Source organism: Mesoplodon densirostris, chromosome 3 (assembly GCF_025265405.1).
Source record: "Mesoplodon densirostris isolate mMesDen1 chromosome 3, mMesDen1 primary haplotype, whole genome shotgun sequence".
Taxonomy (NCBI): Eukaryota; Metazoa; Chordata; class Mammalia; order Artiodactyla; family Ziphiidae; genus Mesoplodon; species Mesoplodon densirostris.
This window is the reverse complement of record NC_082663.1, coordinates 84256817-84400995: the sequence shown is the minus strand read 5'-3', so window position 1 is coordinate 84400995 and position 144179 is coordinate 84256817. Positions and strand designations below refer to the sequence as shown.

The window sequence follows — 144179 nt, the reverse complement described above, 5'->3', positions numbered from 1 at the left end:
ATTTTTAAGTCTGTTTTGTCTGATATGAGAATTGCTACTCCAGTTTTCTTTTGGTTTCCATTTGCATGGAATATCTTTTTCCATCCCCTCACTTTCAGTCTGTATGTGTCCCTAGGTCTGAAGTGGGTCTCTTGTAGACAGCAAATGGATGGGTCTTGTTTTTGTATCCATTCAGCCAGTCTGTATCTTTTGGTGGGAGCGTTTAATCTATTTACATTTAAGGTATTTATTGATATGTATGTTCCTATTCCCATTTTCTTAATTGTTTTGGGTTTGTTATTGTAGGTCTTTTCCTTCTGTTGTGTTTCTTGCCTAGAGAAGTTCCTTTAGCATTTGTTGTAAAGCTGGTTTGGTGGTGCTGAATTCTCTTAGCTTTTGCTTGTCTGTAAAGGTTTTAATTTCTCCATCAAATCTGAATGAGATCCTTGCTGGGTAGAGTAATCTTGATTGTAGGTTTTTCTCCTTCATCACTTTAAATATATCCTGCCAGTCCCTTCTGGCCTTGCAGAGTTTCTGCTGAAAGATCAGCTGTTAACCTTATGGGGATTCCCTTGTGTGTTATTTTTCCCTTGCTGCTTTTAATATGTTTTCTTTGTATTTAATTTTTGACAGTTTGATTAATATGTATCTTGGCATGTTTCTCCTTGGATTTATCCAAGGAGAAACACGGGACTGTATGGGACTCTCTGTGCTTCCTAGACTTGATTAACTATTTCCTTTACCATATTAGGGAAGTTTTCAACTATAATCTCTTCAAATATTTTCTCAGTCCCTTTCTTTTTCTCTTCTTCTTCTGGGATCCCTATAATTTGAATGTTGGTGTGTTTGTTTTTTGTTTTTTTGGGGTTTTTTTTGTGGTACACGGGCCTCTCACTGTTGTGGCCTCTCCCATTGCGGAGCACAGGCTCTGGACGCACAGGCTCAGTGGCCATGGCTCACGTGCCCAGCCACTCCACGGCATGTGGGATCTTCCCGGACCGGGGCACGAACCCGTGTCCCCTGCTTCGGCAGGTGGACTCTCAACCACTGCACCACCAGGGAAGCCCTGTTGGTGCATTTAATGTTGTCGCAGAGGTCTCTGAGACTGTCCTCAGTTCTTTTCATTATTTTTTCTGTATTCTGCTCTGCAGTAGCTATTTCCACTATTTTATCCTCCAGGTCACTTATCCGTTCTTCTGCCTCAGTTATTCTGCTATTGATCCCTTCTAGAGAATTTTTAATTTCATTTATTGTGTTGTTCATCGTTGCTTGTTTCCTCTTTAGTTCTTCTAGGTCCTTGTTAAATGTTTCTTGCATTTTCTCTATTCTTTTTCCAAGATTTTGGATCATCTTTACTATCATTATTCTGAATTCTTTTTCAGGTAGATTGCCTATTTCCTCTTCATTTGTTAGGTCTGGTGGGTTTTTATCTTGCTCCTTCATCTGCTGTGTGTTTTTCTGTCTTCTCATTTTGCTTATCTTACTGTGTTTGGGGTGTCCTTTTTGCAGGCTGCAGGTTCGTAGTTTCTGTTGATTTTAGTGTCTGTCCCCAATGGGTAAGGTTGGTTCAGTGGGTTGTGTAGGCTTCCTGGTGGAGGGGACTAGTGCCTGTGTTCTGGTGGATGAGGCTGGATCTTGTCTTTTTGGTGGGCAGGTCCACGTCTGGTGGTGAGTTTTGGGGTGTCTCTGGACTTATTATGATTTTAGGCAGCCTCTCTGCTAATGAGTGGGGTTGTGTTCCTGTCTTGCTAGTTGTTTGGCATAGGGTGTCCAGCACTGTAGCTTGCTGGTCGTTGAGTGAAGCTGGGTGTTGGTGTTGAGATGGAGATCTCTGAGAGATTTTCACCGTTTGATATTACGTGGAGCTGGGAGGTCTCTTGTGGACCAGTGTCCTGAAGTTAGCTCTCCCACCTCAGAGGCACAGCAGTGACTCAGCACTGACTCCTGGCTGTAGCACCAAGAGACTTTCATCCACACAGCTCAGAATAAAAGGGATAAAAAGTAGAAAGAAAGAAAGAGGATAAAATAAAATAAAGGTAAAGATATTAAAATAAAAAATAATTATTAAGAAAAAAATATTTTTAAGTAAAAAAAAAAAAAACAAAAAACGGACGGACAGAACCCTAGGACAAATGGTGAAAGCAAAGCTATACAGACAAAATCTCCCACAGAAGCATACATATACACACTCACAAAAAGAGGAAAGGGGAAAAAATAATAAATCTTGCTCTCAAAGTCCACCCTCTCAATTTGGGATAATTCATTGTTTATTTAGGTATTCGACAGATACAGGGTACATCAAGTTGATTGTGGAGATTTAATCTACTGCTCCTGAGGCTGCTGGGAGAAATTTCCCTTTCTCTTCTTTTTTCGCACAGCTCCCAGGGCTCAGCTTTGGATTTGGCCCAGCCTCTGTGTGTAGGTCGCCTGAGGGTGTCTGTTTTTCGCTCAGACAGAACGGGGTTAAAGGAGCAACTGATTCGGGGGCTCTGGCTCACTGAGGCTGGGGGGAAGGAGGGGCAAGGATGAGGGGCGAGCCTGCGGTGGCAGAAGCCGGCGTGACGTTGCACCAGCCTGAGGCCCGCCGTGTGTTCTCCCGGGGAAATTGTCCCTGGATCCCAGGACCCTGGCCGTGGCAGGTTGCACAGGCTCTCGGAAGGGAGGTATATGAGGTATGGAGAGTGATGTGCTCGCACACAGGCTTCTTGGTGGAAGCAGCAGCAGCCTTAGTGTCTCATGCCCGTCTCTGGGGTCCACGCTGATAGCCACGGTTTGCGCCCGTCTCTGGAGCTCCTTTAAGCGGCGCTCTTACTCCCCTCTCCTCGCGCACCAGGAAACAAAGAGGGAAGAAAATGTCTCTTGTCTCTTTGGCAGCTCCAGACTTTTCCCCGGACTCTCTCCGGGCTAGCCGTGGTGCACTAACCCCTTCAGGCTGTGTTTAAGCCGCCAACCCCAGTCCTCTCCCTGTGATCTGACCTCCCAAGCCCGAGCCTCATATCCCAGCCCTGCCCGCCCCAGCAGGTGAGCAGACAAGGCTCTCGGGCTGGTGAGTGCTGGTCGGCACCAATCCTCTGTGCGGGAATCTCCCTGCTTTGCCCTCCGCACCCCTGTTGCTGCGCTCTCCTCTGTGGCCCCGATGCTTCCCCCCTCCGCCACCCGCAGTCTCCGCCTGTGAAGGGGCTTCCTAGTGTGTGGAAACCTTTTCTCCTTCACAGCTCCCTCCCACTGGTGCAGGTCCCGTCCCTATTCTTTTGTCTCTGTTTATTCTTTTTTCTTTTGCCCTACCCAGGTACGTGGGGGAGTTTCTTGCCTTTTGGGAGGTCTGAGGTCTTCTGCCAGCGTTCAGTAGGTGTTCTGTAGGAGTTGTTCCACGTGTAGATGTATTTCTGATGTATCTGTGGGGAGGAAGGTGATATCCACGTCCTATTCTTCCTCCACCTTCCCCTAAGGCCCTATCTTATTTTTTATTTTGTGGTGTTCTCCACAATTTAGAAATCCTTTGCCCATATCAAGATAAGTTAAATATGTATGGGTAGGAAAGATAGGTGTAGATATAGAACAAATACCAAAGATTTTGGGGAAAAATGCTAAGTCAAAGAAACTTCTTCATTTTTATTCATTCATTCATCAAACCAGCTGATCTATTGAATACTGACTGTACACTAAGTGCTATGATGCATTAGCCATGTTTCAATTGTACAAAGTTCACAGTCTGATGGGGGATAAATATCTAAACAAGTATTTCCTACTAATATGTACAGAGTCATATACAAGAAATAATGAGAGTATCAAAGAGAGAGGACTTAGTATTTCTTGGAGGATGGATAAGGGAAGGCTTCAAAGAAAGTCTCTACCTGAACTCAATGACAATGATGATTAGAGGTGACTCAGGCAAGAAAGAAAGGAGGGGGATATCCCCCAAAGAGGAAAATGCATGGGCAAAAAGGTGGAAACATTTCAACTAGATTGTGCATTCAGTGATGATAGTGGTCATTTCTGGCTTGGTCATTTTTAAAGACCTGGTCTTTAGCCTCCTGCCTTATATGAGTGTTTTCTTAATATTTAAAAAATAAATCAGTAAGTGGATTCAGGCAAGCATGCAAGAAATAAATGAAAGATGATGAAGGAGAAGAAACAGGTTTGGTGTGGTTGGAGTGTGTGGTGGAATCGTGATGGTAGTGTTGCTGGAAACAGTGGAAGAGAGGAAGTTGAGCCCTTGCACCTGACATTCATTTCATCAAAGAATGGCATATCTGGCCACTTTATTGACACTGTAAAATTATTTAATAAGGCAGTAGGGCCATACGCCTGATAATGGCAAAGAAGTTAGAAATATTATTTTTTGTTCTTTAAAGATAATTCCATAATTTTTTCATCTGAAAATTACCTAAACATAAATCCAAGGTTAGTATAGTTTTAAAAAAGTATTGGTAATATTCTTGTATTATTTATGCTGAAAAAAGGAAAAAGATATTATTGCCATCAAAATACCACTTAAGTTATTAGCTGGATTCTGTTGTCTGTGAAGTAGATGATATATTCTTTCCAGGTCCTGTCTACCTCAGAGGTAGCCTGATCTGCTATCCTGACATTGTTGCTTTGCAAAGCATTGAGGATTTTTATGACTTCCACTACCTCAAAGTGTCAGTGTGATGTAACGTGTTTGGGAGTGCCATGTTGGTGTATTCCAAACGATAGTCACATAGTTTGGAGGCCAGTGTCTGAAGTTATCTGAAGTGTACCTTCTAATGTGATTTTTCAAATAAGACTACCATAATTTAACTTCCTCTTGGCTTCTGTAATCTGAAGTTGAGAAGTTTTATGCTGTATTCTACTTTTGCAGCTCTAAGAGTAAAGTTGTGAGAAATTTCCTATCTCTGCAAAATGCACTACTGATTAAAATTTGGGATGCTTCATGACAGGAAATGTTCATAATGAGAAAAAACTTCCTGTCTTAAATCCTAGTTAAAAAAAATTCACAGATATAAACCCTAATGCACACAACATACTATAAATATAGTAACTTTTGCTGAACTTATGTCATTAAAAGATCCCCAAAACGGTTTGTGAAGCCCCTCAGCTCCCCACAAAATATTTCTGGTTCTTCAGTAGCTGATGTTAATCAAAATCTCTTTGCATTTTCATGCTCATTATTGGAGGTGTTCCACACTTGGGCATGATTTAAAATTCCATAAAAATGTAATGAATCTGGAGCTGACATTAAAATGTTATTAAGATGACAAGTTATGATCAGTGCCTCCTTAGATGGGGTTGGTGAAAGGGGTTTCCCATTTATTAATCCTAGCAGAGGTCTTGCATGGCTGCTCATCAGTCATTTTCCTTTCATTAAGATGTCTTTTAAGATGTAACAGAGCCAAAAACAATTTTTTTTTGTTCTATAACTCCTTGCCTGAACGTCTCAGTCTTGGGTGGCTGAGAGTGACTCTGCATTTGGCATATGGGTTTGCTCTGCTTGTTTGTCTCCTTTGTGCTCTCCGATTATCCTCCAATGGCATTTCCCCTGATCTTAGTAATTACCAAATAGTTGAGAGTCATAATGATTCTCATTCTAAGTTCAGGGCTGGGAGGTACGCGCAGTTGTGGAGTTCTGGAAGTCAAGGAACTCTAGGTGACACCTGGGTTGATTCAAGTTTAGCATATACACATGAGATTAATTGGTTATTGGCAAATTGCTGTATATAAATCATAAACATAAACACTCAGCATACCATGCCAATAGAAATAAATACATAGAGAATAGAAATAGATCCTGTCTTTGGAGTTTTCTTCTTTTGTTATTCACTTGTTTGCCATTTGCTTACACTTACTAATAAGCAAGTAACAATAGCTTCCAACTATTTAAGAGCAATATAGAAAAATTAAAAGTTAATAAAATAATTAAAAACAGATTGACAACAAGTGTCTTCTTCCTTTAAGAAATGGTAGAATACTCCTATTATTTTAATCATGAGACACCTCAATTCATGTGCCATAATTTGAGTATCAGAACTTTCCTCTTTGAAGAGCTTATGTGACCAGATGCAACAGATTATAGGGGAAAAGATGCAGATTAGGTTCAGGAATGGATGGAGGTAGAGAAAAAAAGATATCTTAAGCACTCCAGCCAGTTTGGGAGATGGATGAAGATAGTCACATTAAGCAAAACATATAATTATGTATTCTCAACTGAATAATAAGATGCATAATAAATAATAGTAAGTAAAAACAAAACACAGCAGGAAACATCTATGGTAGAGTGTACGTGTATGGATGAAAAACACAAACAAAAATTTTAAATGACAAAATAAAATACATCAAACATATTTGAATGTATTTAAGTGGAAAGACTGTTAGATTCTAGTACCAACTGATGTACTTGATACAAAATAGGCAGTCTACCTCAAAAAATTAAACATAGAATTACCATATGACCCAGAAAATCTGCTCCTAGGTGTGTACCCAAAAGAATTGAAAAGAGGGACTCAAACAGTTACATGTACACCAATGTTTACTGCAGCAGTAGTCACAATAGCCAAAAGTTGTGGCTAAACAATGTAGAATATATATAATGAAATTTTATTCATACATAAAACAGAATTAAGTGCTGCTACATGCTACAACATAGATACACTTTGAAAATATTATGCTAAGAGAAATAAGTTAGACACAGAAGGACAAATATTGTATGATTCCACTTACATAAAATGTCTAGAATAGACAAATTCATAGAGAAAGTAGGTAGATTAGAGGTAACCAGGGGCATTTCTTTGTTGTTCTGCTTGTTCATGTAGGCTGGATCATAAGGATCCTGCAAAACTTAAAGTCAATAGCAGTTATTTTTACTTTACCATTTTTACCTCTGCTTATTTGCAAGGTTTCTAGGCTGAAAGCTTAGAACTTATCTACAACAAGCAGTAGATAACTAACCCAGGACCATGGGATGGGAGCTCTTTTCAGGGAACTTAATGAGCTATTTGGGCACAAACAATATTTCTCTTATGTTTAACTCTTTTTTTTTTTTTTTTTTGCGGTACGTGGGCCTCTCACTGTTGTGGCCTCTCTCGTTGTGGAGCACAGGCTCCGGACGCGCAGGCTCAGCGGCCATGGCTCACGGGCCCAACCGCTCCACGGCATGTGGGATCTTCCCGGACTGGGGCACGAACCCACGTCCCCTGCATCGGCAGGCAGACTCTCAACCACTGCGCCACCAGGGAAGCCCTATGTTTAACTCTTAATGTGCAGGACTAAAGTAATTGGATACATGGGCTAAGGAATGAAGGAGACAGTTTCAAAGTGGTGTTAGTTCTGTTCTTCCTCTGTTACAGTATGATGTAGTGATGATTATCATTAGGTGAATGCTGAATTTGAGTTTGTTCTGAGGTGTCTTACAAATCACTGATACTTTAAGTAGTGTTAGATTTATCCAATTGACCATAAATACCCTTTATCCACATAGAATCCAACAAAAGAGCCATTACCTAAGTGAGATGGGAAGAGGGTAAGCATTACCATTCAAAATAATCATAAACACTTCCAGACTATTTTACTTTTAAGATGATTTTTTTCTTCTTAAAATTTTAAAACCATTTTTAATTGAGGTATAGTTAATATACAATGTTGTGTTAGCTTCAGGTGTACAGCAAGGTGATTCAGTTATATATATATGTTATTTTTCAGATTCTTTTAAATTAAAAAGGATACAACCAATAAAAAACTTTCTAATTTGTTTAAGGTCTATAGTCCAAGCACATCATTTTAAACAAAGTATTTTGTCAGGAAGTTAGCAAAGATTGGATGAAGAAAGATAAGCATTTATGTTCAACAATAGTTTATCAAAAGATTTTTGTAATCTAAACCACATTTATTGTCAAAGATACAGAAATGAAATGATGTGATTAAGTTATTGAAAAATCGGTTGTAAAGGAGATAAAACATCACATAAGTGATGAGAGGATAGATCTGTTTTTTTCAAGGAGAAGTAGAAATTGAAGTTGATAATGATAGAATTCAGACATTTTTGCCAAGTTCCTGGTTTAAAGTACTTGAGGCAATGATAATTTTATGAAAGTAGTGTATATAGTTCAAATTATTTTCTAATTCGATGATTTTTTTCAGTACACTCTATATTGGGTTCTCTTCTGGATACCAGGGAGTTATAGGAGTAACAAAGACAAAGAGTACATGGTCTACCTATGTTTTGCAATTGTTGGTCTTTTATATATGACTGTTCTGTGTATTTGCATTTCATTTAAAATCTTGAAATTGATTATCAAAAGATTAAAATACACTATAACAAAACCTTCCTGTGTCATAATTTTTATTCACCACTTCAGTTTCCTCTTGTATCCAGGTAATTACTCTGACACATTCTGGTTTCCATCACTAGGCAGGAAAACTTACACTTTTATTTCTAAATATCTAAAAATACTACAGAACATCTTTCTTCAATATCTCTTCTTTCAGACCATTCCATACAGGAGAACATCATGTAAGAAAACACGTGTGTAGGATATACCAGATCTTATGCAGTAACTTCTGCTCTTCATGACGAATCAGAAGTTCCAGGAAATCTTTGACTGTTTTTTTTCCTTTGAAATGGATATGTCCATCAAGTATTATATAAGGAAAATTCTTCTGTTGGCCATACTTAATCATTTTTGGATGAGGAAATGTGAATCCCCTTCCTCTATTTCCTAAAGAAACAAAGCAACTATATCAAATAAAAACGAACTACCATATATCTTCAGTTTTTTACTTAGCCCCAGTTAACTTTCTTTTATAAATAATACATGGGTTAAAATGGAGAGTCCCTCACATATCTAGTTTTATTGATTTAACTACTATACTGCAGGAGCTCATATTTTTTCCCGAATTGTTGATGTCTTTACATCACTGGAAAATATTGTAAAACAAGGTTTACAACAAGAAGCTCTCTTTGTATGCGGCTCATCTATTTTTTTATGAAGAAAATAAAGACAGAATATTTTAAATTCTGAAGTGTTTTGGATGATTGACTCAGGGACATGGAGTTCTCTACATATAAGAAGAATTATATAAATGATGACCAACTTCTCATCAGAAATAATGGCAACCCAAAGACAAAAGAACCATTTTTTGGAGTGAAGAACTAAATGTGAGACTTGAAACCATAAAACTCTTAGAAGAAAACATAGGCAGTATGCTCCTTGACATTGGTCTTTGCAATTTTGGTGGAGGCTATGTCTCAGGCATTGGAAATAAGAAGGAAAAGTAAACAAATGGAACTACATCACACTAAAAGCTTCTGTGCAGTGAAGAAAACTATCAAAAAAACAAAAGTTGCCTGCTGAATGGGAGAAGAAATTTACAAATATATATCTGATAAGGGGTTAATGTACAAAATATATAAAGAACTCAACATCAAAAAACAAAAAACCCAAAGTGGGCAGAGAATCTGAATAGACATTTTCCCAAAGAAGACATACAGATGGCCAATAGGTACATGAAAGGATGCTCAGCATCACTAATCTTTAGGGAAAAGCAAATCAAAACCACAATGAGATATCACCTCACACCTGTCAGAATGGCTGTTACCAAAAAGAAAACAAATAACAAGTGTTGATGAGGATGTGGAGAAAAGTGAACCCTCTTGCACTATTGCTGGGAATGTAAATTGGTGCAGCCACTATGGAAAACTGTATGGAGATTCTTCAAAAAGTTAAAAATAGAACTACTATATATATGATCCAGAAATTCCATTTCTGGGCATTTTTCTGGAGAACACAGAAACACTAATTTGAAAAGATATATGCATCCTTATGTCTACTGAAGCATTATTTACAATAGTCAATATACAGAAGCAACCTAAGTGTCTATTGAAAGATGAAAGGATGAAGATGTGGTATACACACACACACACACACACACACACAGTGGAATATTACTCATCCATAAAAATGAAATTTAATCAGAAAAAAATGAGTGAAATTTTTGCCATTTGTGGTAATATGGATAGACCTAGAGGGTATTATATTATGTAAAATGAGTCAGATGGAGAAAGACAAATACTGTATGACTTATATGTGGAATCCAGAAAAGAAGACAAATGAACAAACCTAGCAAAATCAAAACAGACTCATAGATGCAGAGAAAAAATAGGTTGTTGCCAGAGGGGGGTTGGGGTGGAGGGATCGGTGAAATGGGTGAGGGAGATTTAGAGGTACAAACTTCCAGTCACAAAATAAATGAGTCACAGTGATGAAATGTACAGCATGGAGGATGTAGTCAATAATATTGTGATAACTTTGTATGGTGACAGATGGTAACTAGACTTATCATGGTGATCATTTTGTAATATTCAGAAATATCAAATCACTGCTGTACACCTGGAACTAACATGGTCTTGTATGTCAATTGTACTTCAATAAAAAAAGACAAAAATAGAATCATTTTTAAAATGCTGAAAGAAAAACAAGAAAGCAATGCTAGCTTTAAACCTTTATCCAGCAAAAAAATTTTTTTCAAAACAAAAAAGGTAGAATAAAGATATTTTCACATAAATGAAAACTCAGTTCAACATATGAAATGCTAATGAATGTTTTTCAGACTTATAGAAAACAATACTGTACAGGAAATCATATCTACAGGTAATAGTAAAGATCAGCCAATATGTAGGTAAATACAAAATATTCTGGTTTGTGCTTCTCATAATTTGTTTAAAAGTTAAGTGATTACTTAAACCCCAAACAATAACATTTTAAGTTAGGGGTTGTAATATATATAGATATGTAAGTAATGACAAAATAGTGTAAGGGAAAAGTGCAGATAATTGGAATTATACTATTTCAAGGTTATTACATTTGAAGTATGAAATACGTGAGAAGTATGAAGTATGAATTGATGAAATGGAGACTCTTTAAAAACCTTGGTAAGAAAATAAATGTAATACTAAAGAATATTTTATTATTCCCAAAAAAGGAAATGGAAGACACAGAGAAGAAATGAATGGAGAATATATAACAAGATGGTAGACATAAACCCAGTCACATCAGTGTGTTTATTAAAAGGCAGAGTTTGTCAGACTGGTTATAAAATAAGACCCAAATATATGTTGTCTACAAGAGATGCTCTTCAAATATAAAAACACAAATAGACTGAAATTAAGAGTAGGTAAAATGTATACCATGTAAACCTTACATCTGAGTAAGCTAGTGTAACTACATTACTACCAGACACAGTACATTTTAAGACAGAGGATGACATGCAAGTAAAGTGTGACATTTTGTAATGATAAAAGGGACAATTTTTTAGAACACATAACAATTCCAAATTCACTAATAATAGAGCTTCAAAATCTGTAAATCAAGAACGGACAGGGGGAACACAGAATAGAAAGTAACTTATACCTCAATAAAGTTTGTTTTTTAAGAGAGCCATATTAGAACCCTAACTGAAAATGCTAATAAAATTTTCCTATGTGGAAGAGTGAACCAAGGGTCTATATTTTTTCAAGTTATTTCTAAGAAGTGTGTAGAAATTATGCGCTGTCCATGACCTCAGACTTTGAGAAAACTCGAACACCATTGATGTGTGGTACTTTGACTTTTCTGTGCGGTCTGCTGTGAAGTTTTAAGGGTTAGCATTGAGGAGATTGTGATGCTGAGCACTTGCATGTGGAGGTAATAAATGAACTGGAATGAAGATTATCCTGAGTACTCCCCAGGCATGTTGTCTCATTTGGCAGATTTATTTATTTGTTTTATTACTAAACCCCATTTAGCTCTAACAAAAGTACTTTCAGATGTCTGTATTCTGATACCCATTTTTCATGAGAGATCATAGGGCAGTAAACATGCTGACAGTGGTTTCTGGGCTTGCTGTTAAGAGCTGTAATTCAGAGAAATGATCCACATTTAATTTCAGAGGAAATTAGAAAAGAGCTTGTTGCATGTAAAATATTTTTAGGATATACTATTGTAACTATGTTCTGCATGGACACATTCTCACTTAAATTTGGGTGACCTGAATATTGTTTATGGCTTGAAAGTATGCATTGTATTTGTTACTATAAAAATTTCTAAATACTTTTCAAATGTCCTATCAGTACTTCCTACAAAGCTTTTAGTAATCAAGCACTGATTTAAAGGTTAGAAGAGTGTCTATGAATCTGTTACTATGCTTCATTCTGAGCTTCTCTAAAACCATGGCCTCCAGGCACTTAATTTGTTAGTGCAAATCATGGTAATGATGAAAGGCTCTCTATCCCTCAGTCACCTTCTTGATTTGAAACAAGTCTATAATCCTGACACATGCTTTATGTTACTACTATTGAATGGAGCAATGGCTTGTAGCCTGTCGAAATTACATTTCTAGTTACTAATAGTTTTCCTTTTCATGGGATTCTCTGGCAGCTCCCTATATAATAGAATTTGTGACAATATCCAAGAAGTGGTGAATTCTAATTGTTATTTCAGAGGCATCATTACTTTTCTCTAGCTGTGCAACTACTGCATCAGTCATGTTATGATAAAGCTGACCCTGCTTTTGAAACCAAAGTGCAAGAGGAATTTAAGAATCTATAGGACTTCTAAATGTTGTGGAAAAGTAACTTCGTTGCCAAAAGAGTATGTATGTCCAATGTACAGTGTGTATATTTAAATTCACATTTGATTATTTATAGAATGTCTCTCCTTTAGGTTAGTATCGTGTAACAAGATGATGTAAGTCACTGGTGGAGAGCTTATCCATACACTCAAATTACCAAACACAGAAGTAGTACTGGGAAGTAAGACAGATCACTTTTATGGAGTATTCAGTTCAAGGAAATCAATACCCATCCTTTTCTCTTCCTTTTTGGGAAAAGGGAAAATGCACACTATTGATTCTCTTCTCCAAAGTTAAGGGAATGGGTGGGAAAAGAACTGTTCATGAAATCTGTGCATATATGCAAACCAGGGAGACTGGTCTCTTTCCTCTGCTGCTTCTCTGCTTGGTAATTGGATTCCTTAGGGTGATTCCTTGTGATTGTCACAGAGTCTAGCTCAATGATGAGACCAATGTAAAGAAGAAAGCAAATTTTCACAGGTATACTCACACAGATATTGTTTCTTCTTTTCCTCCTTCCCACCCTTATGCTAAGGTCTAAGGCCAGTTAAGATGGATGAGGAGATAAGACAGAGAGCACAATGTAACTTTATACCAAGCCAGTAGGGCAACACGTTTAGCTCATATGAGAGATGTAGAAATCTTTAATCAGGTATGTTGTAAGTTTTTTTTTTTTTTTTTTTTTTTTTTTCTGGTATGCGGGCCTCTCACTGTTGTGGCCTCTCCCATTGCGGAGCACAGGCTCTGGAAGTGCAGGCTCAGTGGCCATGGCTCACAGGCCCAGCTGCTCCGCGGCATGTGGGATCTTCCCGGACCGGGACACGAACCCGTGTCCCCTGCATCGGCAGGCGGACTCTCAACCACTGCGCCACCAGGGAAGCCCTGTTGTAAGTTTTAAAGATACTTAGAAATACATCTTAGTAACATATTCTTCTGTTTTCATAAGTACCTGAACCTTAGTAGAATTGGACCAAGATATCATAAAGGGAGCTGTCTATGTAGTGTCAAAGGAGGGTTTGCTAACCTAGTTGGCTATGTTATATAGGAAAGAAGGACAAATTCAAGTTTATGTACCAACAAATTGACCCTTGGATTTGATGACCCTTGTCATTCTGGCTTAGTTGGCCAATGTCTTTCCCGTTTATCAGTTCATTCTAGATGTACCATCAAAATGTGTGACTTAATGAGTGGAAGGAGTTCTCTACTCTAATGAGCTTGTTTGTTTCATAGTAATTTTAATTAGATTTTGTTGAGATGGATAAAACTTAGATTGGAGTAAAGGCTTTTACAGTGAAATAAAAAAGATACAGGAATTACAGTAAAGTTCTCCTTAACTAGGAAAGTAATTTTTAGAAACGTATCTTGGTGGTGCCCCTCTCCCTTTTGCAACGACAGGGAGACAATCAGCACACTCAATGCATAGCAAATGTAACTGAGACCATTTCATTTTTTCCAATTATATGAAAACACAGTTTTTAAAAATTAAAGTTCCTGCACAATATATACTGTCAAGAAGAGACCACTTGATAGTGATCATCTTTGTTTTGTTTTGTTTTTACCAACAGTTTTATTACAGAGATGGAAGGAAAGGTTATATTGCTACCCACTGAGAAGGCAGAGTCAGCATGTGTGGATGACGTTCAATATATTATCAGAGCATATACTGATCTTATTGATTTCCTGCAGTCAAATATTACAAACTGCCATTCATATAGGTCGTGATTGTCTTTACTGACCATTATGGAGGTCAAATATTTGAAAAGAAATATAAAATATCTCTTCTTGCTGAGAATTTATAAACTTGAGTTTTCAGGTGCTTTCCTTTCCCTTAGGTTTGATACCATATCTCTCATAATCAGACAGAAGAATGTGCCTTAGACTTTGTGATCTATTGCTGGCCATATTCAATCCATAGGGCCAGGGTTAGAGATGTAGGGGCCGGGAAAGTGGACAAATTTAGTAGAATTGTCAGTCAGTATCTCATGATCTGATCAAATTGTAGGGGAAGGGTATGGCATGTTATAAAGGGTTCTGTAGTAGATTCTATTATTGTGACCAATTAGCTGTTCCCTTCCATGTAAGAGTATTACTCATCTTTGCTCTTGCCATGCCTCCCTGTAAATAGAGTAGAGAATATTTCCCTGCCCTGTTGTCAGGTTAGGGGAGAAGGGACTGTGGGGGGGGGGGGTTAAGCAAAAACTTTGAATGTGACTTGCTATCCCTTTTTTTGTCCCTCATCAACAAGAGACCAGTATGTGCCTGAGAAGGGCTGCCCTCCTGCCTAATCCTGCAATTAGTAGAGAGATGGAGCAGATCTATTTCCTGTTCACTTCCGTCCTGTTGTCAATCTGCAGCTCTCATTTAATGTGATTAGAGGAATACATTTTGTGGTTGTGAGCCACTAAGACTGTGAGCTTTGTTACTGTAGCCAAAGCTAACAAATACAGATGATCAGACAATATAGAATCAGTTCTAGGGAATTAGTTAATCTGCTTGTTGGGAATTAGGTTTCAGGGAGAAATTATGGAGGATCGTGAATCAAGACTGAGAACAAGCCTAGGTATTCTGACTTTAGGGAAGAGTAAAATGGTAAAGGTATTTTGCTGGCACTAGAGTGCAAAGTAGGTGCTAATGCAGGGGCACTTGACTGAGGCATTTATAAACGATTTGTGGAGCACCTTTAATGAGTCAAGCATTGTATCAGGGACTGGAAAAGAAAGTTATAGTGCTCATTTTACAGAAACTCACAATCTAGAAAACACTATAATGTGGAGCTAAAAGTGCTGGATTACAAGTATGCAAAAGTATAAATGAAGTACAGATAAGAGAAAAAAATAAATTTTGCTGGGGGCTTGTGGAGGGTTTCCTAAACAAGGTAATACCTGAGCTGAGTTTTGAAAGATGAATAACATTCTGTAGGCAGAAAGGAAAGTGGGAAGTTATTACAGAAGAACATGTGTGGATAGTTGTTGTCTAGAACAAACTATAAGCTGTTCAGTTTGGCCGGAGCAGTAAATTTTAGCTTAGAATGGTTGGTGCAAAGAAATGAAAATGAACAGTTCATGGTCAAATTAAGGGGAGCCTTTTATGCCAAACCAAATAACTTTGGCATTTACTCTTAGTAATACAAATTCATTGGGAAAGGTTTTAAGCAGGGAAGACAGATGATCTGATTTTCATTTTAGAATGGTCACTTTCATAGCTGCTCTTAAAGGGTCAGTTGGAAAGGGTCAAGGTTAGAATCAGGGAAGATTAATTAGGAAGTCATTCCAATAGTTTTTAGAATTTTTTATTATAATAGAGTGGAATAAAAATTTACATATGATTTAAATTCTAAAATGGGGAAGGTGCAATTCAAATATAACTATTACTCTGGAATATTCTTCAGTTCCTTCACATATTCCAACAGAGTCCAACAGAAACTTTTTTTTTTTTTTTTTTTTTTGCGGTACGCGGGCCTCTCACTGTTGTGGTCTCTCCCGTTGCGGAGCACAGGCTCTGGACATGCATGCTCAGCGACCATGGCTCATGGGTCCAGCCACTCCGCGGCATGTGGGATCTTCCCGGACCGGGGCACGAACCCGTGTCCCCTGCATCGGCAGGCGGACTCTCAATGACTGCGCCACCAGGGAAGCCCCTGAAACAGTTTTTGACCCTAACTTTGAATAGACCACTGTTGTTTTGAGCATCAGTTAAGTAGCTGCCTTATGCGTCTTTAAATATTTGCTCATCCCCGGTGAGGTGCTTACACTCAGAGAAGTACACTGGAATTGAAAACAACTGAGCGAACAATTTGCATCTCTGCTCATGCTCACAGTGGAGTCTGTGTTCACTGGGAGGATTGAAGGTTCTCCTACAACTTTTAAATTCTTCTCTCTTCTCTTTGTTCTTTTTCTCAAGAGTTCATTAACCTCAATATATACATGATGAGACGCTGTAAGTGTAAGAAGGAAACAACAGTTTAATGTAGCCAGAATCTTTTCCCGTGTCAAATATTCTTTAAGACTGTTCATAAATCATCTGGTTTTGAATCTTTGAGGGGGATGTGTGGAGTTAAAAGCTTTACTTTGTTTTGCTCCAGCTTTTTGTCTTTTTATTGGGAAAAAAATCTTACTCTGTTGACTCATGAAGAACATCCAGGTAGTCTGTCTTTATTCTTCACAATTTACTTTTCCCTCTTCATCAATATATTAAAGTCATAGTACTTTACAGCTTATGATGTGACTATTTTATCTCATTTGAGGTGTACAGTCACGCTTTGTGGTAGGTATGTGGTCCATGAGAAGGCCTGAGGGTTAGAGTAGTTGTGATGATGGGGCAGGAGCCAGAATCCCAATCTAGTGACTAATTTCAGTGCTACAGAAGCAATTACACTTACTGTGCCCCTGCTAACCCTAGAATTTTGGCATCAGAGAGTACAGGGTCACCTAACTAGTTTTAAGGCCTCTAGTGGCCTCGATGAAGCTTTATGAAAATTATGAAATGGTTCTTCTTGGAGGACAGATGGATCCCCACACAAGTATGGCTTGCCTAGCAGAACTATGTGTGTGCATGTGTGTGTGTGTCAAAGACACAACTTCCACTTTCATCCCTAGAGATGTAAACTTACACCACAGTGGTTTGCCAGATGAGTGCAATACAGATGAAAATGCATTCCTCATCCCTAGCTGAGTGCCTTAGTGCAGTGCACAACCTGTATGATCTGGTGACCTTCTTGTCAGTGGCAGGAACAGCTGCAAGTAATTTGAGCCCAGCTTCCAGACCAGAAGTTTCCATTCATAGTATCCCTGCTTATCCCAAACATCTCTGGTAACCAGGACCACCCTGCCAACCCCCACCACGTTGCTTTTAAGTTGCTTTCTTTCTTTCTCAATATATCACCAAAATAAACATAATATCATTCTTAATTTTTATGTTATATCTCCTTCTTACTGTGTCTTGCAGGCTTTGTGTTTTCTCCCACATTAGCTTTTGCTTTTTAAGGGGGCAATAGCCAGTTTTGATAATAGAAATTAAAATATATTTAAATAGAATTTAACAGTTCCCAAACATGGGAAAATGTGATTTTTGTCATAATAAGATAAAACTGAGGACCTGACAACTAGGTGCAAAAATGTCTTGAACACTGTTTGTGGTTCAGTCATTGAACTCTTTTTCAGAAAATTATGTCCCTTTCATTTTCTATCAACACTTTTCTGTATGTATCTGTTTCCATGGGACAGATATCCCTGCTGTTTTCAAAAGTGGAGTATCATTCTGTGGGTTTAGAAAACAATATGCTCGAAGGGCATCTACATTAAAGCAGGGTTAGAAATATGTCACAGATGAGCTTGTTTCTCAAATTTGCTTTCTCATACAAGGCTGGTAATTGCTCCTAAGCAGTAAGTTTCTATTTTCCTTCTTAAGCATCTTAGGATCACCTGGGTAGCAGTCAGGAATCAATAGACCCTGGTATGGCAAACAATGTCACACACTCCCAACAGAAAATAATAACTACCTTTATGTTAAAAATCTGTAACAAAGCTTTTGAACACATCCTTCTCAACTCTGTTATGGTTCATGCTCAGATATAAATTCTATAAAGGCATCACAACTCAGTTTTGCTAAATTTAATTTTGACTGTATAATTTTAAATCAAAGCACCACTGCCTTGATTATAAAATCAATATAAAGCCAAAAGACAAATGTTCAAAACAAATGTAAAATATGCCTGTTTATCATACAGCAGCCATACCTCAACAAAGTAGGAGTGCAATTGAATTCCATCATTTTTTAAAAAATAATTTTTATTGAATCCCATCATGTTGGGAGACAAGTTAATATTCCATTTTCTTTTATTGTAATGAGAACTTTTAAGATCTATTCCCTTAGTAACGTTCAGATACATAATAGAGTATTATTAACTATAGTCACTGTGCTGTGCATTACATCCTCCACTTTGCCCACCTTCCGTCTCCCTGCCTCTGGCAACCACTAATCTGTTACTGTTTTTTTTGTTTTTTGTTTTTGTATCTTATGAGTATGTTTAGTTTTTTGGTTTTGTTCCCTCTTTTTTTTTTTAAACATCTTTATTGGAGTATAATTGCTTTACAATGGTGTGTTAGTTTCTGTCTAACAAAGTGAATCAGCTATACATATACATATATCCCCATATCTCCTCCCTCTTGCATCTCTCTTCCATCCCCCCATCCCACCCCTCTAGGTGGTCACAAAGCACTGAGCTGATGTCCCTGTGCCATGCGCCTGCTTCCCACTAGCTATCTGTTTTACATTTGGTAGTGTATATATGTCCATGCCACTCTCTCACTTCATCTCAGCTTACCCTTTCCCCTCCCTGTGTCCTCAAGTCCATTCTCAACGTCTGCATCTTTATTCCTGTCCTGCCCCTAGGTTCAACAGAACCATTTTTTTTTTTTAGAGTCCATATATATGTGTTAGCATACAGTATTTGTTTTTCTCTTTCTGACTTACTTCACTCTGTATGACAGACTTTAGGTCCATCCACCTCACTACAAATAACTCAATTTTGTTTCTTTTTATGGCTGAGTAATATTCCATTGTATATATGTGCCACATCTTCTTTATCCATTCATCTGTCGATGGACACTTAGGTTGCTTCCATGTCCTGGCTATTGTAAATAGAGCTGCAATGAACATTGTGGTACATGACTCTTTCTGAATTATGGTTTTCTCAGTGTATGCCCAGTAGTGAGATTGCTGGGTCGTATGGTAGTTCTATTTTTAGTTTTTTGAGGAACCTCAATACTGTTCTCCATAGTGGCTGTACCAATTTACATTCCCACCAACAGTGCAAGAGGGTTCTCTTTTCTCCACACCCTCTCCAGCATTTATTGTTTGTAGACTTTTTGATGGTGGCCATTCTGACCGGTGTGGGGTGATTGTAGTTTTAATTTGCATTTCTCTAGGATGTGTTTATTTTAAATACACGGTTGAGTCTTGAACAATGCTGGGGTTAGGGGAACCCCCCCTCCACACAGTCAAAAATCTATGCATAATTTAGAGGTGGCCTTCCATGTAAGTGGAAGAATCTCCTCATCCGCGGTTCTGTATCTAGGAATTCGACCAACTGGGGATGGTGTAGTGCTGTAGTACTTACTATTGAAATAATCTGTGTTGTAAGTTGATCCAGTTAGTTCAAACCCACGTTGTTCACGGGTCAATTTTATTTTGAAACATAATCTTAATTTGCCTCTTAATGCCGATAAGACTCAAATGTTTAATCATTGTTGATTGAATCTTTTATTTCCTATGTGCAATACCATAGGGCAATTACTCTTTCTTCAAGCTTCCTGTTTCTCCAACCCTTTCCTCCTGTGCCTTCTATTTCATAGAAGTAGTATGGTTTGGGGAAATGGAAACTGTATTAGTGTCCTTCTTCTGCTGGGTACCAACACCGTGACTTTAGAAATTGTTTTAACTCTCAAAACCTCACTTCCCTCATCTATAAAATAGTCACTGAATGAAAGAGGCCATCAAATACACACCTTAACCTCCTGTTAACCTTTTCTTACACATTTACCTATATCCTCTTTATTCAACTGCATCTCCTTCTATCTGATCTTTGAACAATATCTTTCTATATTTATTTCTGTCTACTCTTCTATTGTACTTTCGTTCCATCAATAATTGCATATTTCTACCTTACATTTTTAGTTACTTCAGGATCCAGTACTTACTCTTAGAATCAAGCATATATATAGTCATTTCAAAACAAAGTAAAACAGTACAAACAAAAATTACACAAAATTATGTTTCCTCTTTGGTTGAACTTTGACTTTTGTGAACTTTCTGTTTTCCTTATGAATGCAGCTTCTGTGTAAATCAAAATAATGGTCAGTGTAAGGGCTTGTTAAATAATTAGTAAAGTAGGTAGATCTTGAGCTGGAACATGAAAAAAGTGACACACATGGAATAATGTGATAGATAAATGAGAGAACTTCATGCAGAGAAAACTGGATAAACAAATAATAAGCCAAATGTTTATATGAAAAGAAAATGATGTGTAGCTGAGTCAACCTAGAAGGCTCATTAGAATTTAAAATAAAAATGCCAATCACAGTGTCACCTACTAGAAAAAAGAATACTAAGTTTTTTTGTGTGTGGTGTGCAGTTGACTTAAGGAGTGGTGAGGTTTCTGTATGGTAACTTACTGCAAGGTCAAGCTGTTAAAGAGCTACAAATAAAATCACTTTAAAATTAATAAATTTAAAATATGGAAATAACTTCAATTTTATCCTCAAAGCTTTGTTACAATCAGTGAGTGATGAACTAGTTCATAGTATCATTTCATTTTTGTGTGTCAAAAGACTAAGCAATGCGAGGTATAGAATTAATGGAATTAATTTATCCACGTTTTAAAGAATCAGTTGGGACTATTACAGTTAGAGATGATAAAACCTGAACTCAAATGACATAATTGAAGGAGAATATTTTGGTTCATGAAACTAGGATGTTCAAGGGAGTGAATCTCATTAATTTAAAGCATGACGGGATCTAAGATTTCAAATAAGAACATCGTTCAAAATCGTGCAACTCTTTCCATTGCTCTGCTCTGTCCTCCTTTGTTGTGCTTCATGGTCATGTAGGTTTTTACCATGAATGTATGTATGATAAAGTCACCTGGAGTCTCATTCATATATTCTACTAGCTAACTGTTTCAACATAAAGACAATGCTTCTTTTCAATAATTCCAGCAAAAGCTCCAAGTTTCACTCGTATCAGGCCAATTTGGCTCCATCCCTTCACTGACCTAATAGTTTTAGCCAAGAAATTAGAAGGTAGTGGTTGGTCAGGCCTGTGTTATGAACCCTGTACTTGATGAGAGTGGGAGAATTGAGGGATGGAGGGATGGTGTATGTCAGCTCTCACCTGTCCCTAACTATATGCAATGAGAATAAAGAGGAGTGATTACCCTTTCAAAGGAAAACAGAACAAAAGATGTGTTATCAGAACTAGGAATTAGTAAACCAAAGTAGAGTAAAACAGAAAAATTAATACAAAAAGCAAAACCAAACCCAAAACAAAACTAACAAAAGCCCAAAACAAAACACAAAAGCATTTCTGACTAACACAGAAATATCAGTTTATCCTTTTAACTCATTTTATAGATGACTAAGATTGAGGAAGTTAACCCAGATTTTTAGCTAGTGTATAGCCCTGTGGAATTATTGAAGTATTATATTTCATTTCTTCTTGAACCTGGAGTTCTGCAAATTTAAATGCACACACACACACAAAAGTGAGAAAATTCAGGTTTAAAAATGAGAATATGTGACCTTCCCATATGGGGAAACCTGTTATCATCTGGCTGCCAAGTTGCAGTAGATCTATGCAAGTGAAGAGAGTGTGTGCTGATTTCATCCCCAAGAGAATGGTCAGCTCACTATGGTGACCTCAGATTTGGGCATATAGCACATTCCAGACAGAGTTATTATCCCATCCTATTATTTTTGTTTTCAGTTTATATTTTCCATTGTCTTAAAACATGTTTAGTATTTACCTTAAATAGTATCCTACTTTTTCATTATTGGTGCCATTACAGGAAAAGATATTTTTGAGAATTGTTCATAAATATCATAAACCTATAGCAGAGTTTCCTGTTTATGTTCTATTTTATTAATAATTTTGGAAAACCGATGACATCATGGTATTCATTGGTCATTCCGAAAGTGATCATATTTCTTATTGCTTAATGGAAGATGAAATTATACCCTAGAAACAAAATTCTCAACTAGAATTTTAAATCACATTGCAGTTGGTTTAAAATATAATGATGTCTCATGGGTGCAGTGAAATGCAAGGTTATCAGTCTCTGGCTCCTTCTATCTGTAGCTCATACATTTTCTTATCAATAACACTGCTCCATTCTATTTAAAATACAAACTATCTTCTTCTAAAAAAGATTGTGATTGATGATACACTCACTGCCCTTCTTTTCCTGAAAACCCTGGCTGATTATATCGCTCTGGGTTTCAGAACAGTTGCAATTCTGATGTCTGCTTTCCCCACTCTTATATTTTTGTTTTTGTTTGTTTCATAAAACAAAATCTGGGGGAAACTCTCAATGTCTGTTTATTCTGCAAACTTCTAAGTACCTCCCTAGTATCATTGCTGTTTTTCACAACATCCAGGTCATAATTGGAAGCCCTTAATAGATATACCCTTGCAGTAAGCCCCTACTACTCTTGCTTTTAATATGTTGGTTCAGGACACCATCAGGAGGTAGTATGCATATTTTATGTGAGTTAACTTTATCTTTTTCATCAGAGTTCACTTCTTTGTACCCTTGAGTTGTGTTGTACAGACTCTATCAGGATGTTGAAAGGGAGAAATCAACCTTGTTATATAAAAGCATGTGTCCTAAATAGTAACAATCCTGTGCTTTAATTGAACTTATTTATTTCCCCTTTCTCTGAATTTTGCAGCCTGAGCTCACCAGGCCTTCCTGGTTGGGGTTTCTGAATGGTAGCCTAATACTTAAAGTTTCAACAACAAGCATGCTGAGCATTTAGTACAACACATACTGTGGAATTAGGGGAAGCAGGTGCAGTTCCCGTTGTCAAGACTGATGATCTAGAATGCTGCTCAAGACAGGAAGAGCCTAGCAATGTTTTCTCATGCCAGCATCTGCCAATATGAAATTAATTTTAGCCATTAGTTGCTGCCTATGGATAGATCTTCATGGGCAAGTGCCATAGATAATCCGAGGCTTCTGGTGACTCTAAAAACTAATGATAGTTAAGGACTTACCAAGTTTAAGGTAGAAAAATACAGATGAACAATATACAGTTAAGTTGTAACAATATTTTTCTTATGCTAATTCTTCATACATGGGAAAGAAGAATGAGTCTTCTTTCCATTACCATGTATCCTATAATTTATTTACTGCTGTACTTCCTATTACTACAAATAAACCTTTGCCAGCTCCAAAAGGAGGTGTTGAGTTGGAATAATTTTAAACTATTTTTCTTGAGTAATGGAGTAGCGATTATTTCCTCCAAAGAGGTGCTTTGAGGGACAGTACCAACAGTGACTATTAAATCATGGATCTCTACATTTAACAGATGGCTGTCTGAGGAATTAGAATTGAGAAATGAGCTTTCAGTCTAGAGTCCTTGCGGCTTTAATGCCCCCAAAGAAGGCATATCATTGGAGAGCATCTAGGGAGGGAAGCTATCTTCAGAGTGTGATGTAATCTCTACAGGAATAAAATTCCGAGTGTGATTCTGAAAGTAATACCTCTCCCTCTGAGTGGAAAGAGCTTTTCCAGGAGGAATAACCTGGTTTCAAACAAAACATGCAAAACATTTATGATTGAGATTTGCATAACTTGGTATTAAATAAGCCTGTGATTTTTTTTTTCAACATCTTTTTTGGAGTATAGTTGCTCTACAGTGGTGTGTTAGCTTATGCTGTATAACAAAGTGAATCAGCCATACGCATACACATATCCCCATATGCCCTCCCTCTTGCGTCTCCCTTCCACCCTCCCTATCTCACCCCTCTAGGTGGTCACAAAGCACTGAGTTGATCTCCCTGTGCTATGCTAGCTGCTAGTGTATATATGTCCATGCCACTCTCTCACTTTGTCCCAGCTTACTCTTCCCCCTCCCCGTGTCCTCAAGTCAGTCCATTCTCTACATCTGCATCTTTATTCCTGTTCTGCCCCTAGGTTCTTCAGTACCTTTGTTTTTTTCTTTTTTCTTTTTGGATTCCATATATATGTATTAGCATATGGTATTTGTTTTTCTCTTTCTGACTTACTTCACTCTATATGACAGACTCTCGGTTCATCTACCTCACTACAAATAACTCAACTTCATTTCTTTTTATGACTGAGTAACATTCCATTGTATATATGTGCCACATCTTTATCCATTCATCTGTCGATGGACACTTAGTTTGCTTCCATGTCTTGGCTATTGTAAATAGTGCTGCAATGAACATTGTGATGCATGTATCTTTTCTAATTATGGTTTTCTCTGGATATATGCACAGGAGTGGGATTGCTGGATCATATGGTAGCTCTATTTTTTGTTTTTTAAGGGACTTCCATACTGTTCTCCATAGTGGTTGTATCAATTTACATTCCCACCAACAGTGCAAGAGGGTTCCCCTTTCCCACACCCTCTCCAGCATTTATTGTTTGTAGACTTTATGATGATGGCCATTCTGACTAGTGTGATGGGATACCTCACTGTAGTTTTGATTTGCATTTCTCTAATGATTAGTGATGTTGAGCATCCTTTCATGTGTTCGTTGGCAATCTGTATATCTTGTTTGGAGAAATGTCTACTTAGGTCTTCTGCCCATTTTTGGATTGGGTTGTTTGATTTTTTCATACTGAGCTGCATAAGTTGCTTGTAAATTTTGGAGATTAATCCTTTGTCAGTTGCTTCATTTGAAAAATTTTCTCCCATTCTGAGGGTTGTCTTTTCATCTTGTTTATGGTTTCCTTTGCTGTGCAAAAGCTTTGAAGTTTCATTAGGTCACATTTGTTTAATTTTGTTTTTATTTTCATTTCTCTAGGAGGTCGGTCAAAAAGGATCTTGCTGTGATTTATGTCAAAGAGTGTTCTGCCTATGTTTTCCTCTAAGAGTTTGATAGTGTCTGGCCTTACATTTAGGTCTTTAATCCATTTGGAGTTTATTTTTGTGTATGGTGTTAGGGAGAGTTCTAATTTCGCTCTTTTACATGTCCCTGTCCAGTTTTCCCAGCACCACTTACTGAAGAGGCTGTCTTTTCTCCACTGTATATTCTTGCTTCCTTTATCAGAGATAAGGTGACCATCTGTGCGTGGGTTTATCTGTGGGCTTTCTATCCTGTCCCATTGATCTATATTTCTGTTTTTGTGCCAGTACCATACTGTCTTGATTACCATAGCTTTGTAGTATAGTCTGAAGTCCAGGAGTCTGATTCCTTCAGCTCCATTTTTCTTTCTCAAGATTACTTTTGTTATTCGGGGTCTTTTGTGTTTCCATACAAATTGTGAAATTTTTTGTTCTACTTCTGTGAAAAATGCCATTGGTAATTTGATAGGAATTGCATTGAATCTGTAGATTGCTTTGGGTAGTAGAGTCATTTTCACAATGTTGATTCTTCCAATCCAAGAACATGGTATATCTCTGCATCTGTTTGTATCATCTTTAATTTCTTTCATCAGTGTCTTATAGTTTTCTGCATACAGGTCTTTTGTCTCCTTAGGTAGGTTTATTCCTAGATATTTTACTCTTTTTGTTGCAATAGTAAATGGGAGTGTTTCCTTAATTTCTCTTTCGGATTTTTCATCATTATTTTATAGGAAGGCAAGAGATTTCTGTGCATTAATTTTGTATCTGGCTACTTTACCAAATTCATTGATGAGCTCTAGTAGTTTTCTGGTAGCATCTTTACGGTTCTCTATGCATAGTATCATGTCATCTGCAAACAGTGACAGTTTTACTTCTTTCTGATTTGGATTCCTTTTATTTCTTTTTCTTTTCTGACTGTTGTGGTAAAAACTTCCAAAATTATGTTGAATAATAGTAGTGAGAGTTGTCAAAAAAAAAGTTGTCTTATTCCTGATCTTAGGGGAAATGGTTTCAGTTTTTCACCATTGAGAATGATGTTGGCTGTGAGTTTGTCATATATGGCCTTTATTATGTTGAGGTAAGTTCACTCTATGCCTACGTTCTGGAGGGTTTTTATCATAAATGGGTGTTGAATTTTGTTGAAAGCTTTTTCTGTGTCTATTGAGATGATTTTATGGTTTTTCTCCTTCAGTTTGTTAATATGGTTTATCACATTGATTGATTTGTGTATATTGAAGAATCCTTGCATTCCTGGGATAAACCCAACTTTATCATGGTTTATGATCCTTTTAATGTGCTGTTGGATTCTGTTTGCTTGCATTTTGTTGAGGATTTTTGTATCTATGTTCATTAGTGATATTGGCCTGTAGTTTTCTTTTTTTGTGACATCTTTGTCTGGTTTTGGTATCAGGCTGATGGTGGACTCATAGAATGAGTTTGGGAGTGTTCCTCCCTCTGCTATATTTTGGAAGAGTTTGAGAAGGATAGGTGTTAGCTCTTCTCTAAATGTTTGATAGAATGTGCCAGTGAAGCCATCTGGTCCTGGCCTTTTGTTTATTGGAAGATTTTTGATCACAGTCTCAATTTCAGTGCTTGTGATTGGTCTGTTCATATTTTCTATTTCTTCCTGGTTTGGTCTTCGAAGGTTGTGCTTTTCTAAGAATTTGTCCATGTCTTCCAGGTTGTCCATTTTGTTGGCATATAGTTGCTTGTAGTAGTCTCTCATGATCCTTTGTATTTCTTCAATGTCAGTTGTTACTTCTCCTTTTTCATTTCTAATTCTGTTGATGTGAGTCTTCTCCCTTTTTCTCTTATGAATCTGGGTAATGGTTTATCAATTTCGTTTATCTTCTCAAAGAACCAGCTTTTAGTTTTATCGATCTTTGCTATTGTTTCCTTCTTTTCTTTTTAATTACTTCTGATCTGATCTTTATGATTTCTTTCCTTCTGCTAACTTTGAGGGTTTTTTTCTTCTTCTTTCTCTAATTGCTTTAGGTGCAAGGTTAGGTTGTTTATTTGAGATGGTTCTTGTTTCTTAAGGTAGGATTATATTGCTATAAACTTCCCGCTTAAAACTGCTTTTGCCGCATCCCATAGGTTTTGGGTTGTCATATTTTCATTGACATTTGTTTGTAGGTATATTTTGATTTCCTCTTTGATTTCTTCAGTGATCTCTTGGTTATTAAATAGTGTATTGTTTAGCCTCCATGTGTTTGTATTTTTTACAGATTTTTTCCTGTAATTGATATCTAGTCTCATAGCATTGTGGTCAGAAATGATACTTGATACGATTTCAGTTTTGTTAAATTTACCAAGGCTTGACTTGTGACCTAAGTTATGATCTATCCTGGAGAATGTTCCATGAGCACTTGAGAAGAATGTGTATTCTGTTGTTTTTGGATGGAATGTCCTATAAATATCAATTAAGTCCATTTTGTTTAATGTATCATTTAAAGCTTGTGTTTTCTTATTTATTTTCATTTTGGATGATCTGTCCGTTGGTGAAAGTGGGGTGTTAAAGTCCCCTACTATGATTGTATTACTGTCAATTTCCCCTTTTATGGCTGTTAGCATTTGCCTTATGTATTGAGGTGCTCCTATGTTGGGTGCATAAAGATTTAAAATTTTTATATCTTCTTGGATTGATCCCTTGATCACTATGTACTGTCCTTCTTCTTCTCTTGTAATGTCTTTATTTTAAAGTCTATTTTGTCTGATATAAGAATTGCTACTCCAGCTTTCTTTTGGTATCCATTTGCATAGAATATCTTTTTCCATCCCCTCACTTTCAGTCTGATGTGTCCCTAGGTCTGAAGTGGGTCTCTTGTAGACAACATATATACGGGTCTTATTTTTGTATCCATTCAGCCAGTCTGTGTTGTTTGGTTGGAGCATTTAATCCATTTACATTTAAGGCAGTTATTCATATGTATGTTCTTATTATCATTTTCTTAATTGTTTAGGGTTTGTTTTTGTAGGTCTTTTCTTTCTCTTGTCTTTCCTGCCTAGAGAAGTTCCTTTAGCATTTATTGTAAAGCTGTTTTGGTGGTGCTGAATTCTCTTAGCTTTTGCTTGTCTGTAAAGGTTTTAATTTCTCCGTTGAATCTGAATGAGATGCTCACTGGGTAGAGTAATGTTGTTTGTAGGTTTTTCCCTTTCATTACTTTAAATATGCCTTGCTACTCCATTCTGGCTTGCAGAGTTTCTGCTGAATGATTAGCTGTCAACCTTATGGGGAGTCCCTTGTATGTTATTTGTTGCTTTTCCGTTGTTGCTTTTAATATTTTTTCTTTGTTTTTAATTTTTGATAGTTTGATTAATATGTGTCTTGGCATGTTTCTCCTTGGATTTTTCCTGTATGGGACTCTTTGCACTTCCTGGACTTGGTTGGCTATTTCCTTTCCCATGTTAGGGAAGTTTTCAACTATAATCTCCTCAAGTATTTTCTCAGTCCCTTTTTCTCTTCTTCTTCTGTGGCCCCTATAATTTGAATGTTGGTGCATTTAATGTTGTCCCAGAGGTCCCTGAGACTGTCCTCAATTCTTTTCATTCTTTTTTCTTTATTCTGCTCTGTGGCAGTTATTTGCACCATTTTATCTTCTAGGTCACTTATCCATTCTTCTGCCTCAGTTATTCTGCTATTGATCCCTTCTAGAGAGTTTTTAATTTCATTTATTTTGTTCATCATTTTTTGTTTTGCTCTTTAGTTCTTCTAGTTCCTTGTTAAACGTTTCTTGTATTTTCTCCATTCTGTTTGCAAGATTTTGGATCATCTTTACCGTCATTACTCTGAATTCTTTTTCAGGTAGACTGCCTATTTCCTCTTCATTTGTTTGGTCTGGTGGGGTTTTCCCTTGCTCCTTCATCTGCTCTGTATTTCTCTGTCTTCTCATTTTGCTTACCTTACTGTGTTTGGGGGTCTCCTTTTCGCAAGCTGCAGGTTCTTAGTTCTTTTTGTTTTTGGTGTCTGCCCCCAGTGGGTTAGTTTGGTTCAGTGGGTTGTGTAGGCTTCCTAGTGGACAGGACTAGTGCCTGTGTTCTGGTGGATGAGGCTGGATCTTGTCTTTCTGGTGGGCATGACTGCATCTGGTGCAGTGCGTTGGGGTGTCTGTGAACTTAGTATGATTTTGGACAGCCTCTCTGCTAATGAGTAGGGTTGTGTTCTTGTCTTGCTAGTTGTGTGGCATGGGGTGTTCAGCACTGGAGCTTGCTTGACGTTGAGTGGAGCTGGGTGTTAGCATTGAGACGGAGATCTCTAAGAGAGCTCTCACCAATTATTACTAAGGGCCATGAGGTCTCTGGTGGACCAATGTCCTGAATTAGGCTCTCCCACCTCAGAGGCTCAGGTCTGACAGCCGGCTGGAGCACCAATACCCTGTTAGCCACAAGGCTGGAGAAGATGGGCTATGAGTTATGTGTCAGCTACTGCCCTGTTGTAGCTCTGTTTCAGCTGTCTCCAACGGTCACCCAGATACATTGGGTTATTCCACCACTCCTCAGAACTTGCATATGCCAGTCTGGGATTTTTAGATGTCCTCCTGATACTCTTCATTGAAATACCTTGCATACATGGTGGTGAGAGGTATGCTAATAGTGTTGGTTCTCTTCAGTTCAGAGACTGGGACAGTCTGAGCCTTCATGTGGCCAGGTCAGGAGCAGCTGGCCAGCGGTCCCAAAGTGATAATATGTCAGATTCCAAGAAGCTTTCTGCAGTGCCCAAGCAGTAGTCCCATCAGCCACTCCACTCAGCTGCAGCACTCTGACTGGGGAACTTGGTGGGACCCTCAAACGAGGATTTCTGCTGGCCCTAGAGCCTGACTTGCACACTCAGGCAAGGAGCTGAGGAGAGCGTCTCCTGGCCCCTCTTACCAGAGGAGCTGACACCTGGAAGCAGCAGTCTGTGATATTTGCCTTGGCCATTAGAAACAGTCATACTAGGTACAGCCTTGAGATAATCTTTACCAGGGAACTAGACTTATTTTCCTATTATAATTGTCTGAGAATTCAGTGATAAAGAAGAAAGCAAGTGTTGTTTTCTTCGAGGGTTAAGTCATCACCACACTAGGCTGATACAGATAGCTCTGTGGGATTTTCTTTAATTCATCCAAGGACTCTGTGTGTGTGTGTGTGTGTGTGTGTGTGTCTAATAATAATATCAATGGACAGACTCAATAAGGAATGTAAAATGGCTGAAAACAGATAAAAAGGGAAAGATTTATTTTTCATAAACTAAATTAAAAATGAAATGGAAATAATAAAATAAGAGAAGATTTAAGTTGGAGAGACCTACATTCTATTTTCATTTTAAATTCAAAACATACTGGGCAGTCAGTTATATAACTTTTCCCCAAAAGCTTTATGAAGACATAACTTGAAATGTTAAGACTTAAGTCTTAACTGAAAATAATCTTTCCTATATTGCAGAGTAAGATTACTATGCAAGTCGTCTTCTTACCCTCTTCTTACCATGTATTTCCCAGACAGCGGAGCTGGAAAGCAATCTTAAGGATCCTACATGTCATTTCCTAAGTATCCATTTAAAGATAATTAGATGCTTACATTCATAAAACTATGTTGTATACATGATGTCAGATGAGATTGTCATAATCCTGCCAGTTAATTTTTTAAAATGGGGTGGAGGGGAAGAACAAGCAAAGGGGACTGAGAAGGCTTTTTAGAACAACTTGCAAAGGTCAAGGTCTTAGATGTGATGCTGAGATTCCCTACAGCGAACAAAACAGAGAAGAATAACAAATCTAAAAAGAATAGGGCCAATTTAAAGACTGGTTTAAAATCGTTCTGTTTTTTTGTGAAGCTATAATTGAGCCTAATTCTTTTTTTAAAATAAATTTATTTATTTTACTTATTTATTTTTGGCTGTGTTGGGTCTTCGCTGCTGCACGCAGGCTTTCTCTAGTTGCAGCGAGCAGGGGCTACTCTTCCTTGCGGTGCGCGGGCTTTTCATTGTGGTGGCTTCTCTTGTTGCAGAGCACAGGCGCTAGGTGCGCGAGCTTCAGTAGTTGTGGCGCATGGGCTTAGCTGCTCTGTGGCATGTGGGATCTTCCCGGACCGGGGCATGAACCGGTGTCCCCTGCATCGGCAGGCAGACTCTCAACCACTCTGCCACCAGGGAAGCCCGAGCCTAATTCTTTTTTTTTTTTTTTTTTTTTTTTTGTGGTATACGGGCCTCTCACTGTTGTGGCCTCCCCCGTTGCGGAGCACAGGCTCCGGACGCGCAGGCTCAGCGGCCATGGCTCACGGGCCCAGCCGCTCCGCGGCATATGGGATCCTCCCAGACCGGGGCACGAACCCGTATCCCCTGCATCGGCAGGCGGACTCTCAACCACTTGTGCCACCAGGGAGGCCCCCGAGCCTAATTCTTGATATCAGTTGGAGAGCACCCCACTACATGACATCAGAATTCTTGTAGTTACATTTAAAAAGTATTTGGAGCATTTTTAAAGAAAAATAAGAACGTTTTTTGCAACCAGTAATAGAAAAGTCTTGGCTAGGAACTATTGCAATAAATAGAACACATTAACAGCAAGTCATAGTTGTTTGAAACATTATTTCGGGTCTGTTCTAGAATTGCCTTGAGACAAAAATCTCATTTAATGGAAAAAAATTTGGAAGCCCTACAACGTGGCAAACATATCTCTTTGAGCCAAAAAAAAGGCAGTCAAACCAAAAATGATGGCTTAGTGTACAAAAATTTCAAATAAGGCAGTTTTTTTTTTTTTTTTTTTTTTTTTTACTTAGGAGATAAACTTGAAAATTTAGTTGAATGTCCAAGGTTAATCCAGATATTTTTGTAAGAATTGGATGACAGTATAAATATTAAGAATACTACTGATTTATCTTTATGTAACCTTGTTAATTATGTCTATGAATACATGTTAATTTTCAAAGTATTTGATGATACAATAATTAATGTAGACATACCTGAAAAAATAAATTTGTGTGTGTATGAGTATTGATTGGGAAGAGAAATGCACACTGGCAGGTGGCTGGTTCATCTGAAGATCACTGTGCCCCTCAGTGCATCTGTTAGCACCAAATATTTACCAACACTTTCAAAGAGTTTCATCTTGACTTTTATTGAATTCTCATGAGTAGTAAAATTCTGAATTAAATTTAAAAAGTTTGTTTGAATACACAGTTTTTAAAAGTCTTTAATGAGATGTGCTTTTATAAGCTTGCTTTATTAAACAGATATGTTCTGACTTAGTTTGAGTAATTGCTGTTCAGACTTTTATGAACTGAATTAAAAATGGCTTGTTTAAAATTTTTTCACATAGGTAAAAATGATGCTATAACAAACTGTAAATCTTGATGTGGTGAATGAGGGCAGTCATCCTTTTAATGATAAAGAATGACCCAGGAAGTACTTCAATTATCATATGTATTTTCAAGGCTGGACACACTCAAGGGTCAACTACAATGCAAGACTGAATGTTTCAGTATCTCATGACAAGATTGCTTTAGAGAAAACAAAGTCTAAGGGTTATGTAAAAAGAGTGAGGATTTATGTATATATCCTTTGAGAAATTTAGGTCATTTTATTATGAAAATCACAGCATTCATGATTTAAAAAAATTAAAGATTTAATATCAGGCACCTATTTCATGAAAAATTCCTTGAAATATATACAAGACTGACAGGTGAATCTACGTTTCAGTCTTCTACAAAATACAAAACAACTTGATCTCTCCACACGAAGAAACACAATTCAAAATTTCCGCAAAAATAGCATTCTGCTCTGAAATAGTCCTTACATGCAGGTAAGTATTTAATGATTCACGTATGCAGATACATTTGCCCTTTATATGCATGCTATTTGTGAGCCTGTTTCTGGAAACACCACAACACCAAGGAAAGATACAATACTGGGCCAAGCTGGTATGTTTGTTGCTCTTTGATTTAGTACAGATTTTTGGAAATTGAGAGGCTAATCATTTTCTCAGAGAGAGAGTGATAATAAACATTATATTATCACAAATAGGGATGCATTTTGGAGTCTAATGCAAAATCCCTTTGAATTTTTAAAATGAACCTCTGGCTCTCAAAGAAACTTGAGGTTTCTCAAGCATCTCAAGATGCTTGGGGAGATGCATTCAGGCTCAGAAGGCCTGCTCATTCTGTGAAGAGTAATTTCCACAGAAAGTTAGAGAAAGATGTGTGGAGTCCAGACATCTTACAGTCTCTGTTGGCTTTTTTTTTTTTTCTTTTTTCTTTTTTGCGGTACGCAGGTCTCTCACTGTTGTGGCCTCTCCCATTGCGGAGCACAGGCTCCGGATGCGCAGGCTCAGCGGCCATGGCTTACGGGCTCAGCCGCTCCGTGGCATGTGGGATCCTCCCGGACCGGGGCACGAACCCGCGTCCCCTGCATCGGCAGGCGGACTCTCAACCACTGCGCCACAGGGAAGCCCTCTGTTGGCTTTTTTGATTGTGTATTTAGTAGTGAGATTTCTGTGATGAGTCTTACTTAAATAGTAGAAACTAGACCGCCATTTTGATAAGCTGTAATAGAAAGAAATCAAGTAGATTTTCAGTTGAATTCAGTAAGATTGAAGTTCTCTACAACTTCCAGATTTAATAAAACTAGGTAGTCTTTTTGTTACTCCTTTAAAGAAATGAAAATTTACATGCATGTTCAGTACTTTGATCCTGATTTTCATTTCTTCTCTGACAGCTAACATTTGTAAAACTTCAGTTTTTCCACATTGTTATTTCAAAACTTAGCATGGAAAAGTAACCTCTTTTTTAAAGTTTTAAGTGTTTATGAAATTTCTTTAATACTGACATAAATATATATAAAATATGTATATATACATGCATACATCTAAACATACATGTATATGCTGATTTTTCTTTTTTTTTCTTTTTGCGGCACGCTGGCCTCTCACTGTTGTGGCCTCTCCCGTTGCGGAGCACAGGCTCCGGACGCGCAGGCTCAGTGGCCATGGCTCACGGGCCCAGCCGCTCTGCGGCATGTGGGATCTTCCCAGACCGGGGCACGAACCCGTGTCTCCTGCATCGGCAGGCGGTCTCTCAACAACTGCGCCCCCAGGGAAGCCCTGATTTTTCATTTTTTTAAGCAATATATTTTGAAAAGCAAACACTGGTAGGTTTTGTAGTAGTAGTAGTTTACGTTCTATAATTTCTGCAATGTTATATACTATTTATCTGTAAAATGAAATGCATCAAATTAAAATTTTCTGTTTTCTAACATCTTACAGATATAGCACTTTTTTTCCTATCTCTCTGCATATTTCGTTTCATATTTGTGAAGAATAATGTAAAGAAGTGTTTGTATTTGTAGAGATAGTATAAACTGCCACACAGTGTGAACTGTCTGAATGCCTATCATCCCTTATATTCCCATGTAATACACAGTGGGAACTGGAAATTAGTCATTAATAGCTCAGTTGTCTTCTAACAATTGTTTTAAAAAGCTGAGAATAAACGGAAATCCCAAGGAAACTATCCTTGATTGTTTCCAAGATTTGCAGAACCTAACGTCTCTGAATTTGGGCCATTACTGATTATTAAAACCCTTTTTGTCTAGTTCTCCTGCTGTGTATGACATCTTATTGTGAAAAGCAGGCACCAGTGTGGCACAGCTGGAAACCAAGCATAACAGGATCCCAGGGCCCAAAACATTCTAATATCTCCTGTGATTTACCCATATGCTCATTTAGAAATGCTAATGCTTCCATTTTACATCCATGTTTGTTTGTGTGTGTGTGTGTGTCTGTCATGTGATGAAGAATATTATATGAAGTGCTGCTTGAGAAACATGACTCATGGTGAGGATGATGATGTCTGAGAATTATAAAACTTTGTTCCACAGAATTTAAAGTGCAATGATTGAGTCTGATTGTGTAGGTAAGTCTGCTCATTGATTGGAGCTGGAAATGCATTAACTATTTTACGATATGAGTCATTTTTATAAATTTCCTTTTCAGGAAAATGTAGGCTATAGTAAGATCTCAGATCTCAGTTTGTACCATCTGTCTTAAAGTTTCTTAATTTATAGGTCACCTTGGAGGTCCCTTTCAATTATGGTGTTTCATGATTTTTAAAAGGAAAGATTTTTTACTTTACCTTATTTGAAAAACGTGAATATTGAGTTTTTGTCTCATCAATACTTGTTTTCCTCTCTAGAATGAGGTAGTATAGGCAGGCTCATTTTTTATTTTGGTCTCTCGTATGTTCAGGGCCTCCTGTAAGTGTCTGAAATGCTGTACGTATCCAGGGAGTTAAAAATACTTTGGGCAATGCTGGAAACCTTTAGTAGTCAGTGCATGAAAAGAATATGTGCAATGTAGTGATTAATGCCATGCCTATTTAATCTTGGAAATAACTGTGTTAAAATAATGGGATTTGTTATTTAATGTTCTTAAAAGTCCCAATCTTTTTCAAGAGATGTGGGATGGAAACTATTAAAATTTATACATCAGGAAAAAATTAGACCCGTTTTTTAAGAACTAAGAGTAAGATGCTAGATCTGATCAGCCTGAGGCTATAAAAAAGAAATAGAACACACCTATATTAACTAATGCTAAAACATATGCTGATTAAATGAACTATGGAGCCCTTGGAGCTTTGGCTAAGAATTTTGAAGAAATGGGATAAAGAAATGAACAAAAACATAAAAAACAACTCCTGACTATTATAAAGCATTATTAGGAAATAATGAAAATGTATGAGAACCCTCAAGAGCATTATATTGCATACAACTGCTACAAGCAATAACAACTTCATCTAATACTCTTAAGCACATACTTTGTGTTGGGCACAAGGTTTTAAATATTTTATGAACTAATTTAGTTTCCATAAAACAGTGAGAAAGGTACTATTTTTATCCCCATTATACAAAGATGAAAAAACTGGAGAACAAGAGGTTAAGTAACTTGCGCTTTGTTTCACTGTTGCAAAACGGCAAAAGCGTCAGGGATCTACACGTGGAAGACATTTATAAGAGCAGGAGACTAGTTGGGAAGGCTTTTTTTTGCTGACCTACCGCTCCACTAAATTAAGTCACTGTTTGTCTCATCTCAGCTTAATACAATAGTTATATTGGCCATTCATTGCTTTTATTATAAAATCAGCTTTTAAAAAAAGATTTACATTTGGCAAGGTAGATTTTAAAAAAAATTATAGATTGTTCAGCTTCCATGTGAGGTCAGGGAAATGACAAGCATCATTTTTTGTTTGTTTCTGAACTATGATTAAGACCATGATGCCTCAGTTTTCAAGGAAATATATTGGGTCTACTAAGTGAGATTCTGTTAGAGCCTGATTCTTTTGCAGTGAAATTCTTTTGGATTACTATGAGAATCCATCATGCCTTTCCCTCCCCTTCCCTCACACAACATGCACATAATGTGTAAATACAAGGTTTATTTCATCTGAATCTGATCTCTCACAACCCTGTTCTAATCCCTGAAGACTGGAATAAGGACATGATGTTAACCCTTAGCTAAAGCTGAATGGAGTATTCTAACTAGGGATTGAGGTATTTCTGCATTAGGGTACAGAATACACCAGGGAGCAATCTATCATTATATACCAGGGAGCAGTTTGTCAGCATGTTTTATAGAAAATGTGAAGATTGATGGATTACATTTGGTTTCTGTTTGGAGTCTTAGTTTCTATTATTGAAACTGGTCATGCAAACTAGTTTTGTCTACCTGACAAGTGAGGTATAAAAGTCTTCTCCTTGGATGACACTTATATTTTACTGAGATCAGTGTATCTCACTCATATCTTGGTGGTTCATGCTATATGAAGATGAAGCACTTCCTGTGAGTTTGAGGAAGGACTTTGAAAGCCATGAGTAGAAGTACCAGACTTCTCAGATGTTTTCCTGTGGTTTCTTTCTCTTTTATTGTATCTTTAAACTTCAACATTTAACTTTTGGCAAGAATGTGGAGAAAAGGGAACTCTTGTGCACTGTTCATGGGAATGTAAATTAGTACAGCCACTATGAAGGTTCCTCAAAAAACTAAAAATAGAACTACCATATGATCCAATAATCCTGCTTCTGGGTATATATCCAAAGAAAGTGAAGTCACTATCTTAAATAGCTATCTGAATTCCCATGTTCACTGCAGCACTATTTACAGTAGTCAAGATGTGGGAGCAGCCTAAATGTCCATCAACAGATGAATGGATAAAGAAAATGTGGAATATATACACAATGGAATATTATTCAGCCATAAAAATAAGAAAATTCTGCCATTTGTGACACTATGAATGGACCTTGAGGGCATCATGCGAAATGAAATAAGTTATACAGAGAAAGACAAATACTGTACATTCCTTTATGTGGAATCTAAAAAAAAGTCAAACTCAGAAACAGAGAGTAGATTGCTGGTTTCTGGGGGCAGAGGGGTAAGAAAAATTGGGAGATGTTGATCAAAGGGTACAAACTTTCAGTTATGAGATGAGTAAGTTCTGGAGATGTAACGTCCAGCATGGTGACAGTAGTTAATGTTGTATCGTATATTTGAAAGATGCTAGGAGAGTAGACCTTAAGTGTCCTTATCACAGATGGAAAACTGTAGTTATGTGAGGTGATGGATGTGTAAACTAACTCTATTGTGGTAATCACTTCACAATATACACATCTATCAAATAGTCACCTTGTACATCTTAAACTTACACAATGTTGTATGTCAATTATAGCTTAACAAAGCTAGGGGAAAAAAGTTTTACAGAGTTTCTTAAGTCCTTTAAATAATCCAAATTGGCATAATTAATACAACTAGAGTGATGTACATAGATAAACATATATACACACATGTATACATATTCACAAGTAAATGTACATGTTTATTTATTATATAATTGATGATTGCTTGTTATAAGCCAGACTTTGCATTAGATACTGACTAAAGAAATGATCCAGCATAAAGACAGACAAAATGTGATTCTGCCCTGAGCTATTCATAGTTTTTTTTAAAGATTTTAAAGTAAACCAATATTTACAATATTAGTTTATTAGTATTCTAATGATTCAATCCAAAAGAAGTGTCCACACACATTGAAATAGGGATATGAAGAAAAATAAAAATGATTTCCTCAAGTAATAACTGAATATAATAAAATAATTTTTATAACATTTGTCAAAAGGTTGAGCTGAGGTGGTTTTTATTCTGTGTTCTTTCCTCAACAATTTGCAGTTCTAAACCCAACCACTTGCATAATCTTTATTTTTATTTTTTTAAATAGATGGAGTTCTTTTTATTTATCTTATTTTATTTTTTGAATGTTCTTTTATTTTTGAATACAGCAGGTTCTTATTAGTTATCTATTTGATACATATTAGTGTATACATGTCAATCCCAGTCTCCCAATTCATCCCCCCCTCCACTTTCCCCCTTTGGCCACCTGCATAATCTTAACTGCACATTAGGTTTCAACAATTTCCTTCTGTGTTGGTGATACTCAAAGCCACTTCTTCCAGCTTGACCTCTCTGGAAAGCTCCATATGGATTTGTTTTCAGATGATGTTGGGCAATGACCTAAGCCGCTTTGGTCACAAACAACTGTTTGCCCTGAATGACAGCCCCAACAACCCTCTGTCAGGTCACAGGGAAAGCTTCCGCCCCACATAGAGAGATTCTTAGTAGACAGGAACAAAGCAGTTCATCTGATCTGTTGTCCACACTCATAGTTGTAGTTTTCTGCCATTTTAGATAATCTGACCACTCCTTGCAGAGAAAAGGTCCCTAGAGGCAGATGTAGCTACACTTTAGAGCAGTGCTTTCAACCCATTTATGGTGAGAGACCATTATATTTTTCTCATTTCTAACTAATCCCAGACTAATGTTTTGGTAAGATACAGCAGTGTATGCACAGTGTGATACATAATAGTGATTTTAAAAATGAAAGTACTTTTATTAAAACATATACTGTGCTAATTCAAGGATTTACTTTTACCAGTGAAAACACATTTCTAAAATTTATTGTTTAAATTGCCAAACCAACCAATCAAGGAAGGGAGGAGGGCTGAAACCTTTGTAGCAGCCTCTAGAATAGCCCTTTCTGTTGAGAAATATCTGAGCATCCTTGGAGAGTGAATTCTCAATCATTGGTAAATGACTACCCTATGATGGTAGCTAAAACATCACAGTAACTAAAATGAACTGTTCTAAAGTAATTTATAGTCACCATCATCTATGGTCTATTATCTCAAACACAGTGAGTCAAACTCGACTGACTCATCATACCCTGTAAACCTTTTCCACCTTCTCTACTCCTTGTATGTAACTCTAAGCTCAGATGTAACGCTAACTCTCGTGTTTCCCTGCTGACTACACTTGACATGTTTATTACATTGAGAGAAGACAGAAGGAAGTGAAAATAAAGGGAGCTGACGTTAGCTTCTAAGTACATAATTGATCCTCATACCACTCTAAAAATACTCCTTGGTTGAGTCTTTGGTACCTAGATGAAGGTCTCTAGCTCAAATATAAAAACAAAAGTCCACATATGTTCTAAGTTGGTTGATGTGGGATTTCTTTATAAAGGATTGTTGAAAGGAGCATTTATTTATTTATTTATTTCTGCTGTGTTGGGTCTTCATTTCTGTGCAAGGGCTTTCTCTAGTTGTGGCAAGCGGGGGCCACTCTTCATCGCACTGTGTGGGCCTCTTCATCACAGTGCGCGGGCCTCTCACTATCGCGGCCTCTCTTGTTGCGGAGCACAGACTCCAGACGCGCAGGCTCAGTAGTTGTGGCTCACGGCCCAGTTGCTCCGCGGCATGTGGGATCGTCCCAGACCAGGGCTCGAACCCATGTCCCCTGCATTAGCAGGCAGACTCTCAACTACTGCGCCACCAGGGAAGCCCGGAATTTTTGTATTTGTTTTAATTTTTATTGGAGTATAGTTGCTTTACAATATTGTGTTGTTTTTGTTTTTGTTTCCCTAACCCTGGGTGAAGTCAGTTGGTTCTTTTTTTTCTTTTTATTTCATTTTTTTTTATACAGCAGGTCCTTATTAGTCATCAATTTTATACACATCAGTGTATACATGTCAATCCCAGTCACTAAATTCATCACACCACCAACCCCATTCCACCAACTGCTTTCCCCCCTTGGTGGCCATACGTTTGTTCTCTACATCTGTGTCTCAATTTCTGCCCTGCAAACCGGTTCATCTGTACCATTTTTCTAGATTCCACATATATGCATTACTATACGATATTTGTTTTTCTCTTTCTGACTTACTTCACTCTGTATGAGAGTCTCTAGATCCATCCACGTCTCTACAAATGACCCAACTTCATTCCTTTTTATGGCTGAGTAATATTCCATTGTATATATGTACCACAACTTCTTTATCCATTTGTCTGTCAATGGGCATTTAGGTTGCTTCCATGACATGGCTATTGTAAATAGTGCTGCAATGAACATTGAGGTGCATGTTTCTTTTTGAATTATGGTTTTCTCTGGGTATATGCCCAGTAGTGGGATTGCTGAGTCATATGGTAATTCTATTTTTAGTCTTTTAAGGAACCTCCATACAGTTCTCCATAGTGGCTGTATCAATTTACATTACGACCAACAGTGCAAGAGGGTCCCCTTTTCTCCACATCCTCTCCAGCATTTGTTGTTTGTAGATTTTATCATGATGCCCATTCTAACTGGTGTGAGGTGATACCTCATTGTAGTTTTGATTTGCATTTCTCTAATAATGAGTGATGTTGAGCAGCTTTTCATGTGCTTCTTGGCCAGCTGTATGTCTTCTTTGGAGAAATGTCTATTTAGATCTTCTTCTCATTTTTGTACTGGGTTGTTATTTTAAAATTAAGCTGCATGAGCTGTTTATATATTTTGGAGATTAATCCTTTGTCCATTGATTCATTTGCAAATGTTTTCTCCCATTCTGAGGGTTGACTTTTCATATTGTTCATGGTTTCCGTTGCTCTGCAAAAGCTTTTAGGTTTCATTAGGTCCCACTTGTTTATTTTTGTTTTTATTTTCATTTCTCTAGGAGGTCGGTCAAAAAGGATCTTGCTGTGATTTATGTAATAGAGTGTTATGCCTATGTTTTCCTCTAACAGTTTTATAGTGTCTGACCTTACATTTAGGTCTTTAATCCATTTGGAGTTTATTTTTGTGTATGGTGTTAGGGAGAGTTCTAATTTCGTTCTTTTACATGTAGCTGTCCAGTTTTCCCAGCACCACTTGTTGAAGTGGCTGCCTTTTATCCATTGTATATTCTTGCCTCCTTTATCAAAGATAAGGTAACTGTATGTGTGTGGGTTTATCTCTGGGCTTTCTATCCTGTTCCATTGATCTATGTTTCTGTTTTTGTGCCAGTACCATGTTATCTTGATTACTGTAGCTTTGTAGTATACTCTGAAGTCAGGGAGTCTGATTCCTCCAGCTCCGTTTTTTTCCCTCAAGACTGCTTTGGCTATTTGGGGTCTTTTGTGTCTGCATACAAATTTTAAGATGATTTGTTCTAGTTCTGTAAAAAATGCCATTGGTAATTTGATAGGGATTGCATTGAATCTGTAGATTGCTTTGGGTAGTAGAGTCATTTTCACAGTATTGATTCTTCCAGTCCAAGAACATGGTATATCTCTCCATCTGTTGGTATCATCTTTAATTTCTTTCATCAGTGTCTTATAGTTTTCTGCATACAGGTCTTTTGTCTCCCTAGGTAGGTTTATTCCTAGGTATTTTATTTTTTTGTTACAATGGTAAATGGGAGTGTTTCCATAATTTCTCTTTCAGACTTTTCATCATTAGTGTATAGGAATGCAAGAGATTTCTGTGCATTAATTTTGTATCCTGCAACTTTACCAAATTCATTGATTAGCTTTAGTAGTTTTCTGGTGGTATTTTTAGGATTCTCTATGTATAGTATCATGTCATCTGCAAAGAGTGACAGTTTTATTTCTTCTTTTCCAATTTGTAGTCCTTTTATTTCTTTTTCTTCTCCAATTGCCGTGGCTAGGACTTCCAAAATATGTTGAATAATAGTGGTGAGAGTGGACATCCTTGTCTTGTTCCTGATCTTAGAGGAAATGCTTTCAGTTTTTCACTATTGAGAATGATGTTTGCTGTGGGTTTGTCATATATGGCCTTTATCATGTTGAGATAGGTTCCCTCCATGCCCACCCTCTGGAGAGTTTTTTAAATCATAAATGGGTGTTGAATTTTGTCAAAAGCTTTTTCTCCATCTATTGAGATGATCATATGTTTTTTATTTTTTAATTTGTTAATATGGTGTATCACATTGATTGATTTGCATATATTGAAGAATCCTTGCATCCCTGGGATACATCCCACTTGATCATTGTACATGATCATTTTAATGTGTTGTTGGATTCTGTTTGCTAGTATTTTGTTGAGGACTTTTTCATCTATATTCATCAGTGATATTGGTCTGTAATTTACTTTTTTTTTGTAGTATCTTTGTGTGGTTTTGGTATCAGGGTGATGGTGGCCTCATAGAATGAGTTTGGGAATGTTCCTTCCTCTGCAATTTTTTGGAAGAGTTTGAGAAGGATGGGTGTTAGCTCTTTTCTAAATGTTTGATAGAATTCACCTGTAAGCCATCTGGTCCTGGACTTTTGTTTGTTGGAAGATTTTTAATCACAGTTTCAATTTCATCACTTGTGATGGGTCTGTTCATATTTTCTGTTTCTTCCTGGTTTAGTCATGCAAGGTTACACCTTTCTAAGAATTTGTCCATTTCTTCCAGGTTGTCCATTTTATTGGCATACAGTTGCTTGTAGTAGTCTGTTAGGATGCTTTGTATTTCTGTGGTGTCTATTGTAACTTCTCCTTTTTCCTTTCTAATTTTATTGATTTGAGTCCTTTCCCTCTTTTTCTTGATGTGTCTGGCTAATGTTTTATCAATTTTGTTTATCTTCTCAAAGAACCAGCTTTTAGTTTTATTGATCTTTTCTATTGTTTTCTTTGTTTCTATTTCATTTATTTCTGCTCTGAGCTTTATGATTTCTTTCCTTCTGCTAACTTTAGGTTTTGTTTGTTCTTCTTTCTCTAGTACTTTCAGGTGTAAGGTTAGATTGTTTATTTGAGATTTTTCTTGTTTCTTCAGGTAGGCTTGTATAGCTTTAAGCTTCCCTGTTAGAACTGCCTTTGCTGCACCCCATAGGTTTTGGATTGTCGTGTTTTCATTGTCATTTGTCTCTAGGTATTTTTTAATTTCCACTTTGATTTCTTCAGTGATCTCTTGGTTATTTAGTAACATATTGTTTAGCCTCCATGTGTTTGTGTTTTTTACATTTTTTTCCTTGTAATTCATTTCTAATCTTATAGTGTTGTGGTCAAGAAAAGATGCTTGGTATGATTTCAGTTTTCTTAAATTTACTGTAGCTTGATTTGTGACCCAAGATGTTATCTATCCTGGAGAATGTTCCCTGTGCACTTGAGAAGAAAGTGTGATCTGCTCTTTTTGTATGGAATGTCTTATAAATATCAATTAAATCTATCTGGTCTATTGTGTCATTTAAAGCTTCTGTTTCCTTATTTATTTTCATTTTGGATAATCTGTCTATTGGTGTAAGTGAGATGTTAAAGTCCCCCAGTCTTATTGTGTTACTGTCCATTTCCTCTTTTATAGCTGTTAGTTGCCTTATGTATTGAGGTGCTCCTATGTTGGGTGCATATATATTTATAATTGTTATATCTTCTTCTTGGTTTGATCCCTTGATCATTGTGTAGTGTCCTTCCTTGTCTCTTGTAACATGCTTTATTTTACAGTCTATTTTATCTGATATGAGTATTGCTACTCCAGCTTTCTTTTGATTTCCATTTGCATGGAATATCTTTTTCCATATGTGTCCCTAGGTCTGAAGTGGGTCTCTTGTAGACAGCATATAGATGGGTCTTGTTTTTGTATCCATTCAGCGAGCCTGTGTCTTTTGGTTGGAGCATTTAATCCATTCACGTTTAAGGTAATTATTGATATATATGTTCCTATTGCCATTTTCTTAATTGTTTTGGGTTTGTTTTTGTAGATCCTTTTCTTCTCTTGTGTTTCCTACTTAGAGAAGTTCCTTTAGCATTTGTTGTAGAGCTGGTTTGGTGGTGCTGAATTCTCTTAGCTTTTGCTTGTCTGTAAAGCTTTGATTTCTCCATCGAATCTGAATGAGATCATTGCCAGATAGAGTAATCTTGGTTGTACGTTCTCCCCTTTCATCACTTTAAGTATATCATGCCACTACCTCTGGCTTGTAGAGTTTCTCCTGAGAAATCAGCTGGTAACTTTATGGGAATACCCTTATATGTTATTTGTCATTTTTCCCTTGCTGCTTTCAATAATTTTTCTATGTCTTTAACTTTTGCCCATTTGATTACTGTGTCTCGGCATGTTTCTCCTTGGGTTTATCCTGTATGGGACTCTCTGAGCTTCCTGGAATTGGATGGCTATTTCCTTTCCCATGTTAGGGAAGTTTTCAACTACAATTTCTTCAAATATTTTCTCTGGTCCTTTCTCTCTCTCTTCTTCTTCTGGGACCCCTATAATGCAAATGTTGTTGCATTTAATGTTGTCCCAGAGGTCTCTTAGGCTGTCTTCATTTCTCTTCATTCTTTTTTCTTTTTATTGTGTTCCACAGCAGTGAATTCCACCATTCTGTCTTCCAGGTCACTTCTGCATTCTTCTGCCTCAGTTATTCTGCTATTGATTCCTTCTAGTGTTTTTTTCATTTCAGTTATTGTATTGTTCATCTCTTTTTGTTCTTTAATTCTTTTAGGTCTGTGTTAAACATTTCTTGCATCTTCTCAGTCTTTGCCTCCATTCTTTTTCTTAGGTCCTGGATCATCTTCACTATCATTATTCTGAATTCTTTTTCTGGAGGGTTGCCTATCTCCACTTCGTTTAGTTGTTTTTCTGTGGTTTTATCTTGTTCCTTCATCTGATACATAGCCGTCTGCCTTTTCATCTTGTCTGTCTTCCTGTGAATGTGGTTTTTGTTCCACAGCCTGCAGGATTGTAGTTCTTCTTGCTTCTGCTGTCTGTCCTCTGGTGGATGAAGCTATCTAAGAGGCTTGTGCAAGTTGCCTGATGGAAGGGACTGGTGGTGGGTGGAGCTGACTGTTGCTCTGGTGGGCAGAGCTCATTAAAACTTTAATCCACTTGACTGTTGATGGGTGGGGCTTGGTGCCCTCCCTGTTGGTTGTTTGGTCTGAGTCAACCCAACACTGGATCCTATCCGGGGGTCTCTTGTGGGGCTAATGGCGGACTCTGGGAGGGCTCACGCCATGGAGTACTTCCGAGAACTTCTGCTGCCAGTTTCCTTGTCCCCATGGTGAGACACAGCCACCCCCCAGCTCTGCAGGAGATCCTCCACCACCAGCAGGTAGCTCTGGTTCAGTCTCCCGTGGGGTCACTGCTACTTCCCCTGGGTCCCACTGCGCACACTACTTTGTGTGTGCCCTGCAAGAGCAGAGTCTCTGTTTCCCCCGTCCTGTCTAAGTCCTGCAATCAAATCCCACTAGCCTTCAAAGTCAGATTCTCTAGGAATTCCTCCTCCCGCTGCCGGACCCCCAGGTTGGGAACCTGACCCCCAGGGTTGGGCTCAGAAACTTCACTCCAGTGGGTGGACTTCTATGGTGTAAGTGTTCTCCAGTTTTTGAGTCACCCACCCAGCAGTTATGGGATTTTACTTTACTGTGATTGCACCCCTCCTACCATCTCATTGTGGCTTCTCCTTTTTCTTTGGATGTGGGGTATCTTTTTTGGTGAGTTCCAATGTCTTCCTGTTGATGATTGTCCAGCAGCTAGTTGTGATTCTGGTTTTCTCGCAAGAGGGAGTGAGAGCACATCCTTCTACTCTGCCATCTTGATTCCTAAAAATCTCCTATCAATTGGTTCTTGATAGAATTTTGATTCCTGTCACCATGTCAGATGACTATAGATTGTAAGAAGCTCAGGATTCAATTTCTATTTATATGTCTGGACTCCCCAGTGAAAATACTAGTGAATGTGGATGGATGTTCAGGGCAGAATTCATCCAAGTGTAAGAGATCCCACATCTCTGCCTTCTGAAATCTGATAACTGCAAGTTCCTGATAACACTGTACTTCCCTGATTTAAAAGTTATGCTAACTTCTACTTTACTTAATTCAGTACATTTGCTAATTTACCAATTGCTTGGATTAAAGACCAATGTTAAGTCATTTTCTAAGCATCTTTGAAGTGTGCTTTCAGACCAGTTCCTCTCTTTTAAAGCCAGGGCATGGTGCTTGGCAAACGGTGTATTAAGGTTTTAGCAAAAGGTATATTTACTTACAATGATGTCTAATTAATCGATTATTTATACTTGCATGTAGAATATTTTAACAAACAAGGGATCAAGAGTTGTAAAGTCCTTTATAGTCATAGCAATCTTTACAGTACTCTGCCTATTGGCATGTCCAGGTTTTTAAAATAATGGTAATCATTACTAGCAGGCTAAAAATTTATCGCACAATCATGAAAATTCTTAAATAGGAAGAGTAACATTTCTTTTTAATGTGTACCTATAGTGACTGTCCTGTGCCTGTGACAGTATTGTATAGTTGTGTGGGAAGGGTGTGAGTTATTTTAGAAGTTGGGTGAGATGTGGGGGGATTATATTTTCCAAAGTTGGCCACAGAAGTTTTTTATGTACTCTCCTCTTGTAAAAGGGTGGGATATGTATATATATATTTATTAATTATCATTTTAACCAATAAACTATAGCAGAAGTGACACTATGTGACTTTTGGGGCTAGTTAATAAAATTTGCTGTTACTTCTGCTTTGTGCTCTAGAATACTGACTCTTGAAGCCTTCAACTATTAGGTAAGAAGTATTATTTTCTATAGATTACCATGCTATGAAAAAGCTAAAATTAGAGATACCACATAGAAAAATCTTTTTTTATTTTTAAAATTAATTAATTAATTTATTTTTGTGTGCATTGGGTCTTCGTTGCTGTGCACAGGCTTTCTCCAGTTGCAGCGAGCAGGGGCTACTCTTCATTGTGGTGTGCGGGCTTCTCGTTGTGGTGGCTTCTCTTACTGTGGAGCACAGGCTCTAGGCACACGGGCTTCAGTAGCTGTGGCACACAGGCTCAGTAGTTGTGGCTCACAGGCTCTAGAGCACAGGCTCAGTAGCTGTGGCACACGGGCTTAGTTGTTCCGTGGCATGTAGGATCTTCCTGGACCAGGGCTTGAACCCGTGTCCCCTACATTGGCAGGTGGATTCTTAACCACTGCCACACCAGGGAAGCCCCCAGAAAAATCTTGAGCACAGAGTTAAAGCAGTTAGCCTATGATCCACTTCTTTTCTTATTAAGGAGTTGGGCGAGATACTGTTGCTGAAACGTGGTCTCTGTACACCAGCACCAAGTTGAAACATGGAGATAGAGTTTTGAGTGAAGTAGAAAAAGATAGCTTTATTGCTTTGCCAGGCAAAGGAGGCCACAGCAGGCTATTGCCCTCAAGACTGTGTCCCATCCTGGAGTGAGGAGTCTTATGGTGTTCAAGGAGCAGGGCGTGGTCAGCTCATTAATATTCTTCTGATTGGTTGGTGGTGAGGTAATCAGGAGTCAGCATTTGCAACACTCTGGTTCCAACTGGTCTGGGGCCTCTGTGCTTTGGGCAGCATACAGTTAATTTCTTCTGCCTAGTGGGGCTTTCAGTATCTGCAAAACAGCTTAATGAACATGGCTCAGAATATTATCTATAGTCCTTGAGGAAGAACTAAAAGTCCTTGACTTTGTTTACTGGCTAAAGTATTATTATTTTGTTTTGCTTGACTGTTTTCCTTTCTTTCTGAATTTTCTCACTTCTCTGACTAAATTTATTGTTTGACTAACGTTTTTCTACAGACAAACGGTAGACAGAGGATATAGGTGGGGGGTCTCTTCTGGGAAGGTCTCATAGGGTCCTGCTTGGTTACAGTATTTCAAGGGAAAGAAAGATGACTTAGTATAATTTCACCATAAATAACACATTCTGGTAAACAGACAAATAATACTTTCTAGGAGAGGAGTCCCAATCTATGGAATGCACCTTCAGGGTGTTCGAGGTATATGATTGCTTATGGTAAATAAACCTATACCCTATGGCTTTATGAGGCATGCCCCTTGGAGAATGTCATATAAGCTGTATAACTCTCTGATGTGTAAGATGGAGATGTTTCATGACATAAACACACTCTGCTGTGTGAAATAATCTGCATACATTACCAAGAGATATCTGTGCCACTTGATTCCTTTTATCCTTGAAATTATTAGTAGAACTTTGTACTAGGGAAGATTTCTGATTTTCTTGAGTCTCATTTGACAATCTAGTGCTTTATGTTAGCTCAATTTGGAATGTCACATCATTATATTGTAATAAAAATTAGTATTATGTGGAATTTCAATTCTAATAGTTTAAAAATGTCTATGTAATCCAGGAAAATATTTTAAATAAAAATAGATTCAAAGATCCTACTTAGTATTTTGTAGCAAAAGTAATTTCTCCCTTTACCTTTCTTTCTCCAAAGAATTCTTGGTGACATTTTCTTTTCTATTCCAAGATGTATTAATATAAATTTGTCAAATCCAAAACTGAGGTATTTAATAGGTGAACTATCATATTTATAACATTGGGTTTTCCTACCCTGGTATATGAATATTTTCCCCCCATTTCTCCGAGTCTCCTCTTCTGTTTTTTGTAGATATTTTTGTGTATTTAGTTGATGCCTATAAAGTATTTGTTAAGTTTAAAAGCATAATGATATTTTAGCTTGTTTAATTTGTGTAATTTATCATTTTACATAAAATTTATGAATTTTATTTATAAAACTTAAAATGTTTTATATTTTTCAACAATTAAAATCAGTAATACATGTTTCATGCTAACAAAGATTTACATATACTTACATAATGAAAAAATAAGTTTGCAATCTTCTCTAACCTTCTCATTGTCCCTGTATGGTTTCATTATCCCAGTGTGCATCCTTCCACAACTATTTTCTTTGTGCTGATATAAATATAGACATGCAGGCAAACACACACACAGGGATGTGTGTTTTAAAATGGTATTATGTTTCTGTTTTCTGGTGAGTGATTTCTGTTACATGGAATAGGTTTTGCTTTTACATCATGTAGTTCTGTATCATTTTCTGGTAAATTATCATATGTATATAATGCTAATATTACATTCATGTTTCAACTCTTCATATCTGTTTTTCTCTCTGTTTTTATTACTTTAGCTAGGCCTTAGAAAACATACTTGAATGAGAATGTTGAGAAACATTCTTGATTTTTCATATTTCCTGATTTTGTCGGTAATGTCAATACTTTGTCTCTTATTACCATAATAATATATATATTATATATATGTGTGTCTCTTCCAAAATTACCGAAATTTTTTGTGGCATAATTGGATAATAATTGGAGTCATTATCAAATATATGTTGCAAGGACATAATATTTGAGTAATATATAGCAGAATAAATTATGTTGCTAAATTTACCAATATTTGACATTTTTTTCATTTTAAAATGAACACTAATAGTTTAATGACATTTAAAAATGAAACTCTTTTAAATTTTTTCTCTTCTTTAGGGTTTAAGTTGAATGTTCAGTGCATTAATTCCTATTTCTTGATTAAAACAGTTGAAGCCATTAGTTTTATTCTGAGTGTGGCTTTGTGAAATAACATGTATTAGGATAACATGTATTAAAGGTACCATTCATATATTAAATACCATATATTAAGTGTATATGTACATATATACAAATACATATTGATTAATTTCTAAATAGTTTCTGATCAATTTTGATGGCATTCATTTGTATGTTAGCACTTTTTTTTTTTTTTTGCTGTACGCGGGCCTCTCACTGCTGTGGCCTCTCCCGTTGCGGAGCACAGGCTCCGGACACACAGGCTCCGCGGCCATGGCTCGCGGGCCCAGCCGCTCCGCGGCATGTGGGATCCTCCGGGATCGGGGCACGAACCCGTGTCCCCTGCATCGGCAGGCGGACTCTCAACCACTGCGCCACCAGGGAGGCCCTGTTAGCACTTTTTAAAAAACATTTTCAAGGGCTTGCCTGGTGGCACAGTGGTTGAGAGTTCCCCTGCTGATTCAGGGGACATGGGTTTGTGCCCCAGTCCGGGAAGATCCCACATGCTGCGGAGTGGCTGGGCCCGTGAGCCATGGCTGATGAGCCTGTGCTTCCGGAGCCTGTGCTCTGCAACGGGAGAAAACATTTTCAATGTTTTGGATTATTTGAGGTTGATTTTTTTTTTGTTAGAAACACTTGTTAATTGCATCCTGGTCAGTGTAAGTGCTCTTTAATTAGTTCTGCTTTTACGTGTTTATTGAAATTACTTTACACATCACTATAGGATCAATTTTAGTAAATGGTGTTTGAACATTAGAAAAGAGATATCTGTATTTGTTGGTCAGAAATTTAAACATAAATATATATACATATACATACACACACAAATATACAAAATCAGCTTTAACAATACCAGCAGCCCTCACTATATGGTCCCTGACCTTCTGGGGGACCTGACACTCTGTAAGGGGTCCAGAAAATCAAAACAATTTTCATAATAATACTATAATATTATTTGTTTGTTTTTATGTTGACATTTAGACAGATGTTACAAAAACAATAGAAGATAAAATGCCTGGCTTCTTGACATGAATGAAGGCACTGGCCCTCAGTTGCACTCATATTCATATAATCTTTACCACCACGCCCTCACAGTTTAAAAAAAAAAGCAATTTCACTTAAGGATGTCTTCTTGAAGCAGTAAACATTGTAAATTCCATTAAATCTTTTCATTTGAATGGTCATATTTTTAATATTTTAGTAAATATAAATATTTCAATAAATATTCATATTTTAAATAAAGCAATTCTGCTGCAAACCAAAGTATGGTAACATCTCTAAGAGAAACACTTGTGAGATTGTTATAGTTGTAATATGAACTAGCCACTTACTTCATAGTACGCTATGCTATATTTATTTGAAAGAGTGTCTGACAAGTAACTATGGTTATTCACACATTGGCTTGATTTCCTTAAAAAATAAACAAAGTGAGCCTGTCACTGAAAGGAAAGATAACTGGCAGTATTGTAGTCAAAGACAAAAAGTTTATCTTTCAAGGGAAAATTAGAATTTTGGAAAACTTGAATCTGCCACCCTGAGCTTGATAGCTTCCCAGTAAATGATTTTCTGATGAGATTTGGCAGTGATGTAAACAAATATGATTTTTTGATGGTACCAAGATTCTTTTTTTTTTTTTTTTTTTTTTTTTTTTTTTTTTTTTTTTTTTTTTTTGCTGTACGCGGGCCTCTCACTGCTGTGGCCCCTCCCGTTGCGGAGCACAGGCTCCGGACACACAGGCTCCGCGGCCATGGCTCGCGGGCCCAGCCGCTCCGCGGCATGTGGGATCCTCCGGGATCGGGGCACGAACCCGTGTCCCCTGCATCGGCAGGCGGACTCTCAACCACTGCGCCACCAGGGAGGCCCGGTACCAAGATTCTTAATAATTCACTATCACCACAAATGTTAACTGAGTGATACTTTACACTAATTATTGAAAGAAAATAGCATCCTCTTTCATTTATAAAACAATAGTAGGCAAATATGTATAAACGTACATTATAAAGTATTTAAAATATCATAAAAACTATTGGTGAATATAAAAGTGTCATTGCCACAATATAGTCTTTAAATAACATTTACATGTGTAAAGTAGATGTCTAAATAAATTTGTGATATAAAAACTGATTTTTTAAACAAAATGCACCATTTAATTAGCAGTTTTATCTTCTTTGGGGAAAGTACTAGATAGGTTATAGATGAGGAATAAAAGACTCAATTTATCAAGGATGACATTATAATTATAGCAAATGTCTTACTAGGAAACCTCAATTGATTCCTATACTTTGGATCTATTTTCTGTTTAGTCTCATTTATCAGCTTGGCAACTGTGAATAACCTTCATGGTTTTCTAGTCTTGTTATCTCTTTAAACAAGAAATTTTATGCTTTACTTTCCACATAACACACTTAGCAGGCAGTGAAGAAGGCAACAAATATAAAAGAAGTAGTATGTATTAAATCCATCTTTCCAAAAGATGTCAAACTTTTTAGCCAAATTTCCCCAGTAATAGGATGATTGTATAATCAAATCTGTTCACACTTACACCCTACTATTAAAGATTTCAGGTGAAATATATAACTAGGAATACCAACAAGTTATCTTAATTTCACACATACTGTTTACTAGAAGCCTAGGTGTTTTAAAAATAGATGCTTCAGACATGGTGATTATATTCACTAGACATGTGTAAACAGGTAATTGAGCCTAATGTTCTCAAGTTTCACACTCAGGTGTCAGTGTAGCCAATCCATGTATGCCAAGAATATGTAGCTTTGTTCCTAGGGGAAATCTTTCTAAATAACTTCCAAAATAAATTTCTTCATAATGTCCAAATAGGCAGGGTAATATATACCCTGGAATGGAATGGATACATGTACCTCAGTACTAGAGAAAGCAAAATCAATATATTTATTGCATAGCATGTGGTAATCGTTGTAGAAGGCTGTGAGTGGGAGACTGTGGAAGAGGGATACAAAAAACACCTGTATGATAGTTCTTGCCCTCTAAATTTATAGCCTGGTTGAGAAGGAAGACACTGTCCCTGAAACCTAGCAAAACAATGATTGGGTGCCAATTCAAGTGTTACGGGGAAAGAACCTAATGAGCATGGTTGAAAATGCTAAAGGAAGTTTAGCTCATAAGAAATATGATTTTTAGATGAGTAATAATTACACTGATGTTCAACAGACTTTACTGAATACTGCTGTGAATATTCCTAAAGGTGAATATTAGAGATGTTTTTGATTGTTGTTAGAAGATTTTATTAAGGCTGCCATTTATAATTTGTCCTACTCAGAAATCTCAGAAACAGTTCTGGGTCGTAACATATTTTTTCCTTTTAATCAACACCAATATATATCATTGCATGTGCCAAACTGATTGACATGTTTTAGGATCCTAAAATCTCTTATAGGATAACGATACTATAACTGCTTACTCTGTAAAAATGACTATGTTGTTTATTTTATACAACTATGTAAAATTATGAGACATCCCTTCAAAATGTTTTTATATATGATAGTTTTAGTAGGCAGAATAATGCACTTCCTCTACCCCAAAATGGGATGTCTTAAACACCAGAACTTGTGAATATATCACCTTTACATGGCAATAGGGACATTACAGATGTGATTAAGGGTACTGACTTTCAGGTGGGAAGATTATCCTGGATTATCTAGGTGGTCCCAATTGAATCGACTGAATCCTTAAAGCAGAACACCCTTCCTGACTGGGTTACAGAGATGAGATGGGAGAAGCAGCAGCAACGCGAAGCCTTAGACTTGCCGTTGCTGGCTTTGAAAATGTGAAAGGGGACCATAAGCGAAGAAATAGGGGCAGTCCCTAGAAGCTGGAAAGGCCTGCAGCTCACAAATACCAAGGAATCGGGAATCTCAGTCCTACAACTATGAGGGACTGAATTCTGTCAGTGACCCAAATGAACAGGAAGTGGATCCTCCCGTAGGACCTCTAGAAAAGACATACCTCTGCCAGTACCTTGCTTTTTGCTCCATAAGACTCCTAGAGAGCTGTGAAATAGTAAATTTGCATTGTTTAAGCCACTAAGTTTGTTGTAATTTATTATAACAGCAATAGAAAATGAATACAGTAAGTCCCCTACATACGAACAAGTTCCATTCCAAGAGTGCCTTTGTAAGTCCAATTTGTTCATAAGTCCAACAAAGTTAGCCTAGGCACCCAACTAACACAATCAGCTATATAGTACTGTAATAGGTTTATAATACTTTTCATACAAATAATACATAAAAAACAAATACAAAAATTAAAACATTTTTAATCTTACAGTACGGTACCTTGAAAAGTACAGTAGTACCGTACAACAGCTGGCACACAGGGGCTGGCATCCAGTGAACAGGCAAGAAGAGTTACTGACTGGAGGAGGGAGAGGAGGTGGGAGATGGTAGAGCTGAAGGATCGCCAGCAACAGGAGACGGAGGGCAAGCTGCAGTCTCACTCACGCCTTAATGTGATTGGACATGCGAACACACGTTTGAATCTTTGAAAGTCTGCAAGTTGAAGGTTCATATATAGGGGACTTACTGTACCTTTTTCTGCCCCAGCTCACTTGAGGGACGTGACACTCTCCCATTAGTGATCCTTTGCTGCAGAAATTCTGTTTTCAGAATTGAACATTGAATTTTTTTGTCTTTCTAATTGCACAGATTTACACATGCATTCTAATGTGTAAAAGCTAAATGAACCACTTAATTTTTCACAATATTTAAATATGAATTATAATTTAAGAAGATTTGCCATTCTTGTGATTTTTTTCATGCCTGATTGATGGTTTACCAAGGTCCCGGCCTTGATTTACTTGCATTCATGTAATTAAGTGATCTGGTGAGGTCAGTATTTACATTGTGGTCATGCCTTTGATACCTCTGCTTTTCTCTACCAGAAAAAAAATGTGTTCTGAAGATTTGGTATTTAGTTTTGCTCCCAAAGGATTTTATATAAAGGTTCTGAACTTTACATTAGAAAGTTTGTTTGTCTTGTCAAGCTGAAATGTGAAGTCCTTGCTGGGTCAAGCACAATGGAGCCTTGAACAGTACTTTACCTTTTTTTTTTTGTTTTTTTGCGGTACGCGGGCCTCTCACTGTTGTGGCCTCTCCCATTGCGGAGCACAGGCTCCGGACGCGCAGGCTCAGCGGCCATGGCTCACGGGCCCAGCCGCTCCGCGGCATGTGGGATCTTCCCGGACCGGGGCACAAACCCGTGTCCCCTGCATCGGCAGGCGGACTCTCAACCACTGCGCCACCAGGGAAGCCCAGTACTTTACCTTTTATAAAACAATGATGAATTCACATTTCAGAAATATCAAAATTCCAAACATAACACTTCACTTGAACACTTTGTGTTAATAAATCTTCATTGAAGAGGCTTTCTTAACTCATACATTTGAACAATATAACAATCAGAACTATTGTGAAAAATAATCCATTGTTATTGCCATCCATAAACAAGAGACAGGAAGAATAGATGTTTTTCTAAATCATCTAATATTCTAGAAATATATTCTGCTATTATCAGTGGAAATAAAGATATAGAAAATATGAACTTCCTTGTGGAAGTATGATATTTCTTAAATATCTTGTTTAAAAAACAGGCAATTTCTCCTCATTGGGAAGATGGCAAAGGTCTAATGTTATCTAAGTGTAGACAATACAAAAAGCTAATTGTTTAGTGTAGGAGGAACTCATTTGTAAGGAGTATGTTCAGTGGTCCAACATTAGTTCTACATCTTGACTTTAAGTCATATCACGTAAACATAGACTACTTGGGGATTATGATGTCTTTATTTGCCATTTTCTATTTCTTTCTGATAAAAATGCATAACAAACACATATGATAAGCACATTAGTGGTTTTCCCATTCTGTAGTTTACTGGTGTCCAGGCATATATACAATAACATCTGTGAAGTATGGTTTCGTTCTTTTGCTTATCTGCCATCAGGTTTGTGCCAAGTACTTTTCCCCTTGTGAATGGCAGCATCTAGTATGCTTTGGTCAGAGTGCAGTGTAATTAATTTGAACTAAATAGGCAGATTGTTCACTGACATTATGCAATGAGCAAACTGCTCTGGGAAGCAGAGTGCTGGACAGTATGGGCTTTGACCCTGAGCTTCAGGAGCTCATATGAGCTCAAGAAATGTCCAGGGGTAATAACAGTGAAGATGATGGTCGTGTGGTAGTGAATATTTTGTGTAGTTAACTGCTTTTCTTGAGTAAGAGTTACTGTAAAAGTTATATTCAGTATGTAGAATGCTACTCACATTTTTCTTTTGGAAATGTTCTTATAACCTTTTGGTACTAAGAAAGTTAAAATGATCCTCATCATAAACCACAAGGGTCATGGTCCTTATCTTTGCCACATGTTTTTCAGTCCACTGTTATGAGTCCTTCCCTCTCTTTTTCATTAGTAACTCCAATATGTTATTAAGTACATATTAAGTAACACATTAAATAATATGTTTTAAACCTTCGCAAAAAACAACAAAATACACTATCTCTCTGCCTTACTGAATCTTCTCTATAACACAGACCTTGTTAGTGATCACACCCCTTCAGTGATATTTTCTCGAGGTGCTTTCCATGCTAGAAGTCAAAATATCAAGCTTTCAAATGTCAGTTTACAAGTTCATAGAGCCTCTTTCTGCTTGGGGAAAAAGCATTTTTGAATGTGTAGATTAGATTTCTTGTATTCTTCAGTAAAGGTGTAATATTCCTGTATAATACAGTCATGTCAATTTCATGCCAATCTTTACACTGATTTAGGGTTGCCAGATAAAATACAGGACACCCAGCCAAACTTGAATTTCAGATAAACAACAAATAATTTTAGTATGTTCCATGCAATATTTGAGACATTCTTATATTAAAAATTATTCATTGTTTATCTGAAATTCCAATTTGGCTGGAATAAACCATACCCGTATTGCTATTTCATTATTGTTTTCTGAATGAATGATAGAACAGTTCCCCCTTGTTTTCTTCAGTGTAAGGTGTTTAATTGTATCACAAAGTATAATTATTAAATTTGTAGTGAGATGTTAAAAAAATAATTATAGGTTAGAAGATAACATGGAATAACTGTTAACTATTTGCCTTGACACAAAAGCCTCATAGTAAACCTATTGTGTTCAGAAGTAAAGTTTTAAGATATAAAATAATTGAGTAACTTATGCAAGGCAGGTAAATAAAAATGTTGAAGTAGAAATGAATCATCATATGAAACAGTTGTACTTTGTCACTCTGTGCCTTCAGCCTAATTCCCCAGGGAGTTCCCCACAACCACCACTGCCATTAAATGTCCTGGACCTCATCCCATTATGTTGAGCTTATTAGGCATACTACGTTTAGGGTAGCGTGTGTGTGTGGGTGTCTGTTTAGTCTAAGTTGGGAAGGAACTAGAGAAAGTCTTGGAGTATGGAAAGCACACCATGTCTGTTGGTGCTCACCAAGTGAGGGGCTGGATTCTGAGAAACTAAAAATCTGATGAGCTGATCGGCTTCTATCTGGAGCTGATGGAAGGGAGAGCAACTTAGGGCAGTGGGTCTTGGTGATGGGTGGTGCCAGCTCAAGTGGAGACAGTATTCTGTGGGTGAAATTCATGAAGCTCCAGGTGGTTGGAAAATGCCCTTTATTTGGGGCATCTGCTTCACAGCTAGGATTTTTTTCGTTTTATTGAGAGGTATTTGACATACAGGACCGTGTAGGTTTAAGATGTACGGAACCATGACTTGACTTACATATATTGTGAAATGATGATTGCTGTAAGCTTAAACATCCATCATCTCATGTAGATAAAAAAATGTTCACAACTAGGACTTTATTATCTGGGAGCATATAAACCAAAGACAGCATGTAAGTAGGTACCCACCATCATTTGACTCAATTTTTTTAGGTGTTGAAATAGTCTAACATTATTATATCTTAATTCTATAAAATTATAATTTATAATGTATGTATTATTTTTAATAGCACACTTTAATATTGCTGCATACCATCTACATCTGTTAACTTTAATAATTAAAACTTAAAGACAGTATTTGTTTTCATTTTTTTAAACATCTTTATTGGAGTATAATTCCTTTACAATGGTATGTTAGTTTCTGCTTTATAACAAAGTGAATCAGTTATACATATACATATATCCCCATATCTCCTCCCTCTTGCGTCTCCCTCCCACCCTCACTATCCCACCCCTCTAGGTGGTCACAAAGCACCAAGCTGATCTCCCTGTGCTATGCGGCTGCTTCCCACTAGCTATCTATTTTACATTTGGTAGTGTATATATGTCCATGCCACTCTCTCACTTCATCCCAGCTTACCCTTCCCCCTCCCCATATCCTCAAGTCCATTCTCTACATCTGCATTAAAGACAGTATTAAAGGCCCATATTTGGATGCTCTGGGAACCTTATATGAATACTGGTGGCAGGAACAGTGATCTCAGGAGCTTCCAGGCCTCTTTACAGACAGATAATTAATTTTTAAAGGGTCATGAGTCAATGTTGATGTCTGTTATTTGAACCTAAATTACGGCAACCTCATTGTTTCCTGTTACAAACTTTCTTCAATCCATTTCCCCTTTTTTGACGTAGCTGGTCTCTCCTCTGTTATTTGTAACTTTCCTTTAAAAACTGTAATATATCATGCTATTCTTTGTTTATCAGACTGCATTTTTTTCAGTATTAGTTCATTTTCCTGTGTTTATTCCATCAAGACTTGGACAATTAAACATGTGACATAAAACACTGAGTACCAATTATTGAATTTCTGATAGGTCTTTTTTTTTTTTTTTTTTTTGCGGTACGCGGGACCCTCACTGTTGTGGCCTCTCCCGTTGCGGAGCACAGACTCCGGACGCGCAGGCTCAGCGGCCATGGCTCACGGGCCCAGCTGCTTCGTGGCATGTGGGATCTTCCCGGACCGGGCCACGAACCCGTGTCCCCTGCATCGGCAGGCGGACTCTCAACCACTGTGCCACCAGGGAAGCCCTCTGATAGGACTTTTGAAGTATAGAAGATAACTTACTAATCAACTAACTATGATTTGGATGTAAGCCTTTGATTTACTGTTCAGACTTTAGTCTATTATGAGCACCAGCCAGAAGGGTGGCGCTGTGACCGCAGCCCACTGCCCTTCCTGCGGGAGCAGGCCAGGGACAGAGTTGGGCACCTCCAGCCCTGTGAATGCATAGTTGAGTGGCAACTACCAGAAGCAGGTAGCTAGGGGAGTTCTACTTCAAGCCATGGTGACTAGTGCATTTTTTTCCCTGATCATAATGTGAAGGAAGGGATCTAAGGCATGAAAAAAGTAAAATAAAATGAAGGACACTGATGGAGTACAAGGAAATTGGAAACAAATGGAGTAGAGGTGGATTCAAAGCAGTTCACAAGTTTGTGGGTAGATGGCTGTTGGCACAAGCATTCAGGAGGGCTAGGAAGTGTAATAACAGACTAGATACAAAGGAACTAGAGAATAATAATGCTGAATGATTAGGAAGCTCTTCACTCAACATCGATTCAGCCAAGAAAGAAAGACTGAATGAATGATTAAATAAATTCTTTAAGGAATCACTGAAATTGCCTTAACTGACATGGATGCTATCCAAAATTTGAAATAGTGGAGAAGGTACCTGAGAGGTCATGGGAGATTCAGTTATGGATCTGATAGACCTTATTATAGATATGTTCGGTATTATTTTAATTCAGGCTCTATCTTTTTTTGGCCAGTAACAGGAGTGTTGGCAGGTGGGACAATGCAAATGACATATCATGCAGGTCTCAAGCACTTTTAAAAAAATGACTTATGGTATTTATAAACAGAACAGTATCTGACCTAAGCAATCTAAGGGATTAAACCTATTAGCTAATGCACTGAAGTGAATTTCACATGATACAGAATTAGTCTACAACATTTTCCACAAAAGTTTGATTTTATTTTAGTGAATTCATTGAATTTATTTATTGAACACAAAAAGGTGTCAGGACATTGTACTAGGTGGTAGAAAGCAGTGGTAAATAGAGTAGACATAATTTTTACCATTTTAACATTTATATTCTAATGAGGATCATGATCAGTACATAAGTTTACATATAAGGAAATGAAATAGTTTGTAATAATTGATTATAGGCAGGGAACATAGGTGCCATATTAGAAAATAATGTGTGGTGTGTGTATATGTAACTACTTTGTCAAAGAGATCTATGCTTAACTGAATTTTAGACAGTTATCTTTTGGTATAAGATAGAAATCTGATCTAGACCTATAGATATCTGATCAAAATGAACTCATGGATAGATATCCCAGAATAATGTTGTTGAGGAGAACATGACTTTTTCAGTTCAATAATAAATGATTATAACATACTTGGATATTTTTCATATTATAACTTGTGCTCAGACCAAATAGAGTAGTGATAATAATTCATGTAAGAATAATAATAGTAAATTATTGTATGTTGGGCTTCTCTAATAGTTTGAAATTCCATAAATTTCAAGTAGAAAATCATTAGGGTTTTTAGTGCATGATTAGAATGCGAAGCAAAATATTTCATTTCCTGCATGAACACAAATCTTTGCTTTTAAATGACCTGAGCAACTTTTTTTTTTTTTGCAAATTGCTTTTCATATTGACTACTTAGTTTTAAAATGGCAGTATGTAATTTTCTTCATTGGATTTAGACCTTTTCTTTAGGAAATATTTTGAAATATTTCCATCAATTTTAAGCTTTGCATTTACTTTATCAGCTCTCAATTCCATGTCAATAATAACCTTATCTTTGTTTTATATCAAAGAAGGAAAGAGCTCTTAAAAACCTTGCTTATGTTCCAGAATTGCTGCAAATATGGAAAAATCTTTTACTGATTTATAGCAGGTTTCATATCAATGCAAGAAACTATAATTTTTAGGCTTAATATCATTATTGGTAATAACATGTATTTTGAGTTAAGTGAAAACATCAGAAGTGATTCTAGATACATATGAAAATGTTTGTAGTTTTGTGGGCAAAGGAGAATGTGGTCTTTGAAAACAATCTGCAAAAAATGAAATAAACATGTTACTAAAAAGTAGAAAATGTTGGCAGCAAAAGCATATGCTAAAAATACTATTTATCTTTAAATAAATATTTAAACCTCAGGATGTGCCAACCTCAGGATGAAATAAAATCACTTGAGAAGGAAACACAAAAAGCACGTTTCTTTAAATTTTGTTGTTAAAGAGACTGCTTTTAGGAAAATAATCTTTATATGCGTTACAGATATTAGTACAGTAGTATTTATTTATGATTGCAGAATCTGTCCACTGGTAGCACTTCAGAAAAATAAGAACTATGGAAATGAAATGTAATAATAGCTCTTTACTGGAACAAAGCTACATTTTGTCAAATATATAAAATTCACCATTGGGCGACTGTCAGTACAATAATTCAAGCAAGACTCATCTTGATACTGTAACTAGTGGGTGAATATTTAATGATGAATAGGATTTTTATAGAATCACAGAGTATCTCCTACCAATTACATGTTAATTACAAAGGGAAAAGTAGTAACTTTATGGTGGTAGGATGGGGGAACCAATTTTGGGATAAATTGACAGAGATGCAGCATCACTTCTCTGTATTCCTGCCAAAAAGAAAAACCTAAATCTGAACAAGAGGAAATATCACTTAAGCCCAAACTGAGGGACACTCAATAAAATTATTTATTTGTACTTTTAAAAAATATTAAGGTCATTAATTACAAAAAAGGCTAAAAGACTACTCCAGATAAAGTAGACTGAAGAAACATGACAACAACATTTAATGTATAATCGTGGGTGGGATTTCAGACTGGGGAAAAAATTATATTAGACGTTTTTGCAACAGTGTGTGAAATTTATCTATGGACCATGGATTAGATAATGGCATTGTATCAACATTAATTTTTCTGATTTTGATAATAGTACTTTGATTATGTAGGAGAATGCCTTCATTATTAAACACACAAGTATTTAAGTGCCCAGAAGTTGCCCTTCTTTAATTTAATCATCCTTGTATTTACTTGCATTTGCAACACAACAGTTCATTACTATCTAAATGCATAATATGGGTCTCTGGTTTGCTTCATTTTGTTTGCTTTTTAACTTGCGTTTAAAAATAGTGAACCCTAAGTTATCTGTGGTTTGTTGAATTGGAAGTATAATAGCAAGATCTGTGTTCTAGCATATAGTATACAGAAGATAAAAGCTGAAGACGCTCGATATAGACATTCTAGCTACTGCATAAATCTGTCTGAAGAAGTTTGTTTTGCATTATGGATGTTTGTGTCAGTCAGCTTGTGTATTAGTCCTGTTGAGTTAGAATCCTGTCTCCTTTGTAATATCATTGATGACAGGCTACTCATTAGAAGAGAAAATAATTGAATTCTACCCTGCTCTTCAGGTTTTCTTTTCTTCCCATGGGCATTTATCAGTGTGTTATTTACAGCATAATTTTACCTATTAGTTATTTGACTCTTCAAATTTCCATCAGACACAGGCAATACCATGAAGTATATAGATTACACTATGATACATATCATTTGTTACATTAGAGTGTTCAATTCTTATTTTTTTGACAAGGCACAGATATTTTATCCTGAATTTCTTATAATAGTGAAGACATAACATGACTTGAATGAAATTTGAGGTAAATATGTCTCGATACAACTGATAAAATAATGAATAAAACTGCCACTAGTTCCTAAAGGCAGTATAGCATATTATCCTCATTAAAATGAGAGATTTTTGAGTATTTTTACAACTAATATGTTGATTGTTGACTTTAGGAGAGTATTTTTTAGGTCACAGAAAATTTTAGACATTTTCATAGTATGTTTCATAATGTTAAGTTTTACCTCACTGACTTGTTTCAATATGTGCAGTTTAATTTGAATGAATAGGTGCATAATTCCAGTTCAGAGAATACAAATGAATGTTTAACTCAGTTAAAAACAAATTTTAAAACACGACATCTTTTTAGTTCAGCTTTTTGTAACATGTATATCTGGAGAAGGACAAACATTACTGGGTGTGCTTTTAAGAATTTGTATCTGGTTAAAGAAAGGAACTATCGAACGTCAAAAGGAACAGAAACATAGTAACTATAAATTAATGTTAGGCTAAGAAAGTAGAAAAACACAGGTGCATGTTTGTCTATGGATTAGGCAAGAAATGCAAAATAATTTGGGTCTGATTCTTCACTACCAGTTTCACAGGGTTCTACATATTGCCAGTGAACTTTCTAGAAGTCTGGAGAAGACCCAGTTTGACCCCATCTTATCCTTTCCCATGCACCATGTGATGCAAAATAGGAACATACATTCACTCATCTCCTCAGAGATTTTTTTCTGAGTTATGTCAAACCATAAATGAGTCTTTTGTTAGAATATCCTATTTAATAAAAATTTCCCATGAAAGTTTATACTATAGTTGATACAGTTTAAGAGAGGAACGGGAGAGAGATGTAGCCAGGGATACCATAAAAAGTAACAGAGAGAAAAATATGTAAGTTGGAAAGATAGGAATTTTTAACCACTAAAAGTAAATACCTGTTTGGGGAAGGAATTTATTGACTTAGGCAATATATGACTTAAAAGAGAAAATAATAATGTTATCAGCAAAAGAAAATAAATGTCTTAACCCCTCCTGCATCTACTACCATGTTCTCTTTTCTCCTTTACAGGAAAAAAAAAAAAAACAACTTCTTAAAAGCATTGTAGCACGTGTTCTAAGACTTGAAAAATTTTGTAGTTGAAAATTTGTACATAATATTCAAATATGAAAAAATATATCATCTTTACTTTCTAGAGCTAGTTCCCCCTGTCTCCCCTCTTTCTTTCTTTCAAGATTTAATCTTGCTGAAGGCAGGTCAGGGGGAGAGTGGAAGGAAATAAATTTATCCATTACTTTAAAGAATGTCGTTTGGATTAATCCATTTATAGTACAGCTTTTTGGTAAGCATTCAGTGTTACAGACTCTTCTGTCTTCCATGTTTCTAGCGAAAAGAAATCTTAGTAAAGGAAATTGTTTTTTTCTTTTGTCTCTATTTATGTCAGTGACTCTCTCAGCTTTTTCTGAACTATAAGCTCAGGGATACTCCAGTGCTAGGCTGGATGCAGAGACTCACAAATAGATTTGCAAGTTTCTCAATCCTCTAGAAATGTTTTCAGACTCTACTAGGTTCTCCCTAACCTATTTAGGTGTTTCTACAGCCTCTTCAACCTCATTCTGGAGGTAGTAGGGATGAGAAGTAGTTGGTCTAACTCCTTTCTCTCCTCTAATTCCCCCTCTACTTTTTTTTTTAAAGTCTTAAAAAGAATTATTTATTTATTTATTTATTTGGCTGCACTGAGTCTTAGTTGCAGTTCACTGGCTCCTTAGTTGCGGCAGGTGGGCTCCCCAGTTGTGGCATGCGAACTCTTAGTTGCAGCATGCATGCGGGATCCAGTTCCCTAAACAGGGACTAACCCGGGCCCCCTGCACTGGGAGCATGGAGTCCCATCTACTGTGCCACCAGGGAAGTCCCCTCACATCTACTTTTTATTGGGTGGATATTTTAGTATACCTGTGGTTGGGAAAAAGGGCACTAATTAAGCTCTGCTCTGGGAGGTTAGAGCAAAGTTCTGGTGGAGATGCACATGCTTTCCTTCTGGTAGCCTAAAACTGTGAAATGCCTCTGGCTATAATTCTTCATAATCTATTAGAGATGTGTAGGGTAGTGGGAAATGAAGTATGCTTACATCCTCTAACCTCTCCTCATTAAGGAATAAAATAAAACTATTTAAAAATATCATTGTTTGCTTTTATATTAAAGAAGAAAATATTTTCATTGATAAGCATTATTGATGCTTATCAATATTTTCATTGATAAGCTATTAAAAAATGGCTCACTAAGGCCAATTCTGCTTGGTACATGTTATATTTACATAGAAAAAAAGGAAGTTAAAATTTCAACACCTTTTCTTCTTTTTTTTCTGCTTTATAACAAAGTGAATCAGTTATACATACACATCTGTTCCCATATCCTTTCCCTCTTGCATCTCCCTCCCTCACACCCTCCCTATCCCACCCCTCTAGATGGTCACAAAGCACCGAGCTGATCTCCCTGTGCTATGCGGCTGCTTCCCACTAGCTATCTACCTTACGTTTGGTAGTGTATATATGTCCATGCCTCTCTCTCGCTTTGTCACAGCTTACCCTTCCCCCTCCCCATATCCTCAAGTCCATTCTCAAGTAGGTCTGTGTCTTTATTCCTGTTTTACCCCTAGGAATTTTTTCCCCTAAATTCCATATATATGTGTTACCATACGATATTTGTCTTTCTCTTTCTGACTTACTTCACTCTGTATGAAAGACTCCAGGTCTATCCACCTCAGTACAAATAGCTCAATTTCATTTCTTTTTATGGCTGAGTAATATTCCATTGTATATATGTGCCACATCTTCTTTATCCATTCATCGGATGATGGACACTTAGGTTGTTTCCATCTCCAGGCTATTGTAAATAGACCTGCAATGAACATTTTGGTACATGATGCTTTTTGAATTATGGTTTTCTCAGGGTATATGCCCAGTAGTGGGATTGCTGGGTCATATGGTAGTTCTATTTGTAGTTTTTTAAGGAACCTCCATACTGTTCTCCATAGTGGCTGTACCAATTCACATTCCCACCAGCAGTGCAAGAGTGTTCCCTTTTCTCCACACCCTCTCCAGCATTTATTGTTTCTAGATTTTTTGATGATGGCCATTCAGACTGGTGTGAGATGATATCTCATTATAGTTTTGATTTGCATTTCTCTAATGATTAATGATGTTGAGCATTCTTTCATGTGTTTGTTGGCAGTCGGTGTATCTTCTTTGGACAAATGTCTATTTAGGTCTTCTGCCCATTTTTGGATTGGGTTGTTTGTTTTTTTGCTATTGAGCTGCATGAGCTGTTTATAAATTTTGTAGATTAATCCTTTGTCAGTTGCTTCATTGGCAAATATTTTCTCCCATTCTGAGGGTTGTCTTTTGGAATTGTTTATGGTTTCCTTGGCTGTGCAAAAGCTTTGACGTTTCATTAGGTCCCATTTGTTTATGTTTGTTTTTATTTCCATTTCTCTAGGACGAGGGTCAAAAAGGATCTTGCTGTGATTTATGTCATAGAGTGTTCTGCCTATGTTTTCCTCTAAGACTTTGATAGTTTCTGGCCTTATATTTAGGTCTTTAATCTATTTTCAGCTTACTTTTGTGTATGGTGTTAGGGAGTGATCTAATCTCATACTTTTACATGTACCTGTCCAGTTTTCCCAGCACCACTTATTGAAGAGACTGTCCTTTCTCCACTGTACATTCCTGCCTCCTTTATCAAAGATAAGGTGACCATATGTGCGTGGGTTTATCTCTGGGCTTTCTATCCTGTTCCATTGATATGTATTTCTGTTTTTGTGCCAGTACCATACTGTCTTGATTATTGTAGCTTTGTAGTATAGTCTGAAGTCAGGGAGCCTGATTCTTCTAGCTCCGTGTTTCGTTCTCAAGATTGCTTTGGCTATTTGGGGTCTTTTGTGTTTCCATACAAATTGTGAAATTTTTTGTTCTAGTTCTGTGAAAAATGCCAGTGGTAGTTTGATAGGGATTGCATTGAATCTGTAGATTGCTTTGGGTAGTAGAGTCATTTTCACAATGTTGATTCTTTCAATCCAAGAACATGGTATATCTCTCCATCTGTTGGTATCATCTTTAATTTTTTTCATCAGTGTCTTATAGTTTTCTGCATACAGGCCTTTTGTCTCCTTAGGTAGGTTTATTCCTACATATTTTATTCTTTGTGTTGCAGTGGTAAATGGGAGTGTTTTCTTGATTTCACTTTCAGATTTTTCATCATTAGTGTATAGGAATGCCAGAGATTTCTGTGCATTAATTTTGTATCCTGCTACTTTACCGAATTCATTGATTGGCTCTAGTAGTTTTCTGGTAGCATCTTTAGGATTCTATATGTATAGTATCATGTCATCTGCAAACAGTGACAGCTTTACTTCTCCTTTTCCGATTTAGATTCGTTTTATTTCCTTTCCTTCTCTGATTGCTGTGGCTAAAACTTCCAAAACTATGTTGAATAAGAGTGGTGAGAGTGGGCAACCTTGTCTTGTTCCTGATCTTAGTGGAAATGCTTTCAATTTTTCAACATTGAGGACGATGTTGGCTGTGGGTTTGTCATATATGGCCTTTATTATGTTGAGGAAAGTTCCCTCTATGCCTACTTTCTGCAGGGTTTTTACCATAAATGGGTGTTGAATTTTGTGGAAAGATTTCTCTGCATCTATTGAGATGATCATATGGTTTTTCTCCTTCAGTTTGTTAATATGGTGTATCACATGGATTGATTTGCGTATAGTGAAGAATCCTTGTATTCTTGGAATAAACCCCACTTGATCATGGTGTATGAACCTTTTAATGTGCTGCTGGATTCTGTTTGCTAGTATTTTGTTGAGGATTTTTGCATCTATGTTCATCAGTGATATTGGCCTGTAGTTTTCTTTCTTTGTGAAATCCTTGTCTGGTTTTGGTATCAAGTTGATGGTGGTCTCGTAGAATGAGTTTGGGAATGTTCCTCCCTCTGCTATATTTTGGAAGAGTTTGAGAAGGATAGGTGTTAGCTCTTCTCTAAATGTTTGATAGAATTCGACTGTGAATCCATCTGGTCCTGGGCTTTTGTTTGTTTGAAGATTTTTAATTACAGTTTCAATTTCAGTGCTTGTGATTGGTGTTTTCATATTTCTATTTCTTCCTGATTTAGTCTTGGCAGGTTGTGCATTTCTAAGAATTTGTCCATTTCTTCCAGGTTGTCCATTTCATTGGCATAGAGTTGCTTGTAGTAATCTCTCATGATCTTTTGTATTTCTGCAGTGTCAGTTGTTACTTCTCCTTTTTCATTTCTAATTCTGCTGAATTGAGTCTTCTCCCTTTTTTTCTTGATGAGTCTGGCTAATGGTTTATCAGTTTTGTTTATCTTCTCAGAGAACTAGCTTTTAATTTTATTGATCTTTGCTATTGTTTCCTTCATTTATTTTTCATTTATTTCTGATCTTATTTTTATGATTTGTTTCCTTCTGCTAAGCTTGGTGGTTTTTGTTCTTCTTTCTCTAATTGCTTTACATTCAAGGTCAGGTTGTTTACTCGAGATGTTTCCTGTTTCTTAAGGTGGGATTGTATTGCTATAAACTTCCCTCTTAGAACTGCTTTTGCTGCATCCCATAGGTTTTGGGTCATCGTGTCCTCATTGACATTTGTTTCTAGGTATTTTTTAATTTCCTCTTTGATTTCTTCAGTGAGCACTTTGTTATTAAGTAGTGTATTGTTTAGCCTCCATGTGTTTGTATTTTTTACAGCTCTTTTCCTGTAATTGATATCTAGTCTCATAGCATTGTGGTCAGAAAAGATACTTGATACAATTTCAGTTTTGTTAAATTTACCAAGGCTTGATTTGTGACCCAAGATATGATGTATCCTAGAGAATGTTCCATGAGCACTTGAGGAAAATGTGTATTCTTTTGTTTTTGGATGGAATGTCCTATAAATGTCAATTAAGTCCATCCTGTTTAATGTATCATTTAAAGCTTGTGTTTCCTTATTTATTTTCATTTTGGATGATCTGTCCATTGGAGAAAGTGGGGTGTTAAAGTTCCCTTCTATGAATGTGTTACTGTCGATTTCCCCTTTTATGGCTGTTAGTATTGGCTTTATGTATTGAGGTACTCCTATGTTGGGTGCATAAATATTTACAATTGTTATATCTTCTTCTTGGATCGATCCCTTGGTCATTATGTAGTGTCCTTCTTTGTCTCTTCTAATAGTCTTTATTTTAAAGTTTATTTTGTCTGATATGAGAATTGCTACTCCAGCTTTCTTCTGATTTCCATTTGCATGGAATATCTTTTTCCATCCCCTTACTTTCAATCTGTATGTGTCTCTAGGTCTGAAGTGGGTCTCTTTAGACAGCATATATATGGGTCTTGTTTTTGTATCCATTCAGCCAATCTGTGTCTTTTGGTGGGAGCATTTAGTCCATTTACATTTAAGGTAATTATCAATATGTATATTCCTATTCCCATTTTCTTAATTGTTTTGGGTTTGTTATTTTAGGTGTTTTCCTTCTGTTGTGTTTCTTGCCTAGAGAAGTTCCTTTAGCATTTGTTGTAAAGCTGGTTTGGTGGTGCTGAACTCTCTCAGCTTTTGCTTGTTTGTAAACGTTTTAATTTCTCCATCAAATCTGAAAGAGATCCTTGCTGGGTAGAGTAATCTTGGTTGCAGGTTTTTCTCCTTCATCACTTTAAATATGTCCTGCCAGTCGCTTCTGGCTTGTAGAGTTTCTGCTGAAAGATCAGCTGTTAACCTTATGGGGATTCCCTTCTGTGTTATTTGTTGTTTTTCCCTTGCTGCTTTTAATATGTTTTCCTTGTGTTTAATTTTTGACAGTTTGATTAATATGTGTCTTGGTGTATTTCTCATTGGATTTATTCTGTATGGGACTCTCTGCTTCCTGGACATGATTAACTATTTCCTTTCCCATATTAGGGAAGTTTTCAACTATAATCTCTTCAAATATTTTCTCAGTCCCTTTCTTTTTCTCTTCTTCTTCTGGAACCCCTATAATTCGAATGTTGGTACGTTTAATGTTGTCCCAGAGGTCTCTGAGACTGTCCTCAGTTCTTTTCATTCTTTTTTCTTTATTCTGCTCTGCAGTAGTTATTTGCACTATTTTATCTTCCACCTCACTTACCCGTTCTTCTGCCTCAGTTTTTCTGCTATTGATCCCATCTAGAGTATTTTTAATTTCATTTATTGCATTGCTCATCATTTCTTGATTCATCTTTAGTTCTTCTAGGTCCTTGTTAAATGTTTCTTGCATTTTGTGTAGTCTATTTCCAAGATTTTGGATAATCTTTACTATCATTATTCTGAATTCTTTTTCAGGTAGACTTCCTATTTCCTCTTCATTTGTTAGGTCTGGTGGGTTTTTATGTTGCTCCTTAACCTGCTGTGTTTTTTTTGTGTGTGTGTGTGTTCTCATTTTGCTTATCTTACTGTGCTTGGGGTCTCCTTTTTGCAGGATGCAGGTTCGTAGTTCTCATTGTTTTTGGTGTCTTTCCACAGTGGCTAAGGTTGGTTCAGTGTGTTGTGTAGGCTTCCTGGTGGAGGGGACTAGTGCCTGTGTTCTGGTGGATGAGGCTGGATCTTGTCTTTCTGGTGGGCAGGTCCACGTCTGGTGGTGTGTTTTGGGGTGTCTATGGACTTATTATGATTTTAAGCAGCCTCTCTGCTAACAGGTGGGGTTGTGTTCCTGTCTTGCTAATTGTTTGGCATAGGGTGCCCAGCACTGTAGCTTGCTGGTCGTTGAGTGAAGCTGGGTGCTGGTGTTGAGATGGAGATCTCTGGGAGTTTTTTGCCATTTGATATTATGTGGAGCTGGGAGGTCTCTTGTGGACCAGTGTCTGAAGTTGGCTCTCCCTCCTCAGAGGCACAGCACTGACTCCTGGCTGTAGCACCAAGAGCCTTTCATTCACATGGCTCAGAATAAAAGGAAAAAAAAGGAAGTTAAAATTTCAACACTTTTTTTTTTTTTTTTTAACAAAAAGTATATCCCCAGCCAGGAAGATGGGTAAATCTAGAGGGAGTCTCTTAACTGTCAACTTGCCCTACAAAGAGTAATGTCTTTAATTTATCATTGGATTGAAAAGTTCATTTTTATTTTTACATAACCTAAACAGTAAATTTGCATTTTATTTGAAGATTTTATACACAATTTTCTAACCTTCAGAAATGAATACAATAAAAAATATCAAATTTTGTTTATAATTTTTGTTTTTTCAGTAAATTCGGAAACTTTTTCCTTTTTTTTTGACATTTACAGTTTCCCAATATATATCTTAAAGTTGTATGTTTACTTTAGTAATCAAAACACTACTTGTGAAGTATATCTAATATTTTTATTATTCTGTTAAACAGCTTTATTTAGCTGTTTATTAACTTACATATTATAAGCTTCTGTTGTTGTAGGTGTACAATTCAATAATTTTAATAAATGAACACTGAAAGTCCCACAACCCAGGAAACATTTTCTTCTGAGACAAATCCAAGTGGTTGGTTATTTGCTACATTTTAGTCATCCTGAAAGTGGTCTCATATCTGTTTACAGTTAATCTGACTCCCATTCTCAGCCATAGGAAAATCACTCCTCTGCTGTTTCTATAAATTTGCCTTTTCTAAACATTTCATATAAAAAGAGACATGCAATCATATTATTTTGAATCTCAGTTCTTTTACTTAGAATAATGTTTTTGAGGTTCATCCATGTTGTAGCATGTATCAGTATTTCTTTCCTTTCAATTACTAAATTTTTAATTTTATGGACATATTCCTTTTTTTTCCCCCTCCAACTCATCACTTAACAGCCATTTGAATTGTTTCCAGTTTGGATTCTTACAAAAAGTTAACGTTGCTGTGGACATTTGCATATGTGTCTTTGTGTGCATATTGGAAAAATTTCTCTTGGGTAGACTCTTAGAAGCAGAATTTCTGGGTTTATGATTCATTTGGAGTTAAATTTTGTGTATTGTGTGGTTAAGGTCTGTCTTCTTCTTTTCCTTCTCCTCCTTTTTTTCTTTCTTGCATATGAATATCCAGTTGCCCCAGCATCATTTGCAAAAGAACACCCTTTCCCCTTTAAATTGTATGGCATCTTTGTTGAAAATAAATGACCTTAAAGTAGGGGTTTATTTATGGACTCTCAATTCCAGCCCACTGATCTGTATGCTTGTCCATGCTCTGATTATACACTGTCTTCATTACTATGGTGCTTTGTGACCACCTAGAGGGGTGGGATAGGGAGGGTGGGAGGGAGATGCAAGAGGGAGGAGATGTGGGGATATATGTATGTGTATAGCTGATTCACTTTGTTATAAAGCAGAAACTAATACACCATTGTAAAGCAATTATACTCCAATAAAGGTATTAAAAAAAAAGTTGAAATCAAATATTGTAATTTTTCAAATGTGTTTTTTATTATGTGTTTTAGCTATTCTAGTTATTTTGCTTTTCCATATGCATTTTAGGGTGAAGTTTTCAATTTCTATAAATAAGCCTGTGGAGATTTTGACAGAGATTGCATTGAATTTATAGATCAATTTGGTGGTAATTGCTATTGTGACAGTATTGAGTCTTCCAGTCAATGAACATGGAATGTCTCTCCATTTATTTATATCTTCCTCTTCACGATGTTTTGTAATTTTCAATACATTAGTCTTATGCTTCTTTTATTAAATTCATTCCAAAATAGTTTATTCTTTCTGATGCTAATATTAATAGAACAATTTTCTAATTTTATTTTAGATTGTTAACTGCTAGTATATAAAGATAAATAGATTTTGAATATTGCTCTTTTATCTTGTGAATCTGTTAAACTCATTTATTAGTTCTAGTCATTTTTTCACCCTTTGGATTTTGTACATACTGGATCATGTTACCTGCAAATGAAGACATTTTTCCTTTTATCTTTCTGGTCTTATGCCTTTAATTTATTAACTTAAAACAATATTTTCCACTACCTAGGCCCTTTAGTACAATATCTAATAGAAGTTACCAATAGGATATCCTTGCTTTGCTCCAGATTTTAGTGGGAAACCATTCCAGTTCCTTCTTGTCTACATTGTTTCTTGTGGGATTTCAGCCATTTTCTTGTGTGAAGTTAGCCATTTGTCTTATTGACGCTGCATGAATTGGTCCATTAAACATAAATTTTCAAATTTGTTGGCATCAAGTTTTTCATATTTTCATAATAGAAAAATTGATACTGAAACAAAGAAGTAGTTTGGTATTGAAAAATAAATGAGTTTAGTTTAAGATTTATTGAATTTACATTTTAAGGGAAAATAGGATATGAGGGAGAGAAAAGGATCAATAGAGAATGTAGGAAGTTCAGGACATTGGAGTGTTAAAAAAGCCAGAGAGACATTTAAGAAGGCTGGGCTGGAGAACAAAATTTAATACCAAAGGTTGTAAATTTAATGGTAAGGGAAGAAATAGAGAGGAAAAGAGTCTGAAAGTGGCCTATTTGAAAAAGAAACTGTTCTTATGATTGCTGAAAATGTGTGCTTCATAATTCCATAGGGATTAAAGTAATTAGGGGCTTGAATAAAGAAAGAATAAAATATAATATATAAACTAAATATAGGTCAAATATAATTTTTGGGTCAGGGACATAAATTAGAGAAAGCATTAAAGTCAAGATAGAATTCTTTGATTTTGTGTTAATTCCTAAGATATATATGTATTATGCAATAATTATATATCATATACTATATATAAGATGGATATAAGATATATAAGATATAATAATAGGTATCTTATAAGATATGCATGATCTATATATTATATAGATACAAATATATAAATGATATATATCTTTGAATAGGAAACTATTAGCAAAAGAGAATAAAGGAGAAAATGAATGTGGCTGTACCATTTTTTGGAACAAAAAAATCGAAGGGGGTTGAAGCCCATGTGCTAAAATTTATTTGAAGAAATGAAAGCCCTCTTTTTCCTCCTAAATAAAAGAAAGATAAGTTTGGAGACAGAAGATTTCATCTTCATTAAGTGCTTCATAAAGCACATATCATGAGAATGAAGTATTTTTGGTTCCAGATCAGAAGTTTGAGAAATGAGAATTATACAAAATTATAAGTAATTTGATCAAATAAAATGAAAGATGGATTTTGAATAAGGACAGTAAAATCTGCTGTTCAGATAGGGTGGAAATACTATAGGCTGTAGTCAGGGATTAAGTTTAATAAATTGGAAGAAAATAAGTAAATAGAGACTCTTTCTTGGGAAAAGAAGAATGCTTTCTTCTTGATTTCGATGGGTACCTCTAGCTAAGCCAAAAACTGATTTTACTAAAATAACTGGCTATATCTTTACTCTAGTGAAAGGCTACCTGCCTACTGACTACCTCTCCCCACCAACTTATTTAACATAAACTATTTCTTAAATAACTCTGGAAGAACTATTTTCCAGCATGTAATGTTTAAACATTTACTTGAACTGAAAAAAAAAAAATACAAGGCCTGAGCACTCTTTGATACTTTTATATTATTTTTGTGTTTACTGGATAAATGAATTTTTAAATGATCACAAGAAATTATAAGAAATTACGTTGACTTCTTTTTAACTTCATTCGAAGAATAATAACTTGTTTAGAGTATGGAGGTAGCTACATTATATATCAATATTTCTGTACAGCCAAAGATATTTTTAAAACAAAGCTTTATCTTTATATAATCTATATTTCATTTCCAGTATTAGTATATTTTTAAAACTTGAAAATCTTCAGTATATAAATTTGTTTTATATATTTTAAAGTTTTTACTTCATAATTTACAAGTAGTTAATCATAAAGATCATCTAGCACCAACTGTTCAGCTAACAGATACGTATCCTTAAAACTGCTAGTTTTTGTAATGGAGATTTTAAATGTCTTTACTTTGAAAGTCATATAAGAAAGTGAGGAAATCCTAAACCGTAGTTTTAATTATAAAATCCATCTATCAAATCTAATTGAGTGAAGTGATAAAGGAGTTTGGTTTCCATTACCACTGCAAATTTCTTATTATCTAATGCTTCAAGATTTTTCTATGTTGTGAGTACAGATAAAGCTTTAACGAGGTTTCTATAATATTCTATAAATAGGAATTGTGGAAACATCAGGCTCTAAAAGCTCTGCAGAGCTAAGCAATTAAATTAGAAAGGGCATAAAATCCTGTGTCCTAGCAGGTAGAAATGTAGTGATTAACAAGTTGACACATTTCTAAAGATATGGTGTCAATAATGTGGTGTTACTTCAGTGAAATTTTCATCAGTATATGTATCTTCAAGTTTGTAAGCAAATGTATAAAATATTTTTTTAGTTTTATCATAAAAGGCTTGATATCATACCCTTTCCCTGATTTTATTACACTTTTATTGAATTAAAATTAATGCAGAAAATATATACATATATATTTATGACTACAAAAATGTGTTACTTTTAGAAAAAATATTGCTTTTTTTCTTTAACATAAATGTAAGAAACTCTAAATTCACAAAGTTAATTCCAAATCAGATTAACTAATAAATCTGCTTTACATTCAGTCTAGAAACAGACTGGATTCAATGTTGTTCTGGAATAGGATTACTTTCCCACTCTGAAAATCAACATTCCTGTACTTTATCCCTGAATGAATTCAACTAGGTAAGATCTTAGATCACTTTTCCCAGAAAATGTTCAAAATATTGTTCACAAGATATTAACAGTGAATGTCCTCTAAACACACATCTGTACTGTATATTTAATAAGATACCACTACTAAGAAACTAAACTGTTTAACAAAATGACCATCTTAATTAGCAAAGCCACAGCCTAGTGAAAGCTCCTGGTCCAAATTGTGTCTTAGGTCCTGAGATGCAAGGTTAAATGCTTTAACATTAGACCAGTTCTTCAGATCCTGTGTGCCCTTGACCACTAAGGACAAAACACCAGTTTATCAGAAGGTATTATTCAAATAGACTTCTAGCCACTACTTTGCTCTTCTTCAGAAAACTTCATATGGTTAGTTTCCCTGAATCAATCTCCTGGGGACTATAATGTAATTTTACCTGGAGTTCAACATTAAATATAAAGCTTTAATAAAGTTTGTAGCAAAGCAAAATTTAAAAGGTAAGAAAAAACTCTATTGGTAACAAATCAGCAAAACGGGATACTTTTTTTTAATGACCCAGGGAACAGTGCATTATAATAAAAGTTGTAATGTCTAAGTGCCTACCATTTGATACTTTAGAACCTATCAATTCACAGTGTGGATAAGGACCAGCAACACCTGAGGTCTTGTTAAACACAAACAACCTCGGGCCCCACCCAGACATCCCAGTGTGATCTATGTGCACATTACAGTTTGAAAGGTCCTGATTTAGAAATTATGCTTTCATCCACCAACTCTAGCACCTTCCTGAGTACTGTATGTATGCCAGACCCTATGTTAGACACTGTGAATATTAAGATAAACTGTTTTGTCACCAAAGAGTCTCTCACACACTAGTAGGAAAGCCAGGAAGGAACATATGGTGATAGTTGGATGAACAGAGTGCTAAGGAAACAAGAAGTCTGCTCCCTTATAGTGATCAGAGAAGATAGAAAGGTTGACATTTCAACTAGGCCTTCAAAGATGGGGAGTATTCCCCAAGCCTTTAAACTTTCATCAGAAGTATGTATCTACTTAAGAGTCAGACAAATTTCCCATGAGCTCTTTAATTCCATCTACATGGTCCTACATGGTCAGAGCAGGTCCATTTAGCCTCTGACAGGATCGTTGCCCCTGTGCACTGGGATACTCACTGCTTCATACCCCACAACAATCACATTTTTGCTTAAACTGTATAACTTGATCTGCGAGGATTGAATGCGTGATATTTCTGCAATTACCACAGGAAGCCCCAGTCTTACTCATACCTCCTGGGTCATCTCCTGAATGTCATCTAACCTTGCACATGCCCTTTTTAGTCTCCATGTCACCCCAAGCCCCTCTACCCGCCCCCCCCCAAAAAAAAACCCTTTAGAATTCATGGTTCACCAACAGCAAAATCTCCTATATTGTCAACCTCCTTTTTGAGCATTTCCTTAACCATTTACTGTAACCTGGATCCCCTTGATGAAGCTTTTCTTCCTGAAGTCATCTCAAGTGGTACTTGTTTTTCTTTCACACCTCTAAGATCTGTGCTTAAAGGTGGAGTATATTTCCTTTTGGAAATTGATAATTCCATATCTCTGTTCTTCTACTTGATAATTCCATATCTCTCCTTCTACTTGCCCCGAAACAAACAATATTGATTACGTTTTTTCTTTTACTGTCTTACAGTACATCACTACTGTTCATCATTGTATTGTCATCTAAATATATCCAGGCACTCACTTTCTCTCTTATTGTTTTTCTCTTCAAATCTGCTTATGTCTTATTTCTTGGTAATTTGAATATATACAGAGATAATCCTACCAACCCTTTGGCCATTCTTTTCGTTTAAGTGCTCTCCTGCAGAGAGCTTGGCCATCACTTATCTTAGCCACTCTCTCCTATCCCCTAGACCAGGTCAATCTTTACACACACAACCTCTTCATAATCTCATTTCCACAAAATCCTTGACTTGCACATCCAACAATCTATTGGCCTTACTGTCCTCCCATTTGTTGAGCCTACCAGTCTTATTGCTGGCCCTTCCTCTTCTCTTCCTCAAGCCTATGCTTTTTCTTTTCTCCATCTGCACTCATACCCTTGAGTTATTTCATCTCATGTATTTACATATCTATATGCTGATGATACCCAGACTACACCTTTCTCTTGAACTCCAGACTAAACCTAATGAGTTCCATGCCGGCAATTATTTTTGCTTTCTTTTTGTTTACTTGTGTATCTCAATTACTTGAGCAATGTCTGGAATATGGTAGACCTCCAATAGATAATGAATGTATTTTGCCCACCAAAGCAAAGAAATGAGTACATGGCTTACTGAAGTGATTTCAGATGGTATTATGTGGTTGAAATAGAGAATGCCTGTGCATCTGTATGGATGGAGATGCTGGTCAGAGCTGATTTTAAGGAGTTTGTACTTTATTTTTCAGATAGGGAGGAATCTCAGATGATTTTAAGCATCTATCGAGGTTTCTATCTTCACTGAGCATGTGGATGGTGAAGTCATTAACTCAGACTGGGAGCACAGCAAGTGAGGCAGTGTTTGTAGGTCACAAGAACTCTTATATGGATAGTATGAATTTGAGATTCATATGAGATGACCAAAAGATAAGTCCTAAAACAGTGGTGACAAGAGCATTAAGCTCAAGGGGAAGGGTGTCAGCTGTAGATAAGAATGGTGAGGAAGATTCAGACTTATATTCTGTGAATAAGTTTAACTAGACTATTGGTTTTCTTCTAATAGAGCACCACTTATATAAATTTACTTATGTGATTCACTGAAACACTTTTCTTTGAATAGAAATCATACAAAAGTCCAGTTTTTTAGCATAACTATATCAAATATCTTTGAAAGTATGCAAAAATAATTTATTTTTAAGGAAATGGAATACGGATATAAAAATAACATCCCTTGTTCCCAGCTAGTCTGAATTCATCAAACAAAATTATTTCATTGTCTTAAAGGGTCTGCAAATGTTTTACACAGACATGTGTACCCATTCTTCCCCCTCTGCCCCAACCCCCCATGTGTTTATATACCTCTCTCTATCTATACAAATATTCAGACCGTATCTACACTTTTTACACTCATAATGGTTCAGTAAATCAAAAAATTGTCTTTAATAAAATATACTTTCTTATCATAGTATCTTAGTATTTTATAAAATCATAGATGCATAAATCATCCTTAGAGGGACTTCCCTGGTAGTGCAGTGATTGGGACTCTGCGCTCCCAATGTAGGGGGCTGGGATTCGATCCCTGGTCAGGGAACTAGATCCCACATGCATGCCACAACTAAGAGTTCGCATGCCACAACTGAGTCGGTGAGCCACAACTAAGGAGCCCACCTGCCACAACTAAGACCCAGTGAAACCAAATAAATAAATAAATATTAAAAGAAAACATCCTTAGAAAAGAATTCATAGCCTGAGCAACATAGCACGAGTTCAGTTATCTGGTACGTCATGTCTATTTCTGTTAATTTCGTAAGCAAATAACCTTGCGGAACTACAACCGTAAAAAGCATTATACAACACATGTATGAAAAGACAAATAAAATGTGTGTGGACAAATATAGATATAAAATGAATATCATCTTTTGATCATCATGAAAAATTTTTAAAAATGGGATGGAAGGGTTCATATGTATGTGTGCTTCTAGTGAGGCACTTCATAGGAATTTGGAAAAGATATGATTTTTTGAATTATGCAATTTTGTGCCAATGTAAAAATGTCTCTGCACCTATAATGAATGGTCCATCTTATTATAAAATAGAGATGAACATGAGAAAATTGACCAGACTTTCTTGTCAGTACCCCATGTTTTCTTATCCTGGTTTAGAAAATCATTAAACTTAATATCACTCTGAACCAACTGTCATTCTTCCTTCCTAACAGTGCATGGACATGAGTAATGAGTCACAATAAGTGGATTAAATTGAATAAGGATTCATTAATAAAACATTTCTTGGATGTGGGCTACAGGTAGAGAGCTCTGCTTCACTGAAGCAGTCATATCTGTCTTTGTGTGTCTTCAGCACTCAGCATGTAGTCTTAGTAGTGAGAGCAGAATTCATTCATCAGATTTCAACCTATTAACTATACAGTAACCCTGGAAGTAGCTTATGGTGATCTTGAATAATGTGTACATCTGTATACAGACTTATGTGTGTTTATTACAGATTTCACCACACTACTTTAAAACTGCTCCAGTACTTTTTGTTTTATGTCCCACAATGTAATTTCAGTTAATATACTAAATGGGATTAATTATAATTCTTTTGTTTCCATAGAGTTAAAATATACCAATCTTTGAAAATAGAATAAATCACCATAATATCACCTATATTATAAAGGGATGTTTTGAACATCTTTAGCCAAAAAATTGACAACTTGGATGAAATGGAGAAATTTCCAGACAGACATAAATTATAATACTGTCTCAACCTTCTATCAAGAGGTGGATCCAACTTCATCAGCCCTTGTATCTGGATCGGCCATGGGGTTTCTTAGGCAGGGGGACTTTAGTAAAAGTGGCAGAGGCAGAGAATGTTGCACATTGAGGCTGTTTTGTTGTTGGATGTGGAAAACTTAAACCACCAAGTGAATAATCTAGGGCCTGCTGGACAGTGAGAAGACATGTGGAGGGAAACCAATGCACCTGGTTTGCCAATTGCCATACATGTGAGTGAAGACATATTAAATCCTCCAGCTACCTCATGACTGAGCAGCTGACAATAGACAAGAGAGGTTTCAATAGAACCCAATCCAAGATCATCTACATTATAAAAGCACCCAGTTAAACACAGAATTATGAGATAATTTAAATCACTAAGTTTTGGGTCATTTAGTGTGAAGAAATTGCTAACTGACAGAGCAATGTATTTTTCTTATTTGATACCCTTTTTACTATAAAAATAAGCACAAAAGACACAATCTGGCATATGCAATATGCAAATTATTACTTGTCACAGCCTGATGAAGTTAATATACTGGGCAAAACCTGCTTCCCCATTTCTAGCTGGGCATTGAGAGAGCTAAAATGGAGGTAGAAGGAGATTCTAGGTTTAGGGGTGAGGATCAAAAGATGAAAAATGCCAAATTACATTTTTACTTAATGTAGCAAGAAATAAAGACATTAAAATTTTTCATGTAGCAAATTACCCATTTGAAAGTGTGTTTCAGAAAGAGTTTAGGATGAACTTGTGTTGAATGTGTGTATGAAGAGAGATGAGAGAGAAACAGAGACCAAGACCAGTAGTCTGCGTGTATGGTGGGGTTGTGAAGGGGAAATAGAGGCAGACGGGGCAATTGGAAGGCATTTGTAATAATGTAAGCAAGAAATAAGATCTGTGGTCTGCATTACGATGTGGCGGTGAGAATTAGAAGTATGAGATTCGTTCAAAAAGATTGTGTATGTACCATTAAAATATTTAAAAAAATGATGAAATACAAAATCTGATGTTACTAGGACTAAGCTAAATGAGGTAGATTTTCTTTTTTCCTGAAAGAAACAATATCAAATCTTAAATACAGGCATACCTTGGAGATATTATGAGTTCAGTTCCAGGCTCTTGCAGTAAAGTGAATATCACAATGAAGTGAGTCATATGAATTTCTGTGCATATAAAAGTTATATTTAAAATATACTGTAGTATGGTAAGTGTGTAGTAGCATTATGCCTAAAAAAGTATATACCTTAATTTAAAAATACTTTAGTTATTGTTTAACAAATATTTATTGTTAAAAAATGCTAAACATCATCTGAGCCTTCAGTGAGTTGTAGTGGTAACATCAAAGATCACTGATCATAATAACAAATGTAATAATAATGAAAAGGTTTGAAATTTGTGAGAATTATCAAAATGTGACACAGAGACATGAAGTGAGCAAATGCTTGCTACATGCAGGATTGTCACTACCTTCAATTTGTAAAAAATGCAATATCTGCGAAGCACAATAAAATGAGCTATGACTCTAAATTAAATCTTCCAGAAAAAGACACATTTTAGTATACACTAAATAATATAACTTTCCATTTTATATTGGATAAAACTCCATTGAAATCATACAATATCATAGTTTTAATATGATTTCTATCTAATCAATATATTTTTCTATTTCTTGAATCTACTGTTTCTCCTCCATGCCTTCCTTTCCTTTTCCTTCTTCCTTCTCCTCATCCTTCTTATTTTTATTTTGGATAATTTTTCTTTTAATACAGACTTCTGTCACTCTGTTTTTAGTAGTTATGGGAAATAATGTGCACAGTAGTGAAGAGAATGTACTGTATTCATGCCCAGATCTAGCACCTACGAACCTGGCAACCTTGGACATGTCTCTGAAGCTGTCTGCAGCTCAGTTTTCTCATTCATATAGAGTAACAATAGAAGTAACCTTACTATGTTATATTAAATGTTAAATAAGTTTACACTTTTAAGATACTACATTTAAAGTGCTTGAGATAGTAATCACTCAATAAATGTTATTGATTGGGTCTTCATCACTATGCTTCATAGAAAGTACTGGTAGAGTTGATAAAACTTTCATCAGTGCCTAACAAACAAATATACTCAGAACTATCAACACATTATGAAGCATTTTATATCATTTCATTTTACAAGCATCATACCAAAAAGACACTTAAAAAAACTAAAATTCATTTACAATTCGACCACTCTGACTCATTAAATACCTTTATTTTTTTCTGAATTCCTTCCCAAATCTTTTCCATATCCATGAAGCTGTATATTTTGGTTAATTCTAACTTAACATTCACTCTATAAACAAACCTTATATTTTCAATTAAATTTTCATAATTACAATTTTAATAGCTGCATAGAATTTTTTGAATGGAGTAATAATTTACTTTTTCATTTCAATTTTTCATTATTTTTTATATTTTAAAAAATGTAAATATATTTAACATACAACATTGTGTAAACTTAAGGTGTACAATGTTAATTGGATACACTTATATATTGTAATATGCTTGCCATTGTAGCAATAATTAGTCCCTCCATCATGGTACATAATTCTCATTTCCTTTTAGTGTTTGGAATAATTAAGTTCTAGTTTCTTAGCAAGTTTGATAAGAATAGAATATTGTTGTCTATATTCACTGTACTATCCGTTGGATCTCTAGGACTTCTTTACTAGTTGTTGCAAGTTTGTACTCTTAAACAACATCTGTCCTGTCTTTTCCACCTCCTGTCCTCTGGTAACCCCATTTTACTTCCTGTTTTTAAAAGTTTGGCTTTTTAAGATTCCACATACAAACGATAATAATGTGTAAATAAAGATATTTATGCCAGAATTTTTTTTGAGTTAAAAATTTTGATATGATTATATACTCATATGATAAATGGATTTGATTTGTAAATAAAATCTGATTTTTCTGAAAGGTAATACTAATTTATATGGCCATTATCAAAATATATGATTGATTCCATTTTAATTCTAATAGATTTTTACTAACTGTGGCATACCAGAGAACGTGAGTCAATTTAAACATTTTATTCTGTTTAATACACATCACCAGCCTAAAAAGTAGATATTATTATCATTTTGTTGATGAAGTTCAGAGAGGAAAGTTCTTTGCATATTGTCATACAGCAGAATTTTGAAGTTTAGATCCCAAGTCATTATTTTTATTAATTAGCCTTACAATAAGAATTGTCCTTTCCGAAATAGTTACAAAATGAAGAGCAACAACTTTAGAGGAACAATCTATATCTGAAATAGCATATTCAAATAGAAATATATTTCAGTAGTATCATTTTATCATAACATTTCATAAAAGAAGAAAATTAGGATGCTGAAGAAATGGATTCATTATTAAAATGAAGCAATCTAAATTAAAATTTAAGTACTTGAATCTAGTTAAATATTAAGATAGAGAATACTAATTAGCTAAAAATATAACAGAAATACCTCTATTTTTATCCAGTGCACAACACTAGTGCTCCCTAATATCTAATTTTCTTCTCCTTCTGGATATATAAAGATGAGTATATTTTGCAGCTTCTTGATGGAAAGCCAGAGATAGATAATGAATTCTGTCCAATAGGCTGTGAGAAGAAATGATAAGCTTTACTTCTGGGATAGAGCTTTTAATTGGGGAATTCTCTGTTTTCTTCTGTTACAATGAACAAGATGGCCTCATGTTCCAGATAAAAAATACAAGGTAGCATAGTTCCCATGAGCTTGGGTTTCTGTGCGATTGTGTGGGGGCAGAGTCAGTCAGGACATGCAGTACATGGGTAGGGAAAATGCAAAATAAACATCTGTTCAAATTTCCCTCTGTGATTTGGAATTTTTTGGACTGAAACTGACTGATATTTTACAGGTTCAACTCACCCATTAGTTGAACAAACAGTACTTGACAATATTTCACTTGCCAACCTAACTAAACTCTTTTTAACTCTTTTTCACTCTCTCTCTTTCTCTCTCATATTTTGCCCTATTTTTCTTCACACATAAATTACTTACTTTGATCATCTGTGAATTCAAAACATGTACTAATATTTTATTCCCTTTTTTTCTGGGTCTTTTTGAATAGGTGATATTCTTTTAGTTATTTTAATTCCTCATATTTTTCATATTTGAAAATGACAAACATAATATAAAACTATATATACAGCTATATAAAATACCATACAAGAGTTTCAATAATAGAATAATGTTATAATGTCATTTCAGATTGGTTGATTTAAGGGTCCCCTCTCCTGTTTTAGATATGTCTGAAATAGTTATATTGATTTTATAATAAAACAAGATCATTGCCATCCATAAGAAAGTATGATGAAATATTTTATTAGCTTATCCATAAAGTTGATCCTTTTTAGTAAAAAAAAAATGTATTTTCTTGGAGCTAACTAATGGGTTAAAACAGTAACATATTCTGATGCCTTTGAAATGAAGTTGTTTGAATATGGATTATGAAAAGTTTTCAAAGCAAGAACATATTCCAATAACTCTATAAAAATTGCAAGTCAATTACCTGCAAAAATAAAAAAATTATGTTAGATAATTTAGGAATATAAATGTCAGGAAATATGCAATTGTTTTCAATTTCATCTCTCATAACCATATAGACTCAATTACACTCACTGTTTTCTAATCTAGAAGACTAATTAGCTTCACAAAAACTGGCATGTTTGCAGTGCAAGGTATCATAATTAGGATTTCAATTTAATTTGTGTCTGTTCTTTGATTTACTGCCTTATGCTGGACTATTTTATGTGCATCTTTTGAAAAAAATTTCTTAAATAATTATTTCACTCTTTCCTTCAAACTGTATTTATGTTTAATCAGAGAGAAAACAAAGCATTTTTTCACAAGAATATTAAAAAACTTAAAAAATAAAGAAAAATCTATCTTCTAAATTTTAGAACAATTTTTAAAATCTTTCCTATCCTATATTTTCAGTTGTCTTTGGTGGGTTTTGTCTCAGAAACCTTCCTACTAAGTTACAATTTTATCTCAGTTTTGAACAAAGAATATTAGATAATAAAATACATAGAACAAGAGAAATGAATGAAATAAAACACATGGCAGAGCAGAATTAGTGAAGAGGAAGATAATAAGGTGATGAATGTTTCATCAGGCATTAGCTTACCTCCCAAACTGCTGCATTGCTAAATTGCATATTGTTAACATGAGTAAAGTGTGTCTGTTGGGATATTAAAGCATAAAGATACTTTTTGAATTTGCACAGGTTAGATGTAGAGGTCAAGGAGATAAGAAAACAGCTAATAAATATAAGTAGTAACTGATAAGGTCAAGGAGATAAGAAAACAGCTAATAAATATAAGTAGTAACTGATAAGGTCACAGTAAAACTCTTAAGAAAGAAGTCACCAGTGGAGGGAAAGATAATTATGATATGAATGGAGTTAGTACACTTATGGCATTTTCCCACAGATGATGATAAAATCAAATTTTTTATAAATAATTTTAATCATGAATGTAGGTGTCAGCTATAAATAGCCTCTTTTCTGAGCCAAAATATTCGAGGCTCATATATGCATAGAGCCTTCTGTATGTGTCAATATATGCACATAGTAAATGGATGATATTTGAATTAAGATAGGCTCATCTTTTCTGATATAGCATAAATCTGAAAATACTTAGTTTTACACTATAATTAAATCTCTAGGAGTATTCCTTTCTGAATAAATAATCAGTTCAACTAATTAGAGTACTTATTATATGTAAGATTTGGTATAATAAATGTCACCTGAGCTTGCTTAACTTTTTGCTAATTAAACTAAACTTAATGTTATAGTTTTTTTATAATTTGAACCCAACCCAATTAGAAATGTAAGTTCAGGTGCAAGTATCAAATTTGCACAGATTGAAAATTAAATATTGAAGCAGTTATTTTAAGGGTAAAGCAGGAAAGCTGTGAGATTAAAAAAATATATAGTAAATCCTTTAGCGATATACTGGAAAAAATATATCTTGGATTTTTAAGTAGTACTCTGCCAAATTCACACTGCAATAGAGATTTATTATTTTTAATTTTTAATTGAAATATGGTTGATTTACAATATTGTGTTAGTTCCACGTGTACAGCAAAGTGATTCAGTTATTTTTTTCAGATTTGATTCCATTATAGGTTGTTATAAGATACTGAATATAGTTTCCTGTGCTTTAAATATATAATGGAAATGGCAAGAAAATTAAGCCATTGTTGAAAAGATCTTCCAGTGCATTTTTTGGTGAAAATTAGATTAACACAGATAAAAATGTTTCCTGAATTTAACTTTTTTTTTAATGCTTTCAGTACTTTATTAAGGTATAATTTGTAAACAGGAAGATGCACAAACCTGACTTTTAACAGGTGTATATACCAGTGGAATTTAACTTTGAAAACAAAATAAAGAGACCCCTGAATATTTAAAGTTCAGTGTGTATTTATTATTGATAGTTTTCTAAGTTAACCAGAATATTTATTAAACTGGAACACTCCTTTTCATATAGCTGGCTACATAACAGAACTTTATTGTTCAAAAGCCAGTATTTTATATCTTCTGCACAATTTGAAAGAAAGTGTGAATTTAAACTTTTCTTTGCTCCTGGCTACCATTTTCATAATTGCAAAATAAGTAGATCTTTATTAGGAAGGGGAAACTCTGAGTAGCAAGGATTGCATGTATTTTGACCTGATGGAGAGCAATTTAGTTCAATCACTAGCCAAATCTGGAAGGAAATAAAATCAGTTATTTTATTTGACTGATTAAAATGAAATACTTAATCTAGGGTCCCCATAAGTGAAAAAGAAAAAAAGAAACTCATTGTGTTTCCATAATAAAATTTCTAGAATCATATATCTCAGTCACCTTAATTATTTGTATAACTTAGAATTCTTTCAGTTTCCAGTCTTTAGTTGTGAAGTTTTCTTCCATTGTTAGTCCCCTTAGAAAGTATCCCTCCCTTTATTACCTTTCAAAAGATAGATAATGAATGTACTTCCAAAGACTGACAATAAATCTATTTCTGTCATAACATTCAGAAATGTATTTCCTCAGTATAGTGGTTTTAATTTGGTCAGTAGATCTTTATTTCTTAGCTTGATGGTGGTGAAATTGTAATGTTTTGAACTGTGTTTTATAAACCATATTTATCCTTTATATAAAATGACCTTGGGAAATTAGTCTTGTTATTCTCACAGTAGCACTTGACCTTGAAAGGACTTTTAGTTTCCCTTTCTTAAGTATTATTGGAAAATGGATCTTTTCCCTAGAATTTCAGCACATCTTGTAAACGTAGCCTAACAGTGGAATTTATACCATGTGGTCCTCTGTTCTGTTTAAAATATCTGTGTACATAAAGCTGCCATTGTGCTACTTTCTTGTATGTAAAATAAAGTGATTGGGAGAGACTGCTGATTTTGGCATTTTAACTTTAGCACAATATACAGCCAAGAAATATAGTCTGCCTCTTTTTTGTTTTCATGGATCTAGGGTCACATGGGCCAACTCCAGGGATATGTCACATGATTGGTAGACCAATGGAATCATTGACCTCCAAGGTCCTTCCCAGCTACAAAAATCTATGACAATTTATGATTTAAGATAATGGAAAAGTTTTATAATTTTTCAGTGTGTTGCTCCTGTTTTCTTTGCCTGGAATGTCCTCTTTAATGCCAAAACACTTGCAAGTTTCTCCAGAACTCATACTTCAAATCCAAACTCAATTCCTTTCTCCCAGAAAACTTCATTGTCCCCCAATGAAAGTCTCTACAGTCCTTGTACTCCTCTAGTCTGTGATCAGTGTTGCCTAACACAAAATGTTTGTTTAATTGAACTACTGAGAGGGGAAACAAAATAAATAGATCAAAATCAAAACATTGATTAAAGGCATTGCTATTAGAAGAGTCAGGTGAAATAAAGAGCATAGGCTTAACATCCATTAAATTAACTCTGTGTCACAAACTAGTTGCCACATCTTTTATGAACTGCTCATCTTCAAAGCCTCCTTTGTCAGTAATGAAGTCTGTTCGATGTTATACCATTAACTTCATAAGTTTTTTGGTAGTGGTACATATCAGATGCTGTTTTGATTTAATACTTCAAGTTTCACTCATTGGCCTTAGTCAGATGGTGTATTAGCCCTTAAAAATAGCAAAGGTTTCACTGCAGAGAGTGCAACAGGTGCCTTTCTGCATTAAGCCACCAGCTTCAGCAAGAAAATGCATGCCTCAGAAATGTGAATTGGAATAAAAATCAATCTTTACAATATCCTTTTTTATCTGTCTTCTCCTTCTGGCTACCAGGTAGCTTTGGAAAATTGAACATGCTTGAATTCCTGAGCTTATGTCTCTGAAATCCACATCATTGGAAAGTCTTGCCCATAGGAAACAGAGAATTTGCTTCAATGCTCTGTGATATATTAGGAAAAAAAAAAACGATAGGTCAGAAACAGAGTTCTGATTCAGCTGCATTATATTAAGGAAAGTAAGGAAATAGTTAACATAGGGCAACACAATTAACGTATATACATCATGAAACAAGCATGGCACCATAGATATGTTTCTATTAAACACTGAATGTATTTTAGGGTGATAAATATCAAAACATTGTGGATATTAGAGACTTTCAGTGTTGAGCAGAGAAATCCAAACCTGATTTATCTTTAGGAAATGTAATGAGGCTACTAAGTAAATAATGGAAATGTTTGATGAAGCTAATGGAGGACTTGGTGATTCAGTACGAAAACTATTTTTTCTTATTACAGGACAAGGGATGTCTGTTACATTCATGGGTTTATGTTATTTTAGATTCAAAAAGAAAAGGTTTTGTTCTGTGGAAGAGAGTTAAATGCTTTTAAATAAGACCTCTAAATTATGCCTTCACACATATGCTGAAATAGACAAAAATGTTTTAAAAATGGATTGTAAGGAATTCCCTGGTGGTCCAGTGGTTAGGACTCCGAACTTCCATCACAGGGAGCATGGGGGGGGGTTAGGCCAAAAAAAAAGAGAAAAAGATTGTATTTCATACCTTACATCATATATGTAAAATAAACTTACTGCAAAACTTAAACTTATAAAAATGTATAACAAAATATAGAAACAACTCTGTCTGATGCTGGATTAAATCAAGATTTCTCAAATACAACTCCAAACACAATTCACAAAGAAAAATAAATGATAAATTGGACTGCAGAAACATTAAAAACCTTTTCAAAAGATGCTGTAAATGAAAAGACAAGCCACAGACTGAGAGAAAATCATTTGCAAGACACATATCTGGTCAAGGACTTATTTTCTGAATGGGAAACAAAACAAAACCTCTCAAAAAAAATCTCTCACAATGCAACAATAAAGAAACAATACTGAATCAAAAATGGGCAAAAGATATGAACACACATTAACAAAGAAGTTTTAATTTGCACTTCCCTAATGCCTAATGGTGTGCTTATTATTCATCTGTATATCCTTTTTGATGAAACATCTATTCATATCTTTTGCTCAGTTTCTAACTGAGTTGCTTTTTCCAACCTAGTGCTGAGGTTTGAGAGCTCTGTATATACTCTAGATATTAATCCTTTGTTGGATATGTGGTCTGCAAACTTTTCTACCAGTTGGTAGCTTGGCTTTTCATCCTCTTCAGAGAGTCTTTCACAAAGCCAACATTTTAACTTTTATAAGTCCAATGTATCATTTTTTTCCATTTATGGATTGTGCTTTTTATGTCAAGTCTAAGAAATCTTTGCCTAGCCCTACATCTGGAAGATTCTCTCCTGTCAAGGAGAGGGACTCTTTTTCTGTTGATATTTGGCTGGAGTAGGGTGGGTATCGTCAAAAAGTTTTTCTGGTTTTGGTCCTTTGGCTAGAGGGACCAGGATTTTCCTGGGGATTATCTTTCTGTACCTGCTGGCAGTTCCAGGTTGGATGTTATGCAGTGCTCTGTCCCATGTTTTGGGGAGGCAATAAGAAAAGCCAAGGAACTTACTGCCAAGTCGTTCCTTAAGCCCTGATGTCCATAGGTGGCTCACCCTGTTCTTTCCACCTTTCAGAGACTTCCTATGCTTCTTTGTTGTGGTACATCCAGAGATCTTTAGTTGTAAGGGACAGGATCTGGGAGAAAGTTGGCTACACCATCTTGGCAAACGAAGGAGTCCCATATCATAAGGTTTTAATAGAACATAGAGATACTTTGCAAAGCTCTGTATATTTAGTATTGACTTCATATTGTATTGAGAGTTTAAGTGACATTCATTTTTATGATAAGAAAAATGTGGTGAGATGTTATGACATCCAAAATTAAGTGATGAGATCAATCATTGTTGAGTTTTATCACCTCTGTAGTTATTCATGCATGCATTCATTCATTACAGTTGAGTGCTTTCTGTGTGCAAGGCACTATGTTGGATGCTGGGGATAAAATAGTGATAATAATGGATGGAGCATTGTCCTCATGGAATTTAAGACAGTCATATACAATCAATGCATTGTATGAATATAATATATAGTTCAGAGTAACTTGTACAGTACAGTAGATATCTACCATTTATTGAAACTTTACCCTATACCAGGTACCCTTTTATGGATTTGTATAGATTATGTAATATAAAGTACTACCAGAAACAAAACATCACACTTCAAAGTTACTATAAAGACACAGAAAGAAATACTGGTCAACAAATGATATATTATAGACTGTAGATTTTAAAATTTTTGGATATGTATAATTAACATTTCTTTTATGAAAATACTCATCAGAATGACTCCAAAGCAAATCCATATTATCTTTGGGCCCTTAAGGACCTGTGAAAGAGGATAGGGTACTGCAAATTTGCTTGAAAGGAATTTAAAATATATATCACATCTCTTTGTACAATTAGAAATTTTACTCAATAAAAATAATTTTTTTCTTCCTTATTTTTATATTTGTGTTTCAAATCAGTCTTCACACAGAAATGTGCTCACTTTCTCTTCAATCAGGCTACTATTTTGTGGCATTGAATCAATCTATTCAGGACTTGAGATGGATTTGGGTTTCATTGTTATAATTTCCTAGGACTTCAAATTCTTCCATTGGTGAGCTGCTATTCGCTTTTGTGTATTACGGTGTCTGTGGAGCAGAGGGTTTTTCTCAGTTGTTTCTGCTGCCATGACAGTAGCAGTCCTTCCATGCCTGAGCCACACAGAGTAGCACTTGCCTCAGTCTTGCCCAGACCCCAGCAGTAAACTAGTGTTGTTTGCTAATAGGTGCTAATCTCATAGTGGAGACAGGGGTATCTCTATTCTCCTGGTTTAGCCTCAGTCTAAGACTCTGTGAGCCTGGGCCTCAAGGGTCTAGCTGTCTCAGCTCTCCTGCAACCATCATGGAATGATGTCTGTGTCTTCTGTGCATAATGTTTCTTGGTTGGAAGACAATTTCAACTCATCCCTCAGTGATAGCAAATTTATGCAGGACCTTAGGCCAAGAGTTTTCCTTCCCTTCTTCCAGAGATAGACGGATTTTGCTTCTGTGCAATTCCCTGAAACATTGGACCCTTGCCTAGGACCTTAAAGAGAGAGAATTTTCAATTCCTAATCCAGAAAAATGGGTATAATCTCCACCCATATCCAAGAGGAAGGAAATATATTGGAAAATCTGTTGAACTGATTCCAATTATGTCTACTATTACAATATATCTACTTGCATGATGAGTTCACAGTCACAATCCTGTTATGGCCCTTTTTCTTCTAGTCTTCTCTGATTTCTTCTCTCTCTCTCACTTTTGTTCTATCTCTCACTTACTCTTGCTCAGGCTCCTTCTAATTACTTCATATATCCTTCTGCTGACTCTCCCCTCTTCACTAGACATCTTAGGACAAGGCTTCTTTTATACTTGGGAATAAGTGGGGACTGTATCCCTCCAGCTGTTCCATTCCTTCCCTATACGATGGCTTCATCAATTCATTTCATAGAAAGGAAGAAAAACATTTCAGCCTTAGCTTCAAGCTGAAGCCTATAGTCCACTGTTGTTTTTACGGTGGTAGCAGAGTCATCAAACCATTATCTGTTCTCAGCTGGTTTAGACACAGAAGTGAGAGTTCCGACCATGATCTCTGTAAATCATTAGGGTTTACAGGACAACCTGGAAAACAGATGAGGATCAAGGTACACTAAGAGCTTGATTAATGGGGCCAGGAAAATATCCAGTATACTCCATAGAGAAGACAGCTATATGAGATAGAGAATGTGGTATAGATAGCTTTGATTTAGAAAAATCTATAACAACGTTCCTTTTCTATATCAAATCTTTGAGTCCTAGCATGACCTTATATGATGTTTGCATGGAGCAGTCTTTGCTCATTCTATTGGTAAATCTGGATCTGAAATCCTCCTTCATTCTCAAATAGCCATTTAAACAGTAGTACAGTTTTTATTCTCTTTAAAGCATCATACGTTGAAAATCTGCAGGTATGTAATATATGGGTTTCAGTATTTCAGGGGTGCATTGATTCTAGATGCTTGAACAACATATGCTCAGACTGTCCTATTGTATTTTTCTTGTGATAGCAAAGAGAAATGGGCATTTTAATTTCTTTTTTTTAACTGAATTAATGGATTTTTTATTGAGGTATAATAGACATATTAGTTTCAGACGTACAATGTAATGACTTGATATTGCAGAATGATCACCACAATAAGTCTAGTTACCATCTGTTGCCATACATAGTTACAAAATTTTTTTCTTATGTGAGGACTTTTAAGATTTACTCTCTTACCAACTTTCACATATGCAATACGGTACTATTAACTGTAGTCACAATGCTGTACATTACATTCTCATGACTTATTTTATAACTGGAAGTTTGTACTTTTGACCCCTTCACCTATTTCCCCCTCCCACCTCCCACCCCAACTCCTCTGGCAACCACCAATCTTTTTTCTCTATCTGTGAGCTTGGTGTTTTGTTTTGTTTTGTTTTTTAGAGTCCACATATAAATGAGATCATACAGTATTTGTCTTTCTCTGTCTGACTTATTTCACTTAGCACAGTGCCCTCAAGGTCCACCCATGGTGTCACAAATGGCAAGATTTCATTCTTTTCTATGGCCGAATAGTATTCTGTTGTATGTATATACCATATATTCTTTACCTATTCATCCACTGATGGACACTTAGGTTGTTTCTGTATATTGGCTTTGTAAATAATGCTTCAGTGAACATGGGGATGCGTATATCTGTTCAAATTAGTGTTTTCATTTTCTTTGGGTAAATACCCAGAAGTGGAATCGCTAGATTTTATGGCAGTTCTATTTTTTAGTTTTTGAGGAAACTCCATACTGTTTTCCATAGTGGCTGCACCAACCTGCATTCCCACCAACAGTGCATGAGGGTTCCCTTTTCTCTACATCCTCCCCAATGCTTGTTATTTCTTACCTTTTTGATAATAGCCATTCTAACAGGTGTGAGATAATATCTCACTGTGGTTTTGATTTGCATCTCCCCGGTGGTTAGCGATGCTGAGCATTGTTTCATGTACCTGTTGGCCATCTGTATATCTTGTTTGGTAAAATGTCTATTGAGATCTTCTGCCTATTTTTCAATCAGATTTTTTTTTTTTTTTTTTTTTTGCTATTGAGTTGTATGGGCATTCTAATTCCTAAAACCTCTACTTAACTTATTAAAAGAAATTACTCCACTCATTTCTTAATTAATATGATTCTGCCAAATTTCCTTTTAAAACTCCCCTTTCATTTCCCTTATTAGTTTTATTGCTAATCTGAACTCCCTTCAATTTGTGTTTGACCTCATCTACTGCTGTACTCAAATGATAATATAATTCACCATAATTTTACTCCAAAGCACAGGATACTATTTACATGCTCCCTAGAGAAGACATGCCAGGTGCCTACCTCACAATGCAAAGCTCGCAGCACCCAGACATGCCTTATCAGGATGTGCACTACACACATAAAAGCACCACTTAATGATTATATACAGTGATGCAATTGATAATATGGCAATGACCTAAACACACTTGAGTACTTCTTCAATGTTAAAAAAGTAACAAATCAATAATAATTTAAAAATAAGTATCAGAGGGTAGGACTTTTGGCTGTGACCAAATGAGGAGATCCATAAATACTCTCCCAAAAAGCAACTCTAAGACTAAACCAAGTGGACAGGAACAACTATTTCAGCGCATTGGAATTTGACCAAAGGCGTAGAAAAGCCTGAGAAGTGTTTATCTTTAAAAATGTTCTGAACATCAGAGTCTAATAGGGAGCCAGATGGTGAAGCAGAACTGTGGTTTATAGAGTGAAATAGAGCAAAAACAGAGCAGTTTTGTGTCTTGAAGACAGTATCTAAATGACTACATATATATGTACACACATATATATCTATATACACATATTCAGCTACATAAGAATAACAGCAACTGAAAACCACAATCCACTCATGGCAATATTGATGGCAAAGTTTCCTTCCCCCAAATTATGGGGAACACATTGATCTGTGTGTTCATGTGCAGTAGGTTCAGGGTTAGAGATACTATGACAGAAACATATTAAGAAGCAAGAAGGCATCAAGAACAGCGAGAAAGACTTCCTGTAGATGATACTTGTAAAAGTCCTGAAGTGGAGAAGGTGAATGCCTGTGGTGAGATGTGTAGGATGGTGGATGGGACAAGAAAGTCTATTTCAGGTAAATAGCTGTGAGGGCAGGAGAGAGAGAGGTGGGGACAAGAGTTTTTGGCAGGCCATTCTGTCTAGCGGTGGAGGAGGAGAGTTGCAGTGAATATTAGAGGTAGTCAGGCACTTGATCAAGATGGACTTTTTTTTTTTTTTTTTTGCGGTACGCGGGCCTCTCACTGTTGTGGTCTCTCTTGCGGAGCACAGGCTCCGGACACGCAGGCTCAGCGGCCATGGCTCATGGGCCTAGCCGCTCCGCGGCATGTGGGATCTTCCCGGACCGGGGCACAAACCTGTGTCCCCTGCATCGGCAGGCGGACTCTCAACCACTGCACCACCAGGGAAGCCCAAGATGGACTTTTAAACCTTGTCACAGAGTTAGAGCTTTTACCTATAGGTATAGAGAGCCATTATTAAAAGGTTCCTTACTGGGTGAGTATGAGTTGTGTGGATTACAAATGCCAATCTGATAATAGCCTGGGTAGATTAGAATGAGAATGGGAGCAGGGAGACCTCTTCAAGAGGTTGTTATAATCAATCAATTTGTGTCTGATGAAAGTATAGACTTAGAGTGACTGTTTTTAAGCTGTTTGGTCTCTGGCCCCATTATACTATTTAAAATTATTGGGAGCACAAGTGCTTGTGCTTAGTTTTTCCTTCAAATTTGCCACATTAGAAATTAATACAGATATTTAAAGTTACTAATTTTAGTTAGTTTAAAATATCAATAACAAAGCCACTACAGAAATGTTGTATATTTATGAAACCATAACTATATTTTCCGAATTAAAAAAAAATCCATGAAAAGGATGGCATTATTTTACAGTTTTGTAAATGTCTTTAATGTCTGGCTTAATAGGATAGCCGGATCCTCATATCTGCTTCTGCTTTCAAAACAGTAACATTCTGGTTGAAGTATCTTAAAAAATTCTGGTCTCACTCAGACATGGGTTAAAAAAGGAAGGAGTGCTTTAATAATCTTTTCAGATAACTTTGGATATTCCTTTTTACTATTACACCTAACCTTAACAAGGGGTTGTTTATTAAAGTTTAGCTCCAGTGTGAAATCTGAAACTGTATCAGTAAACTTCTTATATGTTGTTACATTAAAATACATCAGTCATCTTGTACTGTGAATGGCTCTTTCCCCCATAAATGATCTTATAACACAATTAATGAGATGAGTTGTCTGGAAAATATTGGCTCACACTGCATTATTCAGAATTTTCAAACATTGACATATTTCATTATGCAGTACTTTATGAAATCACACTTGTTATCACTTCTGATCTCATCAGAATAGTATTTAAGAATTTGGAAGCAGTCAAGCTAATAATGGTGAATATTAGTTTTCCAAAATTCTGATTTTCAGTTGAAAGCTTAAACGTTATTATTGGCAGTAAATATTGTCAGTTGTTTTACTTGAAGTTGCAGGCTCACATCATATATTTGTAAGAGAATGACTGACAAATACCCAAGTCTGCATAACTGTAGTTTGTCTGTCATTCTATCAAGTAAACATCTCGTTCTATTAAAAAAAAAAAAAGAAACTTAAAACTCAGACTTACAGTTATAAATAATTACTAGGGATATAATATACAACATGATAGATACAATGAACACTGCTCTATGTTGTATATGAAAGTTGTTGAGAGAGTAAACCCTAAAGAGTGCTTATCACAAGGAAAAAATTCTTTATCTATTTAATTTTTTAAAAATTTTAATTTAATTTATTTATTTTTGGCTGTGTTGGGTCTTCGTTGCTCCATGCAGGCTTTCTCTAGTTGCGGCGAGTGGGGGCTACTCTTCATTGTGGTGCGTGGGCTTCTCATTGCAGTGGCTTCTCATTGCGGAGCACAGGCTCTAGGTGCGTGGGCTTCAGTAGTTGCATCACATAGGCTCAGTAGTTGTGGCTCGTGGGCTCTATAGCGCAGGCTCAGTAGTTGTGGCGCACAGGCTCAGTAGTTGTGGCGCACAGACTCAGTAGTTGTGGCTCATAGGCTTAGTTGCTCCGCAGCATGTGGAATCTTCTGGGACCAGGGCTTGAACCTGTGTCTCCTGCATTGGCAGGTGGATCCTTAACCACTGTGTCACCAGGGAAGCCCTCTATTTAATTTCGTACTTACACAAGATGATGGATGTTCACTAAACTTATTGTAATCATCATTTCATGATGTATGTAGGTCAAATCATTGTGCTGTACACCTTAAATTTCACAGTGCTGTATTCATTTGTATCTCAATAAAACTGGAAGAAAAAAATTGTTTTAAAAAGGTCTTGTCAGACTCCCCTGGTGGCGCAGTGGTTGAGAGTCCGCCTGCTGTTGCAGGGGACACGGGTTCATGCCCCGGTCCGGGGGGATCCCACATGCCACGGAGCGGCTGGGCCCGGGAGCCATGGCCACTGAGCCTGCGCGTCCGGAGCCTGTGTTCTGCAACGGGAGAGGCCACAAGAGTGAGAGGTCCGAGTACCGCAAAAAAAAAAAAAAAAAAAAAAAAAAAAAAAAGCTTGTCATGATCCCCTGTAAGCACCATCAAACATCCCTGTCATTTTGGTGGTATTACACTTCCCTAATAAAGGATAGACTGACCTGTTGAACTAAAAGAAAAAACAACTCATACAGTGGTTTTCTTTCAGATTTGCATTGTACTGCAATATACAACACAAATGTTTTGTGTACTTCCCATTTTCTCACGCAGAATCTTGAAAACAGAAGTACTCATTGTTAAGATTTAATTAAGCAAATTTTTATAGTTTCATCAAGGACATTCTTGAGTGAAGCTGGCTTTTTCTTTTTTTCTGTGAGTGCATGAAACTGAAGAATAAAATGACTCTGAGTGTACTTTGGTGCTACTGACTTGATTGTTTCTAAGCAGCCAGCAATTTTATCTACCACCATTAGTTACGAAAACCAATATGGTGGAAAAAACAAATACATAACTGTATTAATAAGACTTGAATGTAAGACCTGAAACCATGAACTCCGAGAAGAAAACACAGGTGTTAAGCTCCTTGACAGTGGCCTTGACAATGATTTTTTGGATGTGACTCCAAAAGGGAAAGTAACAAAAGCAAGAATAAATAAATGGGACTACAACAAACTAAAAGCTTCTGAACAGCAAAGGAAATCATTAACAAAATGAAAAGACAACCTACCAAATGGGAGAAAATATTTGCAAATCATATATCTGCTAAGGGGTTAATATCCAAAATATATAAAGATCTCATGCAACTCAATAGCAAACAATCCAATTAAAAAATGGGCTGGGTAGTGGAATAGACATTTTTCCAGAGAAGATATACAGATGGTCAACAGGTATATGAAAAGATGCTCAACATCACTAATCATCAGGGGAATGCAAATTAAAACCACGGTGATATATCTCCTCACATCTGTTAGAATCTCTATTATCAAAAGAAGAAGAAATAACAAGTGTTGGTGAGGATGTGGAAAAAAGGGAACCGTTGTGTATTGTTGGTGGGAATGTAAATTGGTGCAGGCACTATGGAAAACAGTGTGGAGGTTCCTCAAAAAACTAAAAATAGAACTACCATATGATCCAGGAATTCTTCTTCTAGGTATTTATCCAAAGAAAGCTAAAATGCTAATTTGAAAAGATATATATGCACCTCTATGTTCATTGCATCATTATTTACAATAGCCCAGATATGGAAACAACTTACATGCCAATCAATGGATGAATGGATAGAGAAGATATGAGATATATATGTATGTCACAATGGAATACTATTCAGCCATAGAAAAATGGTGTTGCCATTTGCAACACCATGAATGGACCTTGAGGGCATTATGCTAAGTGAAATAAGTCAGACAGAGAAAGACAAATATATCATCTCACTTATCTGTAGAATCTAACATCAGCAAAAACAAAAACTAAGCTCATAGGCACAGAAAACAGATTGGTGTTTGCCAGTCATGGCAGGGTGGTAGACAAAATGGGTAAAGGGGGTCAAAGGTACACACTTCCAGTTACAAAAGAAATAATTCATGGGGGTGTAATGTACAGCATGGTCACTATAGTTAATAATGCTGTATTGCATATTTGAAAGTTGCTAAGAATAAATTTTAAATGCCCTTATTACAAGAGAATAAATTTGTAACGATGTATGAGGACAGATATTAAGTAAATTTACTGTGGTGATCATTTCACAATGTATACAAATATTGAATCATGATGTTGTATACCTAAAACTAACATAATGCTATGCTATATGTCCATTATGTTTCAAGAACATAAAAATTATTTTGACCTATAGACTCCCTGCAAGGGTTTCAGGGATTCTCAGGAGACCACAGACCACACTTAGAGACCACTGACTTAAGGAAGAGGGGAAGAGAACCAGGAGAGAATGGATGTTAAGAGATTTGGTTAAATAAAATTTATAAAATTGTCTTATGTTTTCTCTCAGAATGCCTACGTGCCTGTAATTGAATGAAACAATTTAGTGTTTTATTGTGTGCTGCTGTGTGTTCTTTTCAAATAGCTTCTCTATATCATTTGTCTAAATAATCTACTTGTTAAAGCTTTGTGAAACCTTTCTTCTCTGTCTCCTGTAATACTGACCATGTAATAATTAAACACACAATAAATAAGACTTGATTAGTTCGTAGCTCTTGGAACAGACTGAAAAAAAGTAGTTTCATATTCTTATGTAACCTACCATTACTATATTAAGCAAAACTCATATTGTTTCTTAATTACTCTGAAACTGAGAAGAACTTTCAGCTTCAGGTATTAAAATTAAAGCTATTGGCATACTAAGTACTTTTCCATTTAATTATAATGAAATATCACAGAACAAATGGCATGATTTGCCATTTTGCCAACTAAAACCTGGAAGGATAATCTCGCCCTGACCTTTTTACATATCACTTTAAACATTTCTCTTGGTTTGTTGGCTTCTTAGGGTTATAAGGTTTGCATATTATTTTCAGCCAGGTCTGAAGATGGTAAGAATATAAAAGAAGACACATTTATCAATAGGCAGAGGGCATTGTTCTACCACAAAATATTAAAAAGAAGAAAAGACCACTTATCTTCATTCTAGGTATAGTTTTGTTATAATTTAAGTCTATGACCCTGAACACGTTAGTTAGTTGCTATGTAGTTTAACTGACTCATCTATAAAATAGACGTTAAACTCGATGATTTGTCAACTTCTTTTTTCTTTATTTTTTAACCAAGCTACAATCATTAATCAATGACCATGGTGACCAATATAATTACTTTATTATGTATTGAATAACAGTCTCTGATCTGTTAGAAAGAGGATTAATGAATCATTTGGTTACCATAGTAATGGTGTGGCGATCTTTTATCTCTTCCTGACAGATTTTTAATATGTGCAGTTCAATATCACATATGATAATTAGATATATCTAGTCTTATCTTTTTTATCAAATGTAAATATTCAGATTAGTTTCTTCAGTCCCATTAGAAAATGGTTTAATTTCTATACTCATCTCAATTGCACTATTAATTTTTCTGTCTAAATCCACAATTGACCTTGTAAAGGAAGAAACTAAGTTTACTGAGCCAATATACGATGTTTTAGAATCACAGAATTTTCTCCAAACTTAATTCTTTGATTCCTAACTGTTCCTAATTTTATTGATACTTTTTGCAAAGACAGGATCTTTCTTTCTGCTGTGGTTGCTGAAGGAATAAGACACAGGCCTATGTCTGTATATCAGACCTCTTTTTTCACGAGGCAAGTCAGCCAGTAATCTCTGATGGAAACAAAAACCAAACAAACAAAAAGAGTAAAATAGCTTGGTCATAACTTCTCACTTAAAATGAAAAGTAAAATTTCCTTTTCTTTAAGCCACTTTCAAGCAGGACATCTTATTATTTTGCATCTGAAAATTCCATTCCATTATATATAATACATGTATCTCTCTGCTATATTTACCTTCATATTTCTTTACTTGTGGATTATCGGAAAGGGATTGTTTTTTGCTGCTGTTAAAATTTTTCCAATGTCCCTATGAACTGAGGATATCCACAAAATATTAATATGTATATAACAGATCATAAAGAATCACTGAGAATCTCTCAAATAACTCGTTTAGTTAAGAATACAACCAAAAGAAATCTACTAGTTTATTCTTAGTCTATGGTAAAACATAGTTAGTTAGAGGATTTTAGTTGTATGTTATCTGATTCATTTAACATTCAGTTTCAAAGAGTATTCTATATCCTATTATTATTATTATTATCATTATTTATTTATTTATTTTTTACGGTACCGGACCTCTCACTGTTGTGGCCTCTCCCGCTGCGGAGCACAGGCTCCGGATGCGCAGGCCCAGCGGCCATGGCTCACGGGCCCAGCCGCTCTGCGGCATGCGGGATGTTCCCGGACCGGGGCACGAACCTGCGTCCCCTGCATCGGCTGGCGGACTCTCAACCACTGCACCACCAGGGAAGCCCTATCCTATTATTTTTTAGCTCTTTATTTTTATAGATCACACACTAAACGAAATACTACTAAAAAATCTGTGGATACAGTATAAATGGTAAGGAATCAGTATGCTTACAAAAGTCTCAGGAGAATTTAATTTGGCCTTTTTTCTTGTCTTAAAAAATAATTTTTGACTATAATGCTGTTTATATATGTTAATTATATCAAAACTTCTAGCTATGTAGAACCCTTCTTTAACATTGACCTTGAAGCAGTTTTTCTGGTTTCTGCCAAGAGAAGATTTACCCATACTTTAAATGTTGTAGTTTCCTCAGTCTCAAAAATGTATCCTCTGAAACTTCCATTATGGTATTCTCCTTGAGATGGAGCAATATTTTCCAAAAGAGTAATTGAAGTTGTAGTTATATGTTGATACCGAATAGCCTGAGGCTTAAAATTCAGTGCTAGACAAATTCTTATTATCTGCACTCTTCAAAAAGGGGTGTGATGGCCAAAAACTCATCATGTGTCTCATTTCAGGAAGATGAAGGAGGGAAAAATGAGGAAGTACAGCTCCTTGACTATGCTTTCACTTAGATGATGAAACAGAAGTTAAAGTCTTTCCATCATATCAATAGGCTTAAAAATTTTTTGAAGTACAGCTCCTTGACTATGCTTTCACTTAGATGATGAAACAGAAGTTAAAGTCTTTCCATCATATCAATAGGCTTAAAAATTTTTTGAAGGTGAGAAAATGATTCATCAAGAAAGTGTATATATCTCTAAAACAAAAACTTGGCTAATAGTCATATGAAAGTATGTGATACCATGATACTTTTCTTCACTTAGACAAGTGCTTCTCAAAGTGTGGTTCTCAGATGGGCTACACCAGAATCACCTGAGGTGCTTGTTAAAATTAATATTTCTTGGGCTTTTTTCAAACTGTTGAACCAGCTTACCTGGGTTGGAACTGAGAGCTCTGAATTTTTAATAGGAACCTCTAGGGAATTCAATAAATGTTGAAACTTGAAAACTGCTGACTGAGAACTTGGGGATGACTGGATCCCAATTACATTTATATCATGATGTGAGCTAAATTTTGCCCTTCTTTACAGTGAAATTTTATACAGCTCACTCTTGAGTATACAGTTTCTATAAAACTTCCTCTGCACACCAAACTTGGACTTCCATACATCAGCTAATGAAATATATTAAAAGCTATTGTATGGTGGAATTACCTTCCAGCCAACAGTTTTGCTTCAGCAGAATCAATTTGTTTGTCTTCACAGCATTGCTGGTGTACTTAATGGAATATTATTGCCTTCATTTCATGTGAAGTAAAAAGAATGTAAAAATCAAGATTAAAAGTAATGTTTCTCAATGAGAACTAATGCATATGAGAACAAAGAGATTATTTCAGCTACATTAAATAATTTTATGTTATTCCAACATAAATTATTTTAAAGTTGCAGAAAATAAATAAAATGAAGTAGATATATGACATGTTAGAAATACATTTTTTAAAACGGTGTCTAAAAAGCATGATGTAGTTAGGGATTTTAAAAAATATTTTTTCTCTTTGGGATTGGAATCTCTCCATCTATCTATGCATGTTTGTCATTCTAATTCCATATCTTTGCTAGGAATTTACTGTGTATGAAATTAGGAGATTGCCTCTGTACTTAATATTGGGGTTTTCATTCATTCAACAGATGTTTACTGAACACCTACTACATTGCAGACAGTTTACTAGAAGCAAAATATATTATAATAACAAACCAGAAAGAATAAAGCCCAAGCTCTCACAAGACTTTGATTCTAGTGGAGGAGGAGAGACAGTAAACAAATAATTAGTGAAAATCTATCCAGTAATGATAAATGCTATGAAGAGAAATAAAGCAGAGTAGATGTTATATAGTGTGGTCAGGGAAAACCTGTCTTCGCATTTGCTTAGGGACCTGAAAGAAGTGAAGGAGTAATCCATGTATCTGTTGGAAGAAGTGCATTCTGGGCAGTCAGAGTGAGTGCAGAGACTTGAGGCAGAGGCTTGCACAGCACAACTGAGAGACAGAAGGGAGGCCAGTGTGGCTAGTGTAGGGTAGGGGGGTTATCTAGAAGGAGCTGAGATCAGAAGAGTAGCAGGGGACTAGATCATGTAAATCCTAGTAGACTATTGTGAAGACCTGGGATTTCTTCTATGTGAAATGGGAAGCCACTGGCGAGTTTGGAGAAGAATGATACTATCTGTTCAATGTTTTATAGAGATTTATAGATCTGATTTCTGTGTAGAGAGTGTGCCATAGAAGAACAAGAGTGGAACTAGGGGTATCATTACAAGGCTTTTAAAATAGTCTAAGGTAAAGGTAATGGTGTCTTGGACTAGGGTGGGTGCATTAGAAGGAGGGGGAAATGGCTGGCTTCTGGTTATATTTTTACAATGTGATTTGCTGTTAAAAAGATGTGAATTTGTAAGAAAGAAAAAAGTCACTCTTTTTTTTTTCTGAAAGATTGGAGTTGTCATTTACTGAAATGAGAAAGTCAGTGAGAGGAGCATTTGAGGTGAGCGAGGGGAATGTGGGATAAACTTTCATTTGGAACTTGGGAGGATCTATTGGTCATATAAGGAGAGATACTGAACAGGCTGCTGGTGATATGGGACTGGAGTTCAGGGAAGAGGTCAGAGTTCAAGATAGAAATTTGGGGTCATCAAATATAGGTAATATTTAAAGTCAAAGAAACAGATGCGATCACCTACGGAGGACACGTGGACGGAGGAGATATCCAAGAACTGAGCCCCAGGCCACTTCAGTGTTTACAGATAAAGGAGATGAAATCAGTATCAGAAACCCAGGAGAAAGAGTGTGACAGGAGCAGATCGAGGAGAGGAAGGCATCTCAGCAGACAGCTGTACATGGTTGATAAGAGAGAAGTGAAAGATGATGCTGAGGTTTGTCAGTAATTAAAAAGCTGGTCATGGGCTTCCCTGGTGGTGCAGTGGTTGAGAGTCTGGTTGATAAGAGAGAAGTGAAAGATGATGCTGAGGTTTGTTAGTAATTAAAAAGCTGGTCATGGGCTTCCCTGGTGGTGCAGTGGTTGAGAGTCCGCCTGCCAATGCAGGGGACACGGGTTCGTGCCCCAGTCCGGGAAGATCCCACATGCTGTGGAGCGGCTGGGCCCGTGAGCCATGGCCGTTGAGCCTGCGCGTCCGGAGCCTGTGCTCCGCAACGGGAGAGGCCACAACAGTGAGAGGCCCGCGTACTGCAAAAAAAAAAAAAAAAAAAAAAAAAGCTGATCATGACATTATCTAAAGCTGCATTAAAAGAAGATGGTTTTGTAGAACATTCCTGAAAAATAAAATACAAATATTGTCTATCACTACCTTGAGGCTCACAAGCCAGTGTAATCTAATAAATAGTCGCTGTTTATACAAAACAAACAATTGGAAACTCAATTATCAAGACAGTATCTGATCTGTGATGTAATTCATGATAGCTTTTAGTTGTAATTTATGGGGCAGCAAATAATAAATAGCATATTAGTTAATATGTCAAGTTAATTTTTTTTTTCCATTTTGAAGAATCTAGTACTCTTGTCTTCCATCTCATTGTCCAGCCTTCTCATTTTTGGATACTGGTGTATATACAAAGGCAAATATAGTTATTATTCTTTTTCCATTCCAAGTTGGGATGTTTCTGTATGTTACAGATAAAAGTAGCTGAAATGAAGTAAATATCAATACTTTAAAATATGGGTTATTTAAAGGATAAAAAATAATGCACTAAAGTTTTAATCTTTGTTTTGAAATTTTAATGATATTTTTTCACAGTATTAATAACAGAAGCTGGAGAATTTTATTGACAATGAGCTTTTATGCTTGGAGGTCTCCTATGAGATTGTCCCTGGTCCCTAGAGGTAGTTGGTAGGTTCAGTTACTCCCCAATACATAATGTTACCATTCTGAGTAGGGTAAATTTAGGTTATGAAGTCCCTGGAAAGAGATGCCATGTTCCTCTGAGATTTCTGCTCATAGTACACAGAGCAACAGGGATTTTCACTTTTTTCTTTTAGCAAATATAAAAATGTGCTTGCATGCCTTCATAAAATTTCCAAGTTTAATAAGAATTTCATTTAGAATGGTCAGACTTTTTGCTTTCTTCAGCGGAATGAGAACTCTTGCTAATACCAAAATTAGAATTCCCAAATCCCTCTTTGCTAGAGATGGCATCTCTGTGAACACATGCATCTTAGAGTTGTCTAGCATGAGACATTTACAACAAAGCGAGCTCACTGATGTATTCTGGATCAGTGTCTTAATTGAACCTTGGGAAAACAGTATAATTAAGGAGCTCTTTAATCTGTAGGCTTTTTTTTTCTTACCTATTTGTTCTTAGTCCCAACACACAGTATATGCTCAATAAATTCAATTGGATCACATGGAATTTTATGTTGACAAAGTAAGAATGTGATAATTAAGAATGCTTCCTGAAAAATCTTAGAACTATGAAAATATACAATGTTGTTATTATAGTAGTAGGTAAAAAACATGTTTTATATAATATACTTCTGTGTTATTGGACATTTTCTTTACTTTTTTGGAATAAATACATCATTATACCATACCACAATAGAGATATTTTTATGGGAAATACATGCTATAGTTTGATATTTTCATTTGCTTAAATGAAACTTATTTCTACTTCATGCCTCAGGATTTACATTTAAAGCTAAACCAGCAATTTCAACATGAGGAATATAAAATTATAATGTAATATTAAGACCATTTACCTGGACATAACTGGTTCATAACTTTTAATATGGCTTTTGGTGCAATAATTTTCCCATTATATTTCTAAGAATCTTGTTTTACCAAGCGGAATTTTTCCATTCCATAGGGTAGGTGATAAAATCAGTGAAATCAGTGACCTTATCATTTAAGAAACTGTGGGACAACATCCCTGATAACATGGGTAATAGCAAAATATTATCTATAATTATTAGATAGGATTCACATTATTTCACTTCAAAAATCAGTTCTAAACAGATATTCCATTATTTGCTTTGCTTTTAAAGGATTAACACAGGTTTATAGTGTCAGTTTTATATATTCAAGTATCTTCTTTCCCCATATACCTTCTCCATACATTAGACAATGAATTAAGGAAATATATCCCCATGTATACTCTCATGTTGTTTATTCTTTCCAGATATAAATTTATATTGCTAGGAAAGAAGGGAGAATATATTTGTTCTTACTAGGGCTAAAAAGGTGATGGTATACACACATTGCCCCAGGCTGGAGCAGAGTCCAGTAAGTCCTCAGCCCATGAAGTGAAGGAATATGAATATATGACTGGTACTTAGCAGCTCCATGGTATATCTTCCTTTGGTGGAAAGTTACTGAAGCCCTAAATTTGCCTCAAAAGAGAGGAAAAGCATTCCTAAACTATTTCTGGTTCTCCCTTGCCCTCATACACCCATGTACATTTTCCTTTATTCTGTTCGGTTAATTTTTAAGGATGACCTGCTAAAGCCACTAAAATATGCAGGGTTATTATAAGATAGAGATTCTAATAAATAATTATTATTACTGTTATCAGTGTAAATGTTTCCTCCTCACCTTAAACTATGACAATATAAGGGAAATCAGGTAGCAAACCTGGAGAAATAAATATTTAAAGAAAAATAAAATTGTCTCCGAAGCTTAAAGCAGTACTTTCAAAGCTTCATTTTTTAGCTTTAATAATCTTTGTAGATAGGAAGTCCTTGTGGAAATTCAGTATGTGTCACACAGTGGGGCACATGGGGCAGCCCACCTGACACATCTCTTCCCTGATAAGGCTTCTTAGTGTGTCTATGGAACTCAAGGACTCTGCTACACATTTTGAAGAGCAGTGGCTTATAACTTTAATTTTTCAATACGTACTAGTTTTAGATGGTGACGATGATGATTAAATCTTCCTAACACAAGTAACTATTGTGTTTAGTTAACTTCAACAAATGTTATTGAGTCCCTACTGTGTGTCATAAACATTGCTAAGGGCATAAGAGAATTCCTCAATCTTTTTAGTTTTACAGTATTTCTTCAAAAGTATTACATTTTGTGGCATTTTCCTGCTATAGAAGCTTTTAAGTATACTTCTTGGCTTCTTCCTTGAGAATTGTTGAGCTGTTTCTTGTGTTATTTTTCTTACAATTTTTGTGTAGCTTATAAATGAAATTAGAATTGTCTGAGTCAGCTCTGGCTGATGTAACAAATTATCATAGACTGTGTTGCTTACACAAAAATATTTATTTTTCAGGCTAGAATTCCAAGATCAGGTGGCCACCTTGGTGGGATTCTTGATGAGTGCTTTCCTTCTGGTTTACAGTCGGCTATCTTCTTGCTGTGTCTTCATGTGGTAGAAAGAGGACTAGCTAGCTCTCTGGCCACTTCTTTATAGGGGCACCGATCTCATTATGAAGGCTTCACCCTTATGACCTAATTACCTCCAAAGGCCCTGCTTCCAAATACCGTCACTTTGGGATTAGGGTTTTACATAGGAATTGTGAGAGGACTCAAGCCTTCCACCCACTGCAATAATAAAATATTTTGTGTACTTTGAATAATTTGATTAACTGGATGCGGACAGAAGGAGAAGAAAAGGCATACAGAATAATGTGTGAAAAAATTCCCCAAAGTTTTATATGTATATATATATATATATATATATATATGGAAACAAAATATAATCTCTTTAATAGCCTTTCTGTTAATCAATGGTGTGAACTCTGGCAAAAGAAGGTTCAAGTTCCAGCTATAAAATGTACTTGCAATCTTTAAGCCCACCCTCTTCCTAGTGTCAGTGAAAAAATTAATAAGTAGTCAATCTAAGAAAGAAGTAGAAAATTTTATTTGAGCCAACCTGAGGATTATAACCCAGGAGACAGTCTCTCAGAGAACTCTGAGAACTGTTCTGAAGAGGTGAAGGAGGAGGCCAATATATATGTGATTTTGACAAAGGGGTATGTGCAATCAAGCACACATCTTGGTAGAAGGTTACTGCTATTCGAGAGGAACAGGTATCTCAGTTAATGCTTTTCTAAGTATGGAAAGATGCAAGACACAGAGTTCATAAAATTTTCTCCTGAAAATCTCTTAACTGTCTGAGGGCCAGTTCTATCAGTTTTCCCAGAGCACAAAGTGCTTCATCTTGATCTTCACCCTGAATTCCTTTCAGGGTGTACTGTAGGTCAGCAACTGCAATGGCTAATGACTTGATTCTTGTAGAACTAGATGGTAGGAAATGTTTATCATTTTAAATCGCCTTCCTTTTAGTCTTAATTTTGACCAAGGTTTGGGAAGCATACTGTGACCAATTTGGCCCTCCCCAATGCCAATGCTAGGAATGCTCATTCCCAGGTCAGGTGAGGATTTCGTTGATAGCCACCCAATGTGCTATTACTGGACTAGGCCCTGTCAACAGTAACCAAAAGCCTCTGGACCGCCTGTCTTACTAGTCTGTTCTGGTCGAGGAAATGGTTACCTCTTGTTACTTCTTCCCATATTTAGAGTTACACTATTAAAATCCTTGATCTTATAGAACTGTATATTTGGCCAGTCATTACAAATCACATAATCATCATTAATTTTATCTGAGGCTCAGTCACAAATTTGGTAATGTGAGAAACAATCTTGTAAAATAGGCAGAATATAATTAATAAAACTAGACATATTAATAAGGTCATAAGTAAGTGTTTAAGCTAAGAACTTCCATTAGGTGTGGCCCAGTGTCTCGCCAGGTCATCTGACGCAGTCTGTTCTGCACCAATCGCTCTCTTTAAGGGAAATGATATGTTGGAAAGCTCAACGAAGACATCTGCACGTACAAGGCGAGTGGTGGGTCCTCATAACCCCTTACAGGATTGAGAAAAGAATGTTATGTTCTAAGTAATTATATAGCTGGCACCAGAAGAAGAAAAATTAATCTTTATGGTTGAGCATGTATCTCTGCCACTGGGGAGGTCTGGTTAACACATAATGCAGATGCACAATACACACGAGAGGGGAGGGAGGAGGCCCAAACAGGCAGAAAAAAAATTTTATGTTTAAATTTGCCTTGTCTGGCCTTAAAACAGAAATTTATTTCATCACTAGCAACTCAGTAGGCAGACCCATCTACCCGGTTGCCTTTACCCTGAACCATAAAGCCCTAAATTACTGGTTTCTATCAACTTCTCTGTCCTCTTCTCATTCCTCTCTCCCCTTGGCCCACTCCAGCCCCACTGGCCTTTCTTCTGTCCTTCAAAAGTGTCACATTCATCCCTGCCTCACAGCCCTTTCACTTGCTTTTTTCTCCCTCTGAAATGCAATTTCTCCTGATCTCTGCAGGTCTTATTTTATCTAGTCATTCACATCTCAGTTAAAAAGACATTTTCTCAAGGAAATCTTCCTCTTTGGTCAATTAGGTTAATTGCTCCAAAAAAAGGCCTTTTTCTTTATGCTTGAGCTAAGTCTTGTGGGATGAGAGAGCGTTATCTGGGACGAAGGTAAAGTAGTGAGATAGACACTCCATGGAGAGAAAATAGCCTGGAAAGTTGCCACAAGCCCATTGGCTTCTTTGAAATTTTGATGTTTGTGTAAATGAGCTTTGCAAACCTCTTTCATTCTAGCTCTTGTTAGTATTCCTTCAGCCTGGTGTCTAGATACATGACATATTGCATAGATTTGGAAAAATAAAAACAAATATTTCTTAAAATATGAGAATCTAAAATATAAACCCCCAAAATCCGCCCCCCCATGCTTTAAGAGAGCTTTGCTCTATTGGCATATACCTAATTTACATGGGCTTCAAAAAATAGGTTTTTCTCTCTTTAAATCAGATGTGTAAAATGAATAATCTTGGTCAGGTTTTTATTGTGAGTATATTTGTGAAACATGATACTTTTTACTTTGCTTATAATTTTCTCTTTATATATATGGTTGGGTGGCTGATACCCAAACCAGGTTTTATTGGTGTGAAGGAAAAAACAAGTAATTATGGGGTTGAATCTCTGTCTCCCTTGCAAATGCACCCAGATTTCTACAGAATAAAGACTTTTTCTTTGTTTGTTTGTTTCTCTCTCTCTCTTTCTCTGTAATGTAAATTGATCAAAATGGGTACCTTTTATGAATAGAGCTCTTGCTATATTATAATTGCCATACACTTATAATTTTACATATTTTACATACAAACGTATATATAAATATATATGTAAACATATGATGCTCATATCAAAAGTTTTAAGCAAATGCTGTATGATTAGTCTTTATGACAATCATTTTTTTAAACTCTGCAAAGCAAATTATAATCATAATCTTCCAAATATGCAGTTTGCACATGCACATAAACAATTTCTGACTATGCTACTGAGTCTCTAAAATATGTATTCCATAACTGGAGTTGCATCCTACAAACAAAACTAACATTTTAATTTTGATTGAAAATTGAGCATGCAAGTGTGGATTGCTTGAATTTGAACTAAAACCACTAGATGGTGCTCTATATTGTAAATATCAGAGAAATGTCTGGCTCTAAAAGAGCAAAAGTCTTGAACCTTCTGTTACTAAAACAACCTGCTTAGCTTGGCCTGGTTGCTTTTCCTTGTGCTCATTTTTTTCCCCTCTCTCCTTCCCCTTTCTATATAATTGGCTTTCCTGCTTTATTCACATAGGTTTACATTATGTCTATTATGGGGAAAAAGTGGGGAAAAAAAAAAAGAAATGTGCTATGTACCATTTTGGAGTATCCACTGTGTGCTAGTCACTCTGAGGAGAATACAGAAGAAGTTTTGGCCATGGTCTGAAGTAACTTACACAGTAGTTGAAGGCCACAGTAGTTGAAGGCCACAGTAGTCAGAAAAGCTTCATAAATGAATATGAAGGTATAATGCATATTTGAAAAGGGAAAGTCTGAAGAAGAGAATCAAGCAAAGAACCTGATATTTACTGACACCCAGACCTGTGCAGACCTAAAGTGTCTTTGTTCAGCTGAGAGCTTCAGATGCTCACATAGGAAGTGCACTGTGTGCACTTGGAGATTCATGTTCCCTCCCAAGTACTTGGAGATGAGGCATGGCCTTAAGAGTTACAGTAATAAAATTTTTATAAGCATAAAGGTTTAGATTGACTTTCAATAGAAGTTCTTTGAAATTTTGATATCAAAATAGCAAAAGAATAATTATGGCATATATTCATGTGAAAAAATGATATAACCCATTTTTATTAATGTATTTTCTGAGGACACCCTATATCAGAATCACCTGTGGTGTTTGTGAAACTGCATCTTCTTGGGCTACACTCAAAGCCTACCAAAATAGCATCTCTTGGGTGGTGGTTCTAAACCTTTTCTTTTTTAACAAGGTCCTTAGAAGAGACTGAGGGACATCATAAATTGAGAATACCTGCTATTAACCACAAAAGGGCATTAATAATTTGAATAAGTAATGTGTAATGTATAGAAGAAGTACCTGAAAGCAGGATATTCAGTCTGTTTCTAAAAAGAAGATAGAGTCTTGAAAAACCAGCCTTTGAGAGAAAGGACTTATGGCTTATTTGTTTCTATATGTCAGTAAGTTTTTAAAAAGTGGCATTTGATTAAATTTCCCTCTTCTGCTATTTGGGTCAAATTAACATTGTGTTCTGTTCAGGATACTAGTTAACAGATATTTAAGTGAATGAATGAAGGAGGAGAAATGTATTGGGTGGAATTTATAACAAGTAAAAAGGAAGGGGACCTCATGGAAAGCCATTAGAATAGCTACCTTCTTTTTTTTTTTTTTTTTTTGCTGTACGCGGGCCTCTCACTGTTGTGGCCTCTCCCGTTGCAGAGCACAGGCTCCGGACGCGCAGGCTCAGCGGCCATGGCTCACGGGCCCAGCTGCTCCGCGGCATGTGGGATCTTCCCGGACCGGGGCACAAACCCGTGTCCCCTGCATCGGCAGGCGGACTCTCAACCACTGCGCCACCAGGGAAGCCCTAGAATAGCTACCTTCTTGTTTCAGCTCATATGTCATATTCTCAGATACTAACTTCCTTTGACTACTCTATCTTAATTAGCACCCTCCAGCTTTCTCTCATGTATCTGTTTATTTTATTATACCACTTATCACATTATGAATTTATTGCATTCTCTGTGTTTGTTCATTGTGTATCTCTACACATTAGTTTTGGCCTTCTGGTGGAAACCCTATTTCTTTTTTTTTTTCCTTATTTATCATTGTATCACGAGACCCTACAGAGTGGCATCCAATTTTTGAATAAAGGAAAAAGACGTTCTTAACTAGTTTATAAATAGATCACATAATTTCATTCGAGGGACATGAAAGGCCCAAAATATCTCTTTTCTATCTACTACTGACGCAAAAGTTTTCAATATTGGAACTTCATTACACAGCTGTTGGGTTGGAAACACTTAACCTGTTAATACCATAAACTGTTAATACATAATGTGCATTTTGAGTTCCTTTTAAAAATGACCTCTAGTGGACACAATATTTGATTGCACATAGAGGGGATAGAGAGAGGAAGAATTAAAGAGTATAGAACACTCCATGGAAGAACTAATCAGAATAGGAGTCAGCTCCCTGAGCATATGAAATGGGGAGAGGGCAACAGAATGGAGAGACGTGTACTGTGTCTTACACTTTCTGATATGTGTAGCTCTCAGACAAGGCCTTCAAAAAATGTTTCCAGCAAGGCACCAATTACTGTTCTAACAAATACGTATTTATCTCAAACTTCTTTCAAGACATTCTACAAGATACTTTTACAGATTCACATGGAGAAGATTTCCCTGTCCTATTGGAAGCTGTAGTCTAGTAAATTGAAAAAAAATGTACCAAAGCATTAATTGAGTTTTCCCTAGACTCTAACCTGAGTTTTTTGGTCACACTCAAAATAGAACTCACCTTGGAGTCACCAGTAATGGGGCCCTGCATTACAAATACCTAGGAGAGTTAAAAAAAAAAAAAAGACAAAGTTTCTAGTTCTATCTAGTTTTATAATGGTGTGATACTGTACTTACCAATTTGTATGTAATTGGATATTAAAAAACAAAGTGTTTTAATAAATAAGTGAAGTTTCTGGAGAAATATGATCATATAGTAAGGGAGATATAATTGACAAAATATTTGGAAAAGTGCAATTCTTTGGAAAAGTGCTATTTCTACGTGCTATTGAAGACAATTGAAAATGTTCTTGAATAGGCAGATTTATGACTATATGTTTCTTAAATCTTGATGGAATTTGTGGCTTTAACTCTTCCTGAACTCTTTCCTCAGGAGAGAGATTTTCTAAATTATTCCATAAGGCCAGCATTACCCTGATACCAAAACCTGTCATAGATATTATAAGAAAACTATAGATTAATATCTCCCGTGAACATAGATGAAAAAATTCTAATCAAATTTTAGCAAATCAAATCTAACAAAAGATAAAAAGAATAATATATGGTGGCCAATGGAATTATCCTGGGAAAGCAAGGTTGACTTAACACTTGAAAAACTGTTCAATGTAACTTACTATGTCAACAAGCTAAAGAAAAATCAGATGATAACTCGGTAGAATCAGAAAAAGCACTTGACCAAATACCACATTCATTCTTCATAAAAGTTGTCAGCAAACTAGGAATAAAAGGAAGCTTGTCCATCTTGATAAAGAAGGTCTACAAAAATCCTATAATTAACATCTCACTGATTGGTAAAAGATGGAATACTTTCTTTCTAACATCAGAAAAGTCAAAGATGTCTAACTGCACCACTTATTTTAAACATTATATTGGAGGTTTTATCCAGTGCAATAAAGCAAGAAAAAAAAGGCGTACAGACTAGAAAGTAAGATGCAGAATTGTCTTTTTTTTTTCTGGTTTCTTTTCCACACAATCATCTATGTAGAAAATCCAATGGAATCTTAAAAGCAAACAAAAAGTCAAACAAAAAATTCTAAAACTGCTCAGTGAGTTTAGCAGTTTTTCAAATATACAAAAATCAAATGTATTTCTATATACTACCAAGAAACAATGAGAAACTGAAACTTTAAAGTACCGTCTAAAATATCATCAAGAAATAAAATACTTAGAGATAAATCTACAAAAAAAATAGAGTAAAACATCTGTATCCTGAGTACTATGAAACTATGCTGAAAGAAATTAAAGGTGACCTAAATAAATGGAAGGATATACTATTTTCATGGGTCAGAAGGCTTCCAGCAAATTTTTGGAGGGCTAATGGAACAATATGACTACTGTTAATTATACTGTATTGTAAACTTCATTTTAAAATAAACTTTTATTTTAGAATAGTTTTAGAATGATACAAAACTTGAGCAGATAATATGGAGTTCCCAAACACCCTACACTTAGATTTCCCTCTTGTTAAACAAGTTATATTAGCATATATGGCAGACCTAATGAACCAATACTGATACATTATTATTAACTAAAATCCATACATTATTCAGGTTTCCTTAGTTTTCACCTAGTAACCATTTAAATATATTTTTAATGAGAGTTCCATCCAGGATGTCACATTACCTTTAGTAGTTATGTCTCTTTAGGCTCCTCTAGGCTGTTACAGTTCTCAGACTTTCCTTGTTTTTGATGGTACTGGTAGTTTTGAGGAACACTGATGAGGTATTTTAGAATGGTCTTCATTTGGAATTCATTGATGTCTTCTGTGATTAGACTGAGATTATGGGTTTTTATGAGGACAATCATAGAGGTAAAGTACCATTTTCGTCACATCATAGAAAGGGTATATACCATCAACATGCTTTATCACTGTTGATGTTTTCATTGATCTCTTGGCTGAGATAATGTATGTCAGGTTTCTTCAGTTTAAATTTACTCAGCTCCATCTCCTTCCTTAGTGTTTAATCACTGAAAGGAAGTCACCGTGTGCAGCCTACACTTATGGAATAAGGAGTTATGTTCTACTTCCTAGAGGGGAGAGTATCTACACAAATTATTTTGAATTATCTGCAAAGGTCTATTCTCTCCACTTGTGTGTTCAATCATTTGTATAAGTTTGGACCCATGTATATTCTATACTTTGAGTTATAATCTAATACTACCTTATTATTTTTGTTGCTCAAATTGTCTTGACTTTGGCTACTGGGAGCTCTTTAATTAGATATTGTCTCCTTTGACATACTCCCATTATTGCTGTATTGCTTTTTAAGCACTTCCATTTTTTAGCACCTTCCATAGAGATGTTTAGGCTTTATCTTATATATACTGTGTTCCAATACTGGACTGAGCCATTTCTCCAGAGAACCCTGGTTCTTTTCATTGGAAAATGGTATTAGAAACCAAGATCTGGGCACTAGATGTGCTTAGTGCTACATGGGTATCATTGCTTCTATGCTTCTCAGCTCATAGAGCAAGGAAATATGTGTGTATACTAACCCATGTATATGTAACATATGTATAAATACTTCCAAAGGTATCCATCTGTATCTATACTAAGCTAAACATGAGTTCATACCAATGTTTTCAACTACCAATATCATAAAGACCATTCTTTCCTTTCACCCTTGCTTATCTGTAACCTCCTATGACAGTGATAAACCTGGCTATCACTGTCTACCATGCATTAATTTTCAATTCATATACATTTATAGTAGTCTCAGAATTTTTAAACCATAACTGTGAGAAAACAGCTTTACAAACTAGAGGATGTTGCTTTTGTACAGCTCTTTTGCCTTTGGTCTTGTAGTCACTGATGTTTCTTAGGTCAGCACCTTTTCCCCCATCCCTTCAGTGAGAGTATTTCATAGCCTTATAATATTGTTAGATTGTTTTGTCACAGTCTGAATTTTACCCTGAGATCCTCTATCCTCCTACATGAATTTTTAAATTTGCATAATTAAAGTTCATTTATTTGTGCAAATTCTATGGTTTGACATACACATGGTACCATGTAGCCTTCATTACAGTATCATATAGAATAATTTTGCCACCCCTAAAATATCCTCTTTTGTCTATTCAGCCTCCCCCTTCTCAAATCTCTTGGTAAAAACACTGAATCTATTTACCACCACTATAGTTTTAACTTTTCCAGAATGTTATAAAAATGGAATTATATGATATATACCATTCTTTTACTTAGCAATATGCATTTAAGATTCACCTATGTTTCTGCATGGTTTGATATTTCATTAATTTTATTACTGAACAATATTCCATTGTTTCTTTATTCATTCACCCATTGAAGGACACTTTGTTCCCAATTTTTGGTGATTATGAATAAAGTTGTATATATCTTTACAATGCATATTTTTCTGTGGACTTACATTTTCAAAAAAAGATGGATCAATATCTGAAAGCACAGTGGCTGGATTATATGTTAAGATTATGTTTATCTTTTTAAGAAACTGCCAAACTTCCAGAGTGGCTGTGTCATTTTTGTATTCCCACCAGCAATGAATGAGAGTTCCTGTTGCTCCATGTGCTCTTCAGCACCTGCTGTTGTCAGTTTTTTTTTGTTTGTTTTTTTTGGTGTGTTTTTTGGCTTTTAGCCACCCTAATAGGTATGTAGTGGTATCTAATAGTGTCTTTAAATTGAAATTTCCTAATGAGAAAGGATGGTAAGCATCTTTTCATATACTTATTTGCCATCTATATACCTTCTTTGGCGAAGTGTCTGTTCAGATCTGTTGCACATTTTTTAGTTAGGTATTTTGTTTTCTTATTTTAGAGTTTCAATAGTTCTTTGTATATTTTGGATACAAATCATTCCTCTGATATGTGATTTCCAAACATTTTCTCTCAGTCTGTGACTTGTCTTTTTATTCTCTTAACACTGTCTTTTATATAGCACTTAATTTTTTTTTTCATGAAGTTCAGCTTATCAATTTTTTCTTTCATGGATCAAGATCTGGCTGGGAGTCAGATTATGTTTAATATTTGTTTAGTTATAGGTACCAGAGTCTTCAAATTGCTCTAATGTCCTTGTTTTTGTCTCCCACTTTGGCTTTGGGACTCTGATATGTACATTGCTCAAAGAGTTACTCCTACAACTTTTTCATTAGTAACACACTGTTAACATCCTGGAGGCTTGTTGGTAGGGTGGTCGCATGTGGGTGAGGCTGATCATTCTAAAAATATTCTCATTTAGTCTCAGTTATTTAGTGGGCCTGTATCTTGGGACTGTAGTCTTTACAAGTGTTTCTGTTACACCTGTAGTGATACATAGCTTTTCTTTCTCCTACAGTGTTCCAAATGTATTTTTTGAAGCCCTATTCCCTGTTTTGTTTTTGTTTTCATTTTTTTTAACCTCTTAAGTGAGACAGGAGGACTGGAGGGGGTTGGAGTGGGGAGGATTTACTTTCCTACAGCTGAAATAAGGTTTGAGAATTGTGTTCTGATGAAGTCCTTTTGTTATGGACAAATCTGCCTGTTTCACATTGTTACTCTTCTTCCTCTTCTGCCTGGGTCAAGAAAGGGATATTTCTTGAATCCTCACTGTGAAAGTGTGGTGGGGTCCTAGAAGAAAAGCTCAGGTAAGTGTCAACACTGCCCCCCACAAAAGAATGCAGTCCCTAGACATGTTTCACTCTCATCCTGGTCTTCATTGAGCTTCCGTTAGCTTGTCAAAATTATTATGTATATATTCTTACCAGTTTATGACTTTAAGTGGCTTCTGCTGAGCAGATCTTGGTTGGACATGCATCTTTCTGGATATGCATGTCTGTCTGGATTGGGGTGGCAATTTGCCCTGTAACCTAAGTTTTCTGATGGATCCACAAAGTCACTGATTTTCAATTTCTGAACATTTTCTTGTTGTAAGGATGGCAGTAATATTTCCAAGCTCTTTACAGTTGGAGCTAAAACCAAAATTTCTCTTTTCATTTCTTTTTCTTTTCTTTCTTTCTTTTTAAAAATCCTTCATCTAATACCCCACCTCCGCCCCCTTCTCACTACTGGTGACTACAAAGTTGATCTCTTTTTCTATGAGTTTGTTTGTTTCTGAAGTATAATTGACCTACAACACTACACTGGTTCCTGGTGCACAACATAGTGATTTGATATCTTCATACATTACAGAATAACCCCATGATAAGTCTAGTTACCATCTGTCACCATAAAAAGATATTACACTATTGTTGTCTATATTCCCCACACTGTACATTTCATTTATTTTGTAACTGGAGGTTTATACATTTTAATCTCCCTCACCTATTTCTCTCACTCCCCTACCATCCTCCCCCTGGCAACCACCTGTTGGTTCTCTGTATCTATGGCTCTGTTTCTGTTTTGACACGTTTGTTCATTGTTTTGTTTTTCAGATTCTACATATAAGTGAAATCATATGTTATTTGTATTTCTCTGACTTATTTCACTTAGCATAATGCCCTCTAGTTCCATTCATGTTGTCACAAGTGGCAAAAATTCATTTTTGTTTTATGTATGAGTAATATTACATTGTGTATATATATAAAACACATCTTCTTTATCCATTCATCTATTGATAGGTACTTAGGTTGCTTCCATATTTTGGCTATTGTAAATAATGCTGCAGTGAACATGGGGGTGCACATATCTTTTCTAATTAGTGTTTTCATTTTCTTCAGATAAATACCCAGGAGTGGAATTGCTGGATTGTATGGTAGTTCTATTTTTAATTTTTTGAGGAACCTCCATACTGTTTTCTATAGTGGCTGTACAAATGTACATTCCCACCAACAGTGCATGAGGGTTCCCTTTTCTCCACATTTTGGCCAATGCTTGTTATTTGTTGCCTTTTTGATAATAGCCATTCTGACAGGTGTGAGGTAATATTTCATGTGGTTTGATTTGCATTTCCCTGATGATTAATGATGTTGAGCATCTTTTCATGTTCATGTTGGCCATTTGTATGTTGTCTTTGAAAAAAATATCTGTTCAGGTGATCTACCCATTTTTTCAATTGGGTTGTTTGTTTTTAATGTTGAATTGTATGAGTTCTTTATATATTTTGGATATTAACCCCTTATCAGTATATCATTTGTAAATATATTCTCCCATTTAGTAGCTGGCCTTTTCATTTTGCTGATAGTTTCTTTTGCTGTGCAAAAGCTTTTTAGTTTTATGTAGTCCCATTTGCTTATTTTTGTTTCCCTTGCTTGAGGAGACAGATCCAAAAGAAATATTGCTAAGACTGATGTCAAAGAGTGTACTGCCTATATTTTCTTCTAGAAGTTTTATGGTTTCAGGCCTTATATTTAAGTCTATAATCCGTTTCAAGTTTATTTTTGTATATAGTGGGAGAAAGTAGTCCAGTTTCATTCTTTTGCATGTGGCTGGCCAGTTTTTCTAACATCATTTATTGAAGAGGCTGTCTTTTCCCCATTGCATAGCCTTGCCTCCTTTGTCATAGATTAATTGACCATATACGTGTGAGTTCATTTCTGGGCTCTCTTCTGTTCCATTGATTTATATGTCTGTTTTTGTGTCAATACCTTACTGTTTTGATGACTGTAGCTTTGTAGTATAGTTTGAAATAGTGATGCTTTGTTCATTTTTCCCAAGATTGTTTTGGCTATTTGGGGTCTTTTATGTTATATACACACAAATACATACATATTTTTAGAATTATTCTAGTTCTGTGAAAAATGCAATTGATATTTTGATAGAAATTGCACTGAATCTGTAGATTACCTTAGATAGTATGTTCATTTTAATTATATTCTTCCAATCCATGAGCATGGTGTATCTTTCCACTTGTTTGTGTCATCATCAAATTTGTTCATCAGTGTCTTATAGTTTTCTGAGTACAGGTCTTTTACCTCCTTAGTTAGATTTATTCCTAGATATTTTATTCTTTTTGATGAGATTATAAATGGAATTATTTTCTTAATTTCTCTTTCTCTAATTCACTGTTAGAGTATAGAAACACAACAGATTTCTCTATATAAATTTTGTATCTTGAAGCTTTACTGAATTCATTGAGGAGTTCTAATAGTTTTTTCCTGGCATTTTTAGGATTTTCTATATATAATATCATCCACATTGCTTCTTTCTTTCCAATTTCATTCCTTTTATTTCTTTGTCTTGTCCAATTGCTGTAGCTAGGGCTTCCAATACTATGTTAAATAAATGTGGTGAGAGTGGGTATCCTTGTCTTGTTCCTGATCTTACAGGAAATACTTGAAGTTTTCATCACTGAGTATGATGTTAGCTGTGGGCTTGTCATACACGGCCTTTGTTATTTGAGATATGTTCCTCCCATACCCACTTTGTTGAGAGTTTTTATTATAAATCAGTGTTGAATTTTTTCAAAAGCTTTTTCTGCATTAAGATGATCATATGATTTTTATTCTTTAATTTGTTAATGTGGTATATCACATTGATTTTAATTCATTTTTTCAAAAGTATTTGTCGAGGATTTATTTTGTGCTTATAACTTTTAAGCACTAAGAATGCAAAGGTAAACAAAATAAATGTGAATTTTGCCCTTATGGACCCTATGCGAAAGGAGACATTAAATAAGTAATTATACACATAGCTAATCAATCTCATACATATAACAATAAATAAAACAAAAGATAAGTATAACAAAGGAAAAACAGGGGTTGCTATGAGAATGAATATTAAGGTAACCTGCATAATCAATATGCTAGAGTATCAAGAAATTAAATGAAATTAAACCACTGAATTATCGTACATTTATTAGATACCTGCATGCATGTATCTTTAGCATATTTTAGCAGCAATCACATAGGTGAGAGAGGAGCGAACATGATTTCTGCATTTATTCAAGAAAATTTAAAAAATATGAGTATTGGGCTCATTGTAATCTTCAAAGTATGAAATAATGATATATGGGAAGAATGTTAAATGCTCAGTTAAGGCATTTGATTTACTATAAAAAGTATATCAGCTTCATTTCTTTTAAAAAATCAAATGAACATTTTTTGGTTAATTGCTGCTAATGGGGGCCAAGTTAAACATCAGATTTTTAAAGGACAAAGCAGTTTTATGTAAACAACTTTTGGCAGTAGCCTTTTAAAAGCTTGTTATGCATTGAAAAAGTGAATAGCTTTATTTGAGAACATTAAGCATTTCCCAGAACAACTGAGCACAAAGCCATTTATCTACAGTTTCATCTAAAATTATACATAAAGACAGATTTTTAATACATGGCAGGGTTCTTGGGTAGGTCCAGGTATAGAGGATTCTATATTTCAAGATTAAACTAGAATTTTTAAAGTAGCATTTAGTCCTTGACCATTAAGTTATTGATAACAGAGCCACCATTTCTTCACCAACTTTACAACTATAAATTGAACAAGCATTTACTGAGTTCTCACTATGTGCTTAGCCTTATGGTAGTCACTTTGGTGTATTAGAAGACAAGGTTACGGTTTCTGTATTGAGATAAAACAGTATTTTGGAGAAAATATGTGTAATTCAGGAAATCCAGTAATACATACTTAATTGTTAAATTATTTGAAAAAGACAACAAGTTCACAACAGGTTTAGAGAATGAATAATGGAGAGAGTCTTTCATGGCAGGAATTGTCAAACGGTTTGACTGAGGAGGGAGGAAATGTGCTGGATTTGACTTAAAGTATGCCTGAGATCACCAGAAGAGAGGAAAGGAAATTATTCAGGTCAGGATTCAGTATGTATAGAGGTTGGGATAAGATTAATGAACTCTGAATCCATTAGGCTAGTACCTGGGAGAGCCTGAATGGTCTGTGTTACAGAGCAGGGTTCACTCCAAACTTTAAGACTTTATTTTGCTTCCCAGGCTCACAAGGGCCAGCATATGCTAAACATTTTACAAATTATTTATCAATAATTTGTCTATAGGGTTCATGAAAATCGCTACCATTTCTTATAATTCCCACACTAAAATGAAGAGTTACAGTCTGCACAGTAGGAAACTACTCAGAAGAGACATGTGTGGACTCACTGATCTTTTTTTTTTTTTTTTTTTTTTTTTTGGCGGTACGTGGGCCTCTCACTGTTGTGGCCTCTCCCGTTGCAGAGCACAGGCTCCGGACGCGCAGGCCCAGCAGCCATAGCTCACGGGCCCAGCCGCTCCACAGCACGTGGGGTCCTCCCGGACCGGGGCACGAACCCACGTCCCCTGCATCGGCAGGCAGACTCCCAACCACTGCGCCACCAGGGAAGCCCATCACTGATCATTTTTGATACATAGCAGATCAGTCTAATCCAAAACATTGCCCAAAACAGTGACCTGGCTGGCTGATGGCATTTACTTGGGTGATTTAGTTTCGTGTGTTCAAGTAGAATAGGACATTTCAGTGAGTAAAATTTTGTAATCCCAGACAAACAGACTCTTTATCTTATCTCTATTCATATCAAATATTCCTATTTTTAAAAAGTTTTTCTTTGTGGTCTTAAGAATGGAGCATCAAAACAAGTCATTGACTGTAACTCTGCATTTTAGTGTGGGAATTATAAGAAATGGTAGTGATTTTCATGAACCCTATAGACAAATTATTGATAAATAATTTGTAAAATGTTTAGCATATGCTGGCCCTTGTGAGAAAATTGTGTTGTTTTGGTGGATTATGTGGAGTTAGAGAGCCTGTGTGTTTCATTCTCTCCAGAGTGCTACAGACATTTGTTAAGCATAGGTGTTTGGGCACACTAAACACTAACCACAAAATAACAAATACACCTATAGAAATACAATTTAGGTTTGAAAAATAACACAAATATCCAGCTCAGACCCTCACATTCATTCCTTTTCTGGTTTTTGATACAAAGTCCCTGTGGACAGAATGAAAGAGAAAGCCATACTGAGAGAGGGAAGAGAAAATTAAGCTGCCAGCAGATAAGATGCTTGAGTGCTTCATGGAAGAGAGATTAAACCTCCAGCTTTCTCATGGGTGACAAAGGGTGAAGACTGCTGCATCACCCACTGCCCAGTGTTGTTTGGGGGCTGATAACAGGCAGAACAGAGCCAATGTGGAGCCTTTTCTCTTAGTCGCTCACAGAGCCCACTGTGAGTGAACAGCACAGCGACCTGGCAACGGAGCTGCATTACTTGGAGCTTGTTTTCTATTGTTACTTTGCTTTAAATCTCAGTTGTCAGCTAAGCAAACAGTTGAGGGCAGGAAGCAATCCATTGAACATGCAGGAATCAGGATGGACAAATGGGCTTGTGTTACTTAATCTTGGCCATAATTTGCATATTCTCACCAGAGGAGACATAAAAATACTCCACAGATTATTCTAGAGGCCTCATATTCATTAGCAGAATTGGCATTAGACATTAGTCACATTTTATGGGTATTACCACTTGGTTCCCTGCAAAATCAAATCTGGGATTCTATTTAAAAAAAACATAATTTGCATGTAGAATCCATGTAATTGATAGGATATTTTGCAGGTATTTCAATGAGGTAGCTCTCTTTATATTGGCATGTAATATTTTTTGAGAATTATTAAGTAACCAAAGGAACAGAACAGAGCTCAGAGTAAGGAATATTTGAGTTGCGAATTGATAGATCATACATATGTATTATCTGTTGACTTGAAATAAATAGATTGCCAGATATTTCTCTAGCAAAGGTGGGTTTACCTGGGATCAGCTAAGAATTGCAATTCAAGGTCTGCAACCATGGAGAGCCATGTGCAAGTCCCCGCATGGCAAGGGAAGAATGCTTTTACAGAAAGGAAAAGAAGTTAGGAGGGCTATAGTAAACAAAGAGTGCATTGTTTGTTTGTTTGTTTTTTGTTTTTTGTGGGGTTTTTTTGTGGTACGCGGGCCTCTCACTGTTGTGGCCTCTCCCGTTGCGGAGCACAGGCTCCGGACGCACAGGCTCAGCAGCCATGGCTCACGGGCCCAGCTGCTCCGCAGCATGTGGGATCCTCCTGGACCGGGGCACAAACCCGTGTCCCCTGCATCGGCAGGCGGACTCTCAACCACTGTGCCACCAGGGAAGCCCCGGAGCCCATGTTTTTAATTGGCTAAGACACTGCCAGGAAAGGAGTCTTTCTTCTTTTTATTGGTCTCTGCTATCTTCCCAGGGCTTGAGAGCTCCCCCTTCTCGTCTCCTGACTCTATTTGAGATCTCTCCTGACTCTATTACAGATTCCAAATTTATCTGAGATAGATTTTTTACATATCTACTTCTGGAAAGATAATAAAAATGTCACTATGCAGGCAGACAGGGAACTGAGTGTGTGGTGGAAACCTTTAATTTATAGCTCTACATGAGTTTCTACTTAGAACAATGGCTTAAAGAATTTATATATATAAATTTCTGAAATGATGAACATTATTTTCACGTGTGATTTATGAATGTAGAAACATTTAAAAGAATACCAAGGAAATATAGTACAAATATTAATGTTTAGCTATTTAATATTGAAATTGGAATTACAAATTCAGGGGATGATTTTTCTCCTATATATATTTAAAATGGTATTGTGTTCTCCATTATCTCCTAGGGAAGTTGAAATCTTCATGAAGTTTCAGGAAAGCCGAGCACTGTATTTTTAAAGTGCCATGTAATATGAATTAACATTATTTGTGCATAAGTAGTTGACGCACTCAAATATATGCAAGATCAAAAAAATAATATTAAAAGAACAAATATGTAATGTTATGTCAAGATCAATGGCTGTATTTTATTTTATTTTTTTTTACTTCTATGTAATTTCTCATATTCTCATTCTCTCCTTCCCTTTTCAATTCTTTCTCCTTTACTTCTCAAAAAGCACAGAAGTTATGAGTATGGCAGTATTTGATCATTTACACTCCTTTGTTTGCTGATGATGGTGAAAGTAATTTAATACAGGAATTCCTGGTTTTATTGTGCTTCACTTTATTGCAGTTTGTAGATACTGCGGGTTTTTTTTTTTTTTTTTTTGCGGTACGCGGGCCTCTCACTGTTGTGGTCTCTCCCGTTGCGGAGCACAGGCTCCGGACGCGCAGGCTCAGCGGCCATGGCTCACGGGCCCAGCCGCGCCGCGGCATGTGGGATCCTCCCGGACTGGGGCACGAACCCGTGTCCCCTGCATCGGCAGGCGGACTCTCAACCACTGCACCACCAGGGAAGCCTGATACTGTGTTTTTAACAAATTAAAGGTTTGTGGTAACAGTGTGTTGAGCAAGTCTATTGGTGCCTTTTTTCTAACAACATTTGTTCACTTCCTGTCTCTGTGTCACAATTTGGTAATTTTTGCAATATTTCAAACTTTTTCACTATTATTATATTATGGTGATCTGTGATCAGTGATTTTTAAATTATTTTAATATTAATTTTTATTGGAGTATAGTTGATTTACAATGTTGAGTTAGTTTCTGCTGTACAGCGAAGTGAATCAGATAGGGACTTCCCTGGTGGCGCAGTGGTTAAGAATCTGCTTGCCAATTCAGGGGACACTGGTTGGATCCCTGGTCGGGGAAGATCCCACATGCTGCGGAACAACTAAGCCCACGTGCCACAACTACTGAGCCTGCGCTCTAGAGCCTGCGAGCCACACTACTGAAGTCCATGCGCCTAGAGCCCATTCTCCACAACAAGAGAAGCCACCGCAGTGAGAAGCACAGGCAACACAACAAAGAGTAGCCCCCGCTCGCCACAACTAGAGAAAGCCTGTGCACAGCAATGAAGACCCAATGCGGCCAAAAAAAAAAAAAAGTCAATCAGTTATATGTATACATATATCCACTCTTTTTTAGATTCTTTTCCCACATAGGTCATTGCAGAGTACTGAGTAGAGTTCCCTGTGCTATACAGTAGGTTCTTATTAGTTATCTATTTTATATATAGTAGTGTGTATATGTCAATCACAATCTCCTAATTTATCCCTCTCCCCACTTTCCCCCTTGGTAACCATAAGTTTGCTTTCTATATCTGTGACTGTTTCTGTTTTATATATAGGTTCATTTGTACCATTTTTTTTTAGATTCACATGTAAGTGATAGCATATGATGTTTGTCTTTCTCTGTCTGACTTACTTCACTCAGTATGACAATCTCTAGGTCCATCCACATTGCTGTAAATGGCATTATTTCATTCTTTTTTTATGGCTGAGTAATACTCCATTGTATATCTGTACCACATCTTCTTTATCCATTCCTCTGTTGATGGACATTTAAATTCAAAATATTACCTCTTATTGACATATGGTCACCCAAGAGCTCTGATGGAGATGTAAGGTAGAAATTATTAAGCTTAGTGAGGAAGCCATGCCAAAAGCTGAGATAGACTGAAAGCTAGGCCTCTTGTGCCGAACAGTTAGTCCAGTTGTGAATGCAAAGGAAAAGTTCTTAAATGAAATTAAAAGTGCTACCAGTGAACGTGAGAATGATAAGAGAGGGAAACAGCCTTAGAAGATCAAAACAGCCACAACATTCCTATAAGCCAAAGCCTAGTCCAGAGCAAGGCCCTAATTCTCTTCAATTTTATGAAGGCTGGGAGAGGTGAGGAAGCTGCAGAAGTCTGAAGCTAGCAGAGGTTTGTTCGTGAGGTTTAAGGAAAAAAGCCATCTCCATAACATCAAAGTGCAGGTTGAAGCAACAAGGGCTGATGTAAAAGCTGCAGCAAGTTATCCAGAAGATCTAGCTGTGATCATTAATGAAGGTGGCTACAGTAAACATCAGATTTTCAATGCAGACTAAACAGTCTTATAATGGAAGAAGATGAAATCTAGGACTTCCATAGCTAGAGTGAAGTTAATACCTGGCTTTCAAGCTTCAAGGGACAGGCTGACTCTCTTATTAGGGACTGATGTAGCTGATGACATGAAATTAGAGACAGTGCTCATTGACCATTCTAAAAATCCCAAGGCCCTTAAAAATTATGCTAAATCTGCTCTACCTGTGCTCTATAAGTGGAACAACAAAGCCTGGATGGCAGCACATCTGTTTATAACACAGTTTACTGTTTAAGCCCACTGTTGAGACCTACTGCTCAGAAAAAAATAAATTCAAAATATTACCTCTTATTGACATATGGTCACCCAAGAGATGTGATGGAGATATACAATGAGATTAATGTTTTCATGCCTGCTAACAAAACATCCATTCTGTAGCCCATGAATCAAGGAGTCATTTCAACTTTCAAGTCTTGTGATTTAAGAAATAGATTTTGTAGGGCTATAACTGCCATAGTGATTCCTCTAAGGGATCTTGGTAAAGTCAACTGAAGACCTTCTGGAAATGATTCACCATTATAGATGCTATTAAGAACATCCATGATTCATGGGAAGAGGCCAAAATATTAGCATTAACAGGAGTTTGGAAGAAGTTGATTCCAACCCTCATGGATAACTTGGAGGGGTTCAAGACTTCAGTGGAGGAACTAACTGCAGATGTGGTAGAAATAACAAGAAAACTAGAATTAGAAGTGGAGTGAATTGCTGCAATCTCATGATGAAACTTAGATGAGGAATTGCTTCTTATTGATGAGCAAAGAAAGTATTTCCTTGAGATGGAAACTACCACTGGTGAAGATGATGAGAAAGTTGTTGAAATGACAAAAGATTTAGAATATTACATCAACTTAGTTGATAAAGCAGTGGCAGGATTTGAGGGGATTGACTCCAATTTTGAAAGAAGTTCTACTATGGGTAAAATGCTGTCAAAAGCATTGCATGCTACAGAGAAATTGTTCATGAAAGGAAGAGTCAATGGATGCAGCAAACTTCAATTGTTGTCTTACTTCAAGAAATTGCCACAACCATAGCAACCTTTAGCAACTATCACCCTGATCATTCAGCAGCTCTCAACATCAAGGCAAGACCCTCCATCAGCAAAAAAGACTACAAATCACTGAAGGCTCAGATGATGGTTAACATTTTTTAGCAATAAAGCATTTTTTTAATTAAGGTATATACTTTGTAAAAGACTTAAAGCTATTGCATACTTAATATACTATGGTGTAAAAATAACTTTTATATGCCCTGGGTAACTAAAAAATTCATGTGACTCACTTTATTGTGATATTCTCTTTATCGTGTTCGTCTGGAACTGAACCTACAATATCTCCGAGGTATATCTGGTTAAATATTTCATGATCGTTGACTACTAGTTGATACCAGCATATATCTCTACCTTTACTCAAATGTCGCCAAATCTCCGAACACTGTGCTAAAATTGTAACTCCCCACCTGGACTCCAAACCATCACACATGTACTGTCCTCTCTACTCTCTCCCTGATTCCATACATACTTGTTGAATACAAGAAAAGTTTAAACTCCGAACTCTAAATCACTCTTGGATTTTCAAGCTTTTAGTGGATGAAAGCAACAAAGAAATAAATTGATTCTTTTCTCCCTTCCATCCCTAATCATAGCTTTTCTTTGGAATGCCAATGTTTTCATTTCTCTGGATAATTATGTTTCTTCTGCCTTCACCTACTATCATTCACTCTCTTAATATGATTTTCTCTATTTATTCATTCTTTTTAGTTGTCAAAAATACATGAAGCCCTTTTCTCTTTCAAGCAAGTTAATCCTAGCCTAGAGCTACTATTTTCTTTGTTTCTTTAAAGGGTTTGCTAATATTTTTTAAACAGCATAAAATAAATTCTTGCTCTTGGTTAAAAGCAAAAGTAGAATTTGCTGAGCACAAAAACAAGTGAACTATCTAGTTTCAAGACCCCTTAAAAATCACTAATATATTGATATTTTGTTTATTCAAAAATATTGAGCACCTACTACATGAAGGATATGATTTTAGGCTCACATAGATACATATATTTCAGCTAAAAATTAAGAATAAAAATTAGTTCTAAAATTTCATTTTAGTTCATGGTCTCTTTTAGAGTAGGGCACAATGAAAGGACAATCATTTAATTTTTTTCCTTTTTCTGCCACTAATAATTTGACTCTGTGGACTAGAACTTTCTTCCTTTTTAGGCCATCCATATGAAAACATTCATATGAAGGCATTGTTAAATATATCACTGGAGGGCAAGAATTTGTTTTCATAAGTTGTATTTGTCTCTCTTTGTAAATACAAAACTAAAAGATTTTTAATGATTTTTTTTACATTAATAATAGAATTTTGTTTTGTTTCCTTTCATCAGTGATGGCATATATAAGTTATCATATATATAATAGAGAGTACAGAACAAGGAATAATCACAATTTAATACATACTTTGAGCAAAACATCATAAAATCAGTATATGTTTACTTTGTAGTGTAGACCCCTAAGCAGAAGTTAACATTGTAGATGAAGGTACACATTATTCAACATTTATCTACCAGCAAAATATATGCTCTGAGTCACCCTCTGGATACTTCTAAAAAAGAATTAAACTTTCTTGATTATCCATAGCTCCCTAAGCAAATATCAAGCAATGCCTTTATTTCTGCTATAATATGCACTAATTATTACCATACAGGCTTAATGATTAGGAGCACTGACTGGAGATGTGACTCTAGTACATTAAAAATATCAATGTAGGGCTTCCCTGGTGGCACAGTGGTTGCGAGTCCGCCTGCCGATGCAGGGGACACGGGTTCGTGCCCCGGTCTGGGAAGATCCCAGAGCGGCTGGGCCCGTGAGCCATGGCCGCTGAGCCTGAGCGTCCAGAGCCTGTGTTCCGCAACGGGAGAGACCACAGCAGTGAGAGGCCCGTGTACTGCAAAAAAAAAAAAAAAAAAAAAAAAAAAAAATCAATGTAATATAGGTTTTTAATTTATTTCATTTTTAATCTGGTTTGATGTGCACAAGGATGAGATTATAGTTTTTTAAATATAATCTATTATAGGTTTGTAGTAAAGTAAAATTAATATGGCTTTTTAGAGTAATGTCAACATTTACAAGAAAACCAACCAAAGCAACCTACTGAGAATGTGAAAAAAAAAAAATCCGTGATTTAATGGAAGGTAAATTATCTTATTTAATATATTTCTAACAGTGCATTAAGCCAATGGGAATAAATTAGGGCAATGCTATTATGGAATAATTACATAATCTTAGTAATGAGGTTAGTTTGAAGAAACTAGCTGATATAACACTGGATTTTAAGACATTCATATGGTTGCTTTGGTGAGAGTATTCCAAAGGTTGGGAAAGAAGAGGTATATCTAGGTGTTTTTATTACTAAGCTTAGAAAACTGTCATTTTCCTTTTGTAATTCATTACATTAAAACTGAGAGCTTTGACTTCTTTGTGTTTCTCCTTATGCCTCTTTCTACTGCTCCCTATGCCTCCTGTGTGCTGGAGCCTTTCCCCTTTCAACCCTCCCTCCCTTCCGCATTTACACAGCCATCCCTGCTGCTGCTCAGCTGCATGTCTCTCAAATAAAAGGGAGACTTTTCTCCCTCAATATAATAGCTGAAAAATCATTCCATTTAAGGCATCACACATCCATGATCTGATATTAGTAAAGTATATGTGAATGTTTAAATCAAATTAAATCTAAGGAATTTTTTTCTTACCTCACTAAGATGTTGGTATAATTACTGTATGTTGGTGGTTTATGATTTTTTTAGAAGAAATATTAATTCCTCTACTAAGGAATACTGTTAGAGATTAATTACTGGAGTTGTTAACAGTAATCTAATTAGAAGTCTTAAGAGTGTTGCATCAAATGAAGTGAGCTTGGAAAAAACATAGCATATTTTAAAAATGTAATAGAATGTATTCAACAAATGTTATTTGTGAATCTTCGTCCATGTTTTGGAAACATGCTAAAACTTAAATAGTATGTTAATCAGAATTATACTATTAAAAGCTGAAAATAGAAGTTTATATGTGATTTTTCTGCATTGTTCTTGGGAAACTCTTGGGAACCCATTCTTTTATTACCTACATCTGTCTTGTAAAATAAGTACCATTATTTTCTTGTTCAGAGAAAAATGCAATTTACCTTGAACGTGGTATCTAGACAAGTCTAACTGGAAGGAATAATAAGTGATCACTGTTGTTTCAAAATGGATACGGCCCAGATTCATTGGCTACCGTGATGATTCATTGGCTACCGTGTATACACTCTTTTGGTCAGTCTTGTTGGTGTTTGGAACATTATCTTTTTTCCATTGTGAGATGAATATCAAAACTGTTCACCTCTTTTGGTGGCCTTTCAGGTCACTGGGTCAGTTGCTGTGTGACCCTATGCAGTCCTCGGTCTTACCACCCTCGATTTGAAACATTTTTGGTGTGCCCTCCTGTTTGTCTATTGGAACATTTCAGCTTGCAGTTGTTTTGCTAGCCTGTGAAAACTGGGCATTGGGAAACTGGTTAGTTGTACTCTTAGGTCTTTTTATTACTGACTCTCATCTTAATATTTTGTGTTAACCAAGGGTTATGGGTGATATGCCCTCCTTTTCTACTGCCTATCTAAATCATTTCTATCCTTCAATGTCCAGATAGAATATTAACCCTCTCATAAAGCTTTCCCTGATGCTCTCAGTGAGAAGTAATGGATCTCTCAGTGAAATCTCCCTTGTCATCTCTTACAGCTTTTTCACTTTCTGCTATTATTGTTTATGCTAGGCCATTGCTTCCAAAAGGAATGAAGCATGAATGGTTGTCAGAATTTTTTTTTTTAGAATTTGAAATTCCTTTAGTACTTTCAGGGATGTATTTGTTGCACTATAATGACTATAATGACTTCAGATTTCCTCTTTTCCAGTGTGGAACTGTTGGTTTTGGTCAAGCTGATGATATTGCCAAACAAACAACCAAATTAACTGACAAAAACAAAAACAACAACAACAACAACAAAACAACTGAGGTGAGAAATGTGGTCTTTTCAGCAGAGATTAGAGTTCTGGAAAGATCACTGATAAATCAGCTTCTCTGGGAAGCCTGAGGTCTGAGAGAGACTTCCAACTATATCCTGAGGAAGGAGCTAGGGAGGATTAACAAACACATCTGGGCTGGGGCTTGGAGACTGAGTCAATAACAGTAGGAGCTGAGACTGTTCTAATGATGTTTTCTAGCTATTGGTGAGAAAGGTTTTTATAGTATTTTCTTCCTTTTTGATCCATGGACAGTTTAGGTCTTCTCTAATTAGTTCTATTCAGAGTTAGACTCTTAGAAAAAACCTTGTGATTCATGTTCTTCCTGAACCCCCTTGATAGAAATGAAAGCAATTTTTGTGGGACTGGGAAGGTCAAGGCCCTGTGGTAAGTCTATTCAGAAGGTTAAGAAGATCCATCACTGCATTTCTCATACTAGAAAGTGGAACTCAGTGAAAGCCTAGGTGGGGTATAGAATGGAACTCTGTCTATTGGTATTCTTGAGTGCAGATGATTCAGAGTGTTTTTATTTTTAACAAGGAGGACTCCTTGAGGGTGGAATATGAAATAGTAATCCCTGGGAAGGAGAAGGAAATGAGAAATCCAGAAAAGTTGCTTCTGAAGCCCTGCCAGTCTATTTTTAAAAAAATATATTTTATTGGGCTTCCCTGGTGGCGCAGTGGTTGAGAGTCCGCCTGCCGATGCAGGGGACACGGGTTCGTGCCCCGATCCCGGAAGATCCCACATGCCGCAGAGCGGCTGGGCCCGCGAGCCATGGCCGCGGAGCCTGTGTGTCCGGAGCCTGTGCTCCGCAACGGGAGAGGCCACAGCAGTGAGAGGCCCGCGTACAGCAAAAAAAAAAATATATATATATATATTTTTTTTTTATTTATTTATTTAAATCTTTAAAAAATTGTATTTTATATTGGACTATAGTTGATTTACAATGTTATGTTAGTTTCAGGTGTACAGCAAAGTGACTCCGTTATACATATACATAAATCTATTCTTTTGCAAATTCTTTTCCCATTTAGGTTATTACAGAATACTGAGCAGAGTTCCCTGTGTTATACAGTAGGTCCTTGTTGGTTATCAATTTTAAATATAGTAGTGTTGTATATGTCAATCCCAAACTCCCAATTTATCCCTTACCCCTGCCTTTCTCCTTTGGTAACCATAAGTTTGTTTTCTAAGTCTGTGAATCTGTTTCTGTTTTGTAAATAAGTTCATTTGTATCAATTTTTTTAAGATTCCACGTATAAGCGATATCATATGATATTTGTCTTTCTCTATCTGACTTACTTCACTTAGTATGAAAATCTCCATGTCCATTCACGTTGCTGAAAATGGTATTTTTTCATTCTTTTCAATGGCTAATATTCCACATCTTTATCCATTCCTCTGTCGATGGACATTTAGGTTGCTTCCATATCTTGGCTATTGTAAATAGTGCTGCAGTGAACATTGCGGTGCATGTACATTTTCAAATTATGGTTTTCACCAAATATATGCCCAGGAGTGAGATTACTGGATCATATGATAGTTCTATTTTTAGTTTTTTTAAGGAACCTCCATACTGTTCTCCATAATGGTTGTACTAGTTTACATTCCCATCAACAGTGTAAGATGGTTCCTTTCTCTCCACACCCTCTCCAGCATTTATTGTTTGTAGACTTTGATGATGGCCATTCTGTCTGGTGTGAGGTGATAATGTCATTTTAGTTTTGATTTACATTTCTCTGTTAGTGATGTTGAGTATCTTTTCATGTGCCCCTTGGCCATCTGTATGTCTTCTTTGGAGAAATGTCTATTTAGGTCTTTTGCTCATTTTTTGATTGGGTTGTTTGTTTTTTTGATATTGAGCTGCATGAGCTGTTTATAAATTTTGGAGACTAATCCCTTGCCAGTTGCATCATTTCCAAATATTTTCTCCCATTCTGTGGGTTGTCTTTTCACTTTGTTTATGGTTTCCTTTGCTGTGCAAAAGGTTTTGAGTTTAATTAGGTCCCATTTGTTTATTTTTGTTTTTATTTCCATTACTCTAGGAGACAGATTGAAAAAAATATTGCTCCTGCCTGTCTTTGAGTCCAGTATTTGACTTTCTTAAGGCTGCCCATGATAGAACATGGGGGCTTTATACTCTGGACAGAAGGACAGTTTTAAAACAAGCCACTGTTTGTTTAACAATTCTATTATCTGCACTTAATTTTTAAAGCCTCCCAGTATGTCTAATCATTACCAAGGGAATCAGGCAAAAGTATTTTGGGAAAAAGTTGGGATAGAATATAAAATTATGGGGAAGGGGATTCTAGGATTCACTGTTTGGGAGATAATATTTAACAATGTATGAAATTCCCCAAGGTTAAAGTAAGACTTAAGGGGAAATAAATGGGGTTACTTTGACATATGGAACATTTTTTTTTTAGTAATTAACATTTAAATGTCCTGTGTTATATTTGTTAAGCATGATGACTTCCATTATAGACCAGTAGGATCTGGGCCATTTCACATCCTCTCAAAGAGAAGTGTGAAATGGACAGATACATCCTCCAAGGAAATTCTGAACTCAATTACTAGAGTTGTGACCTTCATGAACTGAGTGTGGATGAATTCTTTAGAATGCTTGGCCTAATTTAGGGGATCTTTTTTTTTAAATTAAATAAAAATTATAACACTGTATTTTGGGGTTTATGATGTATTTAGATGTGAACTATATTACAACAATAATATAAAGTCTGGGGGTATAAATAGAATTACACTATTCAAGATTCTTATAGTTTGCCTGAAATGGTGTGATATTGTCTAAGTAGACATTGACATGTAAAGTCTTTCATCCATTTTGAGATGATTTTTCTGTATGGTGTAAGATAAGAGACCAGTTTTCCCAATACCATTTATTGAAGAGACTATCTTTTCTCCATTGTATATTGTTGGTGCTTTTGTCAGAAGTTAATTGACCATATACAATGTGGTGTTTATTTCTGGGCTGTCAATTCTGTTCCATTATTACATGTGTCTGTTTTTTAGTTGAATAAATTTGACATGTAACATGTAAATTTAAGGTGTACAGCATGTTACTTTGATACTTTTATACACTGTAATGTGATTGCTAATGTAGCAATATTTATCAAATTATATACTTATAGTGCAATATTATTGTCTATGTTAATTATACTGTGCATTAGATTTTTGTTGCTTACTCCCCGTATCAAGTTTGTACCCTTGAATTATCAATCTTATCCTCCCTACCCCCCCATCCCCTAGTAGCTACCATTTTACTCTCTGTTTTTTAAAGGTTAAATTGCTTTTAGGTTCCACATATAAGTGATATCATACAGTACTTGTCATTCTCTGACTTAACCTCACTTAGCATAATGTGCTCAAGGTCTATCCATCTTGTCTAAAGTGGCAGGATATCCTCCTTTCTCATGGCTGAATAATATTCCATTGTGTATATGTATCACATCTTATTTATTCATTCATCTGTTGATGGGCATTTGGGTTGTTTCCAATTTTTTGGTCATCATATTGTGAAAGCTGCTTCAGTAAACATGGGAGTGCATATATCTTGTCACAATTGTGTTTTTATTTCCTTTCAGTATGTAGCCAAAATTGCTTGGTCCTGTGGTAGATGACTTTTAATTTTTGAGGAACCTCCATATTGTTTATAGTGGTTGAACCAATTTACATTCCTACCACCAGTGTACAAGGGTTCCCGTTTCACCACATCCTTGCTAGCACCTGTTGTCTCTTGTCGTCTTGATGATAGCCATTCTACAGGTGTGAGGTGATATCTCATTGTGGTTTTGATTTGCATTTTCCAGATGATTAGTGATGTTGAGCATCTTTTCATGTTCTTCTTGGCCGTTTTGATGTCCTCTTTGGAAAAATGTCTATTTAGTTCTTCTGCCCATTTTGAATTGGATTGTGTGTTTGTTATTAAGTTGTATGCATTCTTTATATTTTGGATATTAACTCCTTATCCAATATTTGGTTTGCAAAATTTTTTTCCTATTCTATAGACTGTCTTTTCACTTTGTTAATTAGTTTTTTTGTTCTGTGCAGAAGCTTTTGAGCTTGATGTAGTGCCATTTGTTGATTTTTGCTTTTGTTTTTTGTGCTTTTGGCATCACATCTAAAAACTCATTGCCAAGACCAAGATTGATAAGCTTCTTCCCTACATTTTCTTCCCTACACTTTCTTCTATGGTATCAGTTCTTATGTTAAAGTCTTTGATCCATATTCAGTTAGATTTTGTGAGTAGTGTGCGATAGGGGTCCAATTTCATAGTTTGTATGTGTTTTTTTAGTTTTTCCAGAAGCATTTGTTGAAAAAACTATCCTTCCTCCTCTATCCTTTCTTTGCTTCCTTGTCAAATATTAGTTGACCATGTATGCCATGATTTAATTCTGGACTGTCTATTCTGTTTCATTGCTCTATGTGTCTATTTGTGTGCCAGTACCATACTGTTTTTTATTACTATAGCTTTGTAGTACAGTTTGAAATCAGGAACTGTGATGGCTCTGTCTTTGTTATTCATTCTCAGGATTGCTTTGGCTATTCAGGGTCTTTTTTAGTTGCACACAAAGTTTAGAATTGTTTCTTCTATTTCTGTGAACAATACCTTTGGTATTTTGATGGGTATTGCATTGAATCTGTAGATGGTTTTGGGTAGTCTGGCCATTTTAACAATATTAATTCTTCCGATCCATGGACATGAGATGGAAAAATATGGAATGCCTCAAAAATTTGCATGTCATCTTTGCACAGGGGCCATGCTGTTCTCTGTGTATTGTCCCAATTTTAGTATATGTGGTGCCGAAACGAGCTCTGGGGATCTTTAACAGGGGCAGACTTCTGATGGCATGCCCAGCAACAGAGGCCCTAAAACTCAGGGCTGTCATTAGTCCATAAATAACCTTTACCTGAATTAGACAAAAACCTATGGACAAGGCCCAATGCCAAGGTGTGTAGTTCTACATATGGACTATAAGCTGGATCTTATCTTTACATACCCATTTTGCCAGGTAGTTTTGTAGAATGCATGACCAACAAAACTTAATATATAATCTTTGCTAATTCTTCTATTTTTATTTAATTCCAGGCCACATAGAAGAGATTGTCAATATAATTTTACAGAAAAGTATACAGTCACTTTCTTTTTGGCTTTACCCCTTGTTTAAAACTCATGCCTGGTTTGCAAAACGACAAATAATTCATAGGAAAGTTATATCCTTTGTTGTAATCTTGACATCTTCGAAAGCAATACACTGTAAATAAGTTGTTATGAGATAGGACAAGTAGAAGCTTTAAGACAGAAGTATTTAGGCTCTTGTACATTTCTTACATACAAATTTCATAATAATTATGTTGAATTGGAATTGTATGTATATTTTTCTGCTTATTCCCAAAGCACTCTCCTTAAAGGTAAGGAGAATGCATTTCACATTTGAGTTCCAGTCAAAGAGCACAGTGCCTGGCGTTGAATGAATGCATGATATTCCTTATTTTTCACTATCTTACTTCCTTAAGGAATACTAAAGGAAAGGATCTGAGATAAAAATTTTGAAATCACACCATGTAGATTCTCTCTAATGAGACAAACATGTAAGAATTTCCTGTACTCCTTCATTTCTTTTCAAGACTACTATAGTTTTGTAGCATAAATTATATTTATAAAACTATACCTTACATTACTATTTATTATAACTAATGGTTAAAACTTTAATACCAAGGCTCTTTTACTTTACTTTATAAATTTTTTCTATTATTCCTGGACTTTGAGAAAATTGTGTCAAGTCTCTGTGTCAGTCATTACTAATTATATGATATTGAGTACCTAATGACTCTAAGCCCAGAGTTATATTTCTTTATATTAGAAATATATGAGAATATATTTTCACTTGCAATTGTGTTAAATTTGTTCGACGTCTACACAAATGCAACATACAATTATTGTTATTATTGTACTAGTACCCGTTGAATACCCACGGGTAACATTGCTGTGTGATAAAAATATAATAACTTGGCAAATTGTAGCTTGGCTTTGAAATAAAAAAAAATGGATTTGAAATTGCCTAGAATAGGAATAAACTGGAAGAAACAACACACTGTATTCAAAGTATAATTGTATTCAGCCCATGATTTAACATACCTTGCAGCCAATGTTGAGTTAATTTTTATGTAATGCATGTGGTGCTCATTTGTTTACTTTTGATCTCTCCTTAAAAGTATTCTGTGTGAAGGACATTATAGAATTTGTAAACTACAGTATGGAAAAGGACACTTTAAGACATTTAAACTTGACCTTATTCTATCCCAGAAGTACCGTGATCTCAAGGCTATGAATTTGTAATAATCCAATAAAATAAAACTCTCTCCTCTGCTATCTAGGTTTAGTGCCTGCACTATGAAGACAATTTTTGTAGCCTTACCATTGGAAGTTGTCATGTTTAAATCCTTTCCATTTGCTGGAAAACTTCATTGTTGTTGACAAGGAATCAAATAGAAAATTAGAGGCTTGGATATGAAACTCTCTCTGGTGATTGCTTAGCATAAGTGAACATTTTTGTTTTGGGACCGAAATAAACTCCCTGCATCTATTTTTAAGAAATACTTATAGTGTAAATATGTCATTCATGATTTTTCAAACATAAGCTTTGAAAAATGAGCTTGGGAATTGTCTATATTTAAATCTAAAAAGAACTCATGACAAAATGATACTAACTATAGTGCTTACAATGTTTTGTGTCATTTAGAGAGAAAAATATAAAGCTGTCCTGACTTCCAGTGGTAATTAGTGCCTCTTTTATGCTAGCATAAAATGCTCTAATGGTAATGTTGTAACAAGTCATTTGGTTTTATCAACTGCTGAAATTACTTTTGATGTTGTTACTAAAAATAGCGGGATATGTAGGTGTGTCAGGACTCAGGGTGCAGCAGCTTGGCACATGCCTGTCTAAAGGTTCAGGTTCTGAGGTTCTGAGGTTCAGATTAAAGGCCTGATTTTGTAGTTTTGTCCCTCACACTGAGAGAAGGTCATTGACTGATATTCCTTCAGCTCCTTTTATGGAGGTGACAAAAGGAGAGTGTCTGAAAGAAAGGAGGTCAGGGTGGAGGAATGAGGGAGAAAGAAAGAATTAGGGAGAGACTTGAATTTTTAAACTTGTTTCTTTTATTTACCATTATTTTTTTACCCTCCTAACAAAGATTAATCTGGCAAGTTCTCTAAATTAGATGGCTGAATTTATCCTTTTAAGCTTTTTAAAAGCAAGAGAATTTTTCAATGATACTTCTATATAATTGTGAAAAAGACCAATGCCAGAGAAGAGAAAAAAAACAAAAACAAAAACAAAGCAAGATAAAAGACAGGAAGAGAGAAAGAAAAATGAGAGTGAAAAGTCTTCAGACTTCTGTACTTTTAGAGATGGTGAGAGGCTGTGCTCTTTTTCAATTCAATGAATCTCTTAAGAAATTTTTTTTTCTTGCTATCACTGCTTATTCTTGTCTCTTTGCTCATTCATGTCTTCTCATTTCCCTTTCCAAATTTTCATCTTTACAAAGTCCTCATGTTACAGTTTAAAATTATTATTGTAATACTGACTGCTAGGACCTTTCCATTTATTCCAATTTCCACTGGATGGTTAGGGCTAATGAACCTGTGAACACCAAACCTTTCTAATTCTGGGTGTGGTGGCCCTCCACCAAGGAAAGGGGTTTCCTGAAGTCCTTGTCTGATAGCAAATACTGGAGTGGGGTTAAATGTCCTTGGGTCACATAATGGTGGCCAGTGAGCTAATCTGTTTCTGGGAATGCATTACATTTTAAAACTTTGCCCATAATCCCATGATTGTTCAGCTGGTGACAGGTGGAGAAAGTGGTCCTGATTTTGGAATAAAAGTGTGAGATTGCTTGTAATTAGTAGTCATGAGAGTAGGTTCATAGGACTATGAATGGATTTAAATGGATAACGTAGTTTATCCATTTAGTGAACACAGTTCTAATTGTTCAACTGACTATTTTCACTTTCTGGGAAGACAGGATGACCACATTCACAAGCCTAATTCAGAGTCTGTGTGGGACTGTAGGACTGCAAGAGGAACTGATGTGTCACTTCTAGTCTGCGGCAGTTATGAGTTAGTGTGTTTCTTCCTCTGTTGCATCTCTCTCTTGCCCTGCCTTGGCAATCCTAGAAACCATGGAAGGCAGCCATCAGGAAATGGAGGCATATTTCAGCTCCATTGAATTTTTCCTAAATGAGAAGTAAATTTTTATAGTAGTAAGCCCCTGATATTCCAGGACTTGTTTGTTACTACAGCAGAACTTACCTGATCATGACAGCTACATTTAGTATAGTATCCTGGCACATACTGCCCATTAAATGATATGTATCATTATTATTATGATAGTATTCTATGGGCCTATTGGGAGATGTAATACAATTATTCTTCCTTCATTGATAATGATCTTTATTAAAATGAAATTAAGATATATTATGCAAATATGATGGAAAACATATTAGATACTTATTATAATTTTTTGACTCCCTGTGGGGTATGGTTTAGGATGAGAGCAACAGAATCATTTTCACTTAAGTGTCTTTTTATCTGTGCAATATCTTATATAAGCAGTAATTAATTTTCAGAGCTATGACCTAAATAGCTAAGAAAATAGAGTTTTAGAAGATAAGGGAAAAAAGGTGGAAAAAAGTAAGATATACAAGAAAGAGAAGAAAGAAAAAAATTGTCTGTGGAGTTATTTTATAATATCACCTCCCTCAATAGACTACAACAGTACCTGTGTATGTTTCTAAGACTAATAAATAGGGGAGCCCAAATCACTGAGTAAAGTAAATAACTAAAATAATAAAGAAGCTGAATAGTGAATAAAGCACTTCTAAGTGTCAAAGTTGTGGCCATCAATCACGGTTTGGCCACCTATATTGGTGGAAGTTTTGGGACAATATTCAGGAAAAATGACTAGACACAGATAGGTCCTATAATTAGAGAGATTATTTGTCACTCTAAAGAATCAACTTAAATTTGTCAGTGAGTCTAACTTCAGTTTTTTTAGATGAACCTCCAAAGTACACATTGCACAGTTATGATTTCAACACCCTAGTTGTACACTTTGTTGAGAACTGTGCGCGTATTTGATATCCTCAAAGTACCCTCCTGTTAGAAAAATGTAGCAGTGTGCTTTAGTAGTGAATGTAAACTCCACTTCCTCTTAAGATGCTCAAGATTAGTTTGACACCTGGGAAATTGTTCTTTAATATGAATAGAGGAGTTTTATATCCTTTTATATAAGATAGCTATTTAGATCTTTTGGAAACCTTTTAAATTATTACACTTTTTCATGTCATCTTGACAGAAAAATGGCTGTCTACATGAAGGAAAGTAAAAAGGGATTCGTGTATCTGTTAGTTAGATTTCATTGTAGCACACATATTTCTTGCCCATGGACTAGATAATCTGTGGGTTGGCTGAGATCAGCCAGGCATGGATTTGGGGTTGTTCCATGTATCTCTCATTCTGAAACAGAGGTGAAAGGCATTGCAGTCATTGGGGGTGTGCTCCTTTCATGGTGGATAGCAGGAAGGCAAGAGGAGCCAATGGAAATACCTGATGCCTTTCAAAATCTCTGCTTGACATTTCACCATTTCATATCTGCCCATATTGCTTTACTCATGTGAGCAACACCAGAGTCAATGGGGGTAGAGATGTATAGTCCTCCTCTAGAGGCAGTTCTTACAGCCTCTTTGATATGTAATTCTATCATCGGGAGAAAATAGAATAGGAGTGATCAGAATCCATTCATTCACATTAGCTAACACCACATATGATGGTGGCCTCTAGATAGATGAAAGACCTGAAGTTGAAAGGTAAAAGTATAAAGTTAATAGAAGAAAATCTAGAAGACTATCGAGGGTAGTAGAACTTCTTAAACAAAAATGTAAAAGTACAAACCAAAAGAAAGAAAATTAATAAATCTGACTACATCAAGAAAAATTTTAATGAGAGGCACCATGTATCAAGTTAATAAACAGATAATAGATTGGGGGCATATATTTCTGACACTTAAAATCAACCAAGAATCAATACCTAGAGTATGAGAAATTCTTCTGTAAAGAGCAATTCTGATACAATTAAGTGTGAAAGATATGAGAGGGAATTTTCAAAAAATTAAAACCAAAAAGCTACCAAGCATGCCTAAGGGGAAGTCATAGACTCATTAGTGATCATAAATATGTAAATTAAAGCAAGAATATCACTTTAGAGCCATTAGCGCACTAAATAATACTAAGAACGCAATAATGTAATAGGAACCTTCACGCACATCTAATGGAGTGTAGATTGTTGTGGACATTTGGAAAGTAATCTAATACCAGTGAGTCAGTTTGTAGACACATACCCTGTGATAAATCTGTTCTTTTACCAGGTATATAATCCAAATCTATCCTCATATAAAGTCAAAAAGGGACATGTAAAGGGTTGCTCTTGGTTGTGGACTAAGAAATATTGTGTTTGTTCTTGGTTGAGGACTAAGTTGAAGTAAGTGAGACAACTCAGGTGCAGATTTTAAGGAGGCACTCACTCTAAAGGTCATGTAAAACATGAGTACAGGATAGCACACTCACCCTGAAAGTAAGTGCCTCCTTAAGTGTTGTGCCCCATCTGCCTCACTTGCCTCACCCTACTATCAGCTCAGCTGGTAAACTGGATTCAGATTAAGTGTCTGTCACATGGAGAGTGGATAGATGACATGAAATAAATGCACAGGAAGGAGAATTACACATCATTTAGAAAGAATGGATGAAAGATAAATATAGTTGTAGGAGGGAGTTTTAAGTTGTTTAATTAAAAAAAAAACATTATTGTCTGTTCAACATTTTGAAAGTGAACACATCAAATGGTATTTTATTTACTTAAGAAGCAAATATTAATTAAAACAAAGCCAAAATAAAAATATTTTGATAAATATACTAAGAGGAAAATTAAAAATGTTCATTTTTATTTTATTTTATTTTATTTTTTTGCTGTACGCGGGCCTCTCACTGTTGTGGCCTCCCCCATTGCGGAGCACAGGCTCCGGACGCACAGGCCCAGCGGCCACGGCTCACGGGCCCAGCCTCTCCGCGGCATGTGGGATCCTCCCAGACCGGGGCACGAACCCGTATCCCCTGCATCGGCAGGCGGACTCTCAACCACTGCGCCACCAGGGAAGCCCTAAAAATGTTCATTTTTAAATGCCTATTTAAAAATGTTCATAAAGCTATGTACTTAAAATTGATCAAGTGAAAACATATATTTTTACAATCTTAAAATCATTTTATGTATCAGAAATTTTTCAGTATGTGGGGAAAAGGTTTATATTGTTCAATGAAACCTTAGCATATACTTTTTGACGCTCCCCATAATAACTGGCATATCTATTTCTCAAGCCAATTTAAATCTAAATGTAAAACTGACTTTGACGTGATGGCTCACTACAATCTATTTCACCCAAAAACTTTGCTGAGTTTTTGGTATAGGCTCTCTATATCTGCAAATTATGAATGGCTTAATATATAGAAATAATATAACTACAAATTTAAGAAAAATGTGGATGGTTTGGAGACTTTTTAGCAGAATTATGAGTTAAAATTCATTGTTGTGGTCCACTCTAAATCTGACTTTTTAATAGCTTTATCAACTGTCATACCCTAGAGAAAAAAAGTAACTGAAGATGGTAGATTTTAGTATGGCTGAGAACTGCCAGATATCCACGAAAGGATACTGGGTATCTGGAAGAGATCCCTGGTGGTTCCAAAACAAAATCCGTTCTTTCATCTGCTCCAATCCAGCTTTCTGACTCTGTCTCTCCTTTCTTCAGTATTTTCACATTCTTCTGTGCCATAATTTATAAAATATATCTGTTAATTAAATGTGTCCTATATCTCTGGGGAATTGATAAATTGACTTGAAAGCACTTTAAAAAATAAAGTTCAGGCCCCAAAATGGCGGGCAGCCACCAGAATTTTCTCCAACTCTGTGAGGAATGGCCAGTGGACGAGACCAAACGAGGCCGGGACTTGGGTGCTTATCAGTGGGAGTGGGTAGCGCACGCCTTTTGGGAGGGAGAGAACACCCAGATTGCAGAGCCTGAGGCCTGTGATCAGATGTACGAGAGCTTAGTACCTCTCCATTCAAACTACTACAAACACAAGTACCCTCACCCCAGAGACACAAGCTTCAGTGGCCTGTCCCTGGAAGAATACAAACTGGTCGTGTCCACAGATACCTTGGAAGAGTTTAAGGAGATTAATAAAGGCGTGTGGAAGAAACTGCAGGAGAAGTTTGCCCCCAGGGATCCCGAGGAGAAGCATAAGGCCTGGGCTAGGGCCTTATCGCGACCGCGTTACCTAAGCATGAAGTCGTGTACGTTGCCATAATCAGTAAAATGCCCTGATTTCTCCATCAAAAAAAAAAAAAGTTCATATACCTATAATAATTTTTTAACCATTTTATCTTATATTGGAGTATAGCTGATTAAGAATGTGATAGTTTCAGGTACACAGCAAAGTGACTCAGCCATACATACACATGTATCCACTCTCATATACCTATATATAATGATACTGAGTGTTGAAATAGTTATTTTTGGAATATGTTTTAAAATGATGGGAGGGAGATGCAAGAGGGAGGAGATATGGGGATATATGTATATGTATAGCTGATTCACTTTGTTATAAAGCAGAAACTAACACACAATTGTAAAGCAATTATACTCCAATAAATATGTTAAAAAAATGGAATAGTAAAATAAAGTCACAGTTTAAATTTTCTTATATAAGAGGT

At 36.0% G+C, this 144179-nt stretch overlaps 1 non-coding gene across 1 annotated transcript; it reads right to left on the bottom strand.

Moving 5' to 3' along the window:
* Nucleotides 1-136065: 136065 nt before the first annotated feature.
* On the bottom strand, nt 136066-136171 carry LOC132487257 (U6 spliceosomal RNA). Its single transcript, XR_009531553.1, has one exon. It is a non-coding gene; the product is annotated as a U6 spliceosomal RNA (small nuclear RNA).
* Nucleotides 136172-144179: the final 8008 nt, after the last annotated feature.